This window comes from Pongo abelii, chromosome 21 (genome assembly GCF_028885655.2).
Source record: "Pongo abelii isolate AG06213 chromosome 21, NHGRI_mPonAbe1-v2.0_pri, whole genome shotgun sequence".
NCBI lineage: Eukaryota > Metazoa > Chordata > Mammalia > Primates > Hominidae > Pongo > Pongo abelii.
In genome coordinates, this window is record NC_072006.2 from 36,501,804 (window position 1) to 36,605,142 (window position 103,339).

Sequence of the window (103,339 nt, forward strand, 5' to 3'; positions counted from 1 at the left end):
AATTTCACAACGAGGTATCTGCAGTCCCTTTTTACCCTCACTAGAGGGTAGCATGGAGAACTGTAGAAAAGATTACAGTCTAGGACTTTAAAGATAGCAACAAAAAATGTAAAGAGCACAAAGGGGACAGTGGCCTGTGCGACTCGGGCAAACGTTTCATAATTGTGTTTCTTCATAAGATGCTTTCAAACTATGTGTAATGTCTGTTTACTCCCCACCCTTCCAAAAAGAGTTAAGAAACAGCTTGGCTTAGCCTCAATAATTACTAGTTTAGAATAGTTCAGAATCCATTACCCAGAAAGCAAGAGTTCAAAGTAGGATTTGAAGAACTGTGAGTGTGTTCTTGAAAATGACAGAATTTGCTGGGTGCAGTGGCTCACGCCTGTAATCCCAGCACTTTGGGAGGCCAAGGTGGGTGGATCACCTGAGGTCAGGAGATCGAGACCAGCCTGACCAACGTGGAGAATCCCCGTCTCTACTAAAAATACAAAATTAGCCAGGCATGGTGGAACGTCCCTGTAATCCCAGCTACTCAGGAGGCTGAGGGAGGAGAATCGCTTGAACCCAGGAGGCAGAGGTTGTGGTGAACCGAGATCGCTCCATTGCACTCCAGCCTGGGCAACAACAGTGAAACTCCATCCATCCATCTAAAAAAAAAAAAAAAAAAAAAAGAAAAGAAAATGACAGAATTCTTGGTTGGGCCAGATGCTAATTCATCAGGGGAAATACAGGACAGACGGGGCACCTGGCAACTTGGAAATTCCTACCAACTCAGCTTTGGTTTTTTTATCTTTTGGATTTTTAAAATTTTAATCAACAAACTACTGAATTTTGGAAACTGTATTTTGAACTTCAAACTGATAATTTAAGTCTTGGGGGCTGTGATTTTGGCAGGCCCTCTTATATTAGAGTTACCATCTGATTGAAGCTTACCCTGAGATTCTGGTCTCCAAGGACCACGTGGTGGGCACATCTGCCAACTGGGTTGTCGGTGGCATTTGTCAAGGATGTAACTGTAGATCTTGCAGCTGCTCCTGTTTCATCCTCCATTTCTTTCACTAGTCTTGTGGTTAACTGGTCCCTGGGTGCTTCAGTTAGGCGTGCCAACTGGGGACTTGCTGTTGGGGTGGAGGAGTGGGCAGAGGGAGCGATGGCTCACCGCATCCCTGGGGACGGTGTAGCCCACAGGCACTTGTTGAGTGCCCTCTATGCACCAGGTGCCTTGCCCTGCACTGGAGATATGGAGGGGAGTAGATGTACCACAGCCCTTCTGAGGAGAGGGGAGACAGAAACACAAGGATGGCAATTCAGAGCACTTGCTGCGTAGGAGGCCTGCCTCCTCTCCTCACACAGCCCTCCTAGTCCTCTGAGGCCAGAGCCACACAGGGCTCCATTTGGTTCCTGGGTTATGCCATGTGCTTTGCTGCCTGGCACCTTCACACCTTCACAGATGCCATATGCCTTCTGCCTGAAACATTTTCTCCTCATTCTTTGCTTGGCTAACTCCTACTCATCCATCAGGAACCAGTTGAATGTCACCTTCTCAGAGAAGCCTTCCCCAGCCATTCGTTGTGGTTTTCCCCATCTCTGCCTCCCAGGTTCAAGCAATTGTCCTGCCTCAGCCTCCCGAGTAGCTGGGACTATAGGCTGGTGCCACCATGCCCAGCTATTTTTTTATATTTTTAGTAGAGATGGGGTTTCACCATGTTAACCAGGATGGTCTCGATCTCCTGACCTCATGATCTGCCTGCCTCAGCCTCCCAAATTACAGGCGTGAGCCACCACGTCCAGCCACAAAAAAAAAATTTTAATTCATCAGGCATAGTGACATGAACCTGTAGTCCCAGCTACTCAGAAGGTTGAGGTTGGAGGCTCACTTAAGCCTAGGAGGTCAAGGGTGCAGTGAGTTACGATTGCACCACTGCACTCCAGCCTGGGTGACAGAGGAAGGAAGGACAAGCATGCCAGACAAAGGGGACAACATGAATAAATGCAAGGAGAGTTCCTGGTGACTGGGGAATCTGATGGGCCTGGAATGATGGAATGGGGATGGAGAACGGGGCTGGGAGGGTCTCGACTCCATGGCTCAAGTTAGAGGGAGAGCCCTTGGAGGCTTTTGTGTGTTTTGGAGACCAGGGGAGTGAAGTGCAGCCCTATTTACACTCGAATATTTTCCCCTTAAGCCAGCCTGGCATGCTATTATTTCTTTTTGAGATAACAGAAAGCAATTTCACTAAGTGCCTGCTTTAAGTTTGCCTGCTGTTCACACAGCTTTCTGGGCTTAGTTGGCAAATTGCATTCTGCCAGGAGCTTTCCCTGGCACAGCTCACTACCCAAGGAATTCTAAGGAGCACTTGAGCTTGACTCCAAGGTCTTGGTTCCCTAGGAATGGGGCCTAGTCTTTTTTCAGGGCAGTGGGCTGGAAGGTGGCCCCTATTCTGCATTTGGCAGCAGAGAAATTAAACTTCTGCCATTGGTTTGGGGATTTGTTTTTCTGTTCAGTCAACAAAAGATTAAATAACCTATGCTGTTCAAGACTCCATGTCATGGGCTACAGCAGCCATGAACCCTGCCCTTCCAGAACTCTCAGTCTGGAGGAAATTCTGGCCATTCACAAATAAGTAAATTTAAGGTGAGCAGTGGCACAGTTACAGCACAAAGGAGGTGTCACAGATTTCCATAAGGGGCTTTGTTAATGCAGTGATCACCCTCTGCTAGATTATTCCAGGGACAGTGAGGAGCCAGGACTTTGGCATCAGATTCATTTATTCATTCTTTGAGCATCTACTAAGTACTGGGCATTCTTCTAGATCCTAGGGATACAGAAGGCAGCTCCTGCCCTAAGGAATGTCACATCCTAATAGTGGAGGCAGATGGTTGTCAAAGGACAAACATGGTGTGTCTAATGGTGGTCAGAAGTGCTCTGAAGTAAAACCAGGCAGGTCAGAAAGTAAAGAGCTGGAGTGTGGCTGAACTGGATTGGGAGGGCAGGGAAAGCATCTCTGGAGTGATGAGATGTACATTTGAGCAGAGCCCTGAGTGAAATTAGGGAGCAAGCTGTGTGTCTGGTACCTGGAGGCAGAATATTCTAGGAAGTAAGAGTCAGAGTGTGGCTGGACATGGTGGCTCACACCTGAAATCCCAGCACTTTGAGAGGCTGAGGCAGGCAGATAACCTGAGGTCAGGAGTTCAAGATGAGCCTGGCCAACATGGTGAAACCCTGTCTCTACTAAAAATACAACAATTAGCCGGGCATGGTGACATGCACCTGTAATTGCAGCTACTCAGGAGGCTGAGGCAGGAGAATTATTTGAACCTAGGAGGTGGAGGTTGCAGTGAGCCGAGATTGCGCCACTGCACTCCAGCCTGGGCAACAGAGTAAGACTCCATCTCAAAAAAAAGAAAAAAAAAAGAGTGCAAAGGAGGTGGGAGTGCATTTAGAGACAGGAAGGGGACAAGTGTGCTTAGTGGGCAGTAGGTTAGGAAGGTGGGCAGAGGCAAGTCGTAAGTGAATTTTATTTTTGAGCCATTGGACACTTCTGAGCAAAAGAGGGAAATGATCTGACAAGAATGCTCTCAAAGGATCCCTCTGGCTGCTTGGTGGAGACAAACTGTAGGGAGCAGAAGGGGAAGTGAGGAGACTGCTTGGAGCAGCAGGGAGCTTGGGGACGCGGGGATGGGGTGGGGGGGTGCAGTGGGGCCGCAAAGGTAATGCAGATGAGAGAGGGCAGCTTGGACCAGGCGGTGGGGACAGAGAACTGGGAACATGCCTTAGATTTATTTTGTCTGCTGATAATCAGAGATGAGAGGGGAGATAAAAAGAAGCAACAATAGTTCCAAGGCTTTTGATCTGAAACTTATTGAAATTCAACCTATGCCACTTGCTTCCATGTGTTTTTTTCCCTTCTCTTTCTTTCTTTTTTTTTTTGAGACAGAGTCTTGCTCTGTCACCCAGGCTGGAGTGCAGTGGCATAATCTTGGCTCACTGCAACCTCTGCCTCCCAGGTTCAAGCGATTCTCCTGCCTCAACCTCCTGAGTAGCTGGAATTACAGGCATGTGCCACCATGGCCGGCTAATTTTTGTATTTTTAATAGAGACGGGGTTTCACCATATTGGTCAAGCTGGTCTTGAACTCCTGACCTTGTGATCCGCCCGCCTCAGCCTCCCAAAGTGCTAGGATTACAGGCGTGAGCACCACGCCCAGCCCGTTTTTTCCCTTTTTAAAAAACAAAAATACAGCAAAACCCACACAGCTTTATTGAGATTTACAGTCATGCATTGCTTAACAATGGGGAGACCATCTGCGAAATGCATCATTAGGTGATTTCATCACTGCATGATCACTATGAAGTGTATGTGCACAAGCTTACTGGTATAGCATACCACACAATTAGGCTATATCGTATAGCCTATTGCACCTAGGCTACAAAGATGTAAAGCATGTTACTGCACTGAATACTGTAGGCAATTGTAACACAATGGTAAGTATTTGTGTGGCTAAACATTTCTAAGCAGAAAAGGTACAGTAAAAATATGTTATTATAATCTTATGGGACCACTGTGGTATATGCAGTCTGTCATTGACCAAAATGTCCTTATGTGGTGTGTGGCTGTAATTCACTTAACATACAATTCACCTATTTAGTGTATAATTCAATGCTTTTTTAGTGTATTCGCAGTTGTGCAACCATCACCATCATTAATTTTAGTTTATTTTTTGAGACGGAGTCTCACTCTGTCACCCAGACTGGAGTGCAGTGACATGATCTCGGCTCACTGCAACCTCCGCCTCCCAGGTTCAAGCAATTCTCTGGCCTCAGCCTCCAGAGTAGCTGGGATTACAGGTGCCCGCCACCACACCCAGCTAATTTTTGTATTTTTGGTAGAGGCAGGGTTTCACCATGTTGGTCAGGCTGGTCTCCAATTCTTGACCTCAGGTGATCCGCCTGCCTTGGCCTCCCAAAGTGCTGGATTACAGGCGTAAGCCACAGCACTCAGCCACTATCATTAATTTTAAAACATTTTCAGGCGGGGCCCAGTGGCTGACTCCTGTAATCCTAGCACTTTGGGAGGCCGAGGCTGGTGGATCATTCAAGGTTAGGAGTTCAAGACCAGCCTGACCAACATGGTGAAACCCTGTCTCTACTAAAAATACAAAAAATTAGTTGGGCATGGTGGTGCACACCTGTAATCTCAGCTACTCGGGAGGCTGAGTCATGAGAATCGCTTGAACCTGGGAGGCAGGGGTTGCAGTGAGCCAAGATTGTGCCACCATACTCCAGCCTGGGTGACAGAGGGAGACTCCATCCCCAAAACAAAACAAAAAACATTTTCATCACCCCAAGTATGCATTACCAGTCACTCCCCATTTTCTTTCAACTCTGTGGCCCTAGGCAACCTCTAATCCGCTTTCTTGTCTTGTCTGCTCCTGGCTCTTTTTGGGTCTTATCTGTATTGCTATTTGCTCATCTATAACTTCACAGGGTAACTGTGAGGTTTTAAAAGGTAATGTGAAAACATGACAGCTTGTGTAGCAGGCCAAAAAAGGTGGCTGTGCCTTTCACTGCTGCCCTGACTCCTGGTTTGCCATCCCAGAGCAGGACAGCTCTGATGATGCATTACTGAGGCAGTGTGAGCTGTAGTGAAGAGTGTGGGTGCCAGACCCAGATGGCTGGATTGGGAATTCTGAACTCACGATTTACTAGCTTTGCAATTCTGGCAATGTTTCTAGACCTCCTTGGGGTTTCAGATTCCTCGACTATCAAAAATGAGTCATAGCAAGTATAGTCATGCATCCCTTAATGTCGGGATACTTTCTGATAAATGCATTATTTAGGCAATTTTGTCATTGTGTGAACATCATAGAGTGTACTTACACAAATGTAGATGGTATATACATTTTATTTATATATTTTTTTCTTCTCTTTTTTTTTTCTTGAGACAGGGTCTCACTCTGTCACCCAGGTTCAAGTGATCCTCCCACCTCAGCCTCCCCAGTAGCTGGGACCACAGGTGTGCACCACCACATCCAGCTAAGTTTTTAATTTTTTGGTAGAGACGGGGGTCTCCCTGTATTGCCCAGACTGGTCTTGAGCTCCTGGGTTCTAGCCATTCTCCTATATTTTTTCATGTGGAAAATGCAGTGTCCCGGCACCATTACTGAATATCACTCATCTCCTCTACTTGAGCTGCAATGTCAATATCAAGTGCCATATATCAGATTTCCATTTTTTTCTTTATTTCCTTTTTAAAAAAAAAAAAAAAAAAGACAGGGTCTCACTCTGATTTCCTTTTAAAAAAAAAAAAAAAAAAGACAGGGTCTCACTCTGATGCCCAGGGGGGAGTGCAGTAGCAGAATTCTGAAACTCCTGGGCTCAAGCAATCCTCCCAGCTCAGCCTCCTGAGTAGCTAGGACTACAGGCTTGTGCCACTACCTCTGACTAATTTTTGTATTTTTTGTAGAGATGGGGGTCTCACTATGTTGCCCAGGCTGGTTTCAAACTCCTAGCCTCAAGTGAGTCTCCCACCTTGGCCTTTTAAAGTGCTGAGATTACAGGCATGAGCCACTGTGCCTGGCCTTATGTTTCTGTATATGCTCCACCATAATCTTTTGGGACCACTGTCTTATATGTGGTCCTTTGTTGACTGAAGCATTATTATGCAGTGCATGACTGTAATTCTTAAGTTGCCGTGAGTCACACATGTGAAGCACTGGGAACAGTGCCTGGTATGTGGCAATGTTAATGTGAATGTTAACTGGTACCGTGTTATCATTATTAGTCAATTAAGAAGTCCTGCAGACAGGTGGTGGCTCCCAACTTCATGACCAGAAGTGGACATTTCTGAATCCAGGTGGTTGCGAGGGTAATAGGTTGCAAGAGCAATAGGGTGACCTGTTTTTAGTGCTGGCTGTGCCTTTTGTTGGATCTGTACCTTTGGAAAAGTCACTTACCCCTCTAAGCCTTAAGTTGCTCATCTGTAAAATGGAGGTTAAAATCATCCTTACTTCAGGCCTGGCACAGTGGCTCAAAGCACATAATTTCAGGACTCTGGATGGCCAAGGTGGGAGGATTGCTTGATGCACTGGGTTCAAGACTAGCCTGGGCTGGCCAGGCACGGTGGCTCAGCCTGTAATCCCAGCACTTTGGGAGGCCGAGGCAGGCGGATCACGAGGTCAGGAGATCGAGACCATCCTGGCTAACATGGTGAAACCCCGTCTCTACTAAAAATACAAAAATTGAGCTGGCGTGATGGCGGGCGCCTGTAGTCCTGGCTACTCGGGAGGCTGAGGCCGGAGAATGGTGTGAACCCAGAAGGCGGAGCTTGCAGTGAGCTGAGATCACGCCACTGCACTCCAGCCTGGGCGACAGAGCGAGACTCCGTCTCAAAAAAATAAAAAATAAATAAAATAATAATAATAATAAAAGACTAGCCCGGGCAACATAGCGAGACCCCTGTCTCTACAAAAAAATTGATAAATTAGCCGAGTGTGGTGGTGCACACCTGTAGTCCCAAGTACCAGGAGTCTGAGGCAGAAGCATCTCTTGAGCCCAGGAGTTGGAGGCTGCAGTGAGTTGTTAACACACCACTGTACTCCAGACTGGGTGACAGAGAGACCCTATTAAAAAAAAATCCTCCTTCATGGAGCTCTGTGAAGAATTCAGTGACCTATTTAATACCTACTATGTGCCCAGCACTGTTTTGAACACCACAGACAAAAACCTCTGCCCTCCTGGAGCTTGTGTGGAGCTAGTGCAGAGGGACAGAAATTAATAATAATCATAGTAATCCTAATAAAATAAGAAAGCATATTTGTAAAGCACCTAGTGCCTGGCATGTGGTGAGCTTTCTAGAAGTAGTAGCAGTTAGGGTTATTATGTGAAAGCATTTTGTAAAGCTGGATAGCACAGCAGAGAGGTAGGTCTCAAGGTGACTGTGCCATGAGCATGTCGCCTTCATTGAAGCCTTACCTCATCTCTGCTCAATTGAATTTCATTCAGCCTCCAAGGCCCCCATCTTGTTGCCTGGGTGAAATCTTTGTCTCAGGGTGTAGAGCTTTCTCTTTTCCTCTTTTCATCCAGCATTTACTGAATGCCACTTTGGGCTGAGCATCCTGCTGGGCGCTGGGGCTATTGAGCTGCAAAACCCAGGAGGAGCATGGTCAGGAGCCTGCAGGAGGGAGCCCAGGGCATTCTGGGAGCCTCCTGGCCACGCACATTAGAGCTAGACTGTGAAGGAACCTAGCTGCTGAGTTTTGCTTTTATTCTGCCAGGGGAGACTCTGAAGGCTTCTGAGCTGGGTGATAAAGTTGGTGGATAAACTAAGAGTTCACAACATTCTTGTTTAAGTACTGCATGGTAAAAGTAAATATTTGCATTATGGTTAAATCCATAATCTATATTTAAGCACAGCAGTCAAACCAAAAAGCTACAAGATGGAGATGTAAAGGCATGTAGAGGAGCACAGACCTCGGGGCAAATAACGTCTTCAATCAAAGACAGTACACTACTAAATCAGCAGGAAATGTAGCCAAATGGAGCAGGGAGGTTTTGAAGCCGGATAAACCAGGGTTGGTACTTACTATCTGTTTTGAGCTATTGCACCACTGGGGGAGGGTTAATACCCTGCAGGGTTGCTGAAGGGATTAAAGAAATATCCATCAAGTGCCTGACACTTAATAGGCACACAATACGAGGCATACATTATTAGATATTAATAGCAATATTAAGATAAGTAGTGGAGCATCATGGAAAGAGTTCTTGTGTCAGCCAGCCCTGTGTTCAAATTCTGATACATCCAGAGCAAGCTTCTTAACCTTTCTGAGCCTTTAGTTGTCTCCTCACCTGCAAAATAAATGAGTAAGACCTCCTATGTAGGGTTGATGTAGGGAATAAATAAGAACATAGACTTTGAAGGCTATATAATAGATGCTCAGTTAAGTGCTACTTTAAAACCAAATGCAGTGAGCTCTATTGAAATTTTTTGTTTGTTTGTTTATTTTTGAGACAGGGTCTTGCCCTGTTTCACAGGCTGAAGTGCGGTGGCACCATCTTGGTTCAGTGCAACATCCACCTCCCTGGCTCAAGCGATCCTTCCACCTCAGCCTCCCAAGTAACCGGGAGTACAGGCGCGCACCACCATGCCCAGCCAATTTTTTGTATTTTGTGTAGAAACGTGGTTTTGCAGGTGGGGCGTGGTGGCTCACGCCTGTAATCCCAGCACTTTGGGAGGCTGAGGGGGGCGGATCACAAGGTCAGGAGTTTGAGACCAGCCTGGCCAACAGGGTGAAACTCCGTCTCTACTAGAAATACAAAAATTAGCCAAGCGTGGTGGCGCATGCCTGTAATCCCAGCTGCTTGGGAGGCTGAGGCAGGAGAATTGCTTGAACCTGAGAGGCAGAGGTTGCAGTGAGCTGAGATCACATCACTGCACTCTAGCCTGGGCGACAGAGCAAGACTCTGTCTCGGGAAAAAAAAAGAAACATGGTTTTGCCATGTTGCCTAGGCTGGTACTGAATATTTTGATTTATAAAAGTTACATCTTCTAATGGTAAAAAATTCAAACAATACAAAAACTTTTTTAAGAAAGTAGTTACAAATCACTGGAAACTCCATTACCCAGAGTCAATGATAATATTTTGGATACCTCTTTGTGCAAACTCTTTTAGTTTGACCATCGTAGTATATGTAAGTTTATTCTACTCACCTGTCCTATTTTCACTCAATGATATGTTGTGGACATATATCCAGTTAATAAATTTATATTATTGTTTTAAATCAGTACCTTGCATTATATTATATTGTATTGTACCAGAATTTAACACTATTGATGGTCATTGAAGCTATTTCCAGATTTTTACCATTTTATACAATGCTATATTAAGCAACCTTGGACAAAGATCGCTGTTCGCTTGTTTAATTTCCTCCTGGAATAAATCACTGTACATGAATTACCAAATCAAAAGGTTTTCCCATTATAATTTTACTAATTTTTTTTTTGAGACGGAGTTTTGCTCTTGTTGCCCAGGCTGGAGTGCAATAAAGTGATCTTGGCTCACCGCAACTTCCGCCTCCCGTGTTCAAGCGATTCTCCTGCCTCAGCATCTCAAGTAGCTGGGACTACAGGCATGCGCCACCACACCCAGCTAATTTTGTACTTTTAGTAGAGATGGGGTTTCTCCATGTTGGTCAGGCTGGTCTACCTCAGGTGATCTGCCCACCTCAGCCTCCCAAAGTGCTAGGATCACAGGCGTGAGCCACCATGCCCAGCTAAAATCTTTTAAATTGTTATTTTTTATAAAGAGACAGGGTCTCACTGTGTTGCCCAGAATGGTCTTGAACTCCTGGGCTCAAGCAATCCTCTCACTTCAGCCTCCCAAAGTGCTGAGATTACAGGTGTGAGCCACCACTGTTGGCCTATAATTTTCTTGTGTTAGCCAGACTTGTGTTCAAATCCTGATACACCCAGAGCAAGTATGATTTTGTTACATATTGCTAACCTGCCTCCCAAATCAACTGTATGAATTTGCACTCCCATCAACAGTGCGTGAGTTGTGTCTGTTTCCCTCCATCTTTGCTGAATTCTGCCAATTTTTTTAACCTTTGCCACTCTGATCTATTGAAAAATATCTCAGTCTTGTTTTAACCTGTAGTTCCATTCCTAATGAGGCTGAAAATCTTTTCAAGTATTTATTTCCATTTGTATTTCTTCTTTTGTTAATAGCATGTTTAGGCCTCTTTTTTTTGAGACAGAGTCTCCCTCTGTCACCCAGGCTGGAGTGCAACGGCGCAATCTCAGCTTACTGCAAACTCTGCCTCCCGGGTTCAAGCGATTCTCCTGCCTCAGCCTCTCAGGTAGCTGGGACTACAGGCACGTGCCACCATGCCGGGCTAATTTTTGTAATTTTAGTAGAGACGGGGTTTCACCATGTTGTCCAGGCTGGTCTCCAACTCCTGACCTCAAGTGATCTGCCTGCCTCAGCGTCACAAAGTGCTGGGATTACAGGCATGAGCCACCGCGCCCGGCCCCCAAGGATTTTTTAACTTCCATATTGTGCTTAGAAAAGCTGCCTAATTATTAAAATATAGTTAAAAGATTAATAGTTCCAGGATTATAAAAAATATCCATTTGTTTCTTTCAATACTTTTATTGTTTCTTTTATCACATGCAAATTTTTGATCTAGGTGGAATTTAGATTTAATGAGAGAGGTGGAGCTCTAGCTTAATTTTTCTCCAAATGGCTAGTCTGTGGCTAGTCCCATTCTGTGTATTGACTTCTTTTTCTCCACCAGTTGGAAATGTCACCTTTATCATACACTACAATTCCTCATACACCTGGCTCTATTTCTATACTCTGTTTGGTTTAATAGGACTGTGTTTCTTTGTCGAAATTGCTGTTTTAGCCGTTGTAGCTATCTAATGCATTTTATATCTGGTAGAACAAGTCCCAGCTCGTTAATCTTCTTCAAAGTTTTCTTGGCAGTAGAGCAAAGTGGTTAAATTCATGGACCTTGAGGTCAGCCAGCCTGAGCTTTAATCCCAGGTTACCCGCTAACTAGCTGTGTTATCTTGAACTAGTTATTTTTTTGCTCTCTGAACTTCTGCTGCCTCATCTGTATAACGTTAACAATAACAGTACCTACTCACAGTGTGTTTGTGAAGATGTGATGAGACGATGCATAGCAAGTCCTCAGGAAGGCACCTGGCACATGGTGAGTGGTCAGTAAATGTTAGGTCTTTTTGTTATGAAAATGATGCACCTATTTTTCCAGTTGAATTTTAGGATTGTTTTGACAATAAAATCTCACTGGGATCTTCATTGGGATGACATTTACTTGGTGGGATGATTTTGGGATAATTAATATCCACGTTATAGGACCTTCCACTCTAAGGAAAGCTCTGATTTCCACTGGTCCAAGATGTTACGCTCTTCAGTAGAGTTTTATAGTTTTCTTTATATAAGACCTGTACATTTTTCTAAACTTTATTTCCAGATGGTGTAATTTTTTAAAGTTACTATTATTATTATTTTTTTTGAGACACAGTCTCACTCTGTCACCCAGGCTGGAGCGCAGTGACACCATCTTGGCTTACTGCAACTTCCACCTGCAAGGTTCAAGCAATTCTCCTGCCTCAGCCTCCCAAGTAGCCGGAATTAGAGGCATGCACCACCATGCCTGGCTAATTTTTGTATTTTTAGTAGAGACTGGTTTCACCATGTTGGTCAGGCTGGTCTCAGACTCCTGACCTCAAGTGATCCTCCCACCTCGGCCTCCCAAAGTGCTGGGATTACAGGTGTGAGCCACTGTGCCCAGCCCAGATGGTGTAATATTTTGATTGCTCTTGTGAATGGAATCCTTTTTCACCCACCATTTTTTTTTCTCCCAACCCATTTTGTTTTTTTCTCCCAACCTATTTCCTGTTTTTGAGACATGTCTCACTCTGTTGCCCAGACTGGAGTGCAATGGCATGATCAGAGGTCACTGCAACGTTGAACTCCTAGGCTCAAGCAGCTCTCCTGCCCCCGCCTCCCAAGTAGCTGGGACTACAGGTGTGCATCACCATACCCAGTTAATTTATTTTATTTTTAGTATAGATGAAGTCTTGTTATGTTGTGCAGGCTGGTCTTGAACTCCTGGGCTGAAATGATACCCCTGCCTCAGCCTCCCAAAATGCTGAGATTGCAGGTGTGAACCACTGTGCCCAGCCATCTCACCATTATTATTATTATTATTTTCTTCTCCTTCTTCTTCTTCCTCTTCCTCTTCTTTTTCTTCTTGTTCTTCTTTTCCCTCTTCTTCTTCCTCTTCCTCCTTCTCCTTCTTTTTTTCTTCTTCTTTTTTTTTTTTTTTTTTTTGAGACACGGTCTCACTATGTTGCCCAGGCTGGTCTTGAATGCCTGACCTCAAGCAACCCTACCACCTTGGTCTCCCAAAGTGCTAGGATTACAGGCATGAGCCACTGTGCCTGGCCCTCATCCCACCATTTTCTAATGGAGTTAGTAGTAGTACATTAAAAGTTATTCATTTTTGAATGCTTATTTTGCACCCAAAGTGACTATAATTGTTGAGTTTGGAAATAATTTCTCCCCTACCCGGTGTCAGCTTTCAGACATCCCCTTCTCTCAACTCTAACAGCACCCCAGGCTTCTATCTGCTAGGGCACCTACTACGTTGGCTTGCCATCATTTGTAATCCATCTGTGTAAACACAGGAACTGTGTCTATTTAGGCTGTAAGTCCCCAGAGCTCAGCACAGGGCTGGCATCCCAGTAAGAGGCTATCAGTGCCAATGGAAGATGGTGCCCCATGCTGTATTACTGTTGTTTTCTAGGATAGAGGAGTCTTTCCTCTAGGATGGAGAGCAGATCAGTGAAGAAGCAAGCAGTCCCTGATGTCATCTGGCTGACTGTCTAATTTGGAGTAGACATTGAAGTCATCATTAATGTCAAGAGTGAATTAGATTTTTCATTATATGTTGAAGAACGCATTGAGTGGTATGGGAGGATGGACGGCTTAATGAATGCAGGAAATTAGACAAAACCTTGCCAAAGAAATGACATTCAAGGAGGCATCAAGGGTGACTCTGCAACCCTATCTTGCTTTCCCTGCCCCAACTGCAGACCAGTCTTAGCACCCAGTTCTGCTTGAATGAATTCATTCAGCAAACGTTGACAAACACCTGTGTCAGGGCCTCTGCTGTTGGGTCTGGGGTCACAGGGTTGGGTAAGAGCCAATATATGAGCTCAGATCATAGCTCTATTGAGCTGGTTGTTACAGGAGGTGGTCAAGACTTCTTTGCTTGGGATCTGCCCAGCCCACCTTTCTGGCTTTGTCTCCTGCTCCTGCCCCTCTGGACTGCTCGCCTGTCCCCAAGTGAACACATTTGCTCTTTCACACACAGACCCATGGAGACCACTCCCTATCATACTCACTGTCACTTCTACCCAGAATTCACCTGAGCCACCCTCTTTCCTTTGGGCTTTCAAGGCCCAGCTAAAGTATTAGCTCTTCTGTGAAGGCTGCCCTCTCGGAGTTTGTTGCTGCCTCCTTGTCCAAAAGGACCTAAGATAATAGGTTTTAATAATGTGTACGGTTATTTATTTCCATCTCTAAGATCCCATTAGACCAGGGGCCTTCAGAGTCAGTGAGCTTGTCTTTGTGTTTTTGCTGGGACGTAATACACAATGGGTCACTCAGGAATTGCAATTAAAATGGGTCCAGAGAAATGTGACCTATAAGAATAAAGGGATAGGGCAATCTGCGTGGGTCCCCTTCCATGCTGTGGAAGCTTTGTTCTTTTGCTCTTCACAATAAATCTTGCTGCTGCTCACTCTTGAAAAAAAGAAAAAAAGAATAAAGGGATAGAATGCAGAAGGAAGATGAAGACGTAAGGACAACTGAACTTAGAGCAGGTGGTTCTGAACCCGGCCTCTAGGAAGGCAATGGCAAAGGGGCAGAGGATGTGAGCTGTGTAGTTGAGGTAGTTGGGTTTGAATCCTGGCTCTGGCATCTATTAACTCCATAAACTGGGACATGTAGTTGTATTTCTTGGGGTTTCAAGAGGGGCCAGGAATACCTTGGAACACTATAGAGAATTTCCTATAAATAGGTATAAGTTTTTCTGGAAAGAGGGTCCATTGCTTTTTAACAGGCTTCACAAAAGGTAAGCACCACTCAGAAGGGGAGACACTATGTCTTTATTAGTTGTCAATTGCTGTGAAACGAATTACCTCAAAATTTAGTGACTTAAAACAATCGACATTTCGGCTGGGTGCAGTGGCCCTCACCTGTAATCCCAGCATTTTGGGAGGCTGAGTTGGGTGGATCATGAGGTCAGGAGTTCAAGACCAGCCTGGCCAACATGGTGAAACCCCACCTTTACTAAAAATACAAAAATTAGCTGGGCCCGATGGCAGGCACCTATAATCCCAGCTACTCGGGAGGCTGAGGCAGGAGAATCGCCTGAACCCGGGTGGCAGAGGTTGCAGTGAGCTGAGATCACACCACTGCACTCCAGCCTGGGCGACAGAGTAAGACTCCATCTCAAAAAAACAAAAAACAAAAAACAAAAACAAAACCCACAACAACAAAAAATCAACATATCATGTCTCACTGTTTCTGTGGGTCTGGAATCCAGCTTATGTGGATGATTCTGGCTTGAGGTCTTTCATGAGGTTGTAGGCAAGATGTTGGCCAAGGCTGAAGTCATGTGAAAGTTTGTCTGGGGCTACTGTCATATAGACCTCTCCAGAAAACTGCTTGAGTGTCCTTATGACATGGTGGCTAGTTTCCCCCAGAGCATGTGACCTGAAACAAGGCAGAGCTGCAATGTTTTCTCTGACTTAGCCCCAGAAGCCACGTATGCTTATTTCCACAGTTACAGAGTTCAGCCCTAATCAAAGTGGGAGGGGACTAAAAAAGGATATGATTGTGAGGAGGTTGCTATTTCTAAGGCTACCACAGTGCCTTAGAAAGAACTTGGAATGAGGAGCTTGGGGTTTAAATGTCGACTCCAGCAACGACCAATTGTGCGATCTTGGGAAAGTGTCTTTTCTTTACTGGCCCACTTTTCTCATTCACCTCGTATGATGGTTTTGGAATTCAAGAGTTAAGTCCTGTGAAAAGCCATTTATATAAGCCCCCAACTTCACATTTAGATATTAGAGGAAGAAAAGGCATTTAGGGTAGGGTGTAAGTTGATGTTTTTATTATAAATCATGGGAAACAAAGAAATAACCCATTCACCGCTCTCATCACTTTGGCATACCACCCGCTCAGCATTTTGATGTTAAAATACATTTTAAAGGTTCTTTTCCTTCTTTCACAGAAGAAATAATAGGGGAAATGGCTTAAATTGAGGCCAGAAGCATTATGGTGGATGTGAGTAAATCTCTGCATTATTAAGAGAGATTAAAAATTGGGATGGGTACCTTATTGAGGTCCTGAAATCAATACTTGAAAACCTTAAAGCATCAGAGAGCTGCCATTTTCCATGATTTCGGTAAAAAGAAGTTCAGGTTGTCCTTCCTTTGAGGCCATTCTAGGGGGTCCCACAAATCTTTTTAAGCAAAATAAAAATATTAATAATTATTAAAGTTGTTTTCACATTGTTGAGGTATATTGCATTGAGAATGGAATTTGTTTTTCCATCATAAAAGTAGCACATACTAATTCTAGGTTTTGAAAATACAAATATAAAAAAGAAAAAATATTACCCATAGCTACTACCTTAATCTAAATGTTCTATGTTTTGTGGTTGAAATGAAAAAGAATTTTTTTCAATTAAGAAGTGTAATATGGGCCGGGCGTGGTGGCTCATGCCTATAATCCCAGCACTTTGGGAGGCTGAGGCAGGCAGATCACTTGAGGTCTGGAGTTTGAGACCAGCCTGGCCAAACATGTAGAAACCCCGTCTCTACTAAAAATACAAAAATTAACCTGGTGGTGTGGCACATGCCTGTTATTCCAGCAACTGAGGTAGGAAGATTGCTTGAACCTGGGAGGCAGAGGTTGCAGTGAGCCAAGATTATGCCACTGCACTCCACCCTGGATGACAGAGCAAGACTTTGTCTCAAAAACAAGAGGTAATATGGCCATGGCTCACAACTGTAATGCCAGCACTTTGGGAGGCCGAGGCTGGAGGATCACTTGAGGTTAGGAGTTTGAGACTATCCTGGGCAACATAGCGAGACCCTGTCTCCACAAAAAATTAAAAAAAAATTAGCTGGGGGTGGGGGAATGTGTCTGTGGCCCTACCTACTCCTAGCTACTCAGGAGTCTGAGGTGGGAGGATGGCTTAAGCCCAGGAGGTCAAGACTGTAGTGAGCCATGATCATGCTACTGCACTCCAGCCTGGGTGACTGAGTGAGACGTTGTCTCAAAAAAAAAAAAAAAAGACAATCAAAAGTTGCCATAGTCTTATGGTTACCCAGAGGTAACCATTATTGACATTTTGTTGCCAGGCACAGTGGCTCATGCCTGCAATCCCAGCACTTTGGGAGGCTGAGGTGGGAGAATTACTTGAGCCCAGGAGGTCAAGGCTACAATGACACTCCAGTCTAGGCAACAGAGAGACCCTGTCTCAAACAAACGAAAAAGACATTTTGGTAATTTAAACACGTTTTTCTCCCTACTGGGAGACTGAACAGCAGGATTTAAATGCTGGTGAATGGAAGGTGAGCTATGAGTGAGGGCTGCCCATCACGTGGGCAGATTCTGTGACTTAATGACAATAATAAGGTCATGAAGTCTCCTATACAGGGTCTTGCTCTGTCACCCAAGCTGGAGTGCGATGGCGCAACCATGGCTCACTGCGGCCTCAAACTCTTGGGCTCAAATGATCCTCCTGCCTCAGCCTCCTGAGTAGCTGGGACTATAGGCACACGCTACCACGCCCAGCTGAAGTCATGCTCTCTATCCATGAGCATCTTTATAACTTGCATAGATATATTTGGGTGAAATCCTGTCTTAGTCTTTCCCGATTCTCCCTGAGCAGGTTCCAAACATTGTTTAGGGTTCAAAGGGAAATTAGTCTTCAGAGCTTCTCCAATAAAGTAATTACTGAGATTGGGTCATTTATTCAACAGATTGGGTGCCTACCATGTGCCAAGACTGTGCCATGCATTGGGGATATGATGATGAAACCAAAGACGCTAGCATGAACACAATCACTAAACCAAAGTCACACAAAGAAATTAAATGTGGGAGGGACAAGGAGAGCTATACATGTACTGATCATCTGCTATGCTGGAAGTTTATTTAGCAAATGTAATCTCATTTAATCATCTGGACCCGGGGGAGGTAATCTGACCTCTCTGAACCTCAGCTTCATTTGAAAACGGGGATAATATTATTGAGAGAGAACATCTGTTACAGGGGCAAACCCTGTTCCAAGGTTTCATTCACTCAAAGTATAAACAATGAGGCACTTTTTACACTTTAGACACTAAAACTTTTTGGAGGCAAAGAGGGCTGGTATTTAGTGAGTATCTACTACGTGCTAGGCACTTTACAAAGATCTCATTTAATCTCAGTTCCATTCTTTGAATTTGCTACGTACCCTGCTGTCCAAATGACGGCACTGAGTCAGTGAGAGGTTTCATAACTTGCCCAAGGCCACAGAGCTGGATGGAGAAAGACTGCAGAGATTCAAACCCAGGCCTGCTGACGTGCAGAGCCAATGAGAATATATTATCTTGCAGTGCAGTTTATGGGATATATGTGTCCCTTTGGGAATTCCTGGGTGTCTGCTGGTGGCCTGTTAACTTGGTTCTTGAATATGCACTTTGCTTTTAACTGTGCAGTTTGAAAACAGTGACTCATCCCCAAACTAGGCAGGGTTGAGTATCTGTTCTGTTTATCTTCCACATGCCACCTGCACTAACTTCTGAAGATAATCTATAATAAAAGCACTGTGATTAAAAAACAGAAAAACACACACCACAAATGTATAGGTTTGTCTGTTGGTGCTTCTGAGAAGAAAATAAACTCATGAATGTCATTAACTTTAAAAAAATCACATCTACTTAAGGTTTAATGACTGAAGCCAACTTTCTAACATATCTGTACAGTTCTCTGAACATACTATTTTCACACTTAACTACGATGTTGTCATTTGTTTCTGTTTGATTCTGCAAGGGCAGAGACCTTGAAATATTCAAATCTGGATTCCCCCATGGTTTGACCCAACTGAAGTCAGGCAGTGTTCGCTGAAAGAAATAAAGGTGTTTCCATAATGACTGTATTAGCTTTCTTTGGGGGCTGTAAGAAGTTACCACAGATTTAGTGTCATAAAACAATATTCATTTCTGTTTCACACTTCTTGTGGGCCCGACGTCTGGATTCCATGGCTCAGCTGATTCTCTGCTTCCAGTCTCACCAGGCTGAAATCAAGTGTCTATATTCCTTTCTAGAGAGTTGGGGAGGGGGTATAATCTGTTCCCAAGTTCATTCAGCTTGTCAGAACTCAGCTCTGTGAGGTTGTAGGACTGAAGTCCCCATTTCCTTGCTGGATCTTGGCAGGACTTCCTCTGAGCTTTTACAGGCTGCCTGGATTCCCTGGCTTGTAGCCACTTTCAAAGCCAGCAACAGTAGGTTGAATTCCTCTCATACTTTGAATTTAATTCCTCTGCCTCATCTCTCCAAAACATCTCTTTTGCCTCCCTCTTCTGCTTTCAAGGGTTCACGTGATTACATTGGGCTCACTCAGATGATACGGAATCATCTTATTTTAAGGGCTTTATTTCCATTGGCAAAATATCTTTTGCCAAAGAATGCTGGCTGGTAATCCCAGCGCTTTGGGAGGCCGAGATGGGTGGATCACCTGAGGTCAGGAGTTCAAGACCAGCCTGGCCAACATGGAGAAAGCCAGTCACTACTAAAGATACAAAAATTAGCTGGGCATGGTAGCGCATGCCTGTAATCCCAGCTACTTCGGAGGCTGAGGCAGGAGGATCGCATGAACCCGGGAGGCGGAGGTTGCAGTGAGCCAAGATCACGCCACTGCACTCCAGCCTGGGCAACAGAGCGAGACTCTGTCTCAAAAAAAAAAAAAAAAAAAAAAAAAGCAACATATTCACAGGTTCCAGGGACTAGGGCTTGGACAGTTTTGGGCAAGGGGGGAAGACATTATTCTGCCTACCACAGTGCCTGTATTAAACATGTAAATTTCAGTTATTCCCTGTAGGTCAGAGGGCAGTAAAGCTACTTCAGAAGACATCTGAAAGAAGCCAAATGACTTGCCAAAGAATACTGTATCGGCTGTAGATTAAAAAAAAAAAGTTAAAAATCCTTTGTAAAAAATCAAGTCAAACAGTTTTTTGAGGGACGGTAGTTCCTCCTTTCTCTCAGGGTAAAGCTAGAGAGATTCTAAGAGGTGTCTTATTCTAACTTTGCAGTCTTTTCCCTTTGTAGAATTTTGCTTACCAGACTCAAAAGTTTTCTGTGACCAGTATTAGAAGCAGAACACTGAACCCCTTGGCGTTAGAGTTTGGGCTACACCATAATGGTGTCCTGTCAATACTGGCTCTTGCTACGTGTTAACATTAGGGAGTGGAGAGTGTGTTTCCTCACCCAGGGAAACCGTTTAAATGTGGCCACTGATCCTGCCTTCACAGTTTTTAAGAGCTGGCATCAATCCAACTCCGGACGGACTCTAGAAATGTTTCTGGACAACGACTGAACCTACAGTTACAGCAAACCTATGTGCTGGGCGCTCTGAATTTCATTTCAGGTTCTAAAACTAAGGCTCAGAGAGGCTAAGTACATTGCCCATTGTTTCTCAGCTGGTAATAACAGCTACCATTTATTAAACATTTGCTCTATGCCAGGCGCCAAATCATACGGACCTAATAATGTCAAGATCTCCCTTCACATCCTCTTCCAATCTGTCAAGAATTGTATGTTAATTTTAATTCCAATAATGCCATGAAATACAAGACAAATGCAGATCAGAAAACTGAGGCTCAGAGAGGTTGAGTGGACAGCCAGGGAGTGACTCAGCCAAGATTCCAGTCTAGGTCCGTTGGACTCCAGGGCCTGAGTTCTCTCCAGGGTACTGCCTGCCTCTAAAAACGCCCTCAGGTGCATTCTGTTCAGTATGGCCCCAGAGTCCAAGTTCTTTACACGACCCGTCAACATATCACCAAGTTCCTAAGAACGCTCTAGGCTGCGGGTGCAGGCTCTGCAAATACACAGCGGCCTGAAAGCACAGGAAGAAATGAGGAACCGTCTAAGTCCATCAGCCGTGGAATAACCGTTTTACTGGTATGAGGGTCTTTTTGTCTCATTATTATGTGGCAGTGAGTCATTCAGAGGGGACCAAAAGGGAAAGTCCTGCCTCTCGTCCCCTACGAAAAGTGTAGGTGAGAACCGTTTAGGCGAGGAGAAGCACGAAGTGGGAACTGCGAGTCGAGCTCCCCATCCTCACTCCCCACACGCACCCGCCCGGAGGTCCTGAAGCAAAAAGCACCGAAGGGGTTAAGGGTGGCCGGGGGAGCCCAGCCACCGCCCCTTCCCAGCATCGCCTCCCAGAATCCCGCAGGCCCCCAGCCAGTTCTCGCACCTCGCGAGACTCCACCCAGCCCCTTCCCCGAACAGCGATCCGTCCCCGTTCCTAGCTGAGGTCGGTGCTGGGCGGAGGACGCGAGAGGGAGAGCGGAAGGGGGCCGCCGGGCACGCTGGGAAGTGTGGTCCACGTGCTTCACGCGGCCATATTCTTCCGGAGCGGGGGAGGCCAGAGAGGCCGCTGGGACTACGACTCCCAGACGCCCTTTCGGTTTGTTTTTGTTCAAAAAAAAAAAACCCCACACTCCCCCTCCTCACTCTTCACACACACTCACACACACCCACGGCAGACACGCACGCACTCGGGCGCCGAAGGGAAAGCCGCGTCTCGCCCTCCCGCCCCGCCGTCGGTCCTGTCTCAGTCCCTCAGCAGAGAGGGAAAGCGGAGGCCGGAGCCGTGACCTCTGACCCCGTGGTTATGCGGGGCCGCCGCATTCCTTAGCGATCGCGGGGCAGCCGCCGCTGCCGCCGTGGGCGACTGACGCAGCGCGGGCGCGTGGAGCCGCCGCCGCCCCTCCCCCACCGCCGCTCTCGCGCCAGCCGGTCCCCGCGTGCCCGCCCCTTCTCCCCGGCCGCACCCGAGACCTCGCGCGCCGCCGCTGCCACGCGCCCCCCCACCGCCGCCGCCGCCCCAGCCCCGCGCCACCGCCCCAGCCCGCCCAGCCCGGAGGTCCCGCGTGGAGCTGCCGCCGCCGCCGGGGAGAAGGATGAAGGACAAACAGAAGAAGAAGAAGGAGCGCACGTGGGCCGAGGCCGCGCGCCTGGTGAGGCGGGCAGCCGAGGGGGGGCTCCGTGGGGCCCCGGGGGGGGGGGGCTCGCCGCGCACCCCCCACTGGAGGGGGAGGGGCGAGGCCCTGCCCACCGCGGGAGGGGGCGGGGCCATCTTCCTTTACGAACGGGACGGCCTCGCAAGGCGAGGGGTGGGGAGCGCTCCACCGGGATGGGATGTGGCGCCTTTTTCCGTTGGCCCTCGCGCCCCCCCCCGCCCCCCCGCCCCGCGCAGCTAAATTCCTACGGAGGGGCGAGCTGGCAGGCCGGCTCCTCCCCCTCTGGGCAGCGGGGTCCCGCCTCCCCTCCCCCACTATTTAGCAGCGTCTGGGGGTCTGGGGCAGCTTCGTTCATTCACCCGGGGGAGTTGGGTTTCCGGGAAGGGTCGGAAGCTCCTCCCTCGCTTCCTGGTGGGTAATGGGGTGGTGCCTTTGACTCCGGGGGTGGAAAAGCGACCCCACATTCAAGGACGCCAATGGCATTTTGAGCTTTCCCAATCTAAACCAGGTGCGTGGAGGGAAGCAAGTGCTTACTCCCAGCTTGAACCCTGAGCAGCGGTTCTCTAACTTTAGTGTCCTGTGGGCGACACCTGGGAGACGGTTAGGAACGCTCCTCCTAGGGCCCTTCGTAAGACCTGCTGAGCCTCAGGGTCTGGGATAGAGCCTGGGAATCTGCGCTTTCACCAGCTTCCCAGGTGATTCAAACGCAGTGGCTCACGGACCCCACTTTGAGAAACGCTGACTGGGGTGCTTGCCTTCAGAAGCTGGACTGGAAATTGGTATTTTGAGGAGAGCTGAATCCACTTTGCAAAGAATGTATGTTGGATAAAGACAAAGTATCTCTGTTGGGAGACATTGTTCACTGAAGATTCAGCAAGGGAGAGCGTAATTTGAGTGTTTGAAGCCGTCTCGTTCAACTGATGGGGGTTGTGAATTTTGTGTTCAGAGCGTCAGAGGACTTGCAGGTGAAATAGCTTCCTTTTGGATTACACCCACAAAGCTCAGACACTTTGAGACATATTCGGGTAATTATCTGCTGATATCAGTAGTAACAGGTTATACTAAGATGTCAGTTCCTAAGATCTGTCACACAGCGAGGTTGTGGTGCGGATAGCATAAGTGTCTCTTGACACTGTAGTTTATATGTAGTGGTTGTAATTCAGTTTTAATGATGAGTGAAGCTCAGACAATTTTCTCTCTTATTTTGAAGTGAGTTTTCTGCTTCAAAGATGTTGTGCAAAAAAAAAAAAAAAAAGTATCGGGGAGAGTTTGACACAAACCTGAAGTACACCTTTTTCTTTCTCGAAGTCTGTAAAAGTTACGGATTTATAAAAACTGAAGGAATTTGGGCTACAGAATTTTCATTGGTGCTTGCTATCCTCTTCCCTAGTCATTTGTTGCCCAGGGAACAAAAATAGCAATTGTTTGTATGCTGAAGTTTTGTGCTTCAGTTTATTTTGGCCTGGCATGTGAAGTTTGAAGATTTTGAGGTTCCGAAATATTTTTTTTTTTCTGATTCAGTCAAAATTGGAAGCTTGGGCTAGTTTTCAGGATCTTGTAGAAATTTCAGGATTTCTCTAATGGTTCTTCACCTGGAAACAAATATAGGCCTGATGGGGAGTGGGAGAGAGCTCTCGTTCTCCTCCTGGACGATGAGTTTTGTGTGTTCATTGATATTCTCCTTGGCGTTCCTGTTATGCGGGTGTTTATGACCCTGGGCACCCAAGGAAATTTGCTTGCCAGAGTTTTACTTGTTAGAGGTAGGTGAAAGTACCTTTAAGTCCTGTGTTATTTATGTCTTGACAGAATTATAAAATCTGTTTGTCTCAAAGTTCTGTTGGCTCTTACTAGTTGACTTTAGGAATTTGGGGTCCACTGTTAAGTCTCTTTAGATTCTCGAATTTACTGTGGTCTGAACTTCAACATCGAGGTTGCTATTTCTGTTTTATCATTGACTCAACTTCAAGCCAGGTTATCAGGGTAAGTTATTCCTCTTTTTCTTCTAAGGCTCTTCATTAAAAATAGTAATATGATGAATAGGAGTTACTTTGTTTGTTTGTTTGTTTTTCGTTTGTTTGCCACCACACCCGGCTAATTTTGTATTTTTAGTAAAGATGGGGTTTTTTCATGTTGGTCAGGCTGGTCTCAAACTCGTGACCTTAGGTTATCCGCCCACCTTGGCCTCCCAAAGTGCTGGGATTACAGGCGTGAGCCACCGCGCCCAGCCTATGAATAGGGGTTACTTTGTGGTGCTGTTATACATGTGAAAAAGGATTTGCGAGACTTTGGGTGGCTGAGGCGGAATAATCACTTGAGGCTAGGAGTTCGAGATGAGCCTGGGCAACATAGACCCGGTCTCTACAACAACAGCAACAAAATGAGCTGGGCATGGGGGTACACACCTGTGGTCCTAGCTACTCGGGAGGCTGAGGATAGCTTAGGCCGAGGAGTTGGAGGCTGCAGTGCCCAGTGATTAATTGTACCACTGCACTCCAGCCTGGGTGATAGAGGGAGACCCTGACTCTAAAAAAAGTAATGAGGCTGGGCGCCATGGCTCACGCCTGTAATCTCAGCACTTTGGGACGCTGAGGTGGGTGGATCACAGGGTCAGGAGTTCTAGACCAGCTTGGCCAACATGGTAAAACCCAGTCTCTACTAAATATACAAAAATTAGCTGGGTGTGGTGGTACATGCCTGTAATCCCAGCTACTGAGGGGGCTGAGACAGGAGAATCACTTGAACTTGGGAGGTGGAGGTTGCAGAGAGCCAAGGTCATGCCACTGCACTCCAGCCTGGGTGACAGAGCGAGACTCGTCTCAAAAAAAAAAAAAAAAAAAAAAGAAAAAGAGGACTTGTTGAGAATGTGATATGTAATTTGAATATCTTGTGTGTGTTTTTTGTTTTAGAATTTTCCATTTCTTTGGATGGGACTGGATGGTAGGTGAGGGGGAACTTTTTAAGAGTCCTAGGCCGGGCGCGGTGGCTCACGCCTGTAATCCCAGCTCTTTGGGAGGCTGAGGCAGATGGATCACCTGAGGTCAGGAGTTCGAGACCAGCCTGGCAAACATGGTGAAACCCCGTCTCTACTAAAAACACAAAAATTAGCCAGGCATGGTGATGGTGCATGCCTGTAACCTCAGCTACTCGGGAGGCTGAGGCAGGAGTATCACTTGAACCCGGGAGGTGGAGGTTGCAGTGAACCCAGATTGCGCCACTGCACTCCAGCGGCGACAGTGAGACTTCGTCTCAAAAACAAAACAAAAGAAAAAACCAGTCCTCTTAATGTTTAAAAAAAGTTGCTGTAACACTGTGCTGGAGAATTTGAGAGAGTGTACACTGGACTGAGAGAAACTTGACTAGGAGGGAACGTAGGACAGTTGATTAGAACACCTGAACACTACTCTTCGCTTTGGGCAGGTGAATTTGGAGTGTTTGCAATGGCAATTGTATGCACTTCCATGGGAACACTTTCAGATTGCTCCTGACCCCACTCAGATTGGTGACTGGAGTGTTACTGGGAATCCTTTTAAGAATTGTTTTTTGTAGGCTGGGCGCGGTGGCTCACGCCTGTAATCCCAGCACTTTGGGAGGTTGAGGCGGGTGGATCACGAGGTCAGGAGATCGAGACCATCCTGGCTAACACGGTGAAACCCCATCTCTACTAAAAATACAAAAAATTAGCCAGGCTTGGTGGCGAGTGCCTGTAGTCCCCAGCTACTCGGGAGGCTGAGGCAGGAGAATGGCGTGAACGCGGGAGGCAGAGCTTGCAGTGAGCCGAGATCGAGCCACTGCACTCCAGCCTGGGTGACAGAGCGAGACTCTGTCTTAAAAACAAACAGAAACAAACAAACAAAAAAAAACCTTTTGTAGAGGAAAGAAGATTCTTCTTAAGAATTTCAGTATAGTATAGCCCAGGAGATTGATTTTTGCAGATGTTAATTATGCTGTTGAAAAATAGACTTTCTTTCACACATTTTGTAATATTGTCTTTTCTAGATGTAAGAAGTAGACCTTACGTGGTCGAGTGGATATAAATCCTCCAACTTGTTACGAACAGTTTGTTTGGGAGAAATAGCCAAGGGGATTTCCCTTTAAATCAAGGACCCTAAATGGATTCTCCCTGGCTTTGAGAAACTCTTTGTTGCATGCTTTATCTTTTACTTTGATTCATGACTGACCAGTTCTTACATCAAACATTTTTTTCCCCTTTGAAGTAAGAGAAGAGATACTTAAAAAAAAGAAAATGTAGTCTAGAAAGAGATTAGGAATAGAACACTGCTGACTTGTTCTTATACCAAGAGCTGGAGGCATAAACAGTTTTAATAAAAATGAATACTTTGTATCTTTTGATGTAACTTCCCTTTAGAAATTCTGTTTTCTCCTGTCTTAAATTCTTAGGTTATTTCTGATTGCTGTTTAAATAATTGGTAGTTACTATTTGAGTCATGCTTCTTAAAAAAAAAAAATGCTACAAAAATTCACTGGCTCAGCTTTCATTTAATTAGTATCAAAGAAATGATATCTGTGGCGGTGAACATTAGTAGCTTGTTCCAGGGTTTATTGTAGGTTTGTTCAAGTCAGTACTGCCCATCTTGGCACTTAGGTTCTTGGAATACAGAGGTGGATAAGGTTTGCCCCTCAGGGCTTATGGTCTTCTGGGGATGAAGAAGGTCCAGACACAGGAACAGAATTTTACTACAGTCATGATACGTGTTATCATAGTTGTATAAATCATAAACAGATATCCCAGTTGCTGCCTTTTGTCCAGTCATAAAGAATTTCTCCTTTCACTCTCAACTGTCCTGGTTTGGAAGATAATTGTATGTGTTATGAAACAATGGGAACATTGAAAAGAGACATTTACCTCTGCCTGGCAGAGATCAGGGAAGGCTTCCTGGAGGAAGGTGCTTTCTGAGCTGAATCTTGAAGGGTAACTAGGAGTTAAGCCAATCACAGAGGGCATAAGCAGGAGCTGGTAACAACACATAGCAGGAGAGAAAGAGTCAGAGTGGGAGAGAGAGAGAAAGGGTGAGAGGGTGTGTATGTATTTGCAAAGTGTGAGAATTAGGTATATCTACAAATTATTGGAACATAAAGTTTGTAGAGTGTCACTGTGGATGGGTAAAGAGACAGGCAGAGACCAGATTGTGAGGGTTCCATATGCCAGGCCAGTGAGCACCTACTCTGTGCCAGACATTGTAGGCGTTACTTACATTGTCTCTAATCTGTCCAACAACTCTGAGAGGAAGACATCAGTATCCTTCAAAAGAGAACCTAGGTTCGGGTTGGGTTGTAGTTGCCCCAGTTTAGAATGTAAAAATTTGAATCTAACTCTAGGTCCTGTTCTTTACCAGTGGGCCAGTGGACTTTGGACGCTTCAGCTTTTGCAGTATGTGATTAAGGAGCTGTTGAAGGATTTTATTTGCTTTCTATTATTATTATTATTATTTTTTGAGACAGGGTCTCACTCTGTCACCCTGGCTGAAGTGCAGTGGTGCCATCACAGCTCACTGCAGCTTCCACTTCCTGGGCTCAGATGATTCTCCCACCTCAGCCTCCTGTGTAGCTGGGATTACAGGCATGCGCCACCATGCCCAGCTAGTTTTTTGTATTTTTTTGTAGAGACAGGGTTTCACCATGTTGCCCAGGCTGGTTTTGAACTCCTAGGCTCAAGCAATCTGCCCACCTTGGCCTCCCAAAGTGCTGGGATTACAGGTGTGACCCACTTTACCCAGCCATATATATTTTTAAAATTCTTTAAAGAGATGAGATTTCACTGTGTTACCCAGGCTGGAGTGCAGTGGCTATACACAGGCACGATCATGGTGCACTACAGCCTGGAGCTCCTGAGCGCAAATGACCCTCCTGCCTCAGTCTCAGCTGAGACTATAGATGTGCACCAGTGTGCCTGGCCTGTTGAAGGATTTTCGAGCTGAAAGTGATGAGGGCAGGTTTGCTTTGCTGGGTTGACCTCAGGCTATAACATGTAAGTTCTACCAGAGCAGGGATTTGGTCTTGTTTACTGTGAATCTCTAGAATTGTGTCTGGCACAAGGTACGTGTTCCATGTGTTTGTTGAATGAAGGATGACAACAGAGTCAGAATGGATTTGAGGAAAGCAGGACTGGATGGAGGGATAAATATTAACAGGCTGTTGTGTTGGGTCAGGTAAGAGACTGGTTTTGGGACTTGGCGGACAGATGAGCGAGAAGGATGACACCTGCGTTTCTGAATTAGGTGATTATACAGGCTGTCAATCAAGGTAGGGAATACAGGAAGAAGAGTGGGTCTGGAGAAGAGGTGAATTAGAGTTGCCAATTAGATGAATTAAGAGTAGAGCTGAATTAGAGTAGATAATGAAGGGGTATAATCAGTACACAACTGAATATTTGAATCTGAAATTTGGGGGAGAAGTCAGAGCTAGAGGTAGAGATTAGGTAGTTATCAGAATTTAGGTAGTAGCTGAAACTGAGATGATAATGTTACCCATGGAGAATGGAAAATCTGAAAAGAGAAGCAAAGAATAGGACCATGGGAAATAGGGGTTTTATTTTAGTATCTTCTCCAAACCTTGACTTTGGTGCTGAGGTCTTATGTTCTTCCATAGAGAGTACCTTCCGCAGCAGACCTATCAGACGAGATCGGGCACATTCAGGGTGGTATGGCTGTAGACAGCAGCGTCCTATCCGACTTACTGCTTTATGTTTTGCTTGTGACAGCAGTACTTGGTTATGGTAGTTAAATGGACTGTAAGATGTTAGCTTGATTTGGAGTACCCTGAGTAGCTGCACAGGCAGGCAAAGTACAAAGATGTTGACAGCTTTTTTCTTCCTTTAGGAGAATAATGTATCTAAAACAAGTCTTAAAGCAAGAGAGCTGCAGTTGCACACTAAGAAAATACTGCAATACTGCCATGACTTGGTTATAGGTGATGCTAACATAAATGGGATGTTCTGTTTCTCATTGCACCAGTCATGCAGAATCATAGCATCGTGTGCCAAATGGCAGAACGTACTGTGGCAGTTAACACCACAAATTAACAACACAGTGGCAAAAAGCACCGTTTAAAAATATGGGTACTTGGCCGGGCGTGGTGGCTCACTTCTATAATCCCAGCACTTTAGGAGGCTGAGGTGGGTAGATCACCTGAGGTCAGGAGTTCGAGACTAGCTCTAGTCTCTACTGAAATACAAAAATTAGTATATATATGTACGTACTAATCAAACTTCCTTGGGAAAGAAAATGTGAATGCATTTCTGTCTCATACATTTCTTGTGCAGCGCTATATATTCTGTGGTTTAGCAGTATTAACAGCATCAAGCTAAACAGTAACCAGTGTTGCTAAGGTCTTGCATACTATACCATGTATGCTGAGAAGATATGCATCCTTAGAATTGAGAATTAGAACATTTCAGTTAATTGCAATAACTTTTCAGTAACTGGATATATGTGTAATTTGATTTCTGAAGTAATTTTAACTGTGGAGAAACTAAGTTGTCACCAGTGGTACCTCATAGCATAACTTTAGCCCATGATATATGGGTGGATGGATGGATATAAATGGAAATTGCACACTGAAATTAGGACGTTTATATTTCTTCAGGTATTAGAAAACTACTCGGATGCTCCAATGACACCAAAACAGATTCTGCAGGTCATAGAGGCAGAAGGACTAAAGGAAATGAGGTTTGTATTGTTCTTGTTGCTTAACATGAGGGTTTCATAGGATATGTGTCTTTCTTTAGTTGTGTAGTGATAAGAGTAAGTACATCTGTGTATGTATTTGTGCTTCTGTGTCTGGTAGTGAGATGGAACTATCCATTTCCCAAATTGTGTGTCGTCTGAGTGGAGGGTGGCAGTGGGTGAACATCCATTTGTTTTCATTTAGAGGTGCAGTGGCTTTCCGCATCTCCTTGCTCTTCCTTAAATCTTGGCATAGAGCTTGTTTTTTGTGTAAGGAGTCAGGGCACATTTTCTCTTGTGCTGTTTCAGAAGTTTCAGACCTGATAGCCTCTATTGTGCCTTACGCTACCCTTTTCTCTATGCCATATCACTGAATTTCTTTCTTTTGGAATAAAAGAACGGTGGTCTCATCAACATAAACCACTGACTTTTTTCCCCCTACTAATTCCAGTCATATGTGATATGAATTTACTGAATTTTGAGGTGAACCTTTATTTTCTAAATTTATGGTGTAGTTTTCCTAGAGAAGTAACAAGTTAGAAACATAGAATTGCTGGCCTGAAAGCCAGTGACTATCTTTAATCTTCTTTTTCCTCATCCTAACTTCAAACTTAAAAAAAAAAAAAAAAAAAATGCTGGGTGTAGTGGCGCACGCCTGTAATCCCAGCACTTTGGGAGGCCAAGGCAGACAAATCACTTAGGACAGGAGTTCGAGACCAGCCTGGCCAACATGGCAAAACTGCGTCTCTACTAACAATACAAAGATTAGCTGGCATGGAGATGCATGCCTGTAGCCTGTAGTTCCAGCTTGGGAGGCTGAGGCCGGAGAATCGCTTGAACTCAGGAGACGGAGGTTGCAGTGAGCCGAGATTGCACCACTGCACTCCAGCCTGGGCAACAGAATAAGACTCCATCTCAAAAAACAAAACAAAACAAAAAAAGTACTTAAATGAGGAAAGAGGAGAGTACTACACAGTCCTTGCCTGGGACTCAGAGCAAACTTCATGTTTTTGCTAGTCAAACTTAGCTGCTTTAATTGACCTTTTAGGGTCAAAAGGCCTTCACTTTCCAGTTGTCAGTTCAAACATTCTCAAGTTGATGTTTTGTGGGGGAGGGAAGATTAAGATTGTCTACATCACATTTATTTGACTTGTACTTATCCACTGTATAGTGTTATAATTGTGCTTTATTTTTGTTTTTATGGGCTATTTCCCATCATGCTGCTGTCTGCACTGCTGTTGGACCACTTTGCCTATAGAAGGTAAATGAGTCCCTTTGGGACATATGGAATTGAGAACCTTAACTTGTTTCTGCTTCTTGTTCTTACAGGAATTATGAAGCAGTCATGATGGCTCATGATGAGTGAGCAGCTCTGTAATTTGTAGACAGAGGTATAATATGTAGGAGTCACAGAAGAGCTGTGCCAGCATGCTGTTCCCCTTGTAGCAGAGATGCTAGCACACCCACTTGATACTCCAGATTTTGCACAAGGTTTCTTTTAGAGATTGGTTCTTGGTGAAAAATTTTTTAGCATCCAGTGTGTTCCAAGGCAAAATAAGTAATAGTTTTTTAATGGTTTTTTTAGACTCAGAATTTATTTTTAACACTGCATAAATTAGGGCCTCTAGTTCTGAAAAATGTGAAGAGGCTTACTTAAGCTATTTATGTGTTTTTTAACATGCTGGGGAGAGGGAAGAGAGGGTGCACAGGTGACTGCTAGCACTAATATGCTAGTGCCAAACTCAGTTAATATTAGTAATGGGCATTTGTTGATATTTTTGGTAGCTTTTCTATTTAAAGATTCAGTAAGTAGCATCCTTCGCACTGAATTGTCACGTTTTGCAACCTGCTGTTGTGGCAGGGACCATGAAACAACTTAGTATGCCATTGTTTCAGTTTAATGTTTAAGCATTACTGGGAACTAAATCCACTTGACTTACTTTTTGCATTTAGGTTTAAATAATTGTTCCTGGGTAGATACAGAATAAAACTCAATCTCCCCACTTCCAGCAGAGAAAAAAACAAATGAAATACTGTTCTTTTTGTGTACTTACTAGAAAATGTTTAACTGGAAAAAAGTTCTGCTTGTTTTATTGGCACAGCACCATTGATTCTGTGATTCTTTGTCATAATATTCTATGGCAGTTTCTGAGTATGATATGTAGATTGAAATATAGAGGCTAGGAAACTTTTAATAGTAAAATTTTACTAAAACTTAATTTATTAACTTATTAAAATATAACTTGAAAAAATTGTGAGGTTTTTCTTGGAAATTTGATTTATATTGTCAAAAAGCACTGAAGAAGTGTTAGTTATGGATTTCGGGTATCACATAATGTTTATTCCAGAGTTCTCTGAGTGTGATTTATGTGAATTTCATTTGGTTATTCTTTTACTATTTTCACAGTGAAATTGTCATGAGATTTTTTTCTTCTGTATTTCTTGCTTAGCTTCTTCTCATTTAAGAATGAGTTGGAGGGATTAGGTCTTTAAGTAGGCAGATGGATTGTATGACCCTTATCCATTCTTTTGTGGTTTTACAGTGGGACGTCCCCTCTCGCATGCCTCAATGCTATGCTACATTCCAATTCAAGAGGAGGAGAGGGGTTGTTTTATAAACTGCCTGGCCGAATCAGCCTTTTCACACTCAAGGTAAGTGATATGAACTCTGTTTTGGCGCAGTGATTCTTGGACTTTTAATGTGCATAAGAATCACCTGGTAGGTCTGGAATAGGGGCCATGAATTTGCATTTCTCACATGCAGTCAGGTGACATTGATGTTGTTCTTTTTTTTAGACGTAGTCTCGCTGTGTCACCCAGGCTGGAGTGCAATGGGGCGAGATCTCGGCTCACTGCAACCTCTGCCTCCCGTGTTCAAGTGATTCTCCCAGCTCAACCTCCCAAGTAGCTGGGACTACAGGCACGTGCCACCACGCCCCGCTAATTTTTTAATTTTTTTAATAGAGACGGGGTTTCACCATGTTGGCCAGGCTGGTCTCGAAATCCTGACCTGAGGTGATCCACCTGCCTCGGCCTCCCAAAGTGCTGGGATTACAGGCATGAGCCACCGCACCTGGCCAGATGCTGTTGCTTCTAAATGGCACTTTGAGGTGTTCTAATATGAATTAGATATTAGAAATTATTTAGTCATAGCAGCTCTTGTCTGTGTGTTCATCTTTTCTTGTCTATATCTTTGTAGATTGTACAAAACTGAAGCATAACTATGGGGATAATTGCCGATGTGCCTTTTTTTTTTTTTTTTTTTTTGAGATGGAGTCTCACTCTGTTGCCCAGGCTGGAGTGCAGTGGTGCGATCTCAGCTCATTGCAACCTCCACCTCCCAGGTTCAAGCAATTCTTCTGCCTCAGCCTCCTGAGTAGCTAGGAGTGCACTACCATGCCCAGGTAATTTTTGTATTTTTAGTAGAGACGGGGTTTCACCATGTTGGCCAGGCTTGTCTTGAACTCCTGACCTCGTGATCCGTCCGCCTTAGCCTCCCAAAGTGCTGGGATTACAGGCATGAACCACCGCACCTGGCCACAGATGTGCCTTAATTAGGATATTGTTGTAGTAATGATGTGAAGGATAAATTACTGGGCAGCTAATGTAAGACCTACTCTATGGAAAATAACTGAAATGTGAACATATTTGTGGAAATTAAGTGACAGTAATTATAAAGGAAGAGTACTTAAATCAGGTGGAGTTCATAATAAAGCTTAAATAGGGCCGAAATGAACAGGCTAATTATTTTTCCACCATTTGTGATATATATGGTAATCATTTAGACCGGGGGTCTAAAAAGTTTTTCTGTAAAGGACCAGAAAATCAATGTTTTTTTGTTTTGTGGATCATACTGTCTTTGTCTTAACCACTCAGGTCTGCCATTGTAGTAGGAAAGCAGCCATACCCCAATGAATGGGCATGGCTGTGTTCCAATAAAAAAAAATTATTTTATTTACAAATGTTTGTTTTACTTACGAAAACAGGCTGCAGGCCAGATTTGATTTGGGGCTGTACTTTGTCGACCCCTGATTTAGACATAAGATGACTTGTCGACATTGGAGAAACTGAAAATTTGATGCTGACCCTTTCGTTCTTCCATAGTGTGTTATAAATTGTAGCAGTCAATACAAACTTTCCTTTTTGTTTTCTTGATGGACTGTATTCAAAATAAATACCTGAACAAATACCAACTATATAACATGAAGCCATAAAACTTGGTCTTTATATATAAATAAAGTTTATCTTGGGGTCAGATGTCTGTGCTGTTTTCTATATTGTTTTTATATCCAATCGTTTGGTCTTTTTCCTTTCAGTTTTGTATGCTTTTCTTGTAATCGAGCCTTGGAAGAGACAGAGCCACTGAGCTCAAAACCTAGCTTTGTGGTCAGGTGTGGTGGCTCATGCCTGTAATCCCAGCACTTTAGGAGGCTAAGGCAGGAGGATTGCTTAAACTCAGGAGTACGTGACCTTGTCTCTATTAAAAAAAAAAAAAAGCCTTGCATGGTGGTGTGTGTGCTTATAGTCTTAGCTACTCAGGAGGCTGAGGCAGGAGGGTAGCTTGGAGATGGAGGCTGCAGTGAGCTGTGATCACACCACTGCTCTCCAGCCTGGGTCACATAGCAAGACCCTGTCTCAAAACAAAAACCTAGCTTTGTAACCTGGGAGGGATTTAACCCCTCTTTTTGGTGGAATGTGCATCCCTGGCATTGAGTCAGTCCTTAATAAATGATAGCCTTTATGATGATCTGAGGTTTATCATCCGTAATTGCCTGTTAATGGCATTTTTCTATTAATATTATATATTTTTTGAGATAGGGTCTTGTTCTGTCACCTGGACTGGAGTGCAGTAGCACAGTCACAGCTCACTGCAGCCTTGACCTCCTAGGCTCAAAAGATCCTCCCACCTCAGCCTTCTGAGTAGCTAGGACTTCAGGCGCATACCACTATGCCTGGCTAATGTTTTGTATTTTTTGTGGAGAAGGAGTTTTGCCATGTTGCCCAGGCTGGTCTCGAACTCCTGGGGTCAAGCGATCCACTGGCTTTGGCCTCCCAAAGTGCCAGGATTACAGACGTGAGCCACTGCACCTGGCCTATTATTTTTTAATTTAATATTAATTTATATTTTTAGAAACAGGGTCTCACTCTGTTGTCCACAGCTGGAGTGCAGTGGTATAACCATAGCTCACTGTAGCCTTGAACTCCTGGGCTCAAGCAGTAGCCCCACGTTAGCCTCCCGAGTAGCATACACCACCACCCCAGCTAATTTTTAAATTTTTTCCTAGAGATGAAGTCTTGCTATGTTGGTTAAACTGGTCTCAAACTCCTGGCCTCAAGTGATCTTCCCACCACAGCTTCACAAAGCACTGGGATTACAGGTGTGAGCAACCATACCTGGCCCTTTATTATCATATATATAGCATATTGTTACATATGCTATAATTATATATAGTTATAATTATTTAATACATATTATATGTTTATTACAAATATGCCTGTTAATGATATATTCTGTTTTTAAAAGGAAAGATAATTACTTTTTTCTATGAGTACCTTAAGGGCAGGAACTGAGTTTTATTTGTGTTTGTAATTTGGCTCTGGGCAGAATTCTTGACATAGTACATGCTTTGTGCGAACTGAATTATATTTCTTCATCTTAATTTTACAGGTGTGAGCCACTGCACCAGGCCCCTTCATCTTAATTTTAATATATCTTTGAATAAACACCATTGTATGAACCTGCCGTAAGCTTGGGAGTGGTCTGTTAGTCTACAGCTTGTGTCTGAGACGTGCTAATTGAATATTTGCTCAGTACCTCATCTTAACTGCCTTTGGCTTTATGTTGCTTATCCTTCATAGTATCTTGTTCATTGGCCTTTTACATCCATAGGCCTCACTTCTCTGATATTCGTTGTGCTCTTTTAATGGAGTAATGGTTTGCTTGGTTGGTTCCTCTAATTAGACTATAAACTCCTTGAGAGCAGAGTCTGTATTTTATTAATTACTCACAGTACTAGGTACATAGTTGCCTTCAATAAATATATATTTAATGAATGAATTTAGTGAATAATGGCTACATTTTTGTACTTCGTTATTCTTTTTTTTTTTTTTTTCTGAGACAGAATCTTGCTCTAACCCACGCTGGAGTGCAGTGGTGTGATCTTGGCTCACTGCAACCTCCACCTCCCAGGCTGAAGTGATTCTCCTGCCTCAGCCTCCCGAGTAGCTAGGACTACAGGCGTGCACCACCATGCCTGGCTAATTTTTGTATTTTTGGTAGAGATGGGGTTTTACTATGTTGGCCAGGCTGGTCTTGAACTCTTGACCTCGTGATCTGTCTGCCTCGGCCTCCCAAAGTGCTGGGATTACAGGCGTGAGCCACCGCACCCAGCCTTCATTATTCTTTTGACATTTGATGATAAATACTGTTTATGGTTTTCTTTTTTTCTTTTTTTTTTTGGTAGAGACCGTCTCGCTTTGTTGCCCAGGCTGGTCTTGAACTTTTGGACTCAAGTGATCCACCCACCTCAGCCTCCCAAAGTGTTGGGATTACATGCATGAGCCACCTCATCTGTCCTTCTTCATAATTTTGTTGGGCTGGGCACGGTGGCTCACACCTGTAATCCCAGCACTTTGAGAGGCTGAGGTGGGTGGATCACTTGAGGTCAGGAGTTCAAGACCAGCCTGGCCAACATGGTGAAACCCCATCTCTACTAAAAATACAAAAATTAGCCAGGCGTGGGTGTGCACGCCTGTAATCCTAGCTACTCAGGAGGCTGAGGCAGGAGAATCGCTTTAACCCGGGAGATGGAGGTTGCAGTGAGCCGAGATTGTGCCATTGCACTCCAGCCTGGGCAACAAGAGTAAAGCTCCATCTCAAAAACAGTTTTGATGAAACTGTCCCTGGATTTGCATCTGGCATCTAGCTCATATCTCAGAGCCAGAATGAAGGGTGCTTACCTCTGGGTTTGGTAAATTTTAGCTTGGTTAATTATGTGTGTGCCTTAATTTTTTTGACCTATTATAGAAGCAATATACGTAAATGCAACAGAGAAAATGAAAGTAATCCATAAAATTCTACCTGTGGCCAGCTGTGATGGCTCATGCCTGTAATCCCAGCACTTTGGGAGGTTGAGGCGGGTGGATCACTTGAGGTCAGGAGTTCGAGACCAGCTTGGCCAACATGGTGAAACCCTGTCTCTATTGAAAATGCGAAAATTAGCTGGGCGTGGTGGTGGGTGCCTGTAATTCCAGCTACTTGGGGAGGCTGAGGCTGGAGAATTGCTTGAACCTGGGAGGTGGAGGTTGCAGTGAGCCAAGATCGCACCACTGCACTCTAGCCTGGGTGACAGAGACTCTTAAGAAAAAGAAAAAAAAATTCAGATACCTGTAACCTAAATAATTAATACTTGAAAAAATTTCATCATTGCTTCTTTCAGTTAATATATTTTGAACCACTTGCCATGGTGTTATATATAGACATGTCTTATATATGTGTATATATATGTGTGTATTTATTTATTTTTTTGAGACAGAATCTCACTTTGTCATCCAGGCTGGAGTTCAGTGGTACAATCATGGCTCACTGCACTCTTGACTTCCTGGGCTCAAGCAATCCTTCCAGCTTCCTTAGTAGCTGGGACTACAGGTGCATGCCATCACACCCAGCTAATTTTTGCAGTTTTTGTTGAGGTGGGAGTTCACTAGTCTTGAATTCCTGAGCTCAAGCAATCCTCCCATCTTGGCTTCCCAAAGTGCTGAGATTATAGGCACGAGCCACTGTGCTCACCCAGTTTTTTATTTTTAGATACAGGGTCTCGCTCTGTGGCCTAAAGCTAGATGGTGCAGTGGCACCATCATAGCTCACTACAACCTTGAGCTCCTGGGCTCAAGGAATCTTCCGGTCAGCCTCCCCAGTAGCTGGGACCACAGGCATGCACCACTGCACCTAATTAAAAAAAATTTTTTTTATAGAGATGGAGGGGGTCTCATTTTGTACCTCAGGCTAGTCTCAAACTCCTGGCCTCAAGCAATCCTCTGCTTCAGCCTCCCGAAGTGCTGGGATTACAGGTGTGAGCCACGGTGCCTGGCCCCTTATTCTTTTTGAAGGCTGTTTTAAGAATTCCAGATTTCCGGCCATGAGTGTGTGATTACTAACTAGTCCCTTGTTACATGCCTCATCAACACCACACTTCTCCCAGAAGTTGTGCAGGCATTTAGTTTATTGTTACTCAGGAATGGATGAGAAAGGATATCAAAGATCTGAACCAGCTGATTACCATCTTGATCACTTGAGAACTCAGGTCTGTCCAATAAACACCCTAATCCAAGGTGTTGTTAAATACATTTTTTTTTACGTTTATTTATTTTGAAAAATTTCAAACCTATAGAAAAATTGAAGCAGTACCATAGTGTCTTAGTCCATTTTCTATTACTTATAACAGAATATCCAAAAGTGAGTAATTTATAAAGAAAAGTAATTTATTTCTTACAGTTATGGAGGCCAAGGTTGAGGAGACATATCTGGTCAGTGTTTTGCCATGTTGGTCAGGCTGGACTCGAACTCCTGACCTCAAGGCCTGCCTTGGCCTCCCAAAGTGCTGGGATTACGGGCATGAGCCACCGTGCCCAGCCACCTCTGAGCACTGTAGATAGTATGTCTTAAGAACAAAGACATGGCCTGGCGCAGTGGCTCATGCCTGTAATCCCAGCACTTTGGGAGGCTGAGTCGGGCGGATCACCTTAGGTCAGGAGTTCGAGGCAAAACCCCGTCACTACTAAAAATACAAAAAATTAGTCGGGCGTGGTGGTGTGCACCTGTAATCCCAGCTACTCAGGAGGCTGAGGCTGGAGAATCACTTGAACCTAGGAGGCAGAGGCTGCAGTGAGCCGAGATGGCACCACTGCACTCTAGCCTGGGTGACAGAGCAAGACTTGGTCTCAAAAAAAAAAAAAAAAAAAGTGAAAAAAGAACAAAGACATTTTGCTACATAACCACAATGCCATTATCACACTCAAGAAACTTAACATTGATATGATTGTATATAATACATATTCAAATTTTTCTCTCGTTTCAAAATTATTCTTTGTGGCCTAAAATCCTGTATCCAATCATGATATTTTTGAACAATCCAGACTAGTTGTCGTATAGAATTAAGTAGTTTTTTTTTTTTTTTTTTTTTTTTTTTGGAGACAGGGCCTGGCTCCGTCGCGCAGGCTGGAGTGCAGTGGCATGATCACGGCTTACTGCAACCTCTGTCTCCTGTGCTCAAGCAATCTTGTGCCTTAGCTTCCTAAGTAGCTGGAATTGGTGGTGCATGACACCACGCCTAGCTAATTTTTGTATTTTTAGTAGAGACGGGGTTTTGTCATGTTGCCCAGGCTGGTCTTGAACTCCTGGACTCAAAGCAATCCTCCCACCTCAGCCTCCCAAAGTGCTGGGATTATAGGTGTGAGCCACCAGGCTTGGCAATTAAGTACATTTTTTAAGGACTAATAAAAATGTAGAAATGTTGGTTATTTCCAGAATCCTTTATAGTTTACTGCCAGTAGTAATGTAGTAATGCCAGACAGTAGTCATGTCTACTGTTCCAGGTTGTCCAAAGGATTCAGCAGCAAAGGATGAAAGTGGTGGGAAGTTTTGAATAGTGGTCGACCAAGGGCTAGTTTGGTGAGTGTCTTGCCTATGATAATGGACAGGAAGACACCAGTTATTTTATTTTATTTTATTTTTATTTTTATTTTTATTTTATATTTTCTGTTGTGTTGTGTTGTGTTATGTTATCTTTGAGGCAGAGTCTCACTGTATCACCCAGGCTGGAGTGCAGTGGCACAATCTCGGCTCACTGTAACCTCTGCCTCCCGGGATGAAGTGATCCTCCTGCCTCAGCCTCTTGAGTAGCTGGGATTATAGGCGTGAGCCACCACACCCGACTAATTTTTTGTATTTTTAGTAGAGACGGGGTTTTACCATGTTGGCCAGGCTGGTCTTGAACTCTTACCTCAGGTGATCCACCCACCTCAGCCCCCCAAAGTGTTGGGATTACAGGCGTGAGCCACCACACCCAGCTGACACCAGTTATTTAACTCATATTTCTCCCTTTTCCTTTTAAACGTAGTAGTGACACCTTTGAAATCTTTTGGCATTTTCTTTGCCTTTTCTCCCTTGTGTTAAGGATAAGCTTATGTGCAGAATGGCTTGTTAGTTTTTTCTCCTCCATACTTGGAAATCTCATCTGGTGGGACATTAGGGTCAGAATTTTGTATATTATGTATTATATATCTATTGTATATATAATGTATTTTATATAATAGATAATATATAATATATATATAATGATAGATATATAATATGTATAATATATAATTATATGTTATATATTTTATATATATAAAATAAAAATAAAAAATTGCAATTATTTTCAAATAGTAAAACCACATAGATAAAATATAATTCTGACCAGGCACGTGGCTCACGCCTGTAATCCCAGCACTTTGGGAGGCTAAGGTGGGTGGATCACCTGAGGTCAGGTGATATAATATACATAGATATATATTATATATTATATAGATATCTATATAATATATAATATATTAATAGATATATTAATATAGTAATATATATTATATATTATATAGATATATAATATATAGCTATCTATATAATATAGATATATTAATATATAATATATAGCTATCTATATAATATAGATATATTAATATATAATATATAATATATTATATATAATATATAATATATTAATATATAATATATAATATATTAATATATAATATATATTACATATCAATATATAATATATTGATATATTATATATTATATATCGATTTATAATATATTAATATATTATAATATATATCGATTTATAATATATTAATATATTATAATATTATATATCGATATATAATATATTAATATATTATAATATTATATATCGATATATAATATATTAATATATTATAATATATATCGATATATAATATGTTAATATATTATATATTATATATCGATATATAATATGTTAATATATTAACATATTATATATCGATATATAATATATAATATATTAACATATTATATATCGATAGATATATTAATATGATATATAATATATAGATATCTATAATATATATTATATATAATATATCTGTGTATATTGTATCACCTGACCTCAGGTGATTCACCCACCTTAGCCTCCCAAAATGCTGGGATTACAGGCGTGAGCCACGTGCCTGGCCAGAATTATATTTTATCTATGTGGTTTTACTATTTGAAAATAATTGCAATTTTTTATTTTTATTTTTTGGTTCTGGAAACATTTGTGTGGACTTATCTATGATTGTCAAAGGTTTACTGATTTGCTGGAGATTTTTTGGGCATGACAAAGGGTTTCTTCTTTGATAAAAGTTTTTCTGGGTAATGTGATGGTAGAGGTTGAGTATCCTTTATCTGAAATGCTCGACATGAAGTGTTTTGGATTTGAGAATTTTTAGCATCTTGGAATATTTACCACATACATAGTAAGGTATCTGAAGGATGGGGCCCAAGTCTAAACACAGAATTCGTTTGTGTTTCATATTTACCTTATATGCATGAAACAAAGTTGTTTGTTTTGTTTTGTTTTTTTTGAGACGGAGTCTCACTCTGTCGTCCAGGCTGGAGTGCAATGGCATGGTCTTGGCTCACTGCAGCCTCCGCCTCCCAAGTCCAAGCGATTCTCTTACCTCACCCTCCCGAGTAGCTGGGATTACAGACATGAGGCACCATGCCCGGCAAATTTTTGTATTTTTAGTAGAGATGGGGTTTCACCATGTTGGCCAGGCTGGTCTCAAACCCCTGACCTGAAGTGATCTGCCTGCCTCAGCCTCCCAAAGTCCTGGGATTACAGGTGTGAACCACCGCACCTGGCCCCAAAATAAAGTTTTGACTGTGTGTGTGTGTGTGTGTGTGTGTGTGTGTGTGTTTTGGAGACAGAGTCTCACTCTGTCGCCCAGGCTGGAGTGCAGTGGCATGATCACAGCTCACTGCAACCTTAGCTTCCTGGGCTCAAACGATCCTCCCACTTTAGCCTCCCAAGTAGTTGGGACTACAGGCACATGCCACTGTGGCTGAGTAATTTTTGTGTGTGTGTGTGTGTGTGTGTGTGTTTTAATAGAGGTGGGGTTTTGCCATGTTGCCCAGCCTGGTCTTGACCTCCTGGGCTCAAGCCATCTGCCCACCTTGACCTCCCAAAGTGCTGGGATTATAGGTGTGAACCACCATGCCCAGCCTTTGACTGTGTTTTGATGGCAACCCATCACGTGAGGTCAGGTGTAGAAATTTCCATTTTTGGCGTCAGGTTGGCACTCCAAAGGTTTCAGATTTTGGAGCTTCTTGGAGTTTTGGATTAGGGATGCTCAGCCTGTACATTTGACAATTTATATACAGATCTTGCATCAGTACTTGGAGCTAGTCCTCACTGGTGGGACAGGTGAAAATTATCTCTACTTTGAGTTCTTAATTTGAATTCTTTTTTCTTAAGCTTTTCCTAAAGTCATCTGTCAGTGTTAATTATTGCCCGGTTAGGTAGGATTTGTATTGTTTTTTACACTTGGGATTTCCTCTTGTCATAAGATCACTGTGAACTCCCTTGTAGTGTTGTACATTCTTAGGACTTTCATGCTGAAATACTATGCTTTTATGAAATGGTGGTTGTGTCTTTGCTGAGTTTAAATAGGGTCCAGGCCGGGCATGGTGGCTCATGCTTACCCTGTCTCAAAAAAAAAAAAAAAAAAAAAACCCTCAACTAAATCTGGTTAAATAGGCCAGGCTCGGTGGCTCATGCCTGTAATCCCAGCACTTTGGGAGGCGGAGGCAGGCGGATCACCTGAGGTCAGGAGTTCAAGACCAGCCTGGCTAACACGGCGAAGCCCTGTCTCTATTAAAAATAAAAAAAAAACTAGCCAGGTGTGGTGGTGCACACCTGTAGTCCCAGCTACTCGGGAGGCTGAGGCAGGAGAATCACTTGAACCCCGCGACAGAGTGAGACTCTGTCTCTCACACACACACACACAAATAAATAAATTGGGTTCATAAATGGTGATTCCAGCACTCACTGTCAGGTATAACTTCAGTCTTTTTTTTTTTTTTTTTTTTTGAGACAGAGTCTCCTTCTGTCACCCAGGCTGGAGAGCAGTGGTGCAGTCTCAGCTCACTGCAACCTCCACCTTCTGGGTTCAAGCAATTCTCCTGCCTCAGCCTCCCGGGTAGCTGGGATTACAGGTGCAGACCACCACGCCCAACTAATTTATTTATTTATTATTATTATTATTATTTAGTAGAGATGGAGTTTTGCCATGTTGGTCAGGCTGGCTTTGAACTCCTGACCTCATGTGATCCACCTGCCTTGGCCTCCCAAAGTGCTGGGATTACAGGTGTGAGCCACTGTGCCCAGCCAACATTATTCACTTTTGTTGTTACATAAGATGTCACGGCCAGGCATGGTGGCTCACGCCTGTAATCCCAGCACTTTGGGAGGCCGAGGCATGTGGATCACCTGAGGTCAGGAGTTTGAGACCAGCCTGGCCAACCTGGTGAAACCCTGTCTCTACTAAAAATATGAAAATTAGCTGGGATTACAGGCGGGCACCTGTAATCCCAGCTACTAGGGAGGCTGAGGCAAGAGAATCACTTGAACCCGGGAGGCAGAGGTTGCAGTGAGCCGAGATCGCACCATTGCACTCCAGCCTGGGCGACAGAGCGAGACTGCATCTCAAAAAAAGAAAAAAATAAAAAGATGTCACTTATGGGTATTTGTACTTTATTATACTTCATGTGATGATATATGGTTGAGCGTCAGTGTCTTTTTTCAGTTAAGTTCAGTTGAACCCTTTTCCTGTTTAGAATATTTTTTAAAAGTGTAAAAAAACTTAATAAAAGAAATGGTTGGCTGGGCATGGTGGCTCACCCCTGTAATCCCAGTACTTTGGGAGGCTGAGTCGGGTGGATCACCTGAGGTCAGGAGTTCAAGACCAGCCTGGCCAACACAGTGAAACCCCATCTCTACTAAAAATACAAAAATTAGCTGGGCGTGGTGGCAGCTGCCTGTAATCCCAGCCACTTGGGAGGCAGAGGCAGGAGAATCCCTTGAACCCGGGAGGCAGAGATTGCAATGAGCCTATTGCGCAACTGCACTGTAGCCTGGGTGACAAGGAGACTCCGTCTCTCCCATAAAAAAAAGAAATAGATGACTACATTTAAATTATCTTCCATTTAAATCCATAGTTTGCAAATAAAGGAAAAAGCAGTGGAGGAAGAGAGTGAGATAATTACTGCATTTTTACAATGTTAAATAATTACAATTAAAATTTTTGTGTACAATTCCACATTTAATAGCAATTTGCAAATGCCTTATTGCCAGGTGTGGTGTCTTATGCCTGTAATCCCAGTACTTTGGGAGCCCAAGGTGGGAGAATTGCTTGAGCCCTGGAATTCGAGACCAGTCTGGGCAACATAGTGAAACTTTGTCTCTACAAGAAATAAACAAAATTAGCCACGTGTGGTAGCCTGCATCTGTAGTTGGAGGTACTGGGGAAGCTGACGTGAGAGGATTGCTTGAGCCCAGCAGGTTGAGGCTGCAGCTGACATCAAGCCACTAGACTCTATCCTGGGCGACTAATTGAGACCCTGTCTCAATGAACAAAGAAAGAAACAAAAAAAAACCCAAATGATTTACTTACCATTAAATATCAAGAAAATAATGACTGGAGTAAGCTTAGATTTAGATACAATAAAATCATGGAGCTTATCATTTGAAAGGCGTTTTTGACTTTTCATAGGTGCCTAGCAAGCAAAGTGGCCCTTTTGAAAAATGCAAGTCACATCATGTCACTTTTCTGCTTGGCCCTTGCCTATTTCTCGAATGGTTCTCCTAGCACATTCTAATTGGTCATTATTCATTGTGTTTCAGCCATTCTGGCCTTCAGCCTATTTCTCAAACACCCCAATCTTGGGTACACTTTAGGGCCCTTGCATTTGCTAGCTTGTTTACCTGGAAAATTCTGCGGTAACTTCTTGCACATTATAGGTACTAATAAATATTGGCTGAATGCAACCAAAAAAGCTGACTTCAGTAGTAGAAGTAGTAGAAGAGAACATTACCAAAGTCCTTTTTTTTGAGACAAAATTTCCCTCTGTTATCGAGGCTGAGTGCAGTGGTGCCATCACAGCTCACTGCAGCCTTGACTTCTTGGACTCAAATGATCCTCCCACCTCAGCCTCCTGAGAAGCTGGGACCACAGGTGTGTGTCACCATGCCTGGCCAATTTTTTTATTTGTAGAGATGAGGTCTTACTGTGTTGCCCAGAATGGTGTCAAACTCCTGGGCTCAAGTGATCCACCTGCCTCAGCCTCCCAAAATGCTGAGATTATAGGTGTGAGCCACTGGTCCAGCCTCTTACCAAAATCTTTTTTTTTTTGAGACGGAGTCTCGCTCTGTCGCCTAGGCTTGGAGTGCAGTGGCAGGATCTCGGCTCACCGCAAGCTCCGCCTCCCGGGTTCATGCCATTCTCCTGCCTCAGCCTCCCGAGTAACTGGGACTACAGGTGCCCGCTACCACGCCCGGCTAATTTTTTATATTTTTAGTAGAGACAGGGTTTCACCATGTTGGCCAGGATGGTCTCGATCTCTTGACCTCTTGATCCGCCCGCTTCGGCCTCCCAAAGTGCTGGGATTACAGGCGTGAGCCACTGCGCCTGGCCGCCTCTTACCAAAATCTTAAACTTGTTAATTCTTGTATCTCACCTTGCTTTTATATCAGTTTTTGTTATAGAATGTGCTGCTTTTTAGGTTATTTTTCTTCTGCTCAGCAAGTTAACTTTGAAGAATCTTTTTTTTTCTTGCTTTTTTTTTTTTTTTTTTTTTTTGAGACAGAATTTTGTTTTTGTTGCCCAGGCTGGAGTGCAGTGGCGTGATCTCAGCTAATGGCAACCTCCACTTCACGGGTTCAAGCGATTCTCCTGCCTCAGCCTCCCGAGTAGCTGGGATTACAGACATGCGCCATCAGGCCTGGTTAATTTTTTTTTTTTTTTTTTTTTTTTTTTTTTTACTAGAGACAGGGTTTTTCCATGTTGGTCAGGCTGTTCTTGAACTCTCATCCTCAGGTGATCCGCCCGCCTCGGCCTCCCGAAGTCCTGGGATTACAGGCGTGAGCCAGCGCGCCTGGCCTCTTGCCCTCTTTAGAGCGGTTCTACATAAATCTGTGGAATAATCTGCTGATGTTAGAAATAAACCTTTCTCAGGCTGTGGCCATAATCTGGTTCATTTTAATTGCTGAAGGAAGAAACTGAACCCTTAGGAACAGTTTAAACATTCTAGGTGGTTTTTAGATATATTATTCCTGTTAGAGTTTTGAACTTTGATCATCTTGTTAGAAAAAAGAGGCCAGGCACTGTGCCTCATGCCTGTAATCCCAGCATTTTGGGAGGCTGAGTCGTCAGGAAATCACTTGAGCCCAGGAGTTTGGTACCAGCCTGGGCAACATATGGAGACCTCGTCTCTACAAAAAAAAAAAAAAATTAGCCAGGCGTGGTGGCGCATGCCTGTGGTCCCGGCTACTCAGGAGGCTGAGATGGGAGGATTGCTTGAGCCTGGCAAGTTGCGGCTGCAGTGAGCTGTGATTGTGCCACTGCACTCCAGCCTGGGCAACAGAGTAAGACCCTGTCTCAAAAAAAAAGGAATTTTGCATTCATTTAAAAATGAATGGTAGCAACATTTTAGATAATAACTTATGTAGTCTGTGTGAATCTCATCAAATATATGTGATTTTTAATGCTTAGAATCCTAGAATTTTTAGTGAGGGAGGAGCTCTCAAGTTATCTAATTTACTGTCATTTTACAGATAAAAACTAAACTTCTGATAGATGAAAGGATTTATACCATACATCTATATATCTATATGATAATTGCACATGGCTGAGTTGAGGTTAGAACCCAGGACCCAATCTTTGATTTGATTTCTTTTCATTATGGCAATTTAGAATAAAATTTTTTCTCTTGGTTTTCTGACCTTCGGCCACTTCATCTTTTGAAGGATCTTGTAAGTTCCTTGATATTTCTCAAAATGTCAGTTTTATTCTCTTCAATGAAAGTTCTTGTTAAGTGAAAGTAGCCTTTCATATCCTTAAATGTGAACCTGTTCCTTAGGCTGGAGTTTTTGTGCTCTCCATTATATTGGCATTTATAGTTGTTGGTTTTCTTTTTTTTTTTTCTTTTGAGATGGAGTCTCTCTCTGTCGCCCAGGCTAGAATGCAGTGGCGTGATCTCGGCTCACTGCAAGCTCTGCCTCCCGGGTTCACGCCATTCTCCTGCCTCAGCCTCCTGAGTAGCTGGGACTATAGGCGCCCGCCACCACACCCGGCTAATTTTTTTGTATTTTTAATAGAGACGGGGTTTCACTGTGTTCGCCAGGATGGTCTCCCTCTCCTGACCTTGTGATCCGCCCGCCTCGGCCTCCCAGAAGTGCTGGGATTACAGGCACGAGCCATTGCACCCGGCCAGTTGTTGGTTTTCTTTTCTGTGCCAGATTGAGCGATATATGGTGGTACTAAGAGCACTGGAATAGGAGTCAAGGACTGAGGTACAGCATAGCACCTCATGTGTTACTTGGATATCTCCACTTGTCTCTAACACTGAAGAGGTATAATTGGTTGTTTAAAAACTGTGGGTGTAAAACGCTGGTATCCCATGAAATGGAACTGCAGAATATTAATGGATGACTCTGAAACTGCTTTTGAAACAAGCATGAGGGCTCAGTTTCTCCATCTCTCATGGGCTCCACCATCACTGTCTGACATCTTGATCTCCTAAGGCATCTTTCCTCCATCCCAGAGCTCTGTTGAAAATCTCTTGGGCTAAAAACCATTACAGACCTTCTGATACTCACATTCTAGCCTTTTTAGATTGTTGTGTGTGAACAGTAAGTCAGCTATGGATATTTTTCTTTCCTATTTTGTGATGCATTTGGTATTTACTGGAGGCTGCTTGTTTTGTTGCAAACTCTGTTCCACTGTGTACTGTAGGAGGTCTGCTCAGAAAGCCTAGTTAATAGAGCAGTACCATTTGCTTTGGTCAATTGTAGCAGCAGTCTGTTGTTTTTTGTTTTTTTTTTTTATTGAGACAGAGTCTTGCTGTGTTGCTCAGGCTGGAGTGCAGTGGTGTGATCTTTGCTCACTGCAACCTCCGCCTCCTGGGTTCAAGCGATTATCCTGCCTCGGCCTCCCAAGTGGGATTACAGGTGTGTGCCACCATGCCCGGCTAATTTTGTATTTTTAGTAGAGATGGGGTTTCACCCCCAGGCTGGTCTTAAACTCCTGACCTCAAGTGATCCATTTGCTTCGGCCTCCCAAAGTGCTAGGATTACAGGTGTGAGCCACTGTGCCTGGCCAGCAATCTGGTTTTGAAGGAGGCTTTGACCCCTCATTTGGTAAAAGGTTCCTTCTTTGACTAATTCCCAAAGGACATCTGGATCTGTCTTCAAAAGAAGGGGTATTCCAGTGTCAGTATTCCTAGCTAGCTCTGGGAGAGGAGAGAACTTGATTGTTTTCAGGGCCCTGGTCAGAGTCTGGTTTTATGCCCAAGAGATGAACTGCCTTTTGTCCTCCTACCTCCTGAAGTTCAGAGTCCTGTGAAAATGAAATGGTAAAGGTCAAGTAGCAGTAGTTTGAAAAGCACCAGCACTGGGACGATTTTGTGGTAGCCTAGCGGAGTGGGCAGGATGCTTACTTCAAAGGTGCTAAAGGGATGTATTTTTTTTAAATAAGAAGGTTATAAATGTTTCTATTAAGTTTGATTTTAAAGCATGAGGGTTCTGGGAAAATGAGAAGATTGTACATACTCTAGGCTTCCTTGGGACTGTATTTGAAAAAAATAAACTTTTCTTTGGGTCAGCCAGTATGAAAACTGCATTTGATCTCAATCCTTCAGATCAGGCTTTTGGGGAGAGTTAGCTGAAGAATTTGTTTAGTCTAAGAAAGTTGATTCTAGCTTAGCTAAATCTGGAAGAAAAGATGGAACCTGATGTTTGAGTGCTAACTGTATTCCAGACAGAGGTTATACTCCTTATATTGGTCCTTCTGAAGCATAAATATGTTTCCAAGTCCTGTAATAGGAAATTGCCTGTGAGAGTTTAAGTAAATTGTACAAAGTAACACTTTTGGTTGAGAGATTTGTTTTTAATACAGAGAGGACAGGTTAGGAACTTTGAAGCTTCAGCTAAATGAGTCAGTTCTCAAATGTTTGAGAAGCATGCTCGAGGTTCTGGAGGAATAGCTTAATTAACTTGTACATCATGAGAGGAGTAGGGAGCAAAAATATGTATAATTTCTTCTAAATGATGCTGTCTTTTTTGATGCAGTGGTGCTAAATGGGCTTTGCTTGTATGATACTTCTTAAACGCATTAGCTAATTATTTTGTTTTAGTCTTTTTTGAAATACAGATGACTCTTCGAGCTGGTTTTCTTTGGAAAGTTATCTGTCCTGACAATTCTACTTCGAAAACTTCAACTTTTTTTTTTTTTTTAGTCTTCATTTCCATTGCCACCACCCTATCCTAAATTATCCTCTTATGCTGGATACTGAAATAGCTTCTGCCTGGTCTACTTACTTTCACTTCGCCCCCTTATGATCCAGTGCTTTGCTCCTTTTAATCCAGTGGCCAGAGGGATTTTTTTCAAAACATAATTTGATTATGACAGATCTATGTTTGATACTTATCCATGGTTTCCCATGGCAGTTGCAGAAAAATCCAAATCTTGTTTGGCCACACTGCCCTTCTTTCAGTAATTTGAATTCCTTAAGCTTTTTCTAGTTTCAGGATTTCCCATTTTGAACTCTTTCTCCTCTACTTTTTCCTGGCCACAGGTTTCAAGAGCTGACAACTTACCTCAGTTCTTAAGAGGATCCTTCGTTTATCTCTAAATTGGATTTTCCTGTGTCCAAACCTTACTTGTTATCACAAGTTTATAATTATTTGGGTGATTGTTTGATGTGTCTCTCCTGACTGGGCCTTAGGGGCAGAGAATCTGTATTATTTTGTTCTTGTTTATATCCCTAGGAGCTCTTATGGTAGGTATTCAATAAATGTTTGTTGAATAAAGGCAGTGGAAAAACACATAGAAGAGGTGCTGTGGCGGCAGTTCTCAGTGCCAACAGTTGAATTGGTTTACAATAGTAATTTTTAGTGTCAAAATGGAGATGTGTAGTATGGAATGTTTAGCAAGATCTTTTTCTCATGGAATGGAATGTTTGAAAACCTCCAAAGTGTAAGTTTTTTTTTTTTCTCAAAAGAAAAAAGTCATATTTGGGGTTACTTTTTTTTGAGACAGAGTCTTGTTCTGTTGCCCAGGCTGGAGTGCAGTGGCATGATCCCAGCTCACTGCAACCTCCACCTCCCGAGTTTAAGTAATTCTCATGCCTTAGCCTCTGGAATAGCTGGGATTACAGGTGTGTGCCACCATGCCCAGCTGTTTTTTGTATAATTATTATAGATGGGGTTTCACCATGTTGACCAGGCTGGTCTCAAGCTCCTGGCCTCAAGTGATCTGCCAGCCTTGGCCTCCTGAAGTGCTGGGATTACAGATGAGAGCCACCGTGCCCGGCCCAGTGTTACTTCTGAAATTGAAATCAAGTGCCATATTGATTCCTGATCTTTTGTGTATGACCTCTCTCTCTCTCTCTCTCTTTTTTTTTTTTTTTTTTTGCTACCTCTCCCCGAAAGTTTTTAGGATCTTTTTTTCCACGATTATGTACCTTGATATGGGTCTTTTCTCACCCTTTGTGCTATTAGGTCTAGCAACTCATGTGTCTCAGGTCTGGGAAATGATTTTACAGTTTTTCCAGCTGGTGCGTAACTAGCCATTTGTTCTGAAACTGTCAGTATTTAACTTTATGTTAGAAACATTTCATAATGCAAATGAAAAATTTAAGCCAGGTGCAGTGGCTCATGCACTTTGAGAGGCTGAGGTGGGAGGAACACTTGAGGTCAGGAGTTCAAAACCAGCCTAGCCGACATGGTGAAACCCCTTCTACTAAAAAAACAAAAAACAAAAATTAACTGGGCATGGTTGTGCACCCCCGTAATCCCAGTTACTCAGGAGGCTGAGGTACGAGAATCACTGGAACTGGGAAACAGGTTTCAGTGAGCCGAGATTGGGTGACTGTACTCCAGCCTGGGTAACAGAGCAAGACCCTGTCTCAAAATATAAATAAAATACATAAAAAATTTAATATTATGTATATAATATCCAGCCCAGGCTTTTCTATTTGTCATGCCCTGTTTCTTTCACATCATAGCCTTACTCAGATGTCTGCTGATCCTTGATTGAGGTGTGATGCTTGAGAGTCAGGCTCTTAAATACTACTGGCGAATTCAGTGCATTGTGGTTTTGTGACTTCACTTGTCTCTTACAGAAGTGGGGAAGTGGTTTTTACTTCGATGCATGGTTCTGAAGTAGAGATGTCTATCTCCTGATGCACACTTTAAATAATCCCCATGTTTTCCACTCCATCCTCCATCCTTGTCTGGTTTAAGCTCTTAGCCTGTCTGCAGTTCAGGGGATGAATCTGCTTGGTTCTTTTCAGCATCTCCCTCTGCAACACTTAGATCTCATCTTCCTTTGCTTTGCTAACTATTCTCTTTGCTTCTCCATTTGTTTCTCTGTCATTGATGACTTCCAAGTTATATCCCCATCCTGGATATTCCTTTTTGAACGTCAGACTCATATATTCAGTTACCTCCTCAGTATCTCTATTCGGATATCTAATGGCATCTCAAAATTAACGTGCAAAACCAACCTGTTCCACCCTTGTGTTGACTGTATAAATTAGTGGGAACTCCATTTTTTAAGTTGGTTAAATCAGAAACCTGGGAGTCATCCATCTTGGAGTCTGTCCCTTTGCTCTTGTGGCACATGTAATCACAAATAAATCCTGTTGGCTCTACCTTCAGAATATATCTCATTTTATCACTCCCTCTGCCACCAGAGTGGTTTAAGCCACCTTCATCTCTTAGGTTATTTTAGTACCTTCCTAACTGGTCTCCTTCCTTCCATTCTTGCCACCTTCCTCAACACCGAAGATATATTTTATTTATTTATTTATTTATTTTGAGACAGAGTCTTGCTCTGTCGCCCCAGCTGGAATGCGGTGGCTTGATCTTGGCTCACTGCAACCTCTGTCTTCCAGGCTTAAGCAATTCTGTCTCAGCCTCCCGAGTAGCTGGGGCTGCAGGCATGCACCACCATGCCCGGCTAATTTTTGTGTTTTTTAGTAGAGATGGGGTTTCACCATGTTGGCCAGGCTGGTCTCAAACTCCTGACCTCAGGTCATCCGCCCGCCTCAGCCTCCCAAAGTGTTGGGATTACAGGCATGAGCCACCATGCTTGGCCAAATTTTTTATTCCTTTGGGTAAAGGGATGTATTTTATTTCCTTTAATTTGGTAATATAGTGAGTTTTGTTAATAGATTTTTTTTTTCCAGTGCTCAAGCATCCTTGCATTCCTAGGATAAATGGTACTTCAACATGATTTTCCTTTTAAATATACATTGCTGGATTTAGGTTATAAATTATTGAGAATTTTTGCATCTGTATTTACAAGTGTTATATTCTAATTTCAGGCCTTTTCCAGTTTTATTATCAAAACAAGCTGTGCTGTTTTTCCTCTCTTGATTCTCAGTAGTAGTCTCTTTAAGATAGTGATTATTCATTCTTTTTGGTAGATCATGCCTGTAAGACCTGGGCATGTATGTTTTATTGTGGGAATATATTGTTTTTACTTTCCTTGTTATGAAATATATAATTTATTTTAAAAAATATATATACAGAGTTTGTGTTCCTTTAAAGAATAATAGCTAAAAATAAATTGCACGCCCCCACATCCAACCATCGTCAAACAAAACATCCTTTACACTCTTTTCTTTATTTATTTTCCCCCACCCCTCTAGACTATACACCCCTTTGGAGCCTCTGAGCATTTTCCTTTCCCTCACTGCTTTAGATAACCTCTATTCAGATTTTCATATTAATGATTCTTTTGCTTTTAACCCACATGTGTTACTGAAGTTTAAGTCCTAAATAATAATTTTTCCTGCTTTAAAATGTATTTTTGTGTCAATGAAATCATACTGGTGGATGTATTTTCTCTGATTTGCTGCTTTTGCCTCTCATTTCTGAGCTTGATCTATGTTGGTGCATTTATAGAAATACTTCATATTTTCTGCTGTGTACCATCTTATGCTATCAAAGTGCCATATGATTTACCTGTTCTTAGTATGTATTTGGGTTGTTTCTGGTTCTTGCTGTAACAAACAGCTGCATTTAGTGCTTGTGTATGTGTCTCCTGATGCATGTGTGCATTCACTTCTCTAGGGTGTATATGTTGATGGGAATGGGACTGAGTATTGTGAGTGTATAATAGTATCTTGTTTTTGTTTTTTTCCCCTCTCAGTTTATGGCATAATTTACATACAGTAAAATTTACCACCGCCCCCCTGCCCCACCTTTTTTTTTTTTTTTTTGAGACAGAGTCTTGCTCTGTTGCCCAGGCTGGAGTGCAGTGGCACGATCTCAGCTTACTGCAACCTTTACTTCCTGGGTTCAAGCGATTCTCCTGCCTCAGCCTCACAAGTAGCTGGGATTACAGGTGCCTGCCAGGCTAATTTTTGCATTTTCACTAGAGACAGGGTTTCACCATGTTGGCCAGGCTGGTCTCAAACTCCTTACCTCAGGTGATCCACCCACCTTGGCCTCCCCAAGTGTTGTGATTATAGGCATGAGCCACCACGCCCAGCCAAATTCACCCTTTTTAGTGTACAAGTATACAGCTTTGTGAGAGTTTGATTTCTTTAGTTCAAATTTGTTTTAAAGTTATATTTGGTATTTTAACAGTGCTATTTAAATATATGCCATATATGGCTTGAATGCAATTATCCTAGTACAGATGGTCCTTGACTTATGATGTTTTTATGTCCCTGTAAACCCACCGTAAGTTGAAAATATTAAGTTGAAAATGCATTTAATACGACTAACCTGCTGTAAATCCTAATTTAGCCTACCTTAAATGCACTTAGAACACTTACGTTAGTTTACAGTGGGCAAATCATCAAACACAAAGCCTATTTTATAATAAAGTGTTGAATATCTTATATAATTTATTGAATACTAAAGTGAAAAACAATAGTTGTATGAGTAGTCAGAGTATGGCTTCTCTTCAATGCATATCACTTTCATATACCATCGTAAACTCAAAAAATCGTAAGTCAGGATATGCTGTATATTTTATTGGTGCTAACATACTTCTTCCATTTTAAAATCCAGGAAATTCACCTTTTTTTGTGTATAGTCTTGTAAGTTATGACAGATGTATATACAGATATGTAATCCCCACCCATGATTCTTTTTTAATTAAAAAAAATATATTTTTGTGACAGTCTCACTGTCACCCAGGCTGGAATGCAGTGGCATGATCATAGCTCACTGCAGCCTCAAACTCCTGGCCTTAAGTGATCCTCCTGCCCCAGCCTCCCAAAGTGCTAGGATTATAGGAATGAGCCAGTGTGCCCTGCCACCACCATAATTAAGATCCAGAACAGTTTCATCATCCCAGAAACTTTCCCTATATCCTTTTGTAGTCAGCTTCTTTCTTCACTCCCAGCTCCTGGTGACCACTGATTTGTTCTCTGTCCTTGCAGTACTGTCTTTTCCAGAATGTCGTATAAATTGAATCCTACATTATATAACACTTTGAGTCTGGCGTCTTTTACTTAGTGTGAAGTATTTGAGATTTATTTGTCTTGTGATGTGTATTAGCAATTTATTTCCTTTTTCTTTTTTTTCTTTTTGGAAACAAGGTCTTGTGCTGTCACCCAGGCTGAAGTGCAGTGGCACGATCATAGTTCACTGTAGGCTTAAACTCAAGCAATCCTCCCACTTCAGCCTCCTGAGTAGCTGGGACTGCAGGCACACACCACCATGTTCAGCTAATTTTTTTTTTTTTTCTTGGTAGAGAGAGGATGTCATTCTGTTGCCCAGGCTGATTTCAAACTCCTGGCCCCAAGGAATCCTCCCACCTATGCCTCTCAAAGTGCTGGGATTACAGGTGTGAACCATTACAGTTGGTAGCAGTTTATGTCTGTATATTGCAGGGTAGTATCTCATTGTATAGATGTACCACATTTTGCCTATTCATTCTTCAGTTGATAGACATTTGGACTGCTTCCTCCTTTTGGCTGCTGTGAGTAATGCTGCTGTGAATAAATATTTGTATGTAAGTTTCTATGTGGACATACAGTTTCATTATTCTTGGGTAGATAAACCTTGGAGTAATTGCTGGGTTGGATGGTAATTTCTGTTTAACTTTTAAAGAAATAGCTAAGCTGTTTTCCAAAGTGGCTTCACCATCTTACATTCAAGTTTTTGTTTTTGTTGTATTTGAGGCAGAGCCTTACTCTCTTGCCCAGGCTGGAGTGCAATGGCAAGATTATATTATAGCTCACTGCAGCCTCGATCTTCTAGGCTCAAGCGATCCTCTCACCTCAGCCTCCCAGGTAGCTGAGAGTACAGGTGTGTGTCACCATGCCTGGCTAAGTTTTGATTTTTAGTAGAGATAAGGTCTGGCTATGTTTCCCAGGCTGGTATTGAACTTCTGAGCTCAAGCAGTCCTCCTGCCTTGGCCTCCCAAAGTGCTGGGATTGCAGGTGTGAGCCACCAAGCCCAGCCAAGGTTTTTGTGTTTTAGTAAAATTTCTGCTCTTCCTGGCAATATTTTTTTCTGAAATTTACTTTGATACTGATATAGTCACTCCAGTTCTTTTCAATGCTTAGTTTTTGCGTAGTATATTTTTTCCATCCTTTTGTGTTATACTCTCTGTTTCATTATATTTGTAGTTGGACCTTGATTTTTTTTTTTTTCCTAATTCTTTTACTTGGGATGCTGGGACCTAATGTGTGTCTAGTTTTTCCTAATGTGTCTTTTACTTGGGATGCTTGGACCATGTGTATTTAATTACTGATATGGTTGGTTTAAGTCCACCATCTAGCTATTTGTTATTTATTTATTTTTAGAGCCAAGGTCTCGCTGTGTCACCCAGGCTGGAGTGCCAGTGGCATGATCATGGCTCACTGAAGCCTCTAACTTCTGGGCTCAAGCAGTCATCTCACTGCAGTCTCCCGAGAAGCTGGGATTACAGGTGTATGCCACCAAGCCTAGCTGATTTTTTTTTTTTTTTTTTTTTGAGATGGAGTTTTGCTCTTGTTGCCCACTCTGGAGGTGCAGTGGCGTGATCTTGGCTCACTGCAGCCTCTGCCTCCTGGGTTCAAGCCATTCTCCTGCCTCAGTCTCCCGAGTAGCTGGGATTACAGGTGCCCGCCATCATGCCCAGCTAATTCTGTATTTTTAGTAGAGATGGGGTTTTACTATGTTGGCCAGGCTGGTCTTGAACTCCTGACCTCGTGATCTGCCTGCCTCGGCCTCCCAAAGTGTTGGAAGGCCGAGGCGGGCAGATCACACCTGTGCTGGGAGGCTGACGTGGGCAGCCACTGCTCCCGGCCCTAAAATCTTTCCTCTTTTCTGAGATAGACATTTAATGCACACACACATTTTGATATGCTATGTTTTAATTTTCATTCAGCTTAAAATATCTAATTTTTCTTTTGATTTATTCTTTAACTTACTGATTATTTAGAAGTGCGATATTATATTTTGGGAATAAAAATCCAGAGATCTTTCTGTTATTGATTTTTGATTTAATTCCATTGTGGTAAGAGAACATACCTTGTATGATTTGAATCCTTTTAAATTGATTGAGACTTGTTTTATGGATCAGAATAAGGTGTCTTGATAAAGGTTCCACGGGCACTTGAAAAGAATGTGTATTCTACTGTTGTTAGGTAGAGCATTCTATTAATGTTGATTGGCTTGTTGATTGATAATGTTCAAGTCTTCTGTATTCTTACCGATTTCCTATTCTATCGGTTATAGAGAGAGGGTGTTAAAATCTCAATTCTGTTTTGCTTGTTGATTGATAATGTTCAAGTCTTCTGTATTCTTACCGATTTTCTGTTCTATCAATTATAGAGAGAGGTGTTAAAATCTCAATTCTGTTTGTTTTTGCTTTGAAATTTACTTATAAGGTACATAAGCATTTATGATTGTCGTCGTCTTGATGAATTGGTCTCTGTCATTTTGAAATGACAGAACTTACTTTGTCTCATGATATAGCTACTCGTGCTTTTCATTTGATTAGTGTTTGTATGGCATATATTTTTATATTTAAAAAAAACTTGTCACCTGTGTCTTTATGTTTAAAGTGGGTTTTTTTGTCCAGGCATCGTGTAGTTGGGATCTTGCTTTTATCCAGTTTGATAGTGTTTGCCTTTTAATTGGAGTTTGTAGACTATTTATGTTTAATGTGATTACTGATTGTTTTTGAGACGGAGTCTCGCTCTGTCGCCCAGGCTGCAGTGCAGTGGCACGATCTCAGCTCACTCCAACCTCCGCCTCCCGGGTTCAAGTGATTCTCTTGCCTCAGCCTCCCAAGTAGCTGGGACTACAGGCACCTGCCACCACGCGCGGCTAATTTTTGTATTTTTAGTAGAGACGGGGTTTCACCATATTGGCCAGGTTGGTCTCAAACTCCTGACCTTGTGATCCGCCCACCTCAGCCTCCCAAAGTGCTGGGATTACAGGTGTGAGCCACTGCGGCTGGATGTTTACTGATTTTTATAGAGTTTAAACTATCATCTTTTCTATTTGTCCGTTGTGGTGTTTTTTTTTGTTTGTTTGTTTTTAAGATGGACTGTCACTCTGGCACCTAGGCTGGAGTGCAGTGGTGCAATCTCGACTCACTGTAACATTTGCCTCCTGGGTTCAAGCAGTTTTCCTGTTTCAGCCTCCCAAGTAGCTGGGATTACAGGTGCGTGTCACTATACCCGGCTATTTTTTTATTTTTTTGGTTTGAGACAGAGTCTTGCACTGTCACCTGGGCTGGAGTGCAGTGGCGCGATCTCGGCTCACTGCAGTCTCCGCCTCCCGGGTTCAAGCGATTCTCCTGCCTCAGCCTCCCAAGTAGCTGGGATTACAGGCGCCCATCACCACACCCAGCTAATGTTTTGTATTTTTAGTAGAGACAGGGTTTCACTATATTGGCCAGGCTGGTCTCAAATTCCTGACCTTGTGATCTGCCCACCTTGGCCTCTCAAAGTGCTGGGATTACAGGCGTGAGCCACTGTGCCCGTCCTAATTTTTGTATTTTTAGTAGAGATGGGGTTTCGCCATGTTGGCCAAGCTGGTCTCGAATTCCTGACCTCAAGTAATCCGCCCCCCTTGGCCTCCCAAAGTGCTGGGATTACAGGAGTGAGCTATGCCATGCCTGGCCTGGATTGAGGATTTTTTAGTGGTTCATTTTTAAGTCCTTTCTTGGCTCATTAGTACTTTGTTATTTTAGTGGCTGCTTTAGTGTTTATTGAGTTCAACTTGTGAAACTCAGTCTTTAATATTATACCACTTCATCTATATTACAAGAACCTTATAGCAGTATGCTTCATTTTCCTCTCAGACTTTGTGCTATGTTTATCATACACTTTACTTTTACATATGTTGTAAACTCCACGATACATTGTTATTTTTCATTCAAGTAGTCAATTTTTTTAAAACAATTTTTTTTTGTTGTTGTTTTGAGACGGAGTCTCACTCTGTCGCCCAGGCTAGAGTGCAGTGGCGCAATCTCGGCTTACTGCAGCCTCTGCCTCCTGGGTTCAAGTGATTCTCATGCCTCAGCTTCCTGAGTAGCTGGGATTACAGGTGTGCCCCATCATGCCTGGCTGATTTTTGTATTATTAGTAGAGATGGGGTTTTGCCACGTTGGCCAAGCAGGTCTCGAACTCCTGAGCTCAAGTGATCCGCCTGTCTTGGCCTCCCAAAGTGTTGGGATTACAGGCATGAGCCACCATGCCTGGCCTAAAAAGATTTTAAAAGTAAGAAAAAATGTCTTTTGCTTTATATATTTTCCATTTCTGGTGTTCTTTATTGCCTATGAGTGGTTCCAGATTCTCATCTGCCAGATTTTTTTCAGTTTTTTCTCGTCAGTTCAGATTTCTTTCTGCCAGAGGACTTCCTTTAATGTGTTTCTTGTAGTGTAGGTCTGCTGGTGATATCTTTAAGCTTTGGTGTGTTTGAAAAAGTACTTCCTCTTGTTTTTAGAAAGATATATTCCTTTGATACAGAATTCTAGGTTGACAGGTTTTTTTTTCATTGTGTACTTTAAAGATGTTGCTCCACTGTCTCTAGCTTGCATTATTTCTCCTGTGAAATCTGTTATTTTAATCTTTGTTCTTCAGTGAGCAATTTATCTTTTTTGCCTTTTTTGGTTAATTTTTAATATTTTCTTTTTATCACTGCTTTTTCAGCAGTGTGTTTATTATATACTTTGTTGTAGTTTGCGTCATATTTCTTGTGTTTGAATTCTCTTGAGCTTCATGGATGAAATTTACATATTCAGCTATTATTTCTTGAAATATTTTTCTTTTGTACTTCCCCACCGCATCTGGAGTCTGTAATTACATGTATATTTGGCTGCTTGAAGTAGTCATACAACTCACTCATGCACTGTTATGTTTTTTAGTTATTTGATTCTCTTTGTTTTGGGTAGTTTCTACTGATAGATCTTCATTTCACTAGTCTCTATCTTTCCCATGTTAAATCTGTTACTCTTATCCAGAATTATACCTTTTATCTTTAAAAATTCAGTTTGTTTCTTTTTTTTTTCTTTTTTTGAGACGGAGTGTCATTCTGTCACCCAGGCTGAAGTGCAGTGGCATGATCTTGGCTCACTGCAACCTCCACCTCCCAGGTTCAAGCGATTCTCCTGTCTCAGCCTCCCAAGTAGCTGGGATTACAGGTGTGCATCACCACGTCTGGCTAGTTTTTGTATTTTTAGTAGAGACAGGGCTTCACCATGTTTGCCAGGCTGGTCTCCAACCCCTGACTTCAGGTGATCCACCTGCCTCAGCCTCCTAGAGTGCTGGGTTTACAGGCATGAGCAACCACACCTGGTTTGTTTCTTAAAAAACATCTTACATTTCTCTGCTTAATGTGCTCAATGTTGAACATGTGAAATATAACTGTTTTCATAATCTCTTCTGATTCTGTCTCTATGTCATCTTTGGGTCTGTTTTTATGTATTCTGTTTTTCTTGTCATTATGGGTCAGATTTTCCCAGTTCTTTGCAATCCTAATAAATTCTGTTTAGATGAAAGACACTGTGAATTTCACTTTGGGTTGTGGATATTTTTGTATTCATGTTGGTATTTTTGAGCTTTGTTCTGGAGTGCAGATGAGTTAGCTGGAAACTAATTCATTTGAGGTTTGCTTTTTAGCTTTGTTAGGTGGGACTTATCCTTTCTGTGTTTATTTTTGTAAGGGTATACAGATATACATGTTTTCTTATTTCCCTCTTTATTTATTCTTATTTAATCTGTAACAATCTTTTTCCTTATATTTGTAACATTCTTAGTTAGGGAGTAATTACCTCTTGCCTAACTGTTGCATTAGCTTCTTAATTGGCACTCTAGTTCCCAGACTTTTTCTGTCTCTAATGCAGTGTACAGACTACTGTCAGAATAATTCTAAAGCACAATTCTGATACTGTCACTGCATTACTTTTCAGTGGCTACAGCAGTAGGATTCACTTAAAAAAATTATTCCCCTAATGGTAATATAAAAAATTGTTTTGAGCTCAAACTCTCATTCTCTCTCTCTATACATATTTGTTTATACATGAGGTCACATACTGCTTACGTAAGTTAGCATTTTTTATGTGTTCATTTTGAAATGACTCTAAACAGTGGTATCCAATCTTTTGGCTTCCCTGGGCCACATTAGAAGAAGAATTGTCTTGGGCCACACATAAAATACACTAATGATAGCTGATTAGCTAAAAATTAAAAATTGCAAAAAACAAAAAAACTCACGGTGGCTTTTTTTTTTTTTCCTGTATTTTTCTTTTTCCTGAGATGAAGTCGTGCTCTGTTGCTCAGGCTGGAGTGCAGTGGTGTGATCTTGGCTCACTGCAACCTTCACCTCCCAGGTTCAAGCAGTTCTCCTGCCTCAGCCTCCTGAGTAGCTGGGATTAAAGGCGTGAACCCACCACGCCTGGCTTTTTTTTTTTTTTTTTTTAGTAGAGATGGGGTTTCATCGTGTTGGCCAGGCTGGTCTCGAACTCTTGACCTTGTAATCCACCTGCCTTGGCCTCCTAAAGTGCTGGGATTACAGGTGTGAGCCACCACTCCTGGCCTTTTTTTTTTTTTTTTTTGAGATGGAGTCTCACTTTGTCACCCAGGCTGGAGTGCAGTGGCACGATCTCGGCTCACTGCAGCCACCGCCTCCCGGGTTCAAGCAATTCTCCTGCCTCACCCTCCCGAGTAGCTGGGATTACAGGTGCGTGCCACCACTCCCAGCTAGTTTTTTGTATTTTTTAGTAGAGGCAGGTTTCACCATATTGGCCAGGCTGGTCTCGAACTCCTGACCTCAAGTGATCCACCCACCTGGGCCTCCCAAATGCTGCTGGAATTGCAGGCGTGAGCCACCATGCCAAGCCAATTGTGTTTTAAGAAAAGTTTATGAATTAGTGTTGGGCCGCATTCAAAGTTTACAAATTTGTGTTGGGCCGCATTGAAAGCTGTCCTGGGCTGTGTGCGATGTGCTGGCCGCAGGTTGGACAAACTTGCTCTGGAACATGAATTTAAAAGTTACAGGCCAAGTGCCTTGGCTCACGCCTGTAATGTCTTTGCATTTTATCAGTTTTTCCACTGTTATCTTTCTGTTACAGTACACAGAATACCACATTGCATTTAGTTGTCATGTTTCCTTAGATGTGAAACAAATTTACCGATTGTAGTACGGTATTTATGTATAGATATAGATTGGTTCGCTTGTAGCCTTATAGTATCTAGTCAAAACGCTGTTATAAAGTTATTGTTATGTATCCTTTTGGGTGTGGTTTCTTTCCTTAGAAAAATACATTTAAAATTCATTCATGTTGTTACATGAATCAATAGGTTGTTTCTCTTTTAAAAATTGAGATGAAATTCACTTAACAAAATTAACCATTTTATTATTTTTTAAAATTTTATATATATTTTCTGAGATGGAGTCTCACTCTGTCGCCCAGGCTGGAGTGCAGTGATGCGATCTTGGCTCACTGCAACATCTGCCTCCTGGGTTCAAGCGATTCTCAGCCTTAATTAACCATTTTAAAGTGCACAGTTAAGTGGCATTTAGTACTTTCACAGTGTTGGGTAACCACCATCTTTATCTGGTTCCAAAACGTTTTTTTTTTCTTTAAAAGAAAACCCCATATTTATTAAGCATTTTTCTCTCTGTCCTTTTCCCTTCACTCGCTTCTGGCAAACACCAGTCTGCTCTGTTTCTGTGGATTTACCTGTTCTGGATATTTTATACAAATGGAATCATAGCGTATGTAGCCTTTTGTGGCTGGTTTTGTTTTAGTAAGATACTTTTGCTGGATTAAGAATAAGGTTGGGCCAGGGGTGGTGGCTCATGCCTATATCCCAGACTTTGGGAGGCCGAGTCGGCCCAGCCTGGCCAACATAGTGAAACCCCATCTTCACTAAAAATTAGTCGGGCATGGTGGCGGGTACCTGTAATCCCAGCTACTTGGAAGGCTGAGGCAGGAGAATTGCTTGAACCCGGGAAGCAGTTTGCAGTTAGCCAAGATCATGCCACTGCACTCTAGCCTGGGCAACAAGAGCAAGACTCGTTTCAAAGAAAAAAAAAAGAATACGTAGTTGACAGGTTTTTTTTCTTTCAATACTTTAAAGATGATATACCACTGTCTTTCCACTCACCTTGTTTCTAACAAGAAATCTGCTATCTTTGTTCTGTATTTTGCATGCTTTTTTTTTCCTTGCTGCTTTTATTATGTTCTCTTTATTACTGGTTTTGAGCATTAGATTATGATATGCCAGTATGGTTTTTCTTGTGTTTATTGTGCTTGTGGTTCATTGATGTTCTTGGATATGTCGGTTTATAGCTTGCTTCAGGTTTCGGATTTTTTTTTTTTTTTGCCATTTTTTTCAAATTATTTTCCATCTAATTTTTCTTTTTAGTCAGGTACTCTTTATCCAAACATTAGGCTGCTTGAAGTTGCCCCATAGCTTACTGATAGTTTTTGTTTTAAGCTGTGTTTTATTTGAAAGATTCTATTTCTGTGCCTTTGAATTTACTTTCTTTTGCAGTGTGTAATCCGAAGTTAGTCACATTTAGCATTTTTAAAAATCTCACATATTTTACTCTTTTTTTTTTTTTTTTAGACCGAGTCTCACTCTGTTGCCTGGGCTGGGGTGCAGTGGCACAATTTCAGCTCACTACAACCTCCGCCTCCTGGTTTCAAGCGATCCTCCTGCCTCAGCCTACTGAGTAGCTGGGACTACAGGCACCCGCCTCTACGCCTGGCTCATTTTTGTATTTGTAGTAGAGACGGGGTTTCGCCATGTTGGCCAGGCTGGTCTTGAACTCCTGACCTCAAGTGATCTGCTTGCCTCAGCCTCCCAAATTGATGGGATTACAGGTGTGAGCCACCATGCCTGGCCATATTTTACCTTTTTTTATCGTTAGAATTTTGATTTGGTTTAAAAAAAAAACTTTCCTGTCTCTACTTAAGTTTTTGAATATATGAAATGCAGATATAACTCTTATAATGTCCTTGTGTACTCACTCTAACATCTGTGTCATTTCAGGGTTGGTTGCAATTGACTATTCTCTTTAGTATACTTTTTTTTCCTTGCCTCTTGCCTGGTGATCTTTGATTGGATGTCAGACATAGTGAGTTTTACCTCGTTGGGTACTGGGGATATTTGTATTTCTACGTATGTTCTTTAACTTTGTTATTGGATGCAGTTAAGTCACTTGAAAACCGTTGATTCCTTTAGGTCTTGTTTGTAAGATTTGTTAGCTGGGAACGGTGTAGTAGTTGGTTTATGGCTAATTCTTCCTCACTTCTGAGACAAGATTCTTCCCAAATCTTGAGGGTTGTCTTGAGATTTCCAGTCTGATAGCTACTTGAGTGGGCAAGGGCGGAGTACTGTTCATAATTCTTTTGGGTGTTGTTTTCCTCTCCTTGCTGCCCATGGTCTTGGGTAGCTTCATCACACTATGGGCCAGTCAGTACTCAGCTGAGTACTTCAGAGGTTTCCTCTCTAGATCTCCGCAGCCCTCTACTGTGTGGTATTGTCCCACGAATTCTAGCTGCCTAAGTCCTGCACTCTCGGCTGAGCTCTCTCTCTTCAATTTTGAGTTCTGCAGCCTCCATAGGGCTTCTGCTTCTGCATGGTGCCCAGGAAACTCTCTTCAGGCATTAAGTTTGGCCATCATAGGACTCATATATTTGTTTCTCTTCTTTTGGGGATTGCTGTCTCTCATTGCCTGCTACGCAGCATCTTGAAAGCTATAGTTTCATGTTTTGTTAGTTATTTTAGTGGTTTAAGGTGAGAGGGTAAATCTGGTCCCTGTTGTGCTTGAAAAGTTTTTTTCAAATTTTCTTTTATAAATAATTTTAGGCTTACTAAAAGCTGCAGGAATAATACAGAATTCTGAGGTATCTTTCACCCACTTCCCCCATGATAACATTTTACATAACCATAGTATAGTTATTAAAACTAGGAAATTGACATTGGTATAATAGTGCTAACTAAACCTCATGCCTTATTTCATATTTTCACATGAACTATTTTGAGCTGGCATGGTTAATGTACAGTTCTATGAAGTTTTATCACGTGTATAGATTTCGTGTAATTATCACTACAGTCAGGTTATAGAAGTATTCCATCATTTTAATGAAACGCCTTTGTACTACTCTTGTGTAGTCATCATGTCCTCCCTCCAGCCCCCGCAACCAATCAACCAACCAACTTTAATCCTGGCAGCTACCAGTTGTCTGAATTTTATCACTTTCACTATAATTTTATCTTTCTCAGAATGTCATAATACAGTAGTCCCCGTTATCTGTGGTGATATGTTCTAAGACCCCCAGTGGATGCCTGAAACCAGCTATAATACTGAACCATATATGTGTGTGTATGCATGTTTTGTTTTTTTTTTCCTTTTTTTTGAGATGGAGTCTCACTCTTGTCACCCAGACTAGGGTGCAGTGGTGTGATCTTGGCTCCCTGCAATCTCCACCTCACAGGTTCAAGTGATTCTTCTGCCTCAGCCTCCTGGGTGACTGGGATTACAGGTTCGTGCTACCATGCCAGGCTAATTTTTTGTATTTTTAGTTGAGGCGGGGTTTCACTATGTTGGCCAGGCTGGTCTCGAACTCCTGACCTCAAGTGATCCACCCACCTTAGCCTCCCAAAGTGCTGGGGTTACAGGCGTGAGCCACTGCACCTGGCCTACTATACATATATACCTATGATGAAATTTAATTTATAAATTAGGCACAGTAAGAGATTAACAATAATAATAAATTATAACAATATACTGTAATAAAAGTTATGTGAATGTGGTTTCTCTCTCAAAATACTGTAAATTTTCAGGCTGCAGTTGACCATGCGTAACTGAAAGCAAGGGTAAGTGGTGACTACTGTAAATAGAATCATATAATATGTTAACCTTTGAGATTGGCTTTTCTTTTTTAACTCGGCAAAATGCCTTTGAAATCGATCCAAGTTCTATGTATTAACACTGTTTCTTTTTATTGGTGAGTAGTATTCTATTCTTGGGCACACTACAGTTTACCCATTCTTCCATTGAGAACATTTTTCCCCCCTAAATTACAGACAGAGACGGGGTCTTGTTTTGTGGTTGGTCTCCAACTCCTGGGCTCAATCTATCCTCCTGCCTCAGCCTTCCAAAGTGCTGGGATTAGAGGCATGTGCCACTGTGCCTGGCCCCACTGAAGAACATTTGAGTTGTTCCCAGTTTGGGGCTATTACAAATAAAGCTGCTGTGAACATTTGCATGCGGATTTTAGTGTGAAAATATTTTTATTTCTCTAGGATGAATACCTACCTATGAGTGGAATTGCTGGGTCGTGTGATACATGTATATTTAACTCTGTTAAATATACACTGTTTTCCAGAGTGGTGGTAGTTTTTCATTCCCACTAACAATGTATAAGAAATCCAATTGTTCTGCTTTTTTATTAGCACTTGGTATTGTCAGTATTTTTCCTTCTGTGCATTGTAATAGATGCATAGTAGTATCTCGTGCCTTAAATTTGCATTTCTGTAATGGCTAATGATGTTGAATATCTTTTCATCTACTTAGGTTCCATTTGAATATTCTCTTTGGTGTAGTTTATGTTCAAGTCTTTTTCTATTTTCAAATTGGATTTTTTCTTATTGTTGAGCGTTCTAGACATAAGTTATTTGTTGGATATGTGATTTGCAAATATTTTCTCCTAATCTTTTAATTTGTCTAAGAGTGTGTTTCATAGAGCAAAAGGTTTGAATTCTTATGAAGTCTAATTTATCTGTTTTTAAATTTTATCATTTTTTTTTTGGTGTCATATCTAAGCACTCTTTGGCTAACAAAATTTTCTCCTTTTTTTTTCTAAAAGTTGTATGCTTTACATTTAAGTCTGTGATCGCATTTGAATTAATTTTTAAATTAAGCATAAGGTTACATCAGTGTTCATTTTCCTTTTTGGGGGGCCAATTATTCCAAAACTGTTTGCTTAAAATGATTATTCTTTATCTATTGAATTGCTTTCTCACCTCTAGCAAAAGTCAGTTGGCCATATTTTGTGAAAAGTTCTGTTCCTACGCACACTGTTCTGGCTCATTGGCCTACACATCTGTTCCTCTGTCCATACCATACTGTCTTGATTACTGTAATGTAGCTGTATAGTAAGTCCTAAAATCAGGTAGTGTTATTCCTCCACCTTTGTTTTTCTTTTTCAGAGTTGTTTCAGCTATTCTGGTTTCTTTGTCTTTACATGGAAATTCTATTTATTTATTATTTATTTTCTTGAGACAGCCTCAGTCTTTTGCCCGGGCTGGGGTGTGGTGGTGTGATCATAGTTCACTGCTGCCTCGAATTCCTGGGGTCAAGGGATCCTCCTGCCTCAGCCTTCCAGGTAGCTGGGACTACAGATGTACACCACCACTCCCAGCTAATTTTTACATTTTTTGTAGTGCTGGGGTGTCACGCTGTTGCCCATGTTGGTCTCAAACACCTGGGCTCAAGTGATCTTCCTGCCTCAGCCTCCCAAAGTGCTGGGATTAAAGGCATGAGCCACCACAGTCAGCTGTGTCTAAATTTTAGAATCATATTATCTGCAATAAAATTTTGGTGGAGTTTCAATAGTAAATGCATTAAACCCATTGGTTAGTTTGGGGAGAAGTGACATCTTGGCCATGTTGTCTTCCAGTTCATGGATATAATATGCTTTTTTACATTTATTTAGGTTGTCTTTTTTTTTAAAGGTACATCATAATTGTACGTATTTATGGGGTGCATGTGATATTTTGATACAGGTATGCAGTGTATAATGATCAAAGCAAGGTATTTAGGATATCCATCACCTCAAATATTTATCATTTCTTTATGTTGGGAATTTTTCAACTCTTCCCTTCTAGGTATTTTGAAATATACAACAAATTATAGTTAACTACAGTCACCATACTGTGCTGTTGAACGCTGGAACTAATTTCTTCTATCTAACTGTATGTTTGTACCCATTGGCCAACCCCTCTTTATCTCCCTGCCCCCTTCCCAGCTCTGGTAACCATCATTTTACTCTCTGCCTCCATGAGATCAACTCTTTTAGCTCCCACATAGGAGTGACAACATGTGATATTTATCTTTCTGTGCCTCTTCCTTTACTTAACAATATATTTAGGTCATCTTTGATATTTTTATCAGCATTTCATAGGTTTTAGCATGCATATTTTGTACAGTTTTGTTAGATATATACCTAGTTTTTTTTTTGGTAAACTATTATAAATGAAATTTTGCTTTTAATTTTTGTTTCTAATTGCTGATTGCTAATATATAGACATTATTGATGTTAGTGTGTTGATCTATATTCTGTGACCTTTATAAACTCACTTACTAGTTCTACAAGTTTTTCTCCTAGAATCTTTGGGATTTTCTCTGTTAGACCATCATATCATCTGTTAATAGGGCCGGTTTAATATATTCCTTTCTGATATGTGTGCCTTTTATTTCCTTTTCTTGCTTGATTGCCTAGCTGGGACTTGTTTGCTGTGTCGAATATGAGTGCTTAGTGTGGACATTCTTGCCTTATTCCCGCTTTCAGATAGAAAGCCTTTAGTGTTTCACCACTAGCATGATGTTAGTTATAGACATTTTATAGATGGTCTTTATCAAGTTGAGGATGTTTTCTTCTATTCCTAGTTTACTGAGAGTTTTTATCATGAATGTATATGTTGAATTTTGTCAAAGTTTCTGCATTGATATAAATAATTATGCTTTCTGTTCACATCTCATTGTTTTAGTTTGCATTTCCTTGATGATGAATTCCTTTTCATTTGCTTACTGACCATTTTATCATCTTCCTGTGTGAATTTTCTATTAGTTTTGCCCACTTAAAAAATAGTTTATATTTTGTAGCAATTTTAAGCTTTCATAAAGTTTTAAGTACAGTACAAAGAACTTTGTTTTTTCCTGACCCATTTTAGAGCCCTGTTGTTCCTTACTATTTTTATTTATTTTTTGAGGACAGGGTCTGTCACTCTGTCTTACAGACTGGAGTGCAGTGGTACGATCATAGCTCACTCCAGGGCATAAGCGATCCTCCTGCCTCAGCCTCCTGAGTAGCTGGGACTACAAGTGTGTGCCACCATGCCTGGCTAATTTTTTTAATTTTAATTTTTTGAACTTCTGGGCTCAAGCAATCCTCTTGCCTCAGCCTCCCAAAGTGTTGGGATTATAGGCATGCACCACCGCACCTGGCCCTACCCTTAATACTTTAGTATTAATGTTTTAGTGTATTCGCCTTAAAGTTAATGGCATTCTCCTTGCTGCATGTCCACAATACGTTCATAAAATTCAGAAAATTACATTGAGTCATTATTACCATCTAATCTTCAGATTTCATTAAAGTTTAGCTAATTGTCCATGTACTGTCCTTTTTGTCTAAAGGATCTAGGTCAGAATTATGTGTTGCATGGAGTTGTCATATGTCTTTGGTCTCCTTCATTCTAGAACAGTTCTTTAATCTTTCTTTGATTTTCGTGACCTTGACTCTTTTGAAGACTACAGACCAGTTATTTTGTGGAATCTTTTTTAGTTTGAATTTTCTCATAATTGGATTCAGGTTTTGCATCTTTGTCAGGTATAGCAGAGAAGTGATGCTAGGTTCTTAGTGTGTCCTGTCAGGTAGCTCTTTATTTCAGTTTGTCCTATTATTGATTATCTCTTAGATCACTTGGTTAAGGTAACATCTGCCATCCTTCATCACTATAAAGCTCCTTTTTACCCCCACCCCCTTTTTTTTTTGAGATGGAGTTTTGCTCCTCTTGCCCAGGCTGGAGTGCAATGTCTCAAAAAAAATTAATAGTAATATATACAGTCATAGTTAGAAGCCAAGATCTAGTTTCTAAGTATGTTTGCTGCTGTTGGAGTATTGGTGATCCCAGTTCCTTTCAGTGGGAAGGGGCTAAGGAATATATGGGTATATTTACATACATACACATATGTTCACTCAATCTATATTTATATCTGTCTTTATCTAAATATGTTGAAAACTATGAGCTTACCCCAATAATACAAGTTCTAATCCAGTCATTCTAGTTTTTTCCCTTTCCATATTTATAAGTCCTTTTTCCAACAATAATAAATCTGGTCTGGGCACAGTGGCTCACACCTGTAATCCCAGCACTTTGGAAGGCTGAGGTGGGTGGATTGCTTGAACACAGGAGTTCTAGATCAGCCTGGGCAACATGTCAAAACCCCATCTATACGGGGGGGGAAAAAAAAAGTTAGGTGCGGTGTCGCATGCCTGTAGTCCCAGCTACTTGGGAGGCTGAGGTGGGAGGATCGCTTGAGCTCAGGAGGTCAAGGTTACAGCGAGCCGAGATTGCACCACTGCACTCCAGCCAGCGCTACTGAGTGAGACCCTCTCTCAAATCTGGCTTCTATTTTTCCTGTTATCCCTAATATATTTACCTAATTATTTAATCACCCACTCTTCACTGTTGCAGCCCTTTCTTCATGCAGATGTCCTCTTTACTTTGCTTGGACTCCAACACCCTGTGTTGGATTGGCTCCACTCTCATCCCATGGATGAGTTCACTCACGCTCTGATCAGTCACATCAGGGTGTTCTCCTGTATACATGCCCTCCTCAACCCACGTGGGCTTCAGTACCCTGCCCTTTGTCATTCCCTGTTTGGGCATTTCACTCTTCTTGATCTCCGACTCCCACGTCATACCACACTCAGATACACACAGATACCTTCTGTGCTCCACTCAGGCTCTGACTCTACTGTTGTCTACCTAGACTCAGGCCCCAACTTTTGTATGGTTGCCTACCTTGCTGTGTACCATGTAATGGAAGGGAAGACTAGTTTGGGGGAAGAGAACGGCAGCTCTTCCCTTTTAAAAAGATTGGTTTGTCTTTTTGTTTTAGGTTTATAGAATTGAAATATATAGGCTGGGCCTGGTGGCTCACGCATGTAATCCCAGCACTTTGGGAGGCTGAGGCAGGTGGATCACTTTGGTTTAGGAGTTTGAGATCAGCCTGGTCAACATGGTGAAACTCCATCTCTACTAAAAATACAGAAAAATTAGCTGGGTGTGGTGGTGGAGGGCACCTGTAATTCCAGCTACTCAGAAGGCTGAGGCACAAGAATTGCTTGAACCTGGAAGGTGGAGGTTGCAGTGAGCTGAGATTGTGCCACTGCTCTCCAACCTGGGCAACAGAGCTAGACTCCGTCTTGGGGGAAAAAAAAGAATTGAAATATATATATACACACACATATACACACTCTGGTTACATACTGTATCCTGAGTATGTGTATTGCAAATATTTTCTCCCAGTCTGTGGCCTGCCTTTTATTTCTTTTTTTGAGACAGGGTCTTCCTCTGTCACCCACGCTAGAGTGTGGTAGCACAGTCACAACTCACCGCAGCCTCAACTTCCTGGGCTCAAAGTGATCCTCCCACCTCAGTCTCTTCAGTAGCTGGGACTACAGACACGTGCCACCACTCCTGGCCCATTTTGTCTATTTTTTGTAGAGATGAGGTCTCACTATGTTGCCTAGGGTGGTTTCGAACACCTAGGCTCAAGTGATCATCCCACCTCAGCCTCCCAAAGTGCTGGTGAGCCACCATGCCTGGCCTGGCCTGGCCTGCCTTTGCATTTTTATTAAAGTGTGTTTTGATGAGAAGTTTTTTTGTTTTGAGGAAGTCTATTTTAATCCACATTAAAACAATGTGTTTTTAGAAACTTTTGCCTATCAATAGTAGCACAAAAATATTTTTTGGCTTTATATTTTTGGCTCTTAGGTGTGCGATTTATGTCAAATTAATTTTTATTTTTGAGAAGGAGTCTAGCTTTGTCACCCAGGCTGGAGTGCAGTGGCACGATCTTGGCTCACTGCAATCTCCACCTCCCAGGTTCAAGCAATTCTACCTCAGCCTCCTGAGTAGCTGGGATTATAAGCAGTTGCCACCATGCCTGACTATTTTTCTATTTTTAGTAGAGACAGGGTTTTACCATGTTTGCCAGCCTGGTCTTGAACTCCTGACCTCAGGTGACCTGCCTGCCTCAGCCTCCCAAAGTTGCTGGGATCACAGGCTTGAGTCACCATGCCTGGCCTCAAATTAATTTCTATGTATGGTTCAAGGTAGTCATTCAGGTTTGCGTTTTTACGTGTTTATCTTGTTTCAGCTTTATTTGTTGAAATGATATTCCCCTCTTTATTGAATAGCTTTGGTGCCTTTGTCAAAAATCAGTTGAGTCCATACATAAGGATATGTTTTTGTACTCTGTTCTGTTCCATTAATCTGTTTATTTTTATACCAATATTTTACTCTCCTGATTTTAGTAAGTCATGAGATTGGATAGTGTTAGTAGTGTGAATCCTCTGTGTTCTTCCTTCTTAAAATTGCTTGGACTGCTTTTGGTTCTTTGCATTTATTTTTCTTTCTTTCTTTTTTAGAGATAAGGTCTTGCTCTGTCGGCAGGCTGTAGTGCAGTGACGCAGTCCTAGCTTACTGCATCCTAAAACTTCTGGGCTCAAGCCATCCTCCTGCCTCAAGCTCCCAAGGCGCTGGGATTATGTGTGTGAGCCACCATGCCCAGCCTTCTTTGCGTTTTCATATAAATTTTAGAATCAACTTGTCAATTTTTATCAATTAAAAAAATTGGGATTTTGATTGGGTTTATGTTGACTTTGTAGGGAGAATTAACTTCTCAACAGCATTTTTTTCAATCCATGAACGTGGTATAATCTCCAGTTATTATCATCTTTAATTTTTCTTGGTGTTTTATAGTTTCCGGTGAGGTCTTGCATGCCTTAACATTTTTTTCTCAAGTATTTTTATTTTTTAAATTTTTAAAATTAATTTATTTTTTTGAGATGGAGTTTTGCTCTTGTTGCCCAGGCTGGAGTGCAATGGCGGAATCTCGGCTCACTGCAACCTTTGCCTCCTGGTTTCAAGCGATTCACCTGCCTCAGCCTCCCTAGTAGCTGGGATTACATGCGGGCACCACCATACCTGGCTAATTTTTTGTATTTTTAGTGGAGATGGGGTTTCACCATGTTGGCCAGGCTGTTCTTGAACTCTTGACCTCTTGATCTACCTGCCTTGGCCTTCCAGAGTGCTGGGATTGTAGGCGTGAGCCACCATGCCCAGCCTCAACTATTTTTATTTGCGATGCTATTATAAATTGAATTTGTTTTAAAATTTTGTTTCCCAGTTTTTTGCCCTAGCAGGTATACAGCTGATTTTTTAATAACTTGTAATTTTGACATAATTTCAGACACAATTGTATTTGCTTTATAATTCTAGCTACGTTATTTTTTTCATGTGCTAAAGTGCAGACATAATGCCCCCTAACCTCTAAATAGTTATTAACAACAAGTACATTCTCTTTCATAACCACATTGCAATTATCAATGTCAGAAAATTAATGTTGGTATGATACTGCTTGCTGTCTAATGTGCATACTTTGAGCTGGGCTTGGTGGTATACACCTATAGTCCTAGCTACTCAGGAGGCTGAGGTGGGAGGATCGCTTGAGCCTAGGAGTTGAAGGCTGCAGTATGCCATGATCAACCCTGTGAATAGCCACTGTACTCCAGCCCGGGCAACAATAGTGAGATCCCTTTCTTTAAAAAAAAAAATCTGCATATTTTACTGAAATTTTACCTATTGTTTTCTAATGCCAATTATAAAGCAAAATTCTGGTTGAGGATCTCATCTTTGATCACATGGTACATTTATTTGTCAAATCTCGTTTCCTTTAATCTGAAAAAGTTCTCACAAACATTGTCTTTTATGACTTAATTTTTTTTTTTAAGTACAGACCATTTATTTTGTATTAATAGTAAGTTCTCCAATATGGATTTGTCTTGATGCTTTTCATTATTAAAGTAATGAAATAATTTTGACAGGAATACCTCAGCATGTCCTCCTCAGTACATTTTATCAGGAGACACATGATACCTGTTTGTCTGATTTCTGATAACGATAACTTCAATCACTTGGTTAAGGTGGTGTCTGCCTTATTTCTCTCCTGTAAATAGTACCTTGTAGAGAGATACAGTAGTCCCCTTTATCTGCTGGGGATGTTTGAAGACCAGTGGGTGCCTGAAATTACAGGTAGTCCCAAGCCCTATATATACTGTTTTTTCCTATGCATACGTACCTATGATAAATTTTATTTTATTATTCCTTTATTTAGTTTTTAGAAGTACAGTCTTACACCATTGCCCAGCCTGGTCCTGAACTTCTGGCCTCAAGTGATCCTCCTGCGTTGGTCTCCCAAAGTGTTGGGATTACAGGTGTGAGCCACTGTGCCCAGCCCCACAAGTTTAATTTATAAATTAGGCACAGTAAAAGAATAACAACAATAACTAAGAATAAAATATAACAATTGCAACAATGTACTATAATCAAAGTTATGTGGATGTGATCCTTCTTTCTCTCTCAAAATACTGTAATATTTTTGGACTGCTGTTGACCACAGGTTATTGAAACTATGGAAAGTGAAACCGGGTAGGGGGGACTTACTGTACTTTGAGACAATATGATTAGTCTCATGTACTTTCATTCACTGGTTTTAGCATCCACTGATGAAGGATTCCTACCTAAAAGAGTTAGTACACTGAGGCTGGGTGCAGTGGCTCACGCCTGTAATCCCAACACTTTGGGGACCGAGGTGGGTGGATCATTTGAGGTCAGGAGTTTGAGACCAGCCTGGCCAACATGGTGAAACCCTGTCTCTGCTAAAAATACAAAAAAATTAGCTGGACATGATGGCGCACGCCTGTAATCTCAGCTACTGGGGGAGGCTGAGGCAGGAGAATCGCTTGAACCCTGGAGATGGAGGTTGCAGTGAGCTGAGATCGTGCCACTGCACTCCAGCCTGGGCAACAGAACAAGACTCAGTCTAAAAAAAAAAAAAAAAAATTAGTACCCTGAGGGTTGTTGTCAAGTGGTGATTTTTTTTTTTTTTTTTTTAGTTCTGCCATTTATCTGACATCTATTAGTTGTGATTCTTCAGTAAGGGGGAGAGCTTTAATTTATCCCCCCATTTGTTTATTCGTTGTGAATTTATGGATTTTTTTTTTTTTTTTTGAGATGCAGTCTCATGCACTCTGTTGCGCAGGCTGGAATGTAGTAGCACAATCTCGGCTCACTGCAACCTCTGTCTCCTGGGTTCAAGTGATTCATCTTCCTTAGCTTCCCGAATAGCTGGGATTACAGATGCCTGCCACCATGCCCGGCTGATTTTTGTCTTTTTAGTAGAGACGGGGTTTCACCATGTTGGCCAGGCTTTTCTCCAACTCCTGGCCTCAAGCGATCCACCCGCCTTGGCCTCCCAAAGTGCTGGGATTACAGGCATGAGCCACTGTGCCCGGCCATAGATTCCTTTTTTTTTTTTTTTTTTTAAAATATGAAGACTCGCTCTGTTGCCTAGGCTGGAGTGCAGTGGTGCGATCTTGGCTCACTGCAGCCTCTGCCGCCTGGGTTCAAGTGATTCTCCTGCCTCAGCCTCACGAGTAGCTGGGATTACAGGTTTGTGCCACCACACCCGGCTTTTATATTTTTAGTAGAGATGGGGTTTCACCATGTTGGCCAGGCTGATCTCGAACTCCTGACCTCAAGTTATCCACCTGCTTTGGCCTCCCAAAGTGCTGAGATTATAGGCATGAGCCATTGTGCCCAGCCCTACCCATGGATTCTTATTTTATTATTGAGTTATAATCTTACTATCATTTTTAATGTACAAATTGTCGCTTATTTGGCCAGTGGAATTGCATGTACTCCAGCTTTTGTGTCCTTTTAATGTGTCTTCCTCATTCCTGAACACTTCTTTACTTACCTGCTTTCTGACCCAGCAAGATGTTCTGGGCTTAGCTTATATTTTCCCAGCCCCACTTCTAGAATCATCCATTTTCCTGGAGAGCTCTGGTTTCTTTTAGCTTAGAATAGTATGCATGTATACATCTGTACTTGTTTCTCTCTTTGTCTGTCTATAGGTAAATATAGTATTCATACTAATACCTTGAAATTAGTCTCTTACTGGGGGTTTCATTCTAACTTTACCCTTCTATATGTGTATCTTGCTACTCCAACATTGAACAACCTGGCTTCTGTTATGTACTTTGTATCTACCTACTTGCTCAGTTTTAGTATAAACACTTAGTAGTTTTATAATTGTTAACCCATTCCACTGTGGAAGAACAAATCTAACTAAAACTCAGTATTTGTTTATAGTTCATTTAGGTTTTTAGCCTAATGATACATAGTCAAAATACTTGAAGAATTACCTGGGTTAGATCTGTCCTTGTGCCCCTTCAGTGTGGTTATTCACTTTAAGTATATGTCAGTAAAAATTTTAAATGTATCACAGCCACTTCCTCTTTTTAGTGCTGTGGGAAAACAAGCACTGTTGCATTACCCTTAAGAAAAGAAATAATTTTTTTTTTTTTTTTGAAACAGGTCTCACTCTGTCTCCCAGGCTGGAGGGCAGTGGTGGGATCGTAGCTCACGTCACCCTCCCAAGTAGCTGGGACTACAGGCATATGCATCATGGCCGGCTAATTTTTTTTTTTTTTTTTTTCCAGACATGGGGGTCTCACTGTGTTGCCTAGGCTTATCTTGAACTCCTGGGCTCAAGTGATCCTCCCGCCTTGTCCTTCCAAAGTGTTAGGATTACAGGCGTGAGCCACTGTCCCCAGGTCAGGAAAACAAATTGATACTTTTTTTTGTTGGGGGATTTGACACTATTAACAAAATTATATTTGCATCTACCTTTTGACCGATTGTTTCCATTTGATTATTCAAGGCAGTAGTATTTGTAGTTGCAGAATATTAAAAGCCATCTAAATGCTGGTGGTACATGAGGGAGTGGTTATATAAACTTTGATACATCAACATCATGGAGTATCATGCAGCTGAGAAGAAAATGAGGAAGTTTTCTATGAAACGATAGAGTAATTTCCAGAATATATTGTTAAGTGAAAAATTGAAGTGCAAAATACTCTCTGAGGCATGCAGATTTTGTTGTTGTTGTTGTTGTTTAAGGATGAAGGATAAATAAAATAGATGTGTATATTATCATTTGTACAAAAAGAAACACAAGAAGAATACACTGGAAACAATGAGGTTGGTTAGGGGACTAACAGGAATGGAATGGAGAGTTGGAGGGGGATGGAAATGGAAGGGATGGTGGGGAGCAGTTGTCACTTACTCTGAGTATAACCTTTTATATAGTTTTGATTTGTAATCATGTTATATTTCACATAATTCAATATGTAGATAAAATAACAAAGATGGGAAATAAAAAACAAAATGGGTTACAAACAAAAGATGAAACCCAGTGCTATTAACAGCTATACAATACTCGATGTGTTCAACGTATTGATTTCATTCTTCTTTCTGAATGTTTGTTCCTGGAGCCATCTTTTTTCCTGCTCTCCGCATGGACAGTTTGTGGTGTAAGGTGGCCAGCCATCCTGGTTTTCCCAGGATTGAGGGATTTCCCGGGGTGTAGGACTTTCAGTGCTAAAACTGGAAACTCCCAGGCAAACTGGGGCCTGTTGGTTACTCTTTTCACGTGCATGTGGCTGTTTTCCTCGGACTTTCCTTATATGTACCTTGGGAATTCTCTTCACTTTCTCCTGTGTTATGTCCTGCCTTTCCTAGATCTCACACAAATCTCATTTATTGTTACTCCTTTAGTTGTGTGCGCATTCTCTACACAATACATTTATGTAGAGCAGAATGGCGTAGAGTTGCTTCTTGAGAACAGGTGCCTAGGAGGTAAATTGAGGCCTTACATGTCTTTATTCTGTGTTCCACACTGGATTATTGGTTGGGCTCAGAATTCCAGAAGATGTTACTCTTACTATTACATTCTTCAGAGCTGCTTTTGAGAAACATGCCATTGTGATTTCTGGGTATCGTGTGTTTTTTCCGACCAGAAGATTTTAGGATCTGTTTCTCTCCTGTGTTTTGAGATTTCATGATAATGCTGTGGAATGGGTCTTTTTCATTGATTATGCTGAGTGTTTTGTCTTATTAAACTCGGAAACTGGAGTCTTCTCATTTTGGGAGAATTTCTTGTATTATTTCTGTCTTTTGGCTTTCTTCCTCTGGACCTTCTATTTGTTGGATGTGGAACTCTCTTAATGGAGCTTCTTTTTCTTTTTTTTTAATCAGTTCTCTAGGAGATAATCTGTTGTTTTTGGCCTCTCATTTTTAATTTCTAGCAGATTGTTCATGTTCTTTAATGTTGCTTTATTTTTTTTAAAAAATATTCTGGCTGAGCTGTAGTACGTGTCTGTAGTCCCGACTACTGGGGAGGCCAAGGTGGGAGAATTGGCTTACGCCCAGGAGTTTGAGTCCAGCCTGGGCAACATAGCAACACCCCATATCTTATTTTTAAAAAAGCACTCTATGTTTGTTTTGGGCCTCTTTGAGAACATTTACTGTGAAATTTTATTTATCTTTGTTTCCTTTCCGTTCTTCTTTTGTTTATTGTGATTATCTTTTATATAACAATGTGCTTAAATAGCTGGTGATTCTTGATAGGTCACTCAACAGTGAGCAAACTGATGGATCCTGTGTTTGTGAGCAGTGTTTATTGGCGGTGATAGAGGGTGGGGACCTAGATGCTTTTAGGGGATCCTCCTGTTATCCATTTCTGAAAGTGTTTTCTCCTAGGCTGGTCACTTTTTCCAGGAGGAGAAATCCTTTCATCTCTTGCCATCTACATGACAGTAGGCTGTGGTTGGGGTCATAGTACTACCACTATTTGGGGAGCTTTGGGAGCCAAGGTGGGGAGGGAAGCTAGTGGCGACATGATTTTCTGGTGTGTTTTGTTTTGTTTTGTTTTGTTTTGTTTGAGATGGAGTTTATCTCTTGCCACCCAGGCTGGAGTACAGTGGTGCCATCTCAACTCACTGCAACCTCCACCTCCTGGGTTCAGGCAATTCTCCAGCCTCAGCCTCCCTAGTAGCTGGGATTACAGATGCCCGCCATCACCCCTGGCTAATTTTTGTATTTTTAGTATAGATGGGGTTTCGCCATGTTGCCCAGGCTGGTCTCGAACTCCTGACCTCAGGTGATCTTCCTGCCTCAGCCTCCCAAAGTGCTGGGATTACAGGTGTGAGCCGCCATGCCCGGCCTGCATCATGATTTTCTATTGTTGGTCTTATTTAGAGTGTGGCATCTCACTCCATGCCCCATCCCTTGAGCTGTGCCTCTAGTCTATTCCAGAACTTCTGTGGTTCAGTTTAATCAGAATATAAATCTGTTTTCCTCTGGAGTGGGAGAAGGGTGTATTGCCTTACTGTTTAGGGACAGGAAGGCGACCTGAAGGGGTCTGACTTCTTTATTCAGAGTTTGAAACAGTTCTCCTGTTCTCAGCCCCTGCCTCTCAACTCTTGGCTGCAGTGGTTCCTGGTGCCTCCCACTTCCCTGCCTGCTCTGGGCTTTTGAAGTACTGGCTTGCTTTTTGTGGCTTTTCCCTCTGCAGCCGTAAACTTTCCTTCTTTGCTGAGTCAGTTACTTCTTATCTTCCTGCTCAACCTGGTCTTTCATATTTCTGTTGACATCCCTCATCTGCTGCCTTTTTCCTTCCCCGTACTCTTTGTCTTTATGCATGTACACTTTTACTATTCCCTTATAGTCATTCTAGTGAACGCTCAGGAAGATGCAAAGAAGTATGTGTTCATTTTGCCATGTTTATCCACAACCCCCAAATAACATTAAACAAAAGAAAACAAAAGAAAAAATATTTTAAAAAAGAAAAAAACAAAAACAAAACAAACCCTAAATAAATGGAGAGCAGCTATACCAATGTTCTTAAGAAGATTCTATATCGTAAAGATGTCAGTTCTTCCCAATTTGATTTGTAGATTCAATGCAGTACACTACAAATTTTGAAAATTGAGATATAATAGTTATATGTATTTTGGGGGTACAGGTGATATTTTGATACCTGTATGCAATGCATAGACATTTTTCTTTGTGTTGGGAACATTAAAATTCTTCTTTTCTAGTTATTTTGAAATATATAGTAAATGATTATTTACTATATATTTCCTACTCTACTATTGAATATTAGAACTTACTCCTTCTATTTAACTGTAATTTTATACCCCTTAACCAACTTCTATTTTGCCATGTTTAAATATGGAAGCTCAAGGCTTTGTACAGAGAAAGTGGAAAATGCCCTTGGCTTTTATGCCAAACCCCAATCCCTGTGTCCCCACCTGCCACCCTGGCCTGTTGCCCCTGTTCTTCCCAGTAGCTACAACCACTATCATTAATTTAACATGCATCTCCTATTCATATGGAGGTATGTGGTGTGTTTGTTTATATAAGTGTATTTTATTTTCTTTAATGTTTAATAGTGTACCATATCAATATAGCTACTGGATTTTATTTATCCAGTCCCCTGCTATGAACATGTGCGTTTTTCACTGTTTTCTAATCTCTGTTATAAACACTGCAGCAACATTTATCCTTAATCTCCATGCCCAAATGTGTGAGAATTTCTCTAAGGGACTATTCCCTTACCTTTTCATATTGTATGCTTGGGTAAAATGGAAGTGACTTGGAGGCTTTTTCTGTGGGGGTTAGTGAAAAGATTTCATTACATTTTCTTTGCATTTTGTAATTATGATGAGAAAAATAATCTTTTTTAAAAGTTTTGAGAAACATGCTTTGTTATGATCATGACATCAAGTTTTATGCTTAAAAAGTCTGTAATTCCTTGTGTTTAATGATGAACTCTTCAAATTCCTAATACAGATCTATAGTCCCTTATTAACAATTCTGAAATCCAAAATATTATGAGAACTGAATTTTTTTCCCCTTGACTGATTTAGTAGTAAAACCTGACCTGTCTAAACTCATTTTGTGTCAAAACTCTGATGTAGATTGACAGGGCTAGGTTAGCTTATTTGTTTCACTTGGTCTTTGTCTACATTTTATTTTTTAAAAAATTAATGTGTTTGATTATGGGTTGTTGGTGGTGCTAATACACAATATATGCATATATTAACATTCTAAAATTCAAGAAATTCTAAATAAAAACACATCTAGACCCAAAGATTTCAGGTAAGGGATTGTGGACCTGTGGTCACCATTAGCTAGAAAGTTTCAGCTGTGAATGGCAACTTACAAGAATTTATTTCTGGTTGATAGAAACTCCTTTCTTATTATTAATAAGAACTCAGACAGTTTCTTTAAACTATTTTCCAAGAGTGTGTTCATTTTTTAAATAACAGCTCTTCCTTTTCTTTCGTTGATAGCTATAATATTGAAATTGCTTTTGATAATGCAAATGGATTTCACATTCAATAGAACCTTTTTATGTTAAGTATTTTGTTTAAATGGAGGAGCCTTTTCTCAAGCGTGTATGGAGATTGCTTTCCTAGTTTTAATTCTTCTTTAGGATTTTCATGAGAAAATTAAAACATCATTAATGGATCATTTTAGCCACAGTTTTCCAAAGTTGCATTTTGACTTTGGATCTTTAAACTTTCTGTGTACTTTAATAGGTATGTGTAGGTTTAAAAACTTTTTTTTTTTTTTTTTATCAGAATCTTTTGTTTTAGGCCAGGTGTGGTGGCTCACACCTGTAATCCCAGCACTTGAGGCCGAGGAGGGTGGATTGCTTGCGCTCAGGAGTTCAAGACCAGCCTGGGCAATATGGGAAAAACCCCATCTCTACAAAAAATAACAAAGTTGGCCGGGCGCGGTGACTCATGTCTGTAATCCCAGCACTTTGGGAGGCTGAGGCAGGCAAATCACGAGGTCAGGAGTTCGAGACTAGCCTGGCCAATATGGGGAAACCCCATCTCTACTAAAAATACAAAAAATTAGTTGGGCATAGTGGCGGGCGCTTGTAACCCCAGCTACTCGGGAGGCTGAGGCAGGAGAATTGCTTGAACCGGGGAGGCGGAGGTTGCAGTGAGCTGAGATGGAGCCACTGTACTCCAGCCCAGATGACAGAGCAAGACTCCGTCTCAAAAAAAAAAATAAATAAATAAATAAAATAAAGAAAGAAATAAAGAAATAAATTAACCTGGAGTGGTGGTGCGTGCCTCTAGTTCCGGAAAGCTGCTTGAGAGGCTGAGGTGGGAAGATCACTTAAGCCTGGGAGGTCAAGGCTGCAAGTGAGCTGTGATAGCACCGTGGCACTTTAGCCTGGGCCCGCACAGTGAGACCCTGTCTCAAAAAACAAAAACAAAAAATATGTTTTAGAACTATCAGTAAAATTTTGTAAGCCATTGTTTACCTACTTTTATTGGGATTTAATTCATAGACCATACAGTTCACCCATTTAAAGTATACAATTCAGTGGCTTCTAATATATTCACGAAGTTATGCAACCATCACCATGGTCTGATTGCATAATATTTCCATCACCCCAAAAGGAAACCCCAGTAGGTCATTCCTATTCTCACCTCCTAGTCCCTAGCATCACCAGTCTACTCATTTAATTACTAGAACTTTCTAAAAAACAACTCCTCTCATCTTGTTCTTCAAGAGTATCTTGGCTCTTTGTGACCCTGTGCTTTTCCATGTAAAGTTCTGTAAAAGATCGTGTTGAGAGCTTTATTGGAACTGCATTGAATTGACAAATCAAAATGGGAAGAATTGACGTCTTTTTTTTTTTTTTGAGATGGAGTCTTGCTCTGTCAACCCAGGCTGGAATGCAGTGGCACAATCTTGGCCTACTGTAACCTCCGCCTTCCAGGTTCAACCGATTCTCCTGCCTTAGCCTCGTGAGTAGCTAGGATTACAGGTGCACGCCGCCATGTCTGGCTAATTTTTGTATTTTTGGTAGAGATGGGGTTTCACCATGTTGGTCAGGCTGGTCTTGAACTCCTGACGTTGTGATCTGCCCACTTGAGCCTCCCAAAGTGCTGGGATTACAGGCTTGAGCCACCACGCCCAGCCAAATTGACATCTTTATGATATAAAATCTTCTTAATCAAGAACATGGTATAGCTCTCCATTTATTTAGGGTTTTTTTTTTTTTTTTTTGAGACAGGGTCTTGTTCTGTCTCTCAGGCTAGAGTGCAGTGGTGCGATCATAGCTCGCTGCAACCTCAAACTCCTGGGCTCAAGCAATCCTCCCACCTCAGCCTCCCGAGTAGCTGAGACTACAGGTGCGCGTCACCATGTCCAGCTAATTTTTGAATTTTTTTGTAGAGCGGGGGTCTCCTTAATGTTGCTCATGTTGGTCTTGAACTCTTGGGCTCAGGTGATCCTCCTTCCTCAGCTTCCCAAAGTGCTGGGATCACAAGCATAGCCAACATGCCTGGCTTTACTAAGGTTTTAAACCTTTTTTGATAAAGTTTTATGTTTTCCTCATAAAATGATTATAATTCTTTTGTGGAATTTATCCCTGGGTAACTTATGTTCTTTTTTGTTATAAATTATATTTTTGTTATAAATTATATTTTTGTTTTCTTTTTTCTTCAACCCTGGCAAATGGATATATTTTCTTTTTTTTTTTTTGAGACGGAGTTTTGCTCTTGTTGCCCAGGCTGGAGTGCAGTGGCACCATGTCAGCTCACTGCAATCTCCATCTCCCAGTTCAAGCAATTCTCCTGCCTCAGCCTCCCAAGTGGCCGGGATTACAGACATGCGCTACCACGCCAGGCTAATTTTTGTATTTTTACTAGAGTCGGGGTTTCACCATGTTGGCCAGGCTGGTCTTGAACTCCTGACCTCAGGTGATCCACCCACCTTGGCCTCCCAAAGTGCTGGGATTACAGGCATGAGCCACCACGCCCGGCTGATGGATAAATTTTCTAATTGATGATGTTAATTGGTGATGTTAGTATCACTTGATTTTTCCTTTTTTTTTTTTTTTTTTTTTTAAATGTGATCTTAAATGTCACAATGTGGCCAAAATCTTTTACTAGGTCTGAGTCTCTTGGATCTTTAATGTAAATAATTATGCTATCTGGAAATTATGACATGCTTTTCTCTTCTAATCCCTTCTTGTTTCTGTTATGCATTGAAAGGAATTCTAGTATACATTGAATGGTTGGTATGTTCTTAGTTTTTAACAGCCTTGAAGTCAGCCTTCTCCTAAGAGATAGTACTTATTTTTTGCTCAGGAAAGATATAAGGAGAGGTATAACTGATATTTTGCTTTTTTTTTTTTTTTTTTTACTTCAGAATCTAATCTTGGGCAGTTTAAACTTTATCAATTTAAATGTTAGCTCTCCTTTGCTCAGATTTGCTACATTCATAGTGTCTTGTATTTTTTAAAACATCTGACCTGTGGGAGAACATTTTATTTTGGTTTACCTATTACTGATGGTTTATTTTTTTTCATCATTAGCTTCTTTTCTAGTTACCTTGCCGAACTACGTTATGCGTTTTAGAAACACTTATTTTTATTAATAGATGAACGTGAGTAAAAAGTATACAGCAAGTCTTCTTTGTACTGTTTTACTCTTGCAAAAGTAGAATGAAAAGCTCTTGCAGCTTTCTTGTAAAATTGAATTTCTTTCCATATAAAAATGTTCAAAATGTATTTGTGAAAGGAATACATACTCATCATCAGTATTAAAAAGTTTCAGAATAAAGAATCCCTACAACTACAGTTTTTAAAAGACAACTCAAAAAAAAATGGATGAAAGACTTGAACAAATACTTAAAGAGGAAGATATGAATATGACCAATAAGCACATTAAGAAGTGCTCATGCAGCCATAAAAAGAATGAGTTCATACCCTTTGCAGGGACATGGATGAAGCTGGAAACCATCATCCTCAGCAAACTAACACAGGAACAGAAAACCAAACACCCCATGTTCTCACTCATAAATGGGAGTGAACAGTGAGAACCCATGGACACAGGAAGGGAAACATCACACACCGGGGCCTGTTGTGGAGTGGGGGGAAAGAGGAGGGAGAGCATTAGGACAAATACCTAATGCATGCGGGGCTTAAAACCTAGATGACAGGTTAATAGGTGCAGCAAACCACCATGGCACATGTATACTTATGTAACAAACCTGCACGTTCTGCACACGTATCCCAGAACTTAAAGTAAAATTTAAAAAAAAAAACAACTTCAAAAAAAAAAATGCTCAACATCTTTAGACATTAGGCAAATTAAAATGAAAATCATTGAATTCTAGCACTCTGAATTAAAATTAAAACCACAATGAGGTACCATTATACTCCCACTAGAATGGTTAAAATAAGACTTCCAGCTTCAAATAATGGTGAGGATTTGGATCAACTGGAACTCTCATCAAGTGCTGTTGGGAGTATAATTTTTTTTTAATAAAGTTAGTTTTCATCCATCTTATGACTTGGCATTTCTACTCCTAGATAGTTATTCAGGAGAAATGAAAACGTCTACAAAAAGTTTACAAGAATGTTCATAATAGCTAGAACCTGGAAATAACCCAAATACCCATCAAGAGAGAATATACAAATGGTCATATATGAGAATATTACTCTGTAATAACAAATAATGAACTACTGATGCATGCAACAACGTAGATGAATAGCATAAACAGGCTGAGTGAAAGAAGCCAGATGCAAAAGAATATATATGTATGAGTCCATTTACATGAAGACCAAGAACAGGCAAAAGTACGTTATGGAGATAGAAGTCAGAACAATGATTGCCTTAGTGGGGTGAGAGGGGTGGTTTCTTTCTTTTTTTTTTTTTTTTTTTTTTTTTGAGATGGAGTCTCACTCTGTCACCCAGGCTGGAGTGCAGTGGCGTGATCTCGGCTCAGTGGCGTGATCTCGGCTCACTGCAAGCTCCGCCTCCCGGGTTCACGGCATTCTCCTGCCTCAGCCTCCCAAGTAGCTGGGACTACAGGCGACCGCCACCACTCCTGGCTAATTTTTTTTTTTTGTATTTTTAGTAGAGACGGGGTTTCACCGTGTTAGCCAGGATGGTCTCTATCTCCTGACCTCGTGATCCGCCTGCCTCGGCCTTCCAAAGTGCTGGGATTACAGGCATGAGCCATTGCACCCCGCCGAGAGGGGTGGTTTCAAATGGGGGTTGATTAGGAAGGGGCACAAGGAAACTTTTGGGGGTGTTGGAAATGTACTATATCTTGATATGCATTTGTTAGAACTCATTAAATGGTACACCTAAGATCTGTGCATATCACTGTGTTTAAATTAAAGTTTAATTTAAAAAAAAATAGGGGAAGGATATGAGGAGGTATACATTGATCCAAGGGCATTCTCCTACATAAGCACAATACAGTTATCACACTCAGAAAATTTAACATTAATGCAGCATTACCATCTAGTATGCAGTTCACATTCAGATATCCCAGTGTCTTGAAATTTGCAGAGAGTAGATCTTAATTGTCTTCACACTACCCATCTCACACTCTCCCTCTCATGGTAACTGTGTGTGGTGAAGGATTGGTTAATTATTATTATTATTATTTTTTTTTTTTAAGACAGAGTCTTGCACTGTCTCCCAGGCTGGAGTGCAATGGCACGATCTCGGCTTACTGCAACCTCTGCCTTCCAGGTTCAAGTGATTCTTGTGCCTCAGCCTCCCAAGTAGCTGGGATTACAAGCGTGCACCACCATGCCCGGCTAATTTTTGTATTTTTAGTAGAGACGGGGTTTCACCATGTTGGCCAGGCTGGTCTCGAACTCCTGACCTTGTGATCCACCCGCCTTGGCCTCCCAAAGTGCTGGGATTACAGGCATGAGCTACCGTGCCCGGCCTATAGAATTTTTTATATGTAGGATTCAGTGAAAGATCAACCATTATTTTTTTAAAAGCTTCATGATGAAAATTATTCTTGCAAAATGTTAAAATCTTGAATCCTAGGGCATGTTTTCTGGCACCTGTTATTTTCAGTAACCCATTTCGTTTTTGTCAGACATACAGGGTTAATGTATGAAAAGTCAATTATGTCAAACTTATAGAGTTTATATGGAAAGATTAATGATCTTTTACAAATGCAGAATTGGCTGGATGTGGCTAATTGTAGAACTGGCCTGTAACCTGGCACTTTGGGAGGCTGAGGCGGGAGGATCGCTTGAGTCCAGGAGTTTGATTTTTTATTTTTTATTTTTTTTATTTTTTGAGACAGTCTCACTCTGTCGCCCTGGCTGAAGTGCAATGGCATGATCTCAGCTCACTGCAACCTCCACCTCGCAGGTTCAAGCGATTCTTGTGCCTCAGCTTCCCAAGTAGCTGGGATTACAGGTGTGTGCCACCATGCCCAGCTAATTTTTTTGTGTGTGTGTATATTTAGTAGGGGGGGGGTTCATCATGTTGGCCCAGGCTGGTCTTGAACTCCCAGCTTCAGGTGGTCCACCCATCTTGGCCTCCCAAAGTGCTGGATTACAGGTGTAAGCCACGATACCCAGCATTTTTATTTATTTATTTATTTATTTATTTAATTTATTTATTTGAGATGGAGTTTCACCCTGTTGCCGAGGCTGGAGTGCAATGGCACGATCTTGGCTCACTGCAGCCCGCACGTCCTGGGTTCAAGCGATCCTCCTGCCACAGCCTCCCAAGTAGCTGGGAATACAGGCATGTGCAGCACACCCAACTAATTTTTGTATTTAAGTAGAGTCAGGGTTTCATTATGTTGGTCAGGCTGGTCTCGAACTCCTGACCTCAAGTGATCTGCCTGCCTCGGCCTCCCAAAATGCTGGAATTACAGGCTTGAGCCACTGCACCCGGCCAAGCCCAGGACTTTGAGACCAGCCTGGGCAACAGACCAAGACCCTGTCTGTACAATAAAAATTATGCAGTATTAGAATAGCAAATCTTACTCTTAAAAGTTTTGTTTTCCTCATTGTTTTTTTACTGAAAATGCATGGCTTTAGAAACTTCTGGGTAGTCTGAATTGCAGACAAGCAGGCCCTATTCCTGTTTGTTTAACTAATGAGATTTGTAAACAGTACTTGGTTTCCCCAGACTCTAGGACCTAGAGGAAAGAAATTTTGATTTAGCTCTTGGTAAAGCATTTAGCATCTAATTTTTCTTTTTCATTGTTATTTTCTTGATCACAGAAAACAACACATGTTAATAGTAGAAAATACCCACAATTGAAGAGAATATAAAGCACTTAATAAAATTCTACCACCTAGGCCGGGCACGGTGGCTTACACCTGTAATCCCAGCACTTTGGGAGGCTGAAGTGGGGGGATCACCTGAGGTCAGGAGTTCAAGACCACCCTGGCCAACATGGTGAAACCCCATATCTACTAAAACTACAAAAATGAGCTGGGCGTGGTGGCAGCCGCCTGTAATCCCAGCTGCTCGGGAGGCTGAGGCAGGAAAATCGCTTGAACCCAGGAGAAGGTTGCAGTGAGCCGAGATCATGCCGCTGCACTCCATCCTGGGTGACAGAGCGAGACTCTTGTCTCAAAAAACAAACAAAAAACCTGCCACCTAGAGATGGTGGTGGCCAACAGCCTAGCAAGAATTTCTCTTGCATTTTTCTGTGCAAACACATTCAAATTTTCATTTTTTAAAAAAGATGATAGAATCATACTGTATGAATTTAACTGCCTAATTAGCTTGTTGTATCATCGTTTCTCGTCATTAAATGCTCTACAGCTTTCTTTTAAATGGCTATCTGTGGTAGTGTTCCTTGAAGGAAATACCTTAAAATTTTTTGTTTTTAAACTTTTATAGTTGTGGGAATGTAATACAGTGAATGCATAGGACACAAATGTTCAGCTCAATGAATTATTATAAAGTGAACACCCTGTAACTGCCACTTAGATCACGACATCGAATATGGCCAGCAGCCAGGAGCACCTCCCCTACCCCCCACTGCTCCTTCCCAGTCACAGCCCCATTCTTCCCGCTGAAGGTAACTTCTGTCCTGACTTTATGAAAGTTATTTTCTTGCTTTCCTTTAGATTACCTACCCGTCTTTGCATTCCTAATGCTGTAGTTTAGTTGAGCTTATTTTGAACTTTTCACAAACGGAATCATCAACTATGCATTATTTTGTATCTGGCTTTCATTCACTATTTTGTTTTTAATATTCATCTATGTCATTAGTAGCTATAGTTCATTCATTTTTTGTTGCTGTATAATCATCCATTTATTGAATGTACTACAATTTGATTCTGCCTTTGGCAGCTACTTTGATTGTTTATAATCCAGATTTCAAATGCTGCATCATGAACATGTGGGTTGTGATTTGTGTGGATGTGCATGTACTTCTCTAGGGAATCCAAGCCTAGGAGGGACGTTGCTGGGTCAGAGGATATTTGTATCTTCAACTGTACCAGATAAGGCCAAATTATATTCTCGAATGCTTGGATCCGTTTTCAGTGTACTTCTTCTACTCCTAATTAATGCTACTTGATATTGTCAAACTTTAATTTTAGGCATTCTGATGGATGTGGTAGTATTTCATTGTGGTTTTAATTTGCATTATTTTGCATTTTCCTTATTGTTAGTGAGATTAAATACCCTTTTATATGTTTTGGCTACTTCAGTATCCTCTTGTGCAGTGCCTAATTCACATCTTTTATTTTTCTTCTGAGTTGCCTCTTGCCCATTGATTTATGTTTGTTCCCCCCCTCCCCCCGCCCCCGAGAAGGAGTCTGGCTCTGTCACCCAGGCTGGAGTACAGTGGTGCAATCTTGGCTTACTAACCTCTGCCTCCTTCGTTCAAGTGATTCTCCTGCCTCAGCCTCCCAAGTAGCTGGGACTACAGGTGTGCGCCTCCACGCCCAGCTACTTTTTATATTTTTAGTAGAGACAGGGTTTCACCATGTTGACCAGGCTGGTCTTGAACCCCTGACCTCAAGTGATCCATCTGCCTCGGCCTCCCAAAGTGCTGGGATTACAGGTGCAAGCCACCGTGCCCGGCCTGATTTATAAATGTAGTCTAAATACAAGTTCTTTATTGGTTATGTAAGTTGCAGATATCTTTTTCAGCTCTGTAGGTAATAGTGTTTTTTGATGAATAGGAGGTCTTAATTTTAATGTAGTTTAATTGATTTGTTTTCTCCTTTGTAAGAATTAATATTTTTCATGTCTTGTGTAAATCTTGTACTGGGATAAAAGATACATACATATTTTTTAGGTTTTGGCTAATAGTTTTCCGTTGGCAGCATGTGAACCTTTTTATGCCATTTTTACTTTCATCAAGAGTGTATGTATGATTTTCTCATACTCTTGTCAGAACTGGAGATTTGGGGTCAACTTTGCCGGTGTAATAGACTTTCTTAATTCATTAAGGAGTATTTTATCTTAGTTTGCCCATGAGAGAAGAGAGATTAAATTTGTTTTATTATACCAAGAACATGACAGTCAATAAGCATAACTAAAAATATTATTTAGCTTTTGATTCTGAAGACCATGTATGCCCAGTTAAGGAAAAGAGGTAAAGATCTAGAAAACTGTTTTCTTTTTTCTTTCTTTCTTTTTTTTGAGACGGAGTCTTGCTCTGTCGCCAGGCTGGAGTGCAGTGGCGTAATCTCAGCTCACTGCATCCTCCACCTCCCGGGTTCAAGCGATTCCCCTGCCTTAGCCTCCCGAGTAGCTGGTACTACAGGTGCGTGCCGCCACACTTGGCTAATTTTTTGTATTTTAGTAGAAACGGGGTTTCACCATGTTGGCCAGGATGGTCTCAATTTCCTGACCTCGTGATCCACCTGCCTCAGCCTCCCAAAGTGCTGGGATTACAGGTGTGAGCCACTGCACCTGGCCTCTTTTTTATTAATTTAAGATACATGATTTTGGCTAAAACCAATGAAAATAAATTGATGAAACTTCAATGTAGTGGATCAAGAGACTCATGAAATTGATGAGTTAGATTGTTGTGGGCACCCATTTTAAATTTATGGTGCCTTTTTAGCAGAGTCATGACTTCATCAACTCTTTTTCACATACTTTTATTCAAAGAAGACATTCTTCTCTGCCCCAACTTATCATCTTCTTGTCTCCAACTGCCAGTATTCTCATCCACACTCTTTGTAGTTTTGAGGTGTGAGATAACTCCTAAGTTCTTCTTCGGAATGGGTAGAGTTTAATTCTGAGTCTACATCTAGTGAGTCTATTGGAAGAAGCTTTTCTTAGGAGGTGAAATTTGGGATGGAGTTCTCCTCTACACTCTAGCCCTGTGGCCACAATCTTTGGTTTAGATCTTTGGCATTTTTCGTTGGACATCTGTCATAGTGTCTACCTCTTCTTCCTGCCTCTAGGCTTCCCGTGATTGCCAGATGAAATTCCGAAAACTCAAATCATTCCTGTAGTTAATATCCTTCAGTGACTCCGGAACAATCAAATTCTTGATCACTCCACATGGGTCTTACCCATCTGCCCTCGTGCCCTCTCTAGCGTCCTGCATATTGAGTTCCCCACAAGCCCTAGTTTCCCTGAGTTTGGAATATTCTTTCACATTTGCTCATCCCACTCTCTAGAACTTCCTGCAATCTCTCTACTGCCAACCTGTCTGTCTAGTTGCTAATTTATTTTAAAACCCGGCTTAAGCAACACATCCTTTTGGATGTGTTACTTCCCTGATCGTTATTCACCTCCATGCCATCTTTCGCTCAACTCATTGAAGTTAAGTGCCCCCTCTTCTGGGCTGCCACGGCTCTCCATGTTCACCTATGTACTGTACTTTGTATTGTAAGCAGTTTAATTGACCCCCCTACTTATTTGAGCTCCTTGAGAGCAGGGCCCTGATTCCTGCTCCTTAGCACTCCACCCTCCCCAGAACTAACATAGTATAGCTTATAGGAGGCACCCTATAAATGTTTAATGAATGTTTGAATGCAAAAATGTATCTAACTTTCTTAATGATATATTTATGAAAAGAACTTGCTGAGAAAAAGGTCAGTTAGAAAGGGTTAGGAACTTGTCAGTATTCTAAATTCCTCTTTTTCAAAAGCATACGCATTTAGGAATGACTGCCTTGCTTTAAGAATTTGTAGGGTTTTGTTTACCTGAGTTGTACCTTGCTATCACAGAAGGATGCCCTGCAGTGGTCTCGCCATCCAGCTACAGTGGAGGTAGAGGAGCCAGAGGACACGGCTGATGTGGAGAGCTGTGGGTCTAATGAAGCCAGCACTGTGAGTGGTGAAAACGATGGTAAGGACCCTTTACTGGATGGGTGAGGGAGCCACAGCAGGCACTAGGGACTAAGCTTTATTTTCCTCTCTTCCAGTATCTCTTGATGAAACATCTTCGAACGCATCCTGTTCTACAGAATCTCAGAGTCGACCTCTTTCCAATCCCAGGGACAGCTACAGAGCTTCCTCACAGGTAAGGAAGAGGTAGAGCCTAGCCCGGGAGGATGAATGATGACAGGTATAAGGCAAGATCCCTCCTTCTCCTGTAGTGAGCTGTGAGTGTGTTCAGAGAGTGAAGAATAGAAGTCTGGTCTCCAGCTGTTAGTAGCATTTAACAGGGGGCCGCAGGAAAAGTGAACAGTAGGTTTGAGCAGAGTAAGTTTTTTCTTTTTTTTTTTTTTTTTTTTTTTTTTTACCTTGGCTGAGTGATTTTGTTCATTCTTTTTTTTTTTTTTTTTTTTTTTTTTGAGATGGAGTCACGCCTGTCGCTCAGGCTGGAGTGCAGTGGCATGATCTCCGCTTACTGCAGCCTTTGCCTCTGGGGTTCAAGCAATTCTCCTGCCTCAGCCTCCCGAGTAGCTGGGATTACAGGCACGTACCACCGTGCCTGGCTAATATTTGTATTTTTAGTAGAGATGGGGTTTTGCCACGTCGGCCAGGCTAGTCTTGAATTCCTGACCTCAAGTGATCTGTCTGCGTCGGCCTCCCAAAGTGCTGGGATTACAGGCGTGAGTCACCATGCCCAGCCTGATTCTGTTCATTCTTGTAATATACACGTGAACATTCAGGGAAAAGTGTGGTTAGTGCAGAGTAGAGAGAACAGGACATTGGGAGTGAGCAGTTTGAATGATAACCCTGCACTTACTAGCCTTGAGACTTTGGGAAAATTCCTTACCTGTAAAATGGGGATAGCAGTACGTTTTTGTAGCTTGGAATGATGCTTGGCACAGTGACCAGCACGTAGCTCAGTAACATTAACCCGTGCTCTTGTCAGCATTATTTGACAGATCTGGTTGAAGACGAACTTCATTTTACAAGAGAGTGAGTAGAGATAGTGTCGCCAGGGAATGCTTTTGTGGCTCTGCAGTTGACTTGGGCTCTCTTTTGTTCTCTCTTGGAACGTAGGCGAACAAACAAAAGAAAAAGACTGGGGTGATGCTGCCTCGAGTTGTCCTGACTCCTCTGAAGGTAAACGGGGCCCACGTGGAATCTGCATCAGGTATGTGTAAACTCATGGTTGTGATGCTTTTTCCTCAGGTCCTGGGGACCTGGCCGCCCTCTGTCAGCAGTTTCTGACCTAATAGTGTGATACGAGGAGAGCTGTCGGGCCACAGGCAAGAGCCCTGCCAGTGGATGAGGCCTGCCATAGGTTCTAGTGCTGGGCTCTGCTGTGTGCCTTCCTCTTTGTCTCCCAGGGCAGTCGTGAGGATTCAACGGAGGATTTGATTGTGCCAGTGCTTTGTAAAAGGTGTAGTGCTATACAAATAAAGATGGCGGTTTGGCACCTGTAAGGTGATATTTTACAGCCAGACCATGAAGTGGTGGTTTCTCTCAGCCTAAGGCTGGGAGATAGAAGCATCCCAGTATTGCTGGCAGCATCTCAGGGAGAGCTGGGAGAAGTGAGCTTGTCTGAGAGCCATGGGCGCGGCTTGTGATACTTTTGACCAGTGGAATGCTGTGCCTTCAGGGTTCTCGGGCTGCCACGCCGATGGCGAGAGCGGCAGCCCATCCAGCAGCAGCAGCGGCTCTCTGGCCCTGGGCAGCGCTGCTATTCGTGGCCAGGCCGAGGTCACCCAGGACCCTGCCCCGCTCCTGAGAGGCTTCCGGAAGCCAGCCACAGGTGAGTGGCTTGGCACTTATTTCTCTGCCTGTAAAGGGGGCCCATGCAGGCCTAGTGAGAAGATGATGTCTTCTATTCCAATTCCTTTACCAGTTTATTTTTACTTCTTGGGTGGCCCTCTGTTTTTTGTTTATTTTTACTTTGTAATTTGGTTATTTCATTTGTAGCTCTCTGCTAGACTGTGAGAACTCCTTTCAGGCAGAGATGATGCCACACTGTTTCTCGTATGTCCCTGTAGGCCTAGTCTGTGCCTGCCTTGTACTGCGTAGTGAGTGAGTGAAAACTGCTTCTGAGCTTCTCAGTGAAGAATTCCAACACCCCTTTTCTCTCTTCAGTAGCATCTTGCCACGTTTGTTCCCAGCATCTGTAGTCTCTATCAGACGCTCCCTTTTTTACAACCTAGTCAGTATGTTGAGTGGAAGCATGTGTTGAATTTTGGTGATGCAAACAAATTCAGTAGTGCTATTATCTATACCTCCCACCCCTCACCCCACCCCACACCCATTAGGGTTATTTGCAATATTAGTATGCTCTTTGCTATTTCAGGATTTAATTCTTAATGACCCACATACTGATTTTTTTTGTAGATGAAACCATTAAGAAGACAAGCTTTTGCTTCTGAGAATTAGAGTAAACCTTTGCCCATGTGAGAACTAGGTTTGCTGTTTTGCTGCTTTTCCAGCTCATCAGCAGTGCTCAATCTAAGGTCTCACAGGTCTCTAGTCCTAGTGAGTTTTTCAGATAAAAGTAACATTTGCTGAGGCTTCTGTGAGAGGTATTAGCATCTCAGTTGGCTTTGAACAGTCCTTAGTACATTTCTGCATGGAGATCATCCCTCTCCAGCCCATTCGCAGAAGGCTTCTGCAGATTTTTCTATAGTATACTAACTAGATTTACTTTTGGACAATTTCCATGATTTCTCCAGTTGAGCTTTGTGGAGCCTGTTCTCCAGCTTTGGAGGGAAGCTCAGAACCTGCCCCTTGCCTGATTTTCTGTGGGAAGGGTCCTTTTCAGGCTGTGACACAGCACGGTACAGAGTTTTGTCTGAGGGGATGCAACCCCAAGTGTTGTCCTAGGTTTGATGGCAATGACAGTAACCTGGAAAGAATATACAGGTTAGGATGGACTGGACAATTGAGCAGATTGTGTGCAGATAACTTCTGGGTAGCTTGGATGCTGTCACCAAAGTTTTCCCATCAGTTGGCATTTGTTTTTTCTTTTAAAAAGCTGAAATCTGTACCTTGCTTCTTCTTGCTTCAAAAATCATAGGTCAAATGAAGCGCAACAGAGGGGAAGAAATAGATTTTGAGACACCTGGGTCCATTCTTGTCAACACCAACCTCCGTGCCCTGATCAACTCTCGGACCTTCCATGCCTTACCATCACACTTCCAGCAGCAGCTCCTCTTCCTCCTGCCTGAAGTAGACAGACAGGTGCACATGGGCAGCCTCCCCTTTGCCTCTCTCTGGGTGGGCTTCTGTTCTCTTATAAGTTTATTTATTAGGATTTTTTCCCCCCTTGATCCTTCTAGGTGGGGACAGATGGCCTGTTGCGTCTCAGCAGCAGTGCACTAAATAACGAGTTTTTTACCCATGCGGCTCAGAGCTGGCGGGAGCGCCTGGCTGATGGTATGTAGACTTGATCATCTCGGACGGCTTGCAACGCACCTGTCGTGTGGTGTTGCATGTCTCCTGGTATTTAAAACCCAAGCTCGCTCTTCTCAAAGGGTTATTTAGTATAAGACAGGCTTTCCTCATTACTAATAAATGTGGTGGGTATTAATATGCCACACAGCTCTGAAGAAATAACAGGGTGTTTAGGTTTAGACTTTCACTATATTGTATGTATATACTCATTCATCATCTCCTTTTTAAAATCATTAAAACTATAAACACCTATTCCAGTAATCATGGCATCGTCTGGAAGGGTGGAGGAAAGTACACTGTGGAGTTGACAAGCTCCACCATGCTCTGTCTTTTTAGGCATTGTCACTTGGAGTGATTGTTAGCTTCTATTAATTTAATTTTGTGGGGAAAGTGTTGAGAGGGCTCTAAGAACACCCCTAGGTTTGATGATTTGCTAGCAGGACTCAGCATATAGTTATATGTACAGGGCTGCAGTTTATTACAGCAGAAGAATACAAAGTAAAATCAGCAGATGGAGAGGCACATGGGGTGAGGTCCAGGGAAACCATGTGTTGGCTTCCAAGGTCCTCTCTCAGTGGTGTCACACAGGACACATTTAATTCCCCCAGTAACAAGTTATGACAACATGTATGAAATGTCTACTAGGGAAACCTGTTAAAGACTTGGTGCCCAGGGTTTTTATCAAGGGCTGATCATGTAGGAAGCCACTGCTTGGCACATACCCAGATTCCAGATTCCCAAAAGGAAGGCAGGTGTTCAGCATAAGCTGTATTGTTTGCATAAACAATTTAGGCACAGTGAACAATTCATATCAGTTAGGGTGGTTACGAACCCTCGTGAAATCTAAGTTCCCAGATGTCAGCCAAGGGCTGTTCTTTTAAGTAGGCCTTTCTAAGAGTAAACAATCAGGCCTACCTACTATGTTAACTTTTTATCTACACAGGAAATAAGAATGGTTCTTTTGTTTGTTGTTTTGCTTTTTCGATCAAGGAGTTGCTTGGTCTCACTTTAAGGAAGAGTGAATTTCCCTTATAGTAGATGTGTTAGCTCTGTCCCTATAAGAGCATGATGTGAGAGAGCCTTTAGAAGAGACGTGTTGTTTTAAAACTGGGAGATTCAGCTGTCCATAAGACATTAATATCCCGAATGCACTTACTAGAAGAGGTTTATTTCTCCCTAGGCGAATTTACTCATGAGATGCAAGTCAGGATACGACAGGAAATGGAGAAGGAAAAGAAGGTGGAACAATGGAAAGAAAAGTTCTTTGAAGACTACTATGGACAGAAGTAAGGCAGTTGGAGCTATGAGTCCTGGTCTGGGGTTTTGAGGGGATAGAGGTAGATGGTCTCAAAATAGCGTATACTTATGTGTTGGACAAGAATGTGGAGATTGCAGTGACACTTGGGTCATTTATCTTAATGCCATTCATAGTGAAGCTAACAGAAGTTTTTCCATGGTTAGACTGTGCACCACGCAGATTGATTTTGTTCTGAGATATCTGTGTTTCTGGGTCCATATTATTCATAGAAATAAAAGAGACATGTCCATTCTGGCTTGAAACTGATGGCTGTGATTTTGATTTGCAGGCTGGGTTTGACCAAAGAAGAGTCATTGCAGCAGAACGTGGGCCAGGAGGAGGCTGAAATCAAAAGTGGCTTGTGTGTCCCGGGAGAATCAGTGCGTACACAGCGTGGTCCAGCCACGCGACAGCGAGATGGGCATTTTAAGAAACGCTCTCGGCCAGATCTCCGAACCAGAGCCAGAAGGAATCTATACAAAAAACAGGAGCCAGAACAAGCAGGGGTTGCTAAGGATGCAAAATCTGTGGCCTCAGATGTTCCCCTCTACAAGGATGGGGAGGCTAAGACTGACCCAGCAGGGCTGAGCAGTCCCCATCTGCCAGGCACATCCTCTGCAGCACCCGACCTGGAGCGTCCCGAATTCCCAGTTGAATCTGTGGCTTCTCGGATCCAGGCTGAGCCAGACAACTTGGCACGTGCCTCTGTGTCTCCAAACAGAATTCCTAGCCTGCCTCAGGAAACTGTGGATCAGGAACCCAAGGATCAGAAGAGGAAATCCTTTGAGCAGGCGGCCTCTGCATCCTTTCCCGAAAAGAAGCCCCGGCTTGAAGATCGTCAGTCCTTTCGTAACACAATTGAAAGTGTTCACACCGAAAAGCCACAGCCCACTAAAGAGGAGCCCAAAGTCCCGCCCATCCGGGTAGGAGACTGTTTGATTCCTGGCTGCCCTGGAGCCAGGTTTTCTTTGAGGGTCATGAGATTATAGAGCCCTTAACTCTGGGGCCCTGAAGTTAATTATGTGGGAATATAGAGCTTTTTATGAGAGGTTTGCTTGAGACAGCCTTCAAGTTTAGTGAGATAGGTTCTTTTCTTCCTCACTTTTTTGTTCACTCTGTTGAAGTTATCTTGAGAGGTCAAAATCCTTTGGGGTTTTAAAATCTTTTAAAGATAGCGTTAGATTCTTTGCTGTAGTGACTCACACAGTCCCACCAGAAATTAAATTTAGAAGTGTGGCATATAACAGCCCTTGAGCAGAATCTTCTCTGAATGGTGTGTTATGGCAGCCATTTTACTATGATGATTTCATTGTTTTAAGGAAATTATTTGATTCTGTATGCCATGACCCTTAAGCTACTAGAATCCTTGTTTTGCTTTACAGCCCCTAGGTCAGATCACCCAGTCAGTTAAAACTATTTTCTAATTCTTTTTTTGCAGATTCAACTTTCACGTATCAAACCACCCTGGGTGGTTAAAGGTCAGCCCACTTACCAGATATGCCCCCGGATCATCCCCACCACGGAGTCCTCCTGCCGGGGTTGGACTGGCGCCAGGACCCTCGCAGACATTAAAGCCCGTGCTCTGCAGGTCCGAGGGGCGAGAGGTCACCACTGCCATAGAGAGGCGGCCACCACTGCCATCGGAGGGGGGGGTGGCCCGGGTGGAGGTGGCGGCGGGGCCACCGATGAGGGAGGTGGCAGAGGCGGCAGCAGTGGTGATGGTGGTGAGACCTGTGGCCACCCTGAGCCCAGGGGAGGCCCGAGCACCCCTGGAAAGTGTACGTCAGATCTACAGCGAACACAACTACTGCCGCCTTATCCTCTAAATGGGGAGCATACCCAGGCCAGAACTGCCGTATCCAGAGCTAGGAGAGAGGACCTGCCTTCTCTGAGAAAGGAGGAAAGCTGCCTACTACAGAGGGCTACAGTTGGACTCACAGATGGGCTAGGAGATGCCTCCCAACTCCCCATTGCTCCCACTGGGGACCAGCCATGCCAGGCCTTGTCCCCACTGTCCTCCCAAACCTCAGTAGCTGAGAGATTAGTGGAGCAGCCTCAGTTGCGTCCGGATGTTAGAACTGAATGTGAGTCTGGCACCACTTCCTGGGAAAGTGATGATGAGGAGCGAGGACCCACCGTTGCCGCAGACAATGGCCCTATTCCGTCTCTAGTGGGAGATGATACATTAGAGAAAGGAACTGGCCAAGCTCTTGACAGTCATCCCACTATGAAGGATCCTGTAAATGTGACCCCCAGTTCCACACCTGAATCCTCACCGACTGATTGCCTACAGAACAGACCATTTGATGACGAATTAGGGCTTGGTGGCTCATGCCCTTCTATGAGGGAAAGTGATACTGGACAAGAAGACTTGAAAACCAAGGCTCTTGTTTCTAACAGTTCTGTGCATTGGATACCCATTCCATCGAATGATGAGGTAGTGAAACAGCCTGAACCAGAATCCAGAGAACATGTACCATCTGTTGAGCCCCAGGTTGGAGAGGAGTGGGAGAAAGCTGCTCCCACCCCTCCTGCATTGCCTGGGGATTTGACAGCCGAGGAGGGTCTAGATCCTCCTGACAGCCTTACTTCACTCTGGACTGTGCCATCTCGAGGAGGCAATGACAGCACTGGCAGTTACTGTCAACAGGTGGACATTGAAAAGCTAAAAATCAACGGAGACTCTGAAGCACTGAGTCCTCACAGTGAGTCCACAGATACAGCCTCTGACTTTGAAGGTCACCTCACGGAGGACAGCAGTGAGGCTGACACTAGTGAAGCTGCAGTGACAAAGGGATCTTCGGTGGACAAGGATGAGAAACCCAATTGGAACCAATCTGCCTCACTGTCCAAGGTGAATGGTGACGTGTGTCTGGTTACAAGGACAGATGGGATGGTTGCTCCTCAGAGCTGGGTGTCTCGAGTATGTGCGGTCCGCCAAAAGATCCCAGATTCCCTACTGCTGGCCAATACTGAGTACCAGCCGAGAGCCGTGTGCCTGTCCAGGCCTGGGTCCTCAGTAGAGGCCACTAACCCACTTGTGATGCAGTTGCTGCAGGGTAACTTGCCCCTAGAGAAGGTTCTTCCACCAGCCCATGATGACAGCATGTCAGAATCCCCACAGGTACCACTTACAAAAGAGCAGAGCCGTGGCTCCCTATGCATGGGATCTTTACATGGTCTTGGAAAATACAGTGGCATGGTTGGTGGAAGCAGCCCAAGTTCTTTAAGGGCTTTGAAGGAGCCTCTTCTACCAGATAGCTGTGAAACAGGCACTGGTCTTGCCAGGATTGAGGCCACCCAGGCTCCTGGAGCACGCCAAAAGAATTCCAAGGCAGTCCCAAGTTTTGACTCCCTCCGTCCAGTGACAAATCCCATTACATCCTCTAGGAAACTGGAAGAAATGGATTCCAAAGAGCAGTTCTCTTCCTTCAGTTGTGAAGATCAGAAGGAAGTCTGTGCCATGTCACAGGACAGTAATTCAAATGCTGCTCCAGGCAAGAGCCCAGGAGATCTTACTACCTCGAGAACACCTCGTTTCTCATCTCCAAATATGATCTCCTTTGGTCCGGAGCAGACAGGTCGGGCCCTGGGTGATCAGAGCAATGTTACAGGCCAAGGGAAGAAGCTTTTTGGCTCTGGGAATGTGGCTGCAACCCTTCAGCGCCCCAGGCCTGCGGACCCGATGCCTCTGCCTGCTGAGATCCCTCCAGTTTTTCCCAGTGGGAAGTTGGGACCAAGCACAAACTCCATGTCTGGTGGGGTACAGACTCCAAGGGAAGACTGGGCTCCAAAGCCACATGCCTCTGTTGGCAGCGTCAAGAATGAGAAGACTTTTGTGGGGGGTCCTCTTAAGGCAAATGCCGAGAACAGGAAAGTTACTGGGCATAGTCCCCTGGAACTGGTGGGTCACTTGCAAGGGATGCCCTTTGTCATGGACTTGCCCTTCTGGAAATTACCCCGAGAGCCAGGGAAGGGGCTCAGTGAGCCTCTGGAGCCTTCTTCTCTCCCCTCCCAACTCAGCATCAAGCAGGCATTTTATGGGAAGCTTTCTAAACTCCAGCTGAGTTCCACCAGCTTTAATTATTCCTCTAGCTCTCCCACCTTTCCCAAAGGCCTTGCTGGAAGTGTGGTGCAGCTGAGCCACAAAGCAAACTTTGGTGCGAGCCACAGTGCATCACTTTCCTTGCAAATGTTCACTGACAGCAGCACGGTGGAAAGCATCTCGCTCCAGTGTGCGTGCAGCCTGAAAGCCATGATCATGTGCCAAGGCTGCGGTGCGTTCTGTCACGATGACTGTATTGGACCCTCAAAGCTCTGTGTATTGTGCCTTGTGGTGAGATAATAAATTATGGCCATGGGAAACATTGTATATTTAGTGTGTGTATTTTGATAATGATTGATCTTAAATCTGTATACAGAATATCATTGATACAATACTCTTTTTAGGCAGGAGCACTCTTGCCTTCCCCCAAAATTTATACTGCTAAAGCCCTCTGTCACTTGGCGACCCTTCTGGTCTTGCTGGCGGGGTTTCCTGGGTATAACCCATTGGGCTGCCCAAGGCCAGCCAGCCAGCCTGAGCTCTCCTGCAAGACAGAGCCTGATGTGGCACAGAGTGGGATTGCGGGGTGTGGGGGGACTGCCTGACTCCCAGAGGGACTTGAAACTGAAGCAAGAAGGTTGCATTCTCCACCAAGGGAGTTAACCTACCTGAACTAAGTAGAAATGCCAGTCTTCCACTGCCCCTTCCCTGCCATCTTTTCTTCTGCTACTTTGGGGAGTTGATGGCCAGGAAAGAAGCCAGCACAGGGTTAAAGTAACTCCTGGCATTGCCCACCAGGGGGCTGGTGCACCTGCTGACCTTAGGGTCACAGTTGAGTCATTTGCCAGTTGACGGAGCAAGTTTGACCTTGGTTCTGTTGCTGAAGCAAATTTGGAACTTTTGTGTCTCAGTGTGATCCGCTAACCCACAGGATCATTTGGAACCTTGAATAGCTCTGCTTGGACAATGGGGTTGGGGAATAGGGTTGTCTTTCCTATGAAAATGCCATCTGTAGACCTTGTGAGTCAGCCATCCAGACGTTTGCAGGTGAATTCCTCTGCTTGACATCCTCCCTGTCACTTTGGACCCTATGGGAGTGGGCATCTCCACGCACCTGTGTATGTGAAAGTCATTTTACATTTCAAAGCTGTGTGTGTTTCTTATTTTTATATTTTTAACTCTTTATTCTTGGATGTATAAAGTGAATTTTTTGGCTTCTGTAAGTATGCTCTATGCACCTCTAATGTTTTATCATGTATTTATATGTTGTACACAGTACTGGCTGATTCTGTAAATGGATGTATTGTACAGAGAACATGAACGTCTCTTCCTGATTTTACATCTTCAGCATCATTGCATTAAAGTGGTGCAATCTCCTTCTCTACACCTGTTGTCAGAGCCACTGAGTGCTGTGCTGCTCGACATGAGGGTGAAATGATTGACTTGTGACCTGCCAGGTTGCCTGATGCCCTGTTGGGTCACCGGCTGGACCTGCTGCAGCCTGCAGAGCCACAGTCAGCCTGTCCACACGCCACCGAGCAAACGCATCTTGCTTTTCACATCTCTCCTCCTACAGCCTTAATGGCTGCTCGCTGCCATATGTGACAAATCACCACCACCAGTGTTAAGTGCTTCTGGATTCATGGGTGAGTTCCCTGGGCAGCCCCCAGGAAGGCCTTCCAGATCTGGCTCCAGGGTCACCACCTGTCACAGCAATACCTGGGACCATGCTCTCCTGGGACTGTGAGGCTCCTTTTGACGTACTTTTGACATCAGGCAGGTTTGGGAAGAAACAAAGCCATGCCTGCTCCTGCCTCTCTCCCAACATGTTTCCAGCAAGTAGATGCCCCTGTGTGTGTTTTCCCTTGCCTTGTTTCCTGCCTTATATCTTGTATTTCGACTTATTACAGAGTTGAGGGTTCTTGCTTAATTTAGGTCAAGTATAAAATTTGTATGACTTCAAGTCTCATTTTATCTGAAAGGTTTTTTTCTCATTTAATCTGATGTGGCATTTTCGTCATCTGAAGCATGAGTGACAAGTTGGGAATGATGTGGTGATTTAGAATGCAGTATTGGCCAAGTCCAAGTTGTCAACTTAAGCGTCTGTTTACCAAAGACCGGGAACAGGGGCCCAAGCATGTCCAGTCCTCTTCTTCCCTCTGCTGGAACCTTTGGGGACACTCAAGGGTACAGTCTGACACTGATCTGGTCCATGGGGCTGCCCAGAGAAAGCACTGCTTCTGTATGTCTCTTGTGGTATTGGAACAATAAACCCGTACAACCTGCAGTTGTGGTCTCAGTCATCTGTGGCTGCCTCGCTGGTGTGGGAAGGTCAGCTGGAGTGCTGAGCTGAAAGGGAAGGAGTAGACGCCAGCTCTCCTCACCTTGGCTCTGGAGCTACTGTTCTTATTATACTTGGAGCTCTTCTTTTGGGAGATTAGTCCAAAAGGAATGACTTGGCAGCTTCACTGGTCTTTAGCCATTGATGACTTGGCGGACTTCACCACATAGACTGCAGTCAGCAATCTACTGAGAGTAATGAGAATGTTTCCCCTTGGGAGTGCGAGTCACAAACTGTGACATCCCTCTGCAGCAACTCATCCAAACAGCTTCACTGAGGTTGAGGTTGCCAAGTGGCTTCCTAATGGTTAGTGGTCTTCTGTGGGAGGGTGACTAGCTCTGACCTTGGAAAACCTTAACCACAAACACCTCTTTCTGTAGCCTTTGGTGACAGTGAGAGGAAGGTGCTGGCCCAGGGTGGGGTGTCTGATGCTGGTTGAGTGAGCCTGAGTAGATGACGTGCTTCAGGGATTGACTTCTTGATTGAGAAGTCCTCAGACGTTTCTAGAGTACGTAAATACATTGACTTTGTGCTTATCAGAAATAATTTTATTAGTATATAAATAAGCCAAAAGAGCAAAATGATGGGAGTTTAAACATATATTCATTAATTTTTTCCTGTGAATTGGAGGAAAAACTTTGTGGGATATCCTTTGGGGAGTTCAAGCTGCCATTTTGTATTGCTGCCTTTTGATCAACATGCAGTTTTGAGAATTGATGGTTCGGAGGCCCTGTAGTGACTGAGCAACTGCCTGGTGTTGGTGATATGTCCTTGTGTCACAGAATCCATTTGCCCACTTATGTCTGCAGGAGCTCAGAATGCATTACGGTCCCAGATCGGGACCTTCCAATGCCTGT

The 103,339-nt window shown here is 42.6% G+C and overlaps 1 protein-coding gene across 9 annotated transcripts; it reads left to right on the forward strand.

The window, feature by feature from the left end:
* The first annotated feature begins 21,237 nt into the window (after nucleotides 1-21,237).
* Nucleotides 21,238-102,428, forward strand: ASXL1 (ASXL transcriptional regulator 1). 9 transcript variants are annotated; one of them, XM_054542109.2, is made up of 12 exons: nucleotides 21,302-21,829; nucleotides 29,435-29,517; nucleotides 32,058-32,166; nucleotides 91,212-91,332; nucleotides 91,409-91,506; nucleotides 92,439-92,532; nucleotides 93,001-93,153; nucleotides 94,423-94,586; nucleotides 94,685-94,781; nucleotides 95,980-96,085; nucleotides 96,386-97,019; nucleotides 97,535-102,428. In XM_054542109.2, exons 1-12 carry the CDS (start codon nucleotides 21,773-21,775, stop codon nucleotides 100,439-100,441), a joined length of 4,623 nt encoding a protein of 1,540 aa, XP_054398084.1. In that variant the 5' UTR covers nucleotides 21,302-21,772; the 3' UTR covers nucleotides 100,442-102,428. The 9 variants fall into 9 exon arrangements, with proteins under 9 accessions (XP_054398094.1, XP_054398093.1, XP_063576837.1 ...); XM_054542117.2 differs by lacking the exon at nucleotides 21,302-21,829 and adding an exon at nucleotides 22,269-22,340; XM_054542110.2 differs by lacking the exon at nucleotides 21,302-21,829 and adding an exon at nucleotides 22,658-22,797.
* The last annotated feature ends 911 nt before the right edge of the window (nucleotides 102,429-103,339 follow it).

What these genes read in the sequence shown, in the direction of transcription:
- ASXL1 (XM_054542109.2), top strand. Translation starts at nt 21,773, where the DNA reads ATGAAGGACAAACAGAAGAAGAAGAAGGAGCGCACGTGGGCCGAGGCC. An exon ending in GCTACAGAGCTTCCTCACAG is followed by an intron (nt 91,507 to 92,438) that starts GTAAGGAAGAGG and finishes CTTGGAACGTAG; the next exon opens with GCGAACAAACAAAAGAAAAA. An exon ending in CCAAAGTCCCGCCCATCCGG is followed by an intron (nt 97,020 to 97,534) that starts GTAGGAGACTGT and finishes CTTTTTTTGCAG; the next exon opens with ATTCAACTTTCACGTATCAA.